The sequence below is a fragment of the Grampus griseus genome, assembly GCF_964374135.1.
Source record: "Grampus griseus genome assembly, chromosome: 8".
Taxonomy (NCBI): domain Eukaryota; kingdom Metazoa; phylum Chordata; class Mammalia; order Artiodactyla; family Delphinidae; genus Grampus; species Grampus griseus.
In genome coordinates this window covers 63,894,615-64,038,793 of record NC_139002.1, presented here as the reverse complement: position 1 = coordinate 64,038,793, position 144,179 = coordinate 63,894,615, and the positions used below count along the sequence as shown (strand labels likewise).

The 144,179-nt window shown below is 40.6% G+C and overlaps 1 protein-coding gene across 2 annotated transcripts; it reads left to right on the top strand.

Annotated features, from left to right (window-relative positions):
* Positions 1–32,341: 32,341 nt before the first annotated feature.
* Positions 32,342–114,035, top strand: STK33 (serine/threonine kinase 33; the record flags this gene model as incomplete). Of its 2 annotated transcripts, XM_082659210.1 has the most annotated exons (14): positions 32,342–32,566; positions 33,626–33,739; positions 37,511–37,624; positions 40,307–40,411; positions 45,114–45,252; positions 47,527–47,615; positions 49,469–49,553; positions 59,888–59,963; positions 64,021–64,133; positions 64,589–64,674; positions 91,031–91,225; positions 109,007–109,090; positions 109,436–109,562; positions 113,926–114,035. In XM_082659210.1, the coding sequence occupies 14 exons, from the start codon at positions 32,342–32,344 to the stop codon at positions 114,033–114,035; spliced, it is 1,662 nt and encodes a 553-aa protein (XP_082515336.1). The 2 variants fall into 2 exon arrangements, with proteins under 2 accessions (XP_082515336.1, XP_082515337.1); XM_082659211.1 differs by lacking the exons at positions 109,007–109,090; positions 109,436–109,562; positions 113,926–114,035 and adding an exon at positions 107,985–108,498.
* Positions 114,036–144,179: the final 30,144 nt, after the last annotated feature.

The window sequence follows — 144,179 nt, the reverse complement described above, 5'->3', positions numbered from 1 at the left end:
ATATAGATGCAAAAGTCCTCAGCAAAATATTAGCAGACTGAATCCAGTAACACATAAAAGGGATCATACACCATGATCAAGTTGAATCTTATATATTTATTTTTGCTCTCAATTTTCTTTAATTTTATTTTATTTATTAATCATGTCAAAGAATCAGTCTTTAGATTTATTCATTCTACTATGTGAGATATTTGTTTCATTAATTGAAGCTTTACCCTTTTTCATCTTTTCTTCCTACTTTGTTTATTTAATTGTTCTTTTCCTAGTTGCTAAACGTGAGCACTAGGTTAATTTTCTTTTTCATTTTTCGTCTTGTATAAGAAATACATTTGAAGCCATCAGATTTCTTCTGAGTATAACCTTCACTGTTCCTCGTAAGTTTGGTAGGAAACATTTTCCTCTTCACAGTTTTCCTGAGAGTTTGTATTTCAGTTTTGATTTTTGTTTTATCAAAGCATTTTGGAAAATATTTCTAAATTTCCAAATAGTTAAGTTTTTTTCTTGGTGGGGAGGGAGGGTCTTTCATTTTTCCAACATATATAATAAGTACATATTTCTCTACTACTATAAGAAAATAAAATTCTAACTATTTTCCACACCAAGACCCTCTCTTCTTCCTTTACCAGTAAGTTTGCTTTTTACTTTAGGGTGCTTTTACTTACTGATTCCCCACATAAGTGCTTTAAATGCTTTTCCTTCTGCTGTCTCCTCAGGCCTGACCTTCTCAAACCTAAGTTGCTTTAAAAAAAAAAATAGTTTAGTAATACTTGTTTCAGACTATGATTAGCTTTTTATTCTTTGTTTAGTGCTGATTATTATACATTCTCATTCCATTTCAAGGTACCATGATGCTACCCACAGTCTTGTCTCCTTGGATGCAAAGGCTTTCTTCCATCCTAGGGAGCAGGAGGGATGTAGCACACCTTTTCAGCCCCCACTTTCACCAGCCTCAGGACCTAATGGAAAATGCTTAATAAATAATATGCTTATTTTAACTCTACCCCTATTGTATTTTTATGGCTTAACTGTTTTGCTTGGAGTGTTGATTTCATTGAAAATTTTGGAATGAAATATTCCTACACATATAAAGAATGGAAATCAACTACAGTTTACATGGAAGTTTTTCATTAAAAATGTCTCTTCTTATAGATTTCCCCCAAAAGATAAGATTTAATAACTAAACCCTTATCCTTTAAATAGGAATTATACTTAGTGTAGATCAGTTCATGCCATTTAATATTTGAATATGTTGTAGTAAATAGTAAACTTGGTTGGGGTCTTGATGCTCATTCATTTTAAGCTCCTATTTAGGGAGGAATCTTTTCTCCACATTTCCTGACCTCCTGTGTAGAAACTTCTGCCCTCTTCTGGAGTGAAATGGATATTCTTTCCTATTGCCTTGGGCTGAAATGCTTTCCCACATCATAAGTCATATTTTTGCTGAATTGCCCGGTTCAGACATTTTGTTTTCTTATTTCAAGGGTATATAAACTATTTGTTACTAGTTAAACGTGATCTAAACTTTGGTAAACCATAATTTGGAATTGATAAATTAGTTTTTGATTACCCAAGTTGAAAAAGCTTGCTCTTTCCATCTTGTATTTTATACTTTTGTTTTGTGCCTTGCACTGAAACTATTTGTACATATGCCGTATTATTGATATTTCCTTTTAGATTGAAAGGATCCAGGACTTCACTATTTTGTTTCCTATATAGGGCCCATAATTCCTTGCACATAGTAGAACTTGACCAACATTATTAAATAAATGATTGAATAAATAGATATAACTGCCATTGTGATAATAGTAAAGTGATTTTAGTAGTGGTCCTACAAATTTACCATGGTAACTTTTAAAAAAAATTATATAGACTATCCTGTTAGAGCAAAATTATTTTCTGGATATAATCAAAATATACTACACAGTACATATAGTACATACAAAGCTGAATTCTGGGAAGCCTATTCATCTGTGAAACTCAAAATCTTTAGATACTTGATAGTTCTTTCAGCATCTGGATATGGCAAGATCAATGGATTAAGCAGTAATTTACCCATTCATTGCAGATGGAAATTGCATATGTGGTAAATTAGTACCTCTCCTTTTGCCTCTCCAAAGCATATAGAACAGATTTTGGCTAAGTTTTGATACTGCTTACCAATGCCATATAGTGGTGGGGAAGTGGGGAAACTGTGTGGTAGACTTGAGGCAAAGCTGGGGACTGGAGAACACCCGGGCACCTTGGAAATCTGGATAGGGGCAAAGGCAGGTGCTTTGGACAGTGAGTGGACTAGTGACTGGGCATTGGGGACTCCATGGGGTTGGGTGTTCATCCCAGAGGATGAGAGTAAAGGGACAAGAGAAACAACATTATCTAATTGACAAATCAGATAACAGCTCTCAAGTTTATGTCTAAGCTTTGCCATTAGTTAGTGTATCGAATATTTTAGCAGCTTGTTTTCCACCCAGATTGGGAAAATAGTAGTGTAAGGGAGATTAACTATGACCAATCCTTAATTCCTATTATTTGAGTTTCCATTTGTGTCCATAGTTGTATGCAGTGGATCCTGGATGGCCCAGTCAAAATTACTAACTTCTTCTGTGTTCCCACAATAGCAACCTTAACTGGGCACTTAATTCATTCTTCTTTGTGTTAAAGTTAGTTGGTCACATGTCCATATTCATATTTTTCAATAACAATTTGGTCAAACTTTGGACCAAATTTTACTGGGTAGTAAAATCAATTTAGTGGAGTGATAGTAGGGTGCTGTGACAAGATTTTTTAAAAATTGGGAATAGAATAGACAAGAATAACAAGTAGAGTGTATTATAAATACTAAGGGTATTTTTATTAAACATTAATTTCACTGTATATATACATGCGTGTGTGTGTGTACTGGGTCATAATGTAAAAATATATTTGCTATTGTGTATCAGGTCAAATGAGTTTGACATGGATATGTACTATCTTTCCTCCTTCACTGTTACCTTTACCTTTACCATAGAATTTATCAAAGAATCTTGGGGGCATAACGTGAGTGGTTTGGTCATGATTTAGACTCATTCCCTGTTCCATTACCCCACAACGTGTGTTGAGTGCTTACAATTTATCAGGCACTAGTGTAAGCATTTTACATGGGTTAATTCATTTAATCCTCATAATAACCTATGGAAGATGCTTTATTATCCCAATTTACTAATGAGGAAACTAAAGCACAAAAGTAGATTAAGTAGATTTAAATCACAGATTTAGTAAGTGGCCAGGACTTGAACCTGGGCAGTCCATGGTGTAATGGAAAGAACACTGCACTGTTCAAGGGCAGAGAGCTAAGCTGGAGGGCTAGTTGGCCTAGGGAATTTTGCTCAGTAAGGCTCTTTCTTTGGGCAGGGCTGCTAGACAGAAGACCTCACATAGGTATGACTGGGCCCTGAAACTAGGTAAAGCTGTAAGATAGACTGAATTCCTGCTTTTCTTTTTTTTTTTTTCTTTTAAAGATTTATTTATTTATTTAAATTATTTTTGGCTGTGTTGGGTCTTAGTTGCGGCACGCAGGATCTTCATTGAGGCACGCAGGATCTTCTTTGTGGTGCGCAGATTCTTCCTTGCGGCATGCGGGCTTCTCTCAGTTGTGGCATGAGAGTTTTCTCTTCTTTAGTTGTGGCATGCAGGCTCCAGGGTGCATGGGCTCTGTAGTTTGCGGCATGCAGCCTCTCTAGTTGAAGCAGGTGAGCTCAGCAGCTGTGGTGCATGGGCTTAGTTGCCCCGTGGCACGTGGGATCTTAGTTCCCTGACCAGGGATCAAACCCATGCCCCCTGCATTGTAAGGCAGATTCTTTACCACTGGACCACCAGGGAATTCCCCTACTTTTCAATTAATATTTGATGCTGTGTGGACAAAGCTTGAGATAAGTGGCCAAATGCCTTGCCTTTCAAGAAAAATTCATATTTAGTCTGCCCCCATCAATTTACTTAAGTTAATCTTGGCAAATTTTCAGGGACAATTTAATTTTTTAAAAATTTACCACTTTAAAGTGTACTACTCCATGGTTGTACAACCATCACTACCTTCTAATCTGAGAACATTTTCTTCTCCCCAAAAAAGAAACCTCAGACCCATTGACAGTCACTTCGCATCGTCACCCTTTCCCCTCCCCCCAGGCTTTGACATACACTAATCTACTTTCTGTCTCTACGGATTTGCCTATTCTGGACATTTCATGTCAATAGAGTCATTCAATATGTGGCCTTTTGAATCTGGCTTCTTTTACTTAGCATAATATTTTCAAGGTTAACCCACATTGTACATATATTAGTGGCTGAATTTTATATATATAAATATATATAAATTATATGTATACCACATTTTGTTTATCCGTTCATCAGTTGATAGACATTTGGATTGTTTCTAACTTTTTTGGTGCTGTGAATAATGCTGCTCTATTCAGTTGTGTATACGTTTTTGTGTAATATGTTTTCATATTCTCTTGGGTCTATACCTAGGAATTGCTACCAAATTGTTTTTCATGGCTACACCATTGTACATTCCCACCAGTGATGCCATTTTGCATTCCAGTTACTCCACATTCTCTCCAACACTTATTTTCTGGTTTTGTTTATTTAACTGTAGCCATCCTGGTGAGTGTGAGTTAGTATCTTACTGTGGTTTTCTTTTTCCTTTTTTTTTAATTTGGCTGTGCCACACAGCATGCAGGATCTTAGTTCCCCAACCAGGGATTGAACCCGCAGCCACTGCACTGGAAGCACGGAGCTTTAACCACTGGACTGCCAGGGAAGTCCCTCATTGTGGTTTTCACTTGCATTACAATAATGACTAAAGAAATTGAGCATCTGTTCATGTGCTTATCGGCATTTGTATATCTTCTTTGATAAATTAGTTTTTGATTACCCAAGTTGGAAGAGCTTGTTCTTTCCATCTTGTGCTTTATACGTTTGTTTTCTGCCTTGCATTGAAATTATATTTAAATATTCCATGTTATTTCCTTTTATATTGAAGGGATCTTTTTTCCAATATTATTATGTCTATTCTGGGTCCCTTGCATTTCTATATGAATTTTAGGATTGTCAATTTCTGCAGAAAAAAAAGACACTTGGAAATGGATAGTGATTGCATTGAATTGGTAGATCAATTTGAGGAGTATTGCCATCATAACAATACTAGGTTTTCCAACACATGAAGTCAAAGTGTCTTTTCATTTTTTTCTTTAAGTTCTTATAACAGAGTTTTATGTTCTCAGTGTACAGGTCTTGTACTTATTTTGTTATTTACTCTTGTTTTTTTAAAATTATTTAATTAATTAATTTATGGCTGTGTTGGGTCTTCGTTTCTGTGCGAGGGTTTTCTCTAGTTGTGGCAAGTGGGGGCCACTCTTCATTGCGGTGCGCGGGCTTCTCACTATCACGGCCTTTCTTGTTGTGGAGCACAGGCTCCAGACGCGCAGGCTCCGTAATTGTGGCTCATGGGCCCAGTTGCTCCGCAGCATGTGGGATCTTCCCAGACCAGTGCTCGAACCCATGTCCCCTGCATTAGCAGGCAGATTCTCAACCACTGCACCACCAGGGAAGCCCCTACTCTTGTTTTTTGATATTATTAGATTAAATCATTTTCTTAATTTTATTTTCTAATTTTTCATTTCTAGTGTATAAAAATACAACTGATTTATGTATATTGATCTTGTATCCTGCAGCCTTGCTAACCTTGTTTATTAGCTTGTGTGTGCACGTGTGTGTTTATGTATTCCTTAGAATGTTCTATATACAGGATCATGTCATTTGCAAATAGAGGTAATCTTTTCCAGTTTCCCTTCCAATCTAGATGCTTTTTATTTTATTTTCATGTTTAGTGCTCTCCAGGCTAGAACCTCCGGTACAGTGTTAAATAGAAGTGGTGAGAGTAGGCATCCTTGACTTGTTTCTCATCTTGGGGGAAAAGCTTTCAGTCTTTCACCAGTAACTATGATGTTAGCTATGGGTTTTTTGTAGATGCCCTTTGTCAGTTTGAAAAAGTTCCCTTCTGTTCCTAGTTTGTTGAATGTTTTTATCTTGAGAGAATGTTGGATTTTGTTAAATGTTTTTGCTGCAGGTATTGAGATGATCATGTGTTTATTTTCCCTGGATTTTATAAATATGGTGTATTACATTGACTTTATATGTTGAACCAACCTTGTATTCCTGAGATCAACCTCCTCTCATAGTATTGTGTAATCCTTTTCATATGCTGCTTGATTCAGTATTTTGGTGGTATATGCTGCTGGTATTCTGTTGAGGGTTTTTGCATTTATCATCAATCATAAGGAATATTGATCTCTAGTTGTGTGTGTGTGTGTGCACTTATGTGATGTCTCTGACTGTTTTGTTATCAATATAATTCTGGCCTTAGGCTACTCACTTCATTTTTGAAGGGTAGTTTTTGCTGGATTTAGAATTTTTGATTGACAGGTTTTTTTTTTTTCTTCAGAACTTTGAATATGTCATTCCATTTCCTTCATTCTGTTTCTAATGAGAATACAGCTGTTAATCTTACTGAACATTTCTTGAATGTGATAAGTCACTTCTCTCTTGCTGCTTTCAAAATTCTCTTTGTCTTTTGACAGTTTGGCTAATATATGTCAAGGTGTGGATCTCTTTGAGTTTATCCTCCTTGGAGTTTTTTGAGCTTCTAGATGTGGCGATTAATGTTTTCCATCAAATTGGAAGTTTTTGGCCATTATTTCCTCAAGTATTCTTTCTTCCCATTTCTGTTTCTCCCCTTCTTCTGAGAATCCCGTTATGCTTATATTAGTACAGTTGATGGTATCTCCACAGGTTTTTGAGACTGTGTTTATTTTTCTTTATTGTTTTTACTTTTGTTTCTCAAACTAGATAATCTTCATTGACATGTATCTTCAAGTTTATTGTTTCTTCTGTCTGCTCAAATCTGCTATTGAGCATCTCTCATGAAATATTCATTTCAATTATTGTACTTTTCAATTCTAGAATTTGTTTGATTTTTTAAAAAATAATTTATATATCTCTATTGATAATCTCTATTTGGGGAGATAACCACATACTTTCTTTTAGTTCATTAGACATGGTTTCTTGCAGCTCTTTGAACATATTTATTTATTTATTTAATTTATTTATTTTTGGCTGCATTGGGTCTTCGTTGCCACACATGCGCTTTCTCTAGTTGCAGCGCACTGGGGCCTCTCTTGTTGAGGATCATGGGCTCTAGGCACGTGGACTTCAGTAGTTGTGACACGTGGGCTTCGGTAGTTGTGGCTTGTGGGCTCTAGAGCACAACCTCAGTAGTTGTGGCGCATGGGCTTAGTTGCTCTGCGGCATGTGGGATCTTCCCAGACCAGGGCTTGAACCCGTATCCCCTGCATTGGCAGGCAGATTCTTAACCATTGCGCCACCAGGGAAGCCCTGAACATATTTGAATTAACTCATTTAAAGTCTTTGTGTAGTAGCATCTGGGCCTCCTCAGGGCCAGTTTCTATTAAGTGCTTTTGTTCTTCTATATGGCCATACTTTCTTGGGTTTTTTGTGTGTTTGTTTGTTTTTGCATGGCTCATAATTTTTTGTTGAAAACTGGACATTTTAAATAATGTGGCAACTTTGGAAATCAGATACTCTCCCATCCCCAGGGTTTTTTTTTTTTTCTATTGGTTGTTGTTGTAGTAGTTGTTTGTTTAGTGACTTTTCTGAACTAATTATGTGAAGTCTGTATTGCTTGCTTTGTGTGGCCACTGATGTCTCTACTTGTTTAGCTTAGTGGTGAGCTAGTGATTGGAAGAGTGACCAACAAATCACCAGTCTTTGCTGAGGAGCTCTATGTGAGTGTTGGGGTGCACCGTCAACACTTAGCAAGGTGTATGACAGCTCTGTCTTAACCTTCACTTCCTGCTTGTGCAGAGCCTCAAGGTCAGACAGAGATGAGAGCTTAGGGGCTTCTCAAGTTTTCCTTTTCCATGTGTACAGACCTATGTGTGTGTGTGGTCTCCTAGATTCCCAAGACTATGTTGGAGCTTTTCTTTTCTCTTTTTTAAATTAATTTTTATTGGAGTATAGTTGCTTTACAATGTTGTGTTAGTTTCTACTGTACAGCAAAATGAATTCTTCCTAATTCGTCCCACTCCCCTTCCCCCTTGGTATCCATACCTTTGAATATCTGTGTCTCTGTTTCTGCTTTGCAGATAGGATCATCTATACCATTTTTCTAGATTCCACATATATCTGTTAATATATGGTATTTGTTTTTCTCTTTATGACTTACTTCACTCTGTATGACAGTCTCTGGGTTCATCCATGTCTCTACAAATGACCTAATTTTGTTCCTTTTATGGCTGAGTAATATGCCATTGTATATACATACCACATCTTCTTTATCCATTCCTCTGTTGATGGACATTTAGGTTGCTTCCATGTCCTGGCTATCGTAAATAGTGCTGCAGTGAACATTGGGGTGTGTGTATCTTTTTTTTTTTTTTTGCGGTACGCGGGCCTCTCACTGTTGTGGCCTCTCCCGTTGCGGAGCACAAGCTCCGGACATGCAGGCTCAGCGGCCATGGTTCACAGGCCTAGCCGCTCCGCGGCATGTGGGATCTTCCCAGACCGGGGCACGAACCTGTGTCCCCTGCATCGGCAGGTGGACTCTCAACCACTGCGCCACCAGGGAAGCCCGCGTGTATCTTTTTGAATTATGGTTTTCTCTGGGTATATGCTCAGTAGTGGGATTGCTGGGTCACAGGGTAGTTCTATTTTTAGTTTCTTAAGGAACCTCCATACTGTTCTCCATAGTGGCTGTATCAATTTACATTCCCACCAATGGTGTAAGAGGGTTCCCTTTTCTCCACACCCTCTTCTGTGTTGAAGCTTTTCAAAGCCCCTATGGGTGAATATTTCTCAGCTGTTTCTTTTAAGCTTTTTGGTTAGTCTATTGTTGCTCCAAGTAGTAACTACTTCCTCAGGCAGCTGTGAAGTTAGAACACTTGCTTGTAACTGTTTTCAACAAATGCCCCTTGGGAGAAGGCTTTTTTATACTAGGTGAGTTCTGAGTCAGGTCAATTACAAACTGACTTATAAGTGGGGTCTTCCAGGGAACCATCAGAAAGATCAAATAATGACAGTTCTTTGGGAATGAGGATTTGAAAGGGCTCCAGCTCCATTCTGCTCTACCCAGTGACTCCTAGGCTGTACCAGGAATGTGGGCTATTATTTTTCAAGACTGTTGCAGAGATGAGAATGGGGGATGGGAGCAAGGGAAGTTAAAATGTCACAAAGCTTCTTGTTCTTCCTGAGATACAACTATTTATTGACTTAAAAATAAATGCTTCCTGTGTTGCTGCAAGGCTTTGGTTAATTTCCAGAGCTCTGGAATAGTTTATTCTAATAATTTTGTCAGCTTTTTCATTGCTTTTATGGATGAACAAAATTTTGGAGGTCCCTAATCTGCCATTTTTGCCAACAATACCCCATAACTTAATTTTAAAATAAAACTTTCCAGCCCTCATCTTCCTTGAAAGTTTTGAGCCACCTGGCTTTTGCCAGTCTTTCCTTCATTAAATACCCTCTTTTCTGCCTCTGTGGATACTCTTTTCCATTGTTCAGTGGACTCTCTTCCTCTGATTATCCTTTAGAATTTGATGTTTCTGAAAGTTCTGTCCTTGACTCTCTTATGTTTCCATTCCACACATCCTTCCTGGGTGATCTCACCTATACCAGTGATTTCAGTTGCCTCTTCTGTGACATAACTCTTAACTCCAAGTTTTAAATCCAGATTTCTTTTTATCTTTGGACTTATGTAACCACTGCCTCTTAGACATCTCCACTTCAGTGTCCTCTTTGACTTTGTGTCTTAGCATGGTCATAGGTGATCAGTTACCAAGTTCGATCACTCTACCTCCTGAATATCTGTAGAATCTATTTTCCCCATCCCTGATGCTGCTTTCCTAATTAGGACCACATTTCTGTCTTGCTTAAACTATTGTAATACTTTCTTGTCTCTATGTCTCCAGTCTTGTTCTGCCTTTCATACATTTTCTATACTGCAGGTAGAACATGCTTTCTAAAAAGCGCATTTCTTTTTGTCACTCCTTCACTGGGGAGACAATAGCTAGCAATATAGACACCATCCCTGCTTTCAGGGAACTTTGGGTATAGGGAGGGACACAGACACATACAGTTCCGAGTATGCTAGAGCAAGTACATGCACAAAGGAGAGGCATACACTCAACTGAGACTCAAGACATCAAGAAAATTTCAAAGGAGATGATGTCTAAGCTGAGATCTGCAGGTAGAGCAGAAATTTTAACAATGAAGGGAAGAATGGGAAAGAGTATTCCAGGCTGAGAGTGCATGTAGGAAGGCCTACAGAAAGCACAGAATTGCAGGAAATGAAAGAAGTTCTGTATGTTGGAAAACTTTACATTGAGGAAGTAGAATCAGTTAAGCCTGAAGAGGTAAACTGGGGCCATATCACACTGAAGCGATTTTTGTTGGGAAGAAACATGATGAGTTTTGCATATTAGAAAAAGCATCTTGGCTAGAGTATGGAGAATGCTTTGCATGAGAGGGTTGACTTGGAATCAGAGTGACCAGTTAGGAAGCTCTTGCAGTATTCCAGGCAAGAGATAATATTGGTGTAGACATTTGGAATGGAGAAAGTCAGATCGATTTGAGAAGTGTTTTGGAAATAGCATTGTTGAATGTGGAGACCAAGGGAGAGAGAGGAACTAAGGAAAATTGTATTATTCAGTTAATAAAGCTATCTATTCCAATAGCTATTTAGAACATAGAGCTTTTTTAAAAAATTGAAATATAGTTGACGTACAATATTGTATTAGTTTCAGGTGTACAGCAAAGTGATTCTGATATGGATATATATATATATATATATATATATATATTCAGATTCTTTTCCATAATAGGTTAATACAAGATACTGAGTATAGTTCCCTGTGTTATACAGTAAATCCTTGTTTTTTTAATCAATTCTTTATATGGAAGTGTGTGTCTGTTAATCCCATATTCCTAATTTATTCCTCTCCACCCTCTTTCCCCTTAAGTAAACATAAGTTTGTTTTCTATGTCTTTGAGTCTGATTCTGTTTTGTAAATAAATTCATTAATATTATTTTTTAGATTCCACATTTAAGTGGTATAATATTTGTCTTTCTCTGTCTGACTTCACTCAGTATGATATTTTCTCTAGGTCCATCCATGTTGCTGCAAATGGCAATATTTCATTCTTTTTATGGCTGAGTAATATTCCATTATATATATACCACATCTTCTTTACTCATTCACCTGTCGATGGACATTAGGTTACTTCCATGTCTTGGCTATTGTAACTAGTGCTGCTATGAATATTGGAGTATATATATCTTTTTGAATTAGAGTTTTCATCTTTTCTGGATATATGCCCAGGAGTGGGATAGCTGGATCATATAGTAGCTCTATTTTTAATTTTTTAAGGAACCTCCATACTGTTTTTCATAGTGGCTGCACCAATTTACATTCCCACCAGCAGTGTACAAGGGTTCCCTTTTCTCCACACCCTCTCCAGCATTTGTTATTTGTAGAGTTTTTGATGATGGCCATTTGGACCAGAGTGAGGTGATACCTTATTGTAGTTTTGATTTGCATTTCTTAATAATTAGCAATACTGAGCATCTTTTAATGTACCTTAGAACATAAAGCTTTTATATATGTATGCACTTCAGTGACAAGAAAGTATGTGGTGTTTTGTAGATTTTCTTCTTAAAATTATCTACATCTGGTATAAGTCTAAGACCTAAGCTCCCCTGAATAGACTTTACTGTTCACTTGGTAAAAGCTGGTAAATGTAGACCTAATGCCTGGTCAATTTATTTGTGTGAGCCTAGCACTGTATATCCTATCAGGATTCATGATTAAAATTATCTCAACATTTCAGGTCAACTTTTTTTTTTTTATCATAAGGATAAAATTACATAGTTGATACCATCAGCTTTCCCATGCTACAGAAGAATGTTTCTACTTTGGAATTTTCAGTATAAAGCAATCAAAAACTTTTGCAGTTTTCTGTTTGTAGTATAGTAGAACATCTGACTAGAGTAAAAGTCTTACTGATTTTAGGTTCAGTTTTATTTGGTCACTTTTTACCAAATGAATTTATGTCTACATGACTAACTTTTGCTATCTGATTAAAAAGCATACTTTGAAATGTAGCATTCTTTGAATTTGAAGGCCTGTTTTAAAGTTTGTCATTTCATCACTAAGACCTGAAAAAAGAGTCATTGATCATTTTTGCAGAAGAGGTTTGGAAATTCATATATTTGGACGTTCATATTCTTCTGCATGGACTTTGAAGAAATAATAATCCTCCTATAACCACTATTCCCTGAACTATTCTAATATTTGTGAAATGGATGTGTGGTTGGATATGGTATTGTTAAACAAAAGTAGCTTTCAGTTTAATTTTAATCAGGATCATCAATCTATTTTTATTTTTGGAAATAAGTGAAATATTAATATTATTTTTTAAATGTTATAGAGGACATTTAAAATCTTCATGATAAAAAAAGAGAGAAATGATGATTTTCTTTTAATTGAAGACAAAAAATCCCTTGGCTCCAAAAAAGAAATACTCTGTATTCTCAGTTGCTTTTAAAAATCTTGAACCTGTCAGTGAAATTGTGTAATCTAGTAATAACATGCCTAAGGCTTATTGCCTTTTCTTGGGCAACAGTATCAGCAAATGATGTGCTCTATCGATTTTAATCACATTGTTTTTACAGTTCCATTGCAGTGTTTGGGAAACTCACCAAGTAAATAAATCTGTGGATACAGACACCTCTTTTTTTTCTCTGAAAACCTAACCAATTATATATTATTCCTTCTTGATCAGTTGCTAAGGTATAACACAGAGTAGTAATATTTTGAGAGGCTGTGGTCTTGGCTAGGCTAAAACGTTCTTGATATTCAGCACTACATATTTTAAAAATAAAATTCTTATAAATATGATATTTGAGTGCCTGTAGCATTCAGAATTTAACATTTAACAAGCTGCCTGTAGGCTAATCTAGCAAGCCATTCCCTCTACAACTCAACTGCATATATCTAGAGCAGGCTCCCATGAGGTTACATTCTAAGCTACGAGCTGATTTGATGGCAATTTGTATCTTGGAAACCATGTAGAACAATATTTGGAGCATTAGATTGAGAGATTATGGCTGATAAAATAATTTTCTGATGCTACCATCTATTGCTATTGGGTTTTGGCAGAGTTTCATAATAATCATAAAAACCTCCACTTATTAAAAGCTTACAATGTATCAGGATTTTACATACATTATATCCTATCCTTATAACGATTCTGCCATGTAGGTATACAGACACCGTCTATATACTTTGCATATAAGGAAGGTGAGACCACATAGGTTAAGTCACTGATGAGGAATCTGGACCTTGGTCTAATGGTAAAGCTCAGGTTCTTTCTGACTACCAAGGGCAAACAAATTTCATTTAAAATATTCTGTACGTGTAAAATGGAACCATTGTCTGAGAAGACTTCTGAGATTTAAATGCTCATAAATTGTTTAGAAATTTGGGGTCTTTATACCCAAATGGTAGAACACTGCTGTTCTGTTTTTTGGGACTGATGTAGCTTTGTTTGCAGTAGTGCTGAATTTGGAGGAGGGATGTATGCGTGTGTGTATAAAATAAATAACTTACTATTTTTCTTTTTCTGTGGAAGTTATAGTGGGAAGGCTCCCTTGGTATTTTTTGTTATTCTGGAACTAATTAGAAATAAGCCATATATTTCCATCACATTGAAACACTGACTGTAGTTAATTTGTCACTAAATTCTAATTCGTTCATACGGCAGTAGATTTGGATTGATTGTACTGTCTAGGACTTATTCTGCATACCTTAGAACTTTACAGTTTATATTTTCAGCATACGTTGAAGCCCTCTGTCCCTTCCATGCCTAAGCTGCAAATGCTTGCTGGAGGACTTAGTGTTGGCAGTTTGGTGGCTACTCTCTCTTCACTCCAAATCTGTGGCTAATTAGTGTCAGGGTTGGAAGTCTCACCTAAAACTACTTGCAGCAGCCCTTTCTTTCTGGAAGCTCTCTCAGAACGAGAACCTCACGTTTCACGCTCCTTCATCTGTCTTTTGTGCCTAGTGGAGCCACTATTCTTCAGTGAAGACACTCTTGTTAACCCTGATACTTCCTGGAAGTGCTTCTTCCCTCTTCTTATCTTAGCACAGACCTGGCTTTCTCTCTCCCATTGTTCTTGCCTTTAAATGGAAATCACCTTCTTCCATTCTTCTTGAACCATAGGTTCTGAGCCCTTGCATGTGCTGGTGTCCCTGTCTAGAGAGCCTTTCCTTGACTTGTTCACCAAGTGAACTCCAATTCATTCTCTAAGACTTAGTTTAATAGATGAAGAAAAAGGACAAAATTCAACATTCATTTATGATAAAAATTCTCCAGAAAGTGGGTGTAGAGGGAACATACTTCAACATAATAAAGGCCATGTAGGATAAGTCCACAGCTAACATCATACTCAACGGTGAAAACCTGAAAGCATTTCCTGTAAGGTTGGGAACAAGGCAAGGATGTCTACTCTTGCTACTTTTATTCAACATAGTATTGGAAGTCCTAGTCATAGCAATCAGACAAGAAAAAGAAATAAAAGGAATCCAAATTGGAAAGGAAGAAGTAAAGCTGCCACTGTTTGCAGATGTCATGATACTATACACAGAAAACCCTAAAGATGCCACCAAAAGAATTACTAGAGCTCATCAATGAATTTGGTAAAGTTGTAGGATCCAAAATTAATATATAGAAATCTGTTGCATTTCTATACACTAAGAACGAACTATCAGAAAGAGAAATTAGGGAAACAGTTCCATTTACCATCACATCAAAAGTACTAAAATACCTAGGAATCAACCTATCTAAAGAGGTAAAAGAGCTGTTCTTGGAAAATTATGAGACACTGATGAAAAATTGAAAACAACACAAATAGATGGAAAGAAATATTATGTTCATGGATTGGAAGAATTAATTTTGTTAAAATGACCATACTACCCAAGACAATCTAGAGATCCAGTGCAATCCCTATCAAAATACCAATGACATTTTTCACAGAACTAAAGCAAATAATTTAAAAATTTATATGGAAACAAAAAAGACCCCAAGTAGCCAAAATAATCTTGAGAAAGAAGAACAGAGGTGGAAGTATCATGCTCCCTGACTTCAGACTATACTACAAAGCTATAGTCATCAAAACAGTATGGTACTGGCACAAAAACAAACACATAGATCAATGGAACAGAATAAACAGCCCAGAAATAAACCCACACGCTATGGTCAATTAATCTGTGACAAAGGAGGCAAGAATATACAATAGAGAAAAGACAGTCTCTTCAATAAGTGGTGCTCGGATAACAGGACAGCTACATGGAAAATAATGAAGTGAGAACATTTTCTCACACCATATACAAAAATAAATTCAAAATGGATTAAAAATCTAAATGTTAAGACTGGAAACCATAAAACTCCTAGAAGAAAACATAGGCAGAACACTCTGACATAAATTGTAGTGACATTTTTTTTAAATCTGTCTGCTAAGACAAAGAAAACAAAAGCAAAAATAAACAAATGGAACCTAATTAAATTTAAAAGCTTTTGCACAGCAAAGGAAACCATTGACAAAACGAAAAGACAATCTACTGAATGGGAGAAAATATTTGTAAATGATATGACTAATAATGGGTTAATACCCAAAATATACAAGCAGCTCATACAACTCAATATCTAAAAAACAGGGCTTCACTGGTGGCGCAGTGGTTAGGAATCCTGCCAATGCAGGGGACATGGGTTCGAGTCCTGGCCCGGGAAGATCCCACATGCCATGGAGCAACTGGACCTGTGTGCCACAACTACTGAGCCTGCACTCTAGAGCCCACGAGCCACAGCTACTGAACCTGTGTGCCACAACTACTGAATCCTGCGTGCCTAGAGCCTGTGCTCCATAACAAGAGAAACCACCGCAATGAGAAGCCTGAGCACCGCAACAAAGAGTAGTAGCCCCTGCTCTTTGCAACTAGAGAAAGCCCACACGTGGCAATGAAGACCCAATGCAGCCAAAAATAAATAAATAAAATAAATAAATTTTTTGAAAAAGAATCTGATTAAAAGATGGGCAGAAGGCCTGAATAGACAGTTATCTAAAGAAAACATACAGATGACCAACAGATACATGAAAAGATGCTCAGCATCACTAATCATCAGAGAAATGCAAATCAGAACTACAATCAGGTATCACCTCACACCTGTCAGAATGGCTGTCATCAAAAAAGCCACAAATAATAAATGCTGATGAGGTTTTGCAGAAAAGCAAATCCTTGTACATTGTTGGTGGGAATGTAAATTGGTGCAGCCACTATGAAAAACAGTATGGAAGTTCCTCAGAAAACTAAAACTAGAGCTACCATATGATCCAGTGATTCCACTCTTGGGTGTATATCCAAAGAAAATGAAAATACTAATTTGAAAAGATATATGTACCCCAATGTTTGTAGCAGCATTATTTATAATAGCCAAAGTATGGAGGCAAACTAAGTGTCCATCAACAGATGAATGAATAAAGAAGATGTGACACATATATACAATGGAATACTACTCAGCCATAAAAAAATGAAAAATTTGCCATTTGCAACAACATGGATGGACCTGGAGGGTATTATGCTTAGTGAAAAAAGTCAGACAGAGAAAGACAAATACAGTATTTTATCACTTATATGTGGAATCTAAAAAATAAAACAAATGAATGAAATAACAAAACAAAGAGACTCACAGATATAGAAGGAAGAGGGGAGGGACAAGATATAGTTAGGGCATTAAGAGGTTCAAACTACTATGTATAAAATAAGCTACAAGGATATATTGTAGTGCACAGGAAATATAGGCAATATTTTATCTTAAGTGTAAGTGGAGTGTAATCTATAAAATTTTTGAATCATTATGTACCTGAAACTAATATAATTATAAAAACTAATTATAGTAATTGTAAATCAACTATACCTCAATAAAAAAAGAACGAAAAAAGAGACTTAGTTTGAATATCACTTATCCCATGAAACCTGTGACCGTTCCCTCAGCAAGTGAGGGATAATGATTTTTTAAAGCAATAATATGTACCAGGCAAAGTTCTAGGCACTTTACAAATGTTTTGTAGTTAGACCTCACAATTATCATTTAAGATAGTTACTATTAACTCCTCTTTACATATCCCGATTTGTACAGAGCTAGTTAGTAGAGGTGGAATTTGAATCCTGATCTCTATCATTCTAAAATTTTGTTTCCCACCTGATTATATTACTTCCCTGGTTACTTCCTCTTTTATATCACTTTTGTACTTTGTATATGCTGATCATTATCTTTATCATAATCATTATTAGTAAGGCCCACGTCTTGATAATCTCTTTATTCCCAGCACCCAATACAATCCTTGGTATATAACAGGTATTCAGAAAATGTTTGCTGAATACATACATACACGGTTAGATGGCTGGATTCTTAGTTGGTCTGTTCTACTTCGACCTCTTGTGCTCTTTGCTTAACTCATTACTGCCCTCTGGACACTCTTCTTGGCCAGTCGTACAGAACTCTTGCCAGTAAGTGCCTTTTAGGCTTATTTCCCCTGTCTTTCCTGTCTTGCTGTAATTAACAGGCATGCCACATTGACACCTGAGATATGACACTCTAAATGCTTTTGTTCTGGCTATAAGTCTGGGGTTTGTGTGCTGCAGATAAATGGCTCATCATTAGGAGTGAAGAAAACAGGCTCTTTCCAAAAATAAGTATCCTTACTTGAGGTGGTTTGACTAGGGAGCCTGAGAAAGTTAACATATGTATCACGTGAATTTTTTTGGTCTTGTCTATGACATGCATGTTTTACATGAAAGAAACATGAACCAGTTATTGCTGGTTACATCATCTGCCAAAAATAGTGACCTTTTGTTGAATATGAGGATCTGAGTAATAATAAGGTTTATGACCAAGGCCTGTAGTTGTTGGAGACTGAGCAGAAACCCTTAGAGTTTGATAATATGGTTTATCACTGAAATAAATATTTGTGTCTATGCATCCTTTGAGATTCCTGAAAACGAAAAGTCTGGAATAGAACATAAGTTTGGGAGTGTAGTTATAACATCTTGTCTGATAGGGAAACTTTCAGAAGTAGGTGGAAATTTAGACTACAGGATTGGGGTCAGGCTTGGTATGGGGGTTTTGGTGTTTTGCTCTAGAATGAGAGCTTCAAGATAGAGTGAGGGTTGGGTTGTAGTGCAGTTTTTTGGCCAGGAGACTTCCTCAAGGATATTATTTATTTACATGATAAACCACTGGCTCTCTTACTCTAGGCAATTATATTGCATATTATGTTTGTAGGTTTGAAAATACTGTTTCTATCAATCAGTGAATGATTTTCAATCAGTAATCCTTATTTAATAATGGAGGCCTTTACTGGATACAAGACGACAAGGTGAATAGAACATACTTTCTGTCCTGGAGGGGCTCACAGTTAAGAGAAGTATCTTTTCTTGTTGTTTTCTGTTTTCTTAATATTACTTATACAGAAACTTCAAAACGGGGATCATGGAATCTGTTGTTGGTGTTTTGTTGCTGACTCTTTGGAGTTGTCAAGTTTTCAGACATCTGGCCACAAGACGAAGGTTGCCTGGATACCTCTAAATTGTGTTCCCAGTATTTGCAATGACCTTGGGGGTCAGAATGCCTTTTCTCATATGGTATGAAACATCTGGGTTGGAGCATTATATCACACTTTGCTTAGCTAACTAACTAGTTTCATGGAAGTTGCTGGCTTTGGACAGTTCCTCTCTTTCAATACTCCTGCGAATATTTGACATACAAGAAAGATCTCTGGCCACACGGTTTTACATTAATAGATCTTATCAATCCAAAATTATTAATCGGTGCTTGATAAATGAAGCTAGCATAACTTTCAGATTTGCCGTCAAACTCTTAAACTTATTGATCTGTTGCTAATTGGATTAAGATTCCTTTTGTGTGTGAGAACATTTAAATTCTAGTCTCAGAAAATTTCAATTATGTAATAAACACAGTGTTAACAGTAGTCACCATGTTATATATTAGATCCTTGGACCTTTTTCATCTTATAACTGAAAGTTTGTATCTAATACATGAGATGGTGAATGTGTTAATTTGATGAGGGGGAATCCTTTCATAGTATATACATTTATCAAATTATCATGTTGTGTATTTTAAGTACCTTAAACTATTATTTATCAATTTTTCCTCAGTAAAGTGGGAAAAGAGGAGTATTTTCTTTTAAGGCTCCTGGATGGAGCACTGCTGAGTGTTCATGCCACAGTTCTCTGAGTGGTTCTTCTTCTCTCCTAGAGTTTCTTGGCAATGTTGTGTTTTCTGGCTGCCTTAGCTACATGTGGGCCCATTTACTCACTCTTCACCTATTATCCTCTGATTTAATGAGTGGGAAGATAGACTTACTTCTGTTTTCTTACAGTGTCTTTTCTTTCTCACTTAATTTAGCTTTTTCCTTTCTAGCTGAGCACTACTCCTCCAGCGTGGCGCCTCATCCGCTTCCTCCTCCTCACTATCACCCTGCGCCTGTGGTAGAGCTTGGCTGCGCTGCTCTGTTAAAGGTGAAATTCAGATTGGCTGAGGTGAGTTTTGGGGCTGTAACCAGTTTGGCCTGCTCTGCGGTAGGAAAGCGGGATCCCCATTATAAAATTGAAACCTCCACAGTAGAGGTGAGGTCAACTATCACTTCGGTTCCTTTAAATGTCTGCTCCATCCACCTCAGTTGATCATTAGAAGGAGTGATTCATCTTTGTAGACTTTTAGGACTAGGAACCTCAAGACATCCTAGTCTATGCTTACATATCATCTATGGTTTCTTGCTAGCTGACCTTCCAACCTCTACCTGGACACTTGTAGTGATGGAGATAGTCTTTCCTTTTATCTTTGACAGTTCTAAATGTTAGGAAGTCCTTTGTATCAGCCTTAAATTCGCATGCAGGCTCTTTGAATCGTGCAGAACTCTAATTCCTGTGCCTAACCCTCTTCACATCTATGAAGGGAACCCTGACATTCCCTTTGAGTTTTTCCTCCTCCACATGACCCCCTCCTTTCTTTGATAACTCTTCTGTACACCTGCCTATTTTTCTGCCTAAGTGATTTGTGATTCTGGCTCTTCCCCATAAAATGAACACTCAGAAATTTTCGTTGAGTGTCTATTATGTACAAGGATAATTCTGAGCTGCATAAATGTCCCTGACTTCAGGTTGCTTATAATGTATCAATACATGGGGAAAAGATACTGGATAATAACAGGAAAGAATCAGGGAGAGGGTCTCTCCAGCCTCTTTTTTTTTTTTTGGCGGTATGTGGGCCTCTCACTGTTGTGGCCTCTCCCATTGTGGAGCACAGGCTTCGGACGCGCAGGCTCAACGGCCATGGCTCACGGGCCCAGCCGCTCCGCGGCATGTGGGATCCTCCCGGACCGGGACATGAACCCGTGTCCCCTGCATCGGCAGGCGCCACCAGGGAAGCCCTCTCCAGCCTCTTTAAGCCAAACTTTCTTGGTAAAATCTCTGTTCTTACCTTAAACTGTCAGGATGGGGACCACATTTAAGATTGTCCCTTCAGATTAGAGCTTAATCAGTGAGGAATATTATGCAAATTAAAATTTAAAAACTGATAGCATGCATTAGCTGTTAAACATTTTTTAAATGTCTGAAATAATGTAAAATTTAAACATACTGTAGATCCTTTCATAAGACAACACAGACCGGTTTCCCTAATCATGACCTTAATGGAAATAGTAAACAAGTGCTCGTCTCATTTTAAATTAACAACACTATGATCTAGAAAGCTCACTTGGCCCCTCTTTCGGTCCTGTAAGCATGTTATGAAAACAAGTAGTTGAAAAGTGAATATACAGTCATTCTGCTTGGTCTGCATCGTCAGACAATCCATAAGGTTTTTTTCTTCACTTGAATAGAACACATTTTTTAATGAATTGACTGACGGTTAGGTTCCTTGTAGACACAGTCTTAGCAAAGAAAACTAAAAAATTGCTTTTGGGGAAGAAAATTGTAGCTAGTTATATCTCATAAAACCATTCTTGTGTTCATTTTCTTGAGGAAATTACTGTAAGTGTATCTTAGAGGGCCAGTGCATAAGAGACCTTTTTATGCTTAAATGAAAGCTCAGAGAGTTTCCATATCAGAGTTGTTCCATTGACTTGTCTTACTCCTGAAAATAAAATGAAAACCTTAGCCAAAGGAGAGCTCACATGTTAGTTAAGCATTGATATGATTTGACCTTATTTTATTTATTTGCATATGTTTAATACCTATGCATGTCCAGTATTTGGAGACACAAAGAAACACTATTATGTTAGAAGTTTCTTTGGTTTTCTGATATATTTTTTATATCAAAAGTCCTGTTTAAATGTAATTCCATGATTCTATAGAAGAAGAGCTATTCATCTTTGTGTTTACATAAAGATATGCTAGGTTTGCAATACCTGATTCATTTTATGCCCCTAAAATATGAATGACATCATTTGGCCTGCTAGACAGTAGATTTATTTTAGTAACAAATCTTTCAGATAAATTCATAAATGAAAAAGAAAGAAATGTGAGTAAATGTTTGTTCTATTTTGGTTTTTAAGCTAAAATAATTGGAATTCAGGCAGCCAAAAAGAAATTAAATTCGAAATCCAATCCTTGTCAAGAAATTTTGCATGCAGCTATTCAACCTATTGTTTTAGACCTGCTGGGGTAAGAGAGTAGAACATTACGTTGGCAAATGTAATAGTAAGTTGGAGAGTAGAAATGTAGCTTGTCAGTGAGTACCAGGAACTCCTATGCTTTCTGAATATAGCTACCAAATACTTCTAGGGCAATGGATATGTCAGAAACTGAAGCAAGAAAGTACTTGTCAGAGGGTGGAGTCAAGATGGCATATTAGGAGGATGCGGAATTCGCGTCTCCTCACAACTAGGGCACCTACCAGGCACCGGTGGGGTACCACGGACACCTAAGGGGACAGGAGGAAACCCCAGTGACCGGGTAGGATGTGGGGTGTGGGGGGAGTGAAGGGGGAGGAGAAGTGGGGGCGGGACGGGACTGGCGCCCCTGAGGGGCGGCTGGGGGGGGGGGAAGGGATCCCACGCCCGAAGGGGGAAATTGGGTAACCACTGGGAGGGCAGTGGATCAAAAGGGAACGTGGCCAGGTTTCCCCTGACCACCTAGGCCCCTTTTAGCCACGTGCGTCCTGAAGGAGTGGGAGGGAGTGAAGGGGGAGCAAAAGTAAAGGGTGGACCTCTGGGACAGCACCCCTGAGGGGCGGCTGGGGGAGGGGAGGAGTTCCTATGGCCAGCGGGACCCACCCACGGTTAGGGGCCTAGTGAAGTAGGGGGAGACCCAGGGGGAGACGGTACAGGAGGGGCGCAGAGGAACGGAAGGGAAGGGGCCAGTGCTTTCCCCGTCCACTTAGGCACTGGGGAGCCTGTTGGGCTCCCAGGCCTAATCCTCTGCCCTCAGAGCCTCCCTCCTGCCGTGCAGAGCCCAAGCCCCGCCCCTACGCCCTCACCCAGGGCCCTACCTCCAAACTCCGGAACTCCACACTCCAGAGGCCCTCCTTTCCACATGCTGCCTCTCCCCTTCCTCGCAGGTCCAAGGCAGAGGCCCGGCTCCATGCTTCAATGTTGCCCCGCCTAGGCCCCACCCCCAAGGCCTTTTCGGCTGCGTGGGTCCTGAGCGTAGGCCCCGCCCCAAGCTCAAATATCAACCCCCCCCCCCCCCCCGACCGGCCTAGGTCCCACCCCACCCTAAACCCTGCCCCTGCCTAAGTTCCACCCCCCAGCCTAAACTCCACCCCTGTAGCTAAGACTTTTTTTTTCTTTCTATTTTCCTCTTAGATTGGGGTTCTGTTTTATCTTGATTCATTGTTGTTGATTCATTTATATTTTTATTTTTCCTAATAAATTTTTATTTTTATAATTTTGTTTTATTCATTATACTTTGTTATTGTTCTCTCCTTTTGGCTTGTTCCCCCACTCCTCCCCCCTTTTTCTTTTCTTTTTTCTGTTGTGGTTTTATTTTACCTTGTTGCAGTTGTTTCAATTATACTTTTACTTTTCCTAATATATTCTTTATCTTTCAACTTTTATTTTATTTTTTACTCTTTGATATTGTACCGCTCCTTTTTTCTTTTCTTTTCTTTTTTTTTTTTCTTTTTTTTCCACGCCACGCAGCTTCCGGGGTCTTGGTTCCCAGGCCGGAGGTTGGACCTGAGCTCCTATGGTGGGGGCTCTGAGTCCAAACTGCTGGACTAACAGAGAACCTCAGACCCCAGGGAATATTAATTGGAGTGAGGCCTCCCAGAGGTCCTAATCTCAGCACCAAGACCCAGCTCTATCCAACTGCCTGCAAACTCCAGTGCTGGGTGGCTCAGGCCAAACAACCAGTAAGGCAGGGATACAGGCCCACCCATCAAAAAAATAAATAAATAAATGACAAAAAAATATGTTACAGATGAAGGAGCAAGGTAATGCCTACAAGACCAAATAAATGAAGATGAAAGAGGCAACATACCTGAAAAACAATTCAGAATAATGATAGTAAAGGTGATCCAAAATCTCGGAAGCAGAATGGAGAAAATAAAAGAAACATTTAACAAGGATCTAGAAGAACTAAAGAGCAAACAAATAGTGATGAACAACACGATAACTGAAATTAAAAATATTCTAGAAGGGGGCTTCACTGGTGGCACAGTGGTTGAGAGTCCGCCTGCCGATGCAGGGGACACGGGTTCATGCCCTGGTCTGGGAGGATCCCACATGCCGTGGAGTGGCTGGGCCCGTGAGCCATGGCCGCTGGGCCTGCACATCCGGAGCCTGTGCTCCGCGACGGGAGAGGCCACAACAGTGAGAGGCCTACATACCAAAAAAAAAAAAAAAATTCTAGAAGGAATCAATAACAGAAAAACTGAGGCAAAAGAATGGATAAGTGAGCTGGAAGATAAAATGGTGGAAATAACTGCCAGGGAGCAGAATAAAAGAAAAAGAATGAAAAGAATTGAGGACAGTCTCAGAGACCTCTGAGATGACATTAAACACACCATAATTCAAGTTATAGGGGTCCCAGGAGAAGAAGAGAAAAAGAAAGAGTCTGAGAAAATATTTGAAGAGATTATAGTCGAAAGCTGCCTTAACATGGGAAAGGAAATACTCAGTGAAGTCTAGGAAGTGCAGAAAGTCCCATACAGGGTAAACCCAAAGAGAAACATGCCGAGATACATATAATCGAACTATCAAAAATTAAATACCAGAAAAAATATTAAAAGCAGCAAAGGAAAAGCAATAAATAACATACAAGGGAAACCCCATAAGATTAACAGCTGATTTTTCAGCAAAAACTCTGCAAGCCAGAAGGGAGTGGCAGGGCATATTTAAAGTGAGGAAAGGGAAGAACCTACAACCAAGATTACTCTACCCAGCAAGGATCTCATTCAGATTCGATGGAGAAATTAAAACCTTTACAGATAAGCAAAAGTTAAGAGAATTCAGTACCAGCAAACCAGCTCTACAACAAATGCTAAAGGAACTTCTCTAGGCAGGGAACACAAGAGAAGTAAAAGACCTACAAAAACAAACCCAAAACAATTCAGAAAATGGTAATAGCAACATGCATATCGATAATTACCTTAAATGTAAATGGATTAAATGCTCCAACCAAAAGACATAGACTGGCTGAATGGATACAAAAACAAGACCCATATATATGCTGTCTACAAGAGACCCACTTCAGACCTAGGGACACATACAGACTGAAAGTGGGGGATGGAAAAAGATATTCCATGCAAATGGAAACCAAAAGAAAGCTCGGGGGCTTCCCTGGTGGCACAGTGGTTGACAGTCTGCCTGCCGATGCATGGGACACAGGTTCGTGCCCCGGTCCGGGAAGATCCTGCATGCGGTGGAGCGGCTAGGCCCGTGACGCATGGCTGCTGAGCCTGTGCGTCCGGAGCCTGTGCTCCACAATGGGAGAGGCCACGACAGTGAGAGGCCTGTGTACTGCAAAAAAAAAAAGAAAGCTTGAGTAGCAATACTCACATCTGATAAAATAGACTTTAAAGTAAAGAATGTTACAAGAGGGCTTCCCTGGTGGCACAGTGGTTGAGGGTCCACCTGCCGATGCGGGGGACGCGGGTTCATGCCCTGGTCCGGAAGGATCCCGCATGCTGTGGAGCGGCTGGGCCCATGAGCCATGGCCGCTGGGCCTGTGCGTCCGGAGCCTGTGCTCCGCAACATGAGAGGCCCGCGTACCGCAAAAAAAAAAAAAAAAGTTACAAGAGACAAAGAAGGACACTACATAATGATCAAGGGATCAATCCAAGAAGAAGATACAACAATTGTAAATATTTATCCACCCAACATAGGAACACCTCAATATATAAGGCAAATGTTAGCAGCCATAAAAGGGGAAATTGACAGTAACACAATCATAGTAGGGGAGTTTAACACCCCACTTTCACCAATAGACAGCTCATCCAAAATGAAAATAAATAAGGAAACACAAGCTTTAAATGACACGTTAAACAAGATGGACTTAATTCATATTTATAGGACATTCCATCCAAAAACAACAGAATACACTTTCTTCTCAAGTGCTCATGGAACATTCTCCAGGGAAGATAATATCTTGCGTCACAAATCAAGCCTTGGTAAATTTAAGAAAATTGAAATCGTATCAAGTATCTTTTCCGACCACAATGCTATGAGACTAGATATCAATTACAGGAAAAAATCTGTAAACCATACAAACACATGGAAGCTAAACAATACACTACTAAATAACCAAGAGATCACTGAAGAAATAAAAAAAATACCTAGAAACAAATGACAATGAAAACAGGACAACCCAAAACCTGTGGGATGCAGCAAAAGCTGTTCTAAGGGGAAGTTTATAGCAATACAATCCTATCTCAAGAAACAAGAAAAATCTCAAATAAACAACCCAAATTTACACCTAAAGCAATTAGAGAAAGAAGAACAAAATCCCCCAAAATTAGCAGAAGGAAAGAAATCTTAAACATCAGATCAGAAATAAATGAAAAAGAAATGAAGGAAACAATAGCAAGGATCAATAAAACTAAAAGCTGGTTCTTTGAGAAGATAAACAAAATTGATAAACCATTAGCCAGACTCACCAAGAAAAAAAGGGAGAAGAATCAAATCAACAATTAGAAATGAAAAAGGAGAAGTAACAACTGACACTGCAGAACTACAAAGGATCATGAGAGATTACTACAAGCAACTATATGCCAATAAAATGGACAACCTGGAAGAAATGGACAAATTCTTAGAAAAGCACAACCTTCCGAGACTGAACCAGGAAGAAATAGAAAATATAAACAATCACAAGCACTGAAATTGAGACTGTGATTAAAAATCTTCCAACAAACAAAAGCCCAGAACCAGATGGCTTCACAGGCGAATTCTATCAAACATTTAGAGAAGAACTAACACCTATCCTTCTCAAACGCTTCCAAAATATAGTAGAGGGAAGAACACTCCTAAACTCATTCTATGAGACCACCATCACCCTGATACCAAAACCAGACAAAGATGTCACAAGAAAAGAAAACCTCAGGCCAATATCACTGATGAACATAGATGCAAAAATCCTGAACAAAATAGTAGCAAACAGAATCCAACAGCACATTAAAAGGATCATACACATGACCAGGTGGAGTTTATCCCAGGAATGCAAGGATTCTTCAGTGTATACAAATCAATCAATGTGATACACCGTATTAACAAATTGAAGGATAAAAACCATATGATTATCTCAATAGATGCAGAAAAAGCTTTTGACAAAATTCAACACCCATGTATGATAAAAACTCTCCAGAAAGTAGGCACAGAGGGAACCTACCTGAACATAATAAAGGCCATATATGACACACCCACAGCCAACATCGTTCTCAATGGTGAAAAACTAAAACCATTTCTTCTTAGACCAGCAACAAGACAAGGTTGCCCACTCTCACCACTATTATTCAACATAGTGTTGGAAGTTTTAGCCACAGCAATCAGAGAAGAAAAAGAAATAAAAGGAATACAAATTGGAAAAGAAGAAGTAAAACTGTCACTGTCTGCAGATGACATGATACTATACATAAAGAATCCTAAAGATGCCACCAGAAAACTACTAGAGCTAATCAATGAATTCGGTGAAGTTGCAGGATACAAAATTAATGCACAGAAATCTCTTGCATTCCTATACACTAATGATGAAAAATTTGAAAGAGAAATTAAGGAAACACTCCCATTTACCATTGCAACAAAAAGAATAAAATACCTAGGAATTAACCTACCTAGGGAGACAAAAGACCTGTATGCCGGAAACTATAAGACACTGATGAAAGCAATTGAAGATGATACAAACAGATGGAGAGATATACCATGTTCTTGGATTGGAAGAATCAATATTGTGAAAATGACTATACTACCCAAAGCAATCTACAGATTCAATGTAATCCCTATCAAATTACCAATGGCATTTTTTACAGAACTAGGACAAAAAATCTTAAAATTTGTATGGAGACACAAAAGACCCCACATAGCCAAACCAGGGATAAAAACAGCTGGAGGAATCAGACTCCCTGACTTCAGACTATACTATAAAGCTACAGTAATCAAGACAAGGTGCTGGCACAAAACCAGAAATACAAACTGATGGAACAGGATAGAAAGCCCAGAGATAAACCCATGCACCTGTGGTCAACTAATCTATGACAAAGGAGTCAAGGTTATACAATGGAGAAAAGACAGTCTCTTCAAGTGGTGCTGGGAAAACTGGACAGCTACATGTAAAAGAATGAAATTAGAACACTCCCTAACACCATACACAAAAATAAACTCAAAATGGATTGAAGACCTAAATGTAAGGCCAGACACTATAAAACTCTTAGAGGAAAACATGGGAAGAATACTTTTTGACATAAATCACAGCAAGATCTTTTTTGATCCACCTCCTAGACTAATGGAAGTAAAAACAAAAATAAACAAATGGGACCTATTGGAACTTAAAAGCTTTTGCAAAGCAAAGGAAACTACAAACAAGACGAAAAGACAACCCTCAGAATGGGAGAAAATATTTGCAAAGAAATCAACAGACAAAGGATTAATTTCCAAAATATATAAACAGCTCATGCAGCTGAATATTAATAAAACAAACAACCCAATCCAAAAATGGGTAGAAGACCTAAATAGACATTTCTCCAAAGAAGATATACAGATGGCCAAGAAGCACATGAAAAGCTGCTCAACATCACTAATCATTAGAGAAATGCAAATCAAAACTACAATGAGGTATCACCTCACATCAGTTAGAATGGGCATCACCAGAAAATCTACAAACAACAAATGCTGGAGAGGATGTGGAGAAAAGGGAACCCTCTTGCACTGTTGGTGGGAATGTAAATTGATACAGTCACTATGGAGAACAGTATGGAGGTTCCTTAAAAAACTAAAAATAGAATTACCATATGACCCAGCAATCCCACTACTGGGCATATACCCAGAGAAAACCACAGTTCAAAAAGACACATGCACCCCAGTGTTCATTGCAGCACTATTTACAATATAGGTTATGGAAGCATCCTAAATTCCCATCAACAGACAAATGTATAACGAAGATATGGCACATATATACAATGGAGTATTACTCAGCCATATAAAGGAACAAAATTGCATCATTTGTAGAGACGGGGATGAATGTAGAGACTGTCATACAGAGCGAAGTAAGTCAGAAATAGAAAAACAAATATTGTATATTAACGCATATATGTGGAACCCGGAAGAATGGTACAGATGAACTGGTTTGCAGGGCAGAAATTGAGACACAGATGTAGAGAACAAACATATGGACACCAAGGGGGGAAGCGGTGGGGGTGGAGGATGTAAAATAAATAAACTCAAAATGGGTTAAAGACCTAAATGTAAGGCCAGACACTCTAAAACTCTTAGAGGAAAGCATAGGCAGAACACTCTATGACATAAATCACAGCAAGATCCTTTTTGACCCACCTCCTAGAGAAATGGAAATAAAAGCAAAAATAACAAATGGGATCTAATGAAACTTAAAAGCTTTTGCACAGCAAAGGAAACCATAAACAAGACGAAAAGACAACCCTCAGAATGGGAGAAAATATTTGCAGACGAAGCAACTGACAAAGGATTAATCTCCAAAATATACAAGCAGCTCATGCAGCTCAGTATCAAAAAACAAGCAACCCAATCCAAAAATGGGCAGAAGCCCTAAATAGACGTTTCTCTAAAGAAGATATACAGATTGCCAGCAAACACATGAAAGGATGCTCAATATCACTAATCATTAGAGAAATGCAAATGAAAACTACAATGAAGTATCACCTCACACCAGTCAGAATGGCCATTATCCCAAAATTTACAAACAATAAATGATGGAGAGGATGTGGAGAAAAGGGAACCCTCTTGCAGTGTTGGTGGGAATGTAAATTGATACAGCTGCTATGGAGAACAATATGGAGGTTCCTTAAAAAACTAAAAATAGAACTACCATATGACCTAGCAATCCCACTACTGGGCATATACCCTGGGCATATACCCTGGGCATAATTGAAAAAGAGTCATTTACCACAGTGTTCATTGCAGCACTATTTACAATAACCAGGACGTGGAAGCAACTTAAGTGTCCATCAACAGATGAATGGATGAAGAAGATGGGGCATGTATATACAATGGAATATTATTCAGCCATAAAAATAAAATTGAGTTATTTGTAGTGAGGTGGATGGACGTAGAGTCTGTCATACAGAGTGAAGTAAGTCAGAAAGAGAAAAACAAATACCATATGCTAACACATATATATGGAATCAGAAAAAAAAAAAAGTTCTGATGAATCCAGGGGCGCAGGCCAGGGATAAAGATGCTGATGTAGAGAATGGACTTGAGGACACGGGGAAGGGGTAGTTTAAGTTGGGACGAAGTGAGAAAGTAGCATTGATATATATACACTACCAAATGTAAAATAGATATCTAGTGGGAAGCAGCTGCATTGCACAGGGAGATCAGCTCGGTGCTTTGTGGCCACCTGGAGGGGTGGGATAGGGAGGGTGGGAGGGAGACGCAAGGGGGAGGGAATATGGGGATATATGCATACATATGGCTGATTCACTTAGTTGTGCAGTGGAAAGTAGCACAACATTGTGAAGCAATTATACTCCAATAAAGATGTTAAAAAATAATAAAATGGACAGTATAAAAAAAAGTACTCGGCAATCTGTGTCAATGTCAGTGATACAGTGATTATATGACTTAGTGAGAAATTGAGAGAAAAAGATAACTATTTTTTGATGTTTTTAATAAAGTTTTTTTTTCTGTTTTTAATAAAGTTTAATAAAGTTTTCTTTTAAGTACAACTTTGCTTTCATTCTGTAAGGTTCATGGTCAAAAGTCACATGGCCATCTGCAAGCTGCAAGGGATGCTAGGAAATGGACGATTTTAATTAGCATACTGCTGTCCCAGACAAAAATGAGGATTCTGTTAATAAGGAAGAATGGGGGAATAAACATTGGATAAACTACTAGCAGTATCTTTCATAAAATCCTAAGGGCCTGGGAGATTTTCCTGTAGATTCCCATGCTATACAGATTGTTACAAAGCATTGCGAGATGGAAAGATACCCAATTTATTTTATAAAGCTGCCAGGATCTTGTATCAAAACCTGACAAAGATGAGTGAAAAGGAAAATTATAGACCAGTTTAACTTATGAATATAACTGTGAAAAGTCAAGATACAAACATTTCAACTTTTCAGCACATTGAAAGAATCATCCATCATGATCATGTAGGGTTCATACTATGAATGTAAGAATGCTTTAATATTAGGAAAGCTTTTAATTCAATACAGCATATCAAAAGATCTAATAAGAAAAAATATGGTAATCGCAATAGATAAAGATTTGATCAACGTTAGCCCTTGTTTCTGATTAGAAAATCAGTCTTAGACAATTAAAACTGGAAATATATTTCTTTAATGAAATAAAGATATCTAACTCCTATTCTGGTCAAGTTTATTCCAGTACAAAGAACAAAGGTATAGTCCATATACCCCAGCCTTATCAATCTATGACTTCAAAATACACTTTTAAGTAATACCTGAAGTAGGATGGCACAAAACCATAACGATGTACTCCCAGTTCCTTCTGGAAGTGTCTCAAAGTATTCTCTTTCATGTGCTGCAGAACACATCCCCCTCCTTCCTCAGCTCACATCTCTCTGACTTGCCACCATACAGCTGCAGTAACTCTAGTTAGGTAGAATGATGGGCGTACCTGTTCTTCACTCAGGGGAAAATAGTACCCACTCGTTCCTATTTTTCTGTTTGAGAATAAAAATGAGGATACTTCTAATATTGCCTTTGAACTTTTAGAATTAGATAGTTTTATAAAATCAAATTATCTACTCCTTTGTAAAGTGTGTGATATGGCTTTGCTCTGATAATAAGTGGACTAAGGCTTATTAACTTCTGAAGCCACAGTAGTGTATGTTTTATATCAATATTTTTAAGTCTTTTTTCTTTTTACCACAACCCACACTAAGAAATACATTTTAAACTGTGACCAAGTGTACACACACGCACACACACACATTCTGTACATTCATATCTATAATTTTTTTAAGTTTCACAAAACTTACCAAGGATCTATGCAAAATACTCTCATATATATCTATTCTATTCTACTTCATTAAAAAAAATTGATATCAACCCACCAAATTTCCTTAGACCATGCTTTTTTAACAGTTTTATGATTCTGTACAGAGGGTGATTCTTTCGACTCTTAAGTAACTAAAATGTCTGGAGTTCAAGAATTCAATTTTGGAAGATGAGAATGTATTGGTTTTTAGAAATATGTTCTAATTTTGTTGTAAATATTAACTTTCATGTATAGGCAGGATGCTTTTGGTGCTAGTTGCTAGTTTTTCTTTGATTTCTAGAAGGGTGATTGGATAAGAAAGAATTTTCTAAATGGTGATTTCTTTTCTACCTGCAGCTCTCATGTGTGACTGTAAGTCTAGTGCATCGTTAACCTAAGGACCTCACCACTTGGAAGTTACAGTTTTCGTCATCAGCTTACCTTATCCTTTTGGTCTGGTTGTTTTCCTCAAACACTGGAAACATCTTTCTTTCAAGTTGCTTTTGTTGAAGAGTTAGGCAAATGGCTGATAGCAGCTGTGGTAAAAAATCCACAAAATGCCCCAACTGTTCATCTGCTTCTCAGAGAAATGTGCTTTGTGTATGTTCTTGTAAAACAAAGCTTTCTCCAATGTCAGTGGTGGAAATGTCACAGACATCGAGCACTGGTAGTTCAGAATTTACAGTTTCACCAGAGAGAAAAAAAGAAAGACAAGCCAGCAAAGATAGTACCTCTGGAAAAGATTTGGTAAATATTGAAGATTCAACACAAGTGGATGTCCCATTCCCTGATCCCATCCCTAGATTCATCCATATCCCATGGACCCTTGTCAGCCAATTCATTGCCTTCTTAACTATTAAAGTAACATTTCTTTCTTACATAAGAGGTGAGAAAAGTTGGTTGGTAATTTCTTTTATGCTCTTTCCAACGACTGCCCAAATTAATGATTTCTCAGGATTATGAATAATTCAGAATGTTATTCCAGCTTCTTTTTTAAAAAATGGTTTATATGGAAATGAACTGGTTTTCAAATTGAATTCAATCTGAATTTTGGGGCATTTTCTTCAACTGATGCAGAATGAGATTTATGGTTGTGGTTAAATATAGGGTGGTTATTACTTAAGACAGTTCCTGGTTATCTAGATGGAATATCAAGTATACCTTACAAAATTGACTTGCATTAGTTACAATCTATGACTACCCAGTTAGACAGGTTTTGGTATATTCGCCTTTTATAGAGGAGAGGCACTATGGAAGATTGTCATTGATATAGCACAACTTTGGAGACAGAGAGCAGTAAGTTTAAGAAAAGTTAGGTTCCCAGCCCTCAAGTTTGTACCCTTTTCACATTTTCACCCTAAACTGTTATTTCTGATTTGTATTATGGTATAGTTTTTTCCATATAGGTGTCTCTGAGTGAATTATTGCTATGTTATCTTCATTCAAAGCATATTTTGTGAATGGCCAGTAATTTTTTGTGTATAACCTATTTGAGATGACTGTTATGTCTTGAAACAAGGGTGATTGAGAAAGCTGTGAAGTTGCTTTCTTTTGTGGTGTTAAAGATTTTAAGTCCTGATTTATCTTCTATGCAAGTCATCATGTAGACTTGCCTGGATAGAGGAGATTAGATTGAATAACTTCTTAAGGCCTCTTTTAGCCTAATGAGTGAATGAATTATATAGGGCTTAGAATTTGAAAAAAACAGTAAACTGTCTTGTACACAATAAATATCTTGACACACATTAAAGATTTGTCAGATTATTATATCTTAAAGTTAATATTAAAATTTCTTTTTGGTCCAAGCCCTCAGAAACCTCAAGTGTAGAGAGAAAATCATCTCAACAACAGTGGGGTCGAGGCAACTTTACAGAAGGAAAAGTTCCTCACATAAGGATGGACAATGGAGCTGCTATTCAGGTATATAGAGAGCAAACTGAAGCTACTAGAAATTTTCCAGTTTCTTCTAAGTCAGTGTTAATGGCAAAAATGATTTAAAAGTAAGTCTCTAAGGAAAGGAAAGAGGAAACTTACCATTTTTAAGTATGTCAAAGTCTTTACTAAAGAAAATGCAGATTAATTATTTTTTCTGTTCATAGAGGTGCAAATGGACTTTAATAATTAAAGTGGAGAGCATTTTTATTAGACAAAATGAGAACATTTTGGTCTCCAGGTCTTGCCTGTTGCTGAGGGCAGTTGTGGAGTCTTTGTATAGACCTATTCAGGATGCAGACAGAGACCAGGTGACTTAGATGGTTTGGCTGTTCACTTCTTTGATGACCAGTAGTGAGGCTAGAATTTCCCTCATGGACCCCTCCATATTTTTCCAGCCTGTGACTGAGTGAATACCAATATTATTCTTCCCAGGATTCTAATTCTTATATACAAATATGACTTAAATATTAGTACCATTTTAGAAATTAAAATGTGTTCCTTTAACACCAGATTAAAGGAACTGCAACAAGAACAACAAGAAGAAAATTGTGTTAATGTTAAATAACTTTAAAAAATTACTTTAAGAAATATTTGGCAATTTACTTGAAGAGATCAGAAAAACTTTCTGAGAACTTCTGACCTGAAAAGTTTAAATCTTCCCCTGTAAACAAAAGACCTGAATTTTAAAAAAATCCACAAATTTACTGAGTTTTAAATTTAACCATAAGAGCTTTTATAAAAGCAAAATGTATGTGTTTTGAAAAATTAGGAAAATATAGATAGAAAAGTGAAGAAGATAAAAATCATGAGCCAGACATAACCAATTTTAACATTTATTGTCTTTACTTCATTTTTCTAGGCATGTATAAGTCTTACCCTATTTTTTGTTTTTGTTTTTTTCCTGGTTTAAATTGTAAAATATTTCAAATATACACATATTTTTAAGAAATAACATTAAATGGTATAGTGGAAGTTTCTCTTCCCCTATTAAATAGACAGGCTCATTTTAAAGATATCAAACATTTCAGAAGAGTATAAAAAAGGAAGCTACAGTCATCCAAAGTTCTACTACCTAATGATAACTATTCTTAATATTTAGATGAACAACTTTCCAGACATCAATGTAAGCACCTCCACATATACAGATTTTTCGTAATGGGATCATATCATGCATGCTTTCACACTCTATACTATATCATGGACTTCTTATATGTCAATAAAAAGAGATCTACGTTACCATTGTAATAGCATCCTCTTAAAATGATTACAAACAAGAAGTCATTTTCTCCTTATTGTCATCACTATGTAATGATGCCAAAGCAGTTAGTTGAAGAAGATGATTAATTTATAAACAACTAGTTGGGCAGTTGGACTATTTTTCTACCCATTCTTCATTTTAAAAATCCTATAAACAGTATTAAAATACTGTGTCCAAATTGTGGTTCTATATGTCTAGAGATGAAATGAGAGGTTAATTTTTAAAGGACAAGAAAAGTTGGGGAAGTGGTTAGGGATTATTGAGATTATTTTGTTCTGTGGGAATAAAAGGTTTAAGTGGAGATTTAACTCATTTTACATAGTGTATAGTTGGGAGTTGTAGGTACATATAATAAAATGTTTTGTCTTATTTTAATCATCTTAGTTTTTTGACTTTAATTCTCACTATCAAGTGGTAATGGGAAGAGGGAAAAGCCAAAGTAATTATAAGTCATCAGAAGGCAGTGTCCTGAGGACAATCGCCTGGACAGGATGTGCCCTGCCTGAGTGGGGGTCACCATTCACAACATTCAAGACCTCAGATCTGGAGTTCCTTCTCCAGGGTTCAACTCCATGTACCCAGTCTCTCACTTCTCTCAAATATGCATATGTATAGAAGGTTCCTGACTGGCTGGCTTGCTGACTAGATTGATTTATTGATTCAGTTCATTTATCAGCTCACTCATTCATTCCACATTTGCACTGCTGTTCCTTTGAAATGCCTTCCTTGCTGTGATTGGATTAGAGAAAAATATTCTCAGTTATTTTTTTTTGCCTTTGTTCCCTCACATGCCTATCTCAGAAGCCATGTCTTTCATAACGTTTTCCCTTATTCTCCCAGTATTTTAGCTCTGGTCTCTGGCCCCAGTGTCATTTTGTATTTTTTTTTAACTTAAGATTTTATGACTTAAGTAATAATCTTGTCTTTTGAGTAGACTACAAATTATGAGAAAACAGTAATTATGTTTTATTCATCTTTGTAGCCCCCAAAGTATGTATCACAAGGAAATATCCAAGGAAAATCTAACATGTTGAAGCTGAACATTCTTCTTTTCTTTTCCTTTTCTTCTCTTCTCTTCTCTTCTTTCTTTTCCTTTCTGTCTCTCCCCTTCCCTCCCTCTGTCTCTTTTTTCTTTCTGTTTCCTTCTTTCCTTTCTTCCTCCCTTCCCCTTCTCTCCCCTCCCTTCCCTTCTTCCTTCTCCCTTTTCCTCCCATGCACTAAGCATGAATATTTTGCCTACAAGGTTTCAGGCAGGCTTTTTAAAGGATACAAAAGAAACAGCTTCTTCATAAGGTGTTTCTAGACCATCTTGGAAGGAAAAAAATGAGCCAAAATGTTTGTAAGCAAGAGAGTAATAATAGTGTTTGAGGACCAATGCATACATGTTGAAGGAAGTCAAACAAACAATTACCATGGTGCAGAGTTAGGCAGAGAAGCCCTTCATAAGGAGGTAAGTAATTAGTTGGATATGGATCTTCTTTTACAAAAGTAAGAAAGGAATGTAAGCAGTAGAAAACATAAAGTCTAGCAGTAACTTACCTGTTGCATGGTGAAGATGAAAGTAGTCACGCAGAGGGAACATGGCATCTCTAAGGCAGGCTTTGGCTGGCTAACCCAACAGGGGCTTCCCCGAGCAGCATTAGCTCAGGTGTTCTCTCCTGTTCTAGTCCCTGTGCATCATGGGTCGAGAAACTCTTGCTACTGCCCTGGAGTTGATTCAGATCAAGGAGACTGACTCCCTCCAACCAAATTCACAAGAAATGAAAGTGTAAATGAGTTACCTGCTTGTTATTTTACGACATGAAGAGGAATGCTGGTTGCAAGACCACGCATTCTGTCTTTGTAAGCAGGAGTAAAACGATAAGCAGAAGGATCCTTGGTCTGGATAGTGTTACTGTGGAAGGTTTTCATTTTTTTTACAGTGCTGATTTATATTAATATTTTGGTCATATATTCCTTTTCCTAAAACAAAAGGAAATAAAACAACAAAAGTGATTTTTTTAATAGAAACAGTGAAGATAAAGAAAAAGGGTTACTTGGTAAACAGGAGAGCAGTTGTTCAGTGGTTAATATGTGCTGATTTTATAGTGTAGCTCTCAGAGTTTGGTGATAATTTTTTGGTTGAATGTATCTTATACACACACATATATATTTGCATGTATGAATGTTCCATTCCTCCTTTTTCTTATGAAGACATTTCATTAATATTGTAGTTTATAAGAGGTTCATTTTTTATGCTTTTGAAGTTTTTTACATTTCTTTGTAAGGATTTTTATGGTTTTCTTCTAAAGGATATTTAATAAAATTCATCAAAACTTATTTTTGTTTAATTAAGATGTGTTTATTAATATTGAAGCAAATATGGGGTGTCTTCTGTTTGATTTTACCCTGGAGCAGAATCACTCTTCCCTTGGGTGGATATCTGTCAGTATTATATGTTTATTTGTAATCCTGATGAATGGCAGAGAGAGACAAAGGAACTCATGTTTTTTATCCAGGAAATCTATACCTTTGGAAGAATACTGGGAAAAGGGAGCTTTGGAATGGTCATTGAAGCTATTGACAAGGAGACAGAAACTAAGTGGGCAATTAAAAGAGTGAGCAAAGAAAAGGTAAGGCATATCGGCAGCGTCCTACTGAGAGCACAGTGCCAGTGCAGGGTGGGGTAGGCAGTACAGTTTTTCACACTAACACAGCTGACCCTGAGGGCCAGGGCCTAGGCTGTTCCCCTGGAGAAATGTGGATATTTCTCTAGCCTTCTGGGACGGGACCAGTTCTTAAACTCAAGTAGACAGGTACTAAAAAGTAAATGAAAGGATTACCTAACATAACCAGCATAACCAAATATAGGTAAAGTTTACCAGAGTGAGCTGAAGGTGAGGGCTGATCATCAGTATGTGTAGATGGAGGGCTGTGGGCTAGTGATGTCTTAGTGAGAAATGGGTCCCGGTAGTCTCTCCCGATGTGGTTCTGATATACTTTGTCCCTATCTTTGCCTTTCCTTTGATTCCCTATTTCCTCATTGGTAGCTAACTCTGTTTATTCATCCTACCTACTCTTTCAGTTTGAACCACTTTTCCCCCAACTATCTTCTGTACTGTTTACTTGTAATCACTGTATGTCTCACTAGATTTCATTGGAGTGAAGAACAACTGGGCTTCTTTTTAAGGGAGAATCTAAGTCCTCAAGCTTTATATCTGATCGTTTCATCAACTTTAAAACACTTTCTATGCCTGAGGAAAAACAAAAGACAACATTAGGTGTTTTCCCCTTGGATTTGCGATGATAAATATTACACTTACAAAAGGAAATAGTAGGTTTTATGTATTCTTTAAAACAAGCCATAGGAAATTATATACCATTTTCCCCTAAAGTTTAATACAGTAACATTAAATCTTAATAAAGGGAGATCCAAAAAAATAAAAAAATAAAGGGAGATCCAGAGCCCTTCTAGAAATCTTTAGAATTAACTAAATGAACTGTCGGGGCTTCCCTGGTGGCACAGTGGTTGAGAATCCGCCTGCCAATGCAGGGGACACGGGTTCTATCCCTGGTCCGGGAAGATCCCACATGCCACAGAGCAACTAAGCCCGTGCGCCACAACTACGGAGCCTGTGCTCTAGAGCCCGTGAGCCATGACCACAGCCCACGTGCCGCAACTACTGAAGCCCACATGCCTAGAGCCCGTGCTCCACAACAAGAGAAGCCACCGCAATGAGAAGCCCACGTACCACAACAAAGAGTAGCCCCCGCTCGCCACTACTAGAGGAAGCCTGCGCACAGCAATGAAGACCCAACCCAGCCAAAAATAAATAAATTAAATAAATACATTTATTAAAAAAAAAAAAACTAAATGGGATGTTATTTCCTTTGCTTTGCTCCTATCCCAGATTGGGTTAGGGGTTAGGTTTTAGGGTTATATAGTCAGGATGCCTGCTTGCAACTTTAGGAATTCATAATCTTGCACATACCTATTGATGCTGAGAGTTTTCAGGACACTAAGTAAAATAAAGTTATATAGTCAGTATATGAATTGGACAGTATCTTACTGCATTATATACAGGTCAAATCATTTGTGGAGGGAGGTAGGAAGAGGATTGAGATGGATATTGTTATAACTCTCCATATCTAGTCTGTATAGGAATTCACTCCTCACAATCACTATTTCTCTTGACCCTCTAGGATAACCTTAAACTGTGACTTTCATCCTCCATGGGTGAGGCACAGAGGGTGGGCAGTTTCCTATCCCTCCTGAGATGGTAATGGTTGAAGGGTAAAGGTAATTGGAAGCAGGGATGACACTAGGAAAAATTTTAACTAGGTAAAATTTGCCTTATGATCAATCCCTTTCCAGTCCTTCAGGAACTATTATGTCTCTCCCAAACTTGGTGGGGGCAGGGGTTAGGGGTAAGGAGGGAGGAATAAGAACTTTATTATCCCTTTCAGGGATATTTTCATGTGAATGAGGACAATGTTTATCCTTGAATAATGATGGTAATTTAGATATCAAGAGGGGTGATGACTGGGTTGGTGGTAGTGGTGGTTAGGGTGGAGAAAGCCCTTCTGAAATTTCTTAGATGACATTGTAGACAGTTACTTACACCCTGAATGAAGGCCTGGTCAGGTGTGGTTAAGGGTTACATGTAAGGAGATAAATTGGAGTTAGGTTGGTCTGAAGGCAAAATCTCCATCTCCATCTTGATCGAGTGTGCTCTCTCTCCTCTTTCTCTCTCTCTCAAATTTTTGAGGCTGGGGGACTAGGAAGTAATATAATGCAGGGCTAAGTGTAGAATCTCACTGCCTGTTGTTTCTTTTGATATGTATATAAATATAATCAAAACAAAACAACAATAAAACAAAAACATTTTATTTTAACAATTCTAACATTTAATGAGACAGATGCTTTATATCCGTTTTCTAATTGATGTCCCGGGAAAGTAGATTTTGTTTTTATTATGCTAACATCAAAGGATCAATACGATTTTGAAGGAAATTCCAAAAAGGCTATTAAAAATTGCAATAATTTTGTGACATGACAGAGACCATGTTGTAGCTAATTTATAGAAACAGTCCAAGAAACATGGTTTGAGGCCAAATTATATATCTCTTAAAATTGGACAAAGGATAAGATGGGGCATACTTTAATCTTAACACATAGGTAAGTTGCATGTTATCTTTTGAAAAAGGAACTTCTAAAGAAAATGTAGGAAAAATATTAAATAACTTTAACTTTTATATTGAGGTATGCAGTAATGAAATTCATATGTGAAATCTATGTTTCCTCATCATTGAAGGCTGGAAGCTCTGCTGTGAAGTTGCTTGAACGGGAAGTGACCATCCTAAAAAGTGTGAAACACAAACACATTATACATCTAGAACAAGTATTTGAGACGCCTAAGGTAAAGCTTTGTCAGGTGCTGCATTTTGAAAATTGTTGTTATTACAAAATGAACATCATTCCCTTGGGAAGTAATCCTTTTGGGACACAGTGGCTCATGTCCTTGGCATGAGTCTGTCACTGGAGATTGATGAGAGCATTCTGGAGGACTTTTTATTGTTGATTTTATAGTTAGGTATCTGATGATTAGATTGACGTTTTTAGTGAAATTTCTGGTGGCATGTTGAAAACAAATGTTTAAAATTGAAACAACCTCAGATATAACCCATTTGTGACCAGAGCTTCCTTAGAAGTGTCTTTCTTTTTGCTTTGGTCCTTGGTTCTCCATTGGAGTCTCTTGGAATATTGTCATAATTTTGCAAGTCTAGCTTCATAGTAGAGTTGGTATGGGCATATTTGACACTATGTAGAAGATATTTTGTCATCTGTGTCTTAAACTAATATGTTTAATCTTCCTTCTTTCCTAGATGTTTTCATTCTTGTCTTTCAATGCTTCTAATTTCCATTTAGAGTTGTTCTGAAGCCTGGGTTATTGCCATTCTGCCTTCAAGTTGTTTATGCACGTGGGCTTGGGTATTTCTCTGCTCGGAGGCAGTATGATACAGTGGTTACGCACGTGGACTCTGGGATCAGATTGCCTGTGCAGTATAATCCTGGCTCCAACACTTATTAGCTCTGAGACCATGGACAAGTTACTCAACCTCTCTATACTTAAGTTTCCTCATCTGTAAGATTGGTTTAATGATAGTATCAAACTCATTTGGTGTTGAAGGATTAAACGGGAAAGTGAATATAAAGCATACATCTCATCGACTGTTAGCTATTGTTCTTTGTTTCCTTTGACAGTCTCTAAGGCAGCAATAGTCAACTTGCGTTATGCGTTATGCTTGATTCATTAGAAGTGCTTGATAAATGTTAGCGACCACAGTTACCTTTTATGGGAGCAGTATATGGCAGTGGTGCCAGAAGGCTTCTCTACCTTTTCAGTTTTAGAGTTGTGACTTATTTTATCCTCAAATCTGCTTAGAATAGTTTTGCTCTTTATCATCACTTTTAACCAATTTCATTACGTTGTGCCTTGGTATAGTTGTCTTCATGTATCCTGGCTTGGGGTTCATGGAACTTCTTAAATCTGTGAGCTTATGGTTTTCATCAAATTAAGGAACATCTTGGCCATTATTTCTTCAAATATTTTTTCTGCCTTCTACTTTTAGGACCTCAAGTACAAATGAGATTGCCTGACATTGTACAAAGCTCACTGATGCTCTATTCATTTTTTTCCAATCTTTTTTCTCTCCCTGTTTAGTTTCGCAGAGTTTCTATTGTGATATCTTCAGATTCAGTAATCTCTTTTTCTGTAACATCATATGCGCTGTTTATCCCTTCCAATGGAAATTTGCTTTGGATCATTTTTCTATCTTCCATGTTTCTACTTAACATGCTCACTATTTCCTCCTCCTTAAATATAGTTACAATAACCTTTAATGTCCTTTTCTCTTAATTCTATCATATGTGCCATTTCTAGGTCAGTTTTAATTGATTGATTTTTTCCCCTTCGTTATAAGCCTGCCTCTTTAGATGCCTGTTAATTGTTGATTGGGTGCTGGCTATTTTTTATACTCTTACAACTATTTTTGAGCTTTATTCTGGGACATAGTTAAGTTATCGGAAATAGTTTGATACTTTTCAAGCTTGCTTTAAGCATTGTTAGGTGGCACCAGAGCAGCCTTTGGTCTAGGGCTAATTTTTCCAGACTAATGAGGGAAGACCCTTTTGAGTATTCTACCCCATGAATAATGAGATTTTCCACTCTGGCTAATGGGAATACAAACCCTTCCTGGCCATGTGTAAGCGCCAGTGATTGTTTCTTCTGATCTTTTCACATGGTTCTTCTCCCAGCTTTGGGTAGTTTCCTCATACATATGTGCTAGTTGGTACTTCGCTGAAGAGTCGAGGGGGGGCTGTCTGCAAATCTATGGAGCCTTCTCTCCATAGATTTCTCCTCTTTGGTAATCTTCTCTGTGAACTTCAGTTGTCTTGGCCTTCAGGGACTCCCAGCACCATCTCCTCAGTTCATGTAGACTGCTGGGCTCTGTTTGGGTTCCTTTTCCCTTCTCTGTGGCTTGGAAACTCTCCAGACAGTAAGCTAGGATAATCACGGGACTGGCCTCATAGATTTCCCCTCTCTCAGGGATCACTGCCCTATGCTGTCTGATGTCTAATGTCTGAAAATTGTTATTTTATGTATTTTGTCCATTTCTTAAGTTGTTTCAGGGGGGAGGGTAAGTCTGATCTGTTACTTCATCAAGTGGGAGTCCAAATCTAGGATAATTTGAAGGCCAAAGAAACCATCATCTGTGATTGTCTTTTTTATGTATTGTTTGCGCTTGATTCACACAGGTCACATCTGACTCCCCATCTTCCCAACTCACACAAATGCCTAGACCTTCCGTTGAAGCCATCTTAAGGATGAATGGAAATTGCTACCTGAAGGGTTAGGCTAAGATAGTAATGCTGATCATGCAGTTTGACTATGTATGGTTTCTTGTGAGTCCAAATGTTCTACACAATTACTTTTAATAATTGTATAAAGAGTTGTAAAAAACTTCTGTTGATATAACTTTTATCAACGTACACATTTTAAAATGACATCAATTTATATTGTAAGCACTGCTAATATAACTTTGCCTTCCAAATAGTTCACTTACCATTTCATTTCATGATCCTACAGTGTTGTCAGTGGAAAAACTACAGCCTAGTTCAAAAACTTATTTACGTGTTAGACTTTGCAGCATTCTGTAGTTACTTTTGAAATTCTAAACATCTTGAGTTTGAGTGAGTCAGAATTTTGACTATAGGAAGAAAGGTTGTTAGCCTTGTCCTCCTGTATTCGTGCTTGCTGACTGAACACAGAAGTTGCACTAGTAGTGGTAATAGAATAGGATCAGATTCCAGAATCTTAAAAACAGCAGTGAAAATGTGGTATAGGATAGAATGGAGACATGGAGGGTAGTCTGTGTCTGAATAGCATAGGTATGAAAAAGACACGCATTTTAGTTGACTGTGAATCTTTTTGACTTAATAGATGACTTGGCTATCGGAATACCTAAGGTGATCTTAATATGTATGCACAGAAACAGGAAATATGGAAGAGGCGTTTCATTTGTGGCTTTTTACGATTTATACCCAATTAGTCACTAAGTCCCACTATTTCTCCCTCCAGGTATTTTCACATCTTTTTCTTCTTCCTTCTTTTCTCCATTCTGTGCCTCACATCTACCCTCTTATAATCAGAGGTCAGCTTACGCAGCATGTGAGCCAGTGGCATGTGGCCTGTTCTTTTATGGCCCATAAGCCAGGTTTTATACATTTTTAAATGGTTGGAGAAAACGTAAAAGAGTAAAATTTCATGACATGTTAAAATTATATGAAGCTAAATTTCAAAGTCCATAAATAAAGTTTCGTTTATGGATGCTTTTATGCTGTAACAGCAGAGCTGAGTGGTTGCAAGAGATTGTGTATGTTCCTCAAAGCCAAAAATGTTTACTACCTGGATCTGGCCTTTACAGAAAAAAGTTTGTTGAACTCTGCTCCTCATTACTGTTAGAGTGTTCATTTAGAAATGCAGAATTGATAGTAGCACATACCTTTCCCCCCACTCCAGACATCAGCTTAAAAATCTTCAGTGGCGGGCTTCCCTGGTGGCACAGTGGTTGAGAGTCCGCCTGCCGATGCAGGGGACACGGGTTCATGCCCCGGTCCAGGAAGATCCCACATGCCGCGGAGCGGCTGGGCCCGTGAGCCATGGCTGCTGAGCCTGCGCGTCCGGAGCCTGTGCTCCACAACGGGAGAGGCCATAGCAGTGAGAGGCCCGCGTACCGCACAAAAAAAAAAAAAAAAAAATCTTCAGTGGCTCCTTATTGCATATGGGAAAAAAGAAAAAATCCCAGCTCCTTTGTGTGACATCCAAGACTCCTTACAGCCTGACACCAACGTGTTCTTTCTGGCCTCACCCCTCACCATCTCAGTCTTCTCTGACTTACCAAACTCCCAGTGCTATTAACACTGAGATACTTGTTATTCTTTAACTGCCAGCACTGGTTTCTTTCTTTCTTTCTTTCTTTCTTTCTTTCTTTCTTTCTTTTTTTCTAGTCGTGCAGCGCTGGCATGCGGGATCTTAGTTCCCAACCAGGGATAGAACCCGCGCCCCCTGCAGTGGAAGGGCGGAGTCTTAACCACTGGACCGCCAGGGAAGTCCCACCAGTGCTGTTTTGAGCTTTGGAGTCTGCAAATGCCATGTGCTATGCCTGTTCTTGCCCATATTCTCTACCCATAAATCCCTATTCAGTCATCCAGACGTGCCTGTATGTTGCCTCTTCAGTGAGCATTCTTTAGGCAAAGGCTCCCCTCCTCTGTAACCTCATCACATTTCGGACATTCCTCTTCTGTTAGCCATTACCCCATGGTATTGTGATTATAGCGAAACTCTGAACTCCTTGAAGGTAAAGACTATGTGTCTTATGCTTCCTTTTTCCTCTAGTATCCTGCATAGTATCTTGTACATGATAGATAACAAATAGTTTTGAATGAAAAGATCGATTGTAACCATATTTCTGCTATACGTATACCATATATAACATTTTAAAGATCCTCAGCTAAATAATTTGTGCTCTCTGTCTCTCTTTTTAAATTTATAATGTCAGAAAATGTACCTTGTGATGGAGCTTTGTGAGGATGGAGAACTCAGAGGAATTCTGAATAGGAAAGGTCATTTCTCAGAGAATGAGACCAGGTGGATCATTCGAAGTCTCGCCTCAGCTATAGCCTATCTTCACAATAAGGGTAAGAAGAGGATCCAGCTCACTGACTCCATGAGCGCAGACACCACTTTTGTTTAAGGGCAATTGTATTCAGGGTTCATAGTCACAGAAATAATGCCTACTAATATGGAAGATATTCTTTTAAAAATTAAAAAAATTTTTCCTTTTTAACTTTATAAATATATTTTAATTAGAAGCAAGGCAGGTATGCAATTACATTGTACACAGACAAGATGAAATTATGAATGTTTCTACAGAACAGTTTGAAAAGAAGCTAATATTATCAAATCAAACATAGAAAATCAATAATAAAAGTGAAATTTCTAAAAACACATATATTAATAATGTTAAAAGTCTATATATTCTAGGCATTTAAAATTTTTTAGATTAATTATTAGAGCAGTTTTAGGTTCACAGCAAAATGGAGAAGTTACAGAGAGTCCCAGATACCTCTGCCCGTGCATGCACATCCTGCCCCGGTATTAGCATCCCCCATCAGAGTGGTACATTTACTACAATTGATGAACCTACACTGACACATCATTATCACCCAAAATCCATAGTTTGGATCCATAGAATCCAAAATTCTATGGATTTTGACAAATGTATAAAGATACATATCCCCCAGTATAGTACCATATGGGAATCGTTTCACTACTTTAAAATCCACATTTAAATATTCACTACTTTAAAATCCACATTAAATATTAAATTCTTCTAATTGCTTTACTGTTCTTTGGTGTTATTGCTACTGTTTTTCCTCGTGCTCCTGCTTTTTTTTCTTCAGTGTTAGTTTGGCTTACATGTGACTTTAGAAACTTCTCATTTTATAGATGAGAAAAAGCTTTGTTCCATAGAGGTGAAGTGACATGGTTAGGTGTGGCAGATCCGGTACTGGAACCCAGGGGTTCATTCAGCAGATATTTCTTGAGCACCTACAGCATTGTGGTTAGTTCTAGAGTTACAGAAGTTAAAAGACAAGGCACCTGCCCCTCAAGGAAATTGAGAGGCAGATGGGTGATGGAGTACAGAAAACAAACTGTAATGCAACATGATAATTTCTGAAAGCCATATAAAGTGCAAGGAGCATAGGTATATTAAGCGCCTCATTTGATTTGGAAAGTCAGGGAAGAATTCACAGAGGAAGCAAAACCTGAGCTGAGGAATACAAACTCAGACGAAAAAGGGAGGGCTTTCCAGGCAGAGGGCAACAATTTTTGCAAGGGCAGGAAACCAAAGGCTTAATATTATGCTAATGTCGATTCTCCCACATTAAGCTGTAAATTCAGTATAATTTCAAACTAAATCTTAACAGGATTTTTCTTGGAACTTGATAAAATTATTTTGAAATGGGTGAGACTAGTAAAGAAAACAATGAAAAAGAAGAACAGCGGAGGCAGCAGAGAGACTTGCCCTGCCAACTACTAAAACATAAAGATAAATTAATATTAAAATTTTGTGGTATTTATGTAAGAAGAGATAAGGAGAACAATAGAAACAATAAAAATTCCAACACAGGCTGGAACTGGGTAAGGGAACTGTAACTAATTAGGTATAATTGCCAGTCCAGGGCTCATTCAGCTTCATTTTTCCAGAAATTATGCCTATAACTTTTTAAGTTTAGGGAAATGATTGCTATGGATATGAACTGAATCAGTTATTTGCAAAGGAAATATTTGGTACATGAGAGTATTTGCATGTACATAAAAGTCCTACCTGAGCTCTGACATGTTCAACTGGAGATTTTGTGTCTCAGGGGTTTTTGTTTTTAATTTTGATGTATAGAGTAGGAAGGTGGTACTGATGTTGTAGAAAAATATACTGAAGTAAGTGTAGTTTGTATACGTGTTGCCAGGTTGCAGTATGTTAAATGTTTATACTGGCAATAACATATGCATAGAAGTAAAGAAGTAATCCTCTGTTTGAAGAGCGAAGGACATGGGAAACCTTCCCAGGCTTGTAAGTATACGTGTCTCCCTCCTCCAGGGAATACCTAACCTTGGACAGGATCCTCTTCCATACTTACCAGGCCACTTGTCATGAAGAGCGGCCAGTTGGAGCAGCAGGGGATTGGGGAGAGGTGAGGGAGCCAAAGAAAATGGCTCCTTAAGGTTAGAAACATGGAGAAAAGGGATCTGAATATCAGGGAATAGAAGAGGGCAGGGTTACACCTGGCCCTCCTCAAATTTTTCAACAGTGGATGTTAACTGGTCAAGTATATTTATTTGTTCTATTTGTGTCCTCTCTATTTTTTCATTATCTATTTCATTTGATTTGTTGTTTATTTTCTTGGTAGATATAGTACATAGAGATCTAAAACTGGAAAACATAATGGTTAAAAGCAGCTTTATTGATGCTAATGATGAAATGAACTTAAACATAAAGGTAAGATATTAGAAATGGTCGTAATTTTTTGCCTATAAACAGTTTGATAGCGAAGTGGCAAAGTACATCCTCTTTTTAGATACATTTTGAAAGCTTTTAAACAGCCAAAACTAAGTGCTTGTGCTAAAAAAATTAAAATTTCACAAAAGAGGTTGTGACTGACAAGAATAATTTTACAAGTTAAGTGGTGCTATTGAATTTTTCTAAAGTACATATTCATTTTGATAGTTCTAAATCATTAGTTAATAGCAAACAAACAGATGCTCTGAATTCTAATTAATTTCAAAATTATGCCTGGTAATTTGATGTAAATGTGTTGCAGATCTAGAGAAAAAGTGCACCTTGGCTGTGCCTTTGATACTAAATTAATGCTAAAGTCTGTATTTCTCATTTAAAAATACCCAAACTTAATAAGTTGGGTATTAATATTTATGTCCTAAGAAAAATTAATGTGCCAAGTATTTATTCTTGAAGACTTTATTCAAATTAAGTGTTCCTTAATGTCAAATAAATGATAGGATACATTATTTATTACTTAGCACTTTAAAAGTGGCTGCTTTCAAAATATATGAATGTGTTAATTTAGGAATAAAATGTTGTCTGTGAATAACTTGCTCTGTTGCCTTTAAATAGGTTTAACAGCATTGTTGTTTTACCCAAGTAAAGTAAATGTTCTTAAATATTTCCACCGTAAACTCTACGAGAACAGGAATTCTGTGTGTCTCATTCACTGTTGGTACCTGGAGTAGTGCCTGAAGCATAGTATGTGCTCAATTAATATTTGGTGCATAAAGGAATAAATGCTCTCCAAAGAACTGAATTGGATCATGAAAGCTTTTATATATTTGATATCTGTATAAATTTTCTGTGGAGAAAGATATGTATCATAATGTTCCAAGTAGGATCGTTGTGAACACTCCTGGAGAAATTTATAAATCTCTTTAGAAAAATAATGATATTACATTGTTGATAGGAATATTTTCTTACTCCATGCAGTACTGGAAACTTTCCATTCAGTGTCTGTGGACCAAAAGCCTATCTTTGATTGTGTGATCAATAAATGTGCCTGTTTTTCTGCTTTCAGCCCAAGGCTGTTCCAACTTGGGAGACAAGACCAAGGGCACGTACTGAATATTTAATAACCAAATGTTTAATGACCAAGATTTAGAACTGAGCAGAGAGCCTGCAGTTGCAGCAGTAGGCCTCCTGTGTATTTGTAGCTATATTGTGGTTTTTTTCCTGTTAATTTGCTTCTCGTAGTTTTTAATAGTGTAATAATTTTTTAAATTAATATACTCTAGAAAACAAAGGAAATATTAATAAAGAAAAGATAGCATTTACTAGAGATAATGTTTTGTAAATAATTATTAAAGGGGGGAGTTTCCTTGAGTGCTGACAAGGATAATGATTTGCATTTATAACAGCACTTTAGACTGGAACATAGCTTGAGCATCAGAAAAATAGATGATAAACTTACTAAGGCCAGCATGTATTTTACAGTGAAAGAACTTTATAAAAATAACTTTTTTATTTGAAAAAACGTTAAATGCCTTCTTGCAAGAACAACTTCCTATGTTGAACTGGTGAATTTAATTAGAAGGAATGAACAATCAACGTCATGGGTGTTTTCTCAAGATTGGACAAACCAAGCTTCTCTTTACCAAGTTTCTTCTTCAAAAGGAGGGGTGGGTGGAGAGGGGAAGCAAGGTCCTTATTAGTAATACAAGTAAAGCCCCTCCATCCTCAAGAATCCCTGAATTAAGTGCAATACAATGCGGTGAAAGTCCCATTTGCAGAATGAGTGAATTCTGGAACTGGAACACAGGTAACTCCGTATGAGTTTCTTCTTTTAGGTGACTGATTTTGGTTTAGCGGTGAAGAAGCAAGGAAGGAGTGAAGCCATGTTGCAGACCACATGTGGGACACCTATCTATATGGGTAAGTTAGTAGACTTAAAATGATTCTTTTTCTATATGAAAAAGTAGAACAACTAGTATGGATTAAAACTTGAGCAGTTCAATTTCACGTCATGACTTAATGGCCCTGATCAAGCTACCTTTTCTTAGGTCAAATAATTTTAATTGTTTTAGCAGATTTCTCATAGTTCTTATCTTCAAAGATTATAGTTTTCATTATTTCTCTGGGCTCTTCTTATAGCTGTTTATGTCTCTTAGGTAATCATACACCCAAACTTAATTATTGTTTTATTAATTCATGCTAAAATCATGAGTATGTTTTGCTTCTTTCCATTTTTTATCCAATTTCATTGCCATCCAGTGGTTTTTCAGAGAGTACTGATTAAATATATTTTATAAACCAAGTTGCCCATTTTCCTAAATGTGATTTTTAACAGCTTTCCTGAAGTATAATTTAAATACCATAAAAATGTACCATTCAGTGATTTTTTTCATACATTCACAGAGCTGTGCAACATCACCACAATCCAGTTTTAGAACAGTTCTACCCCCAAAAGTTGCCTCATGCCCGTTTGCACTCAATCTCATTCCCATCCCAACCCCAGGTAACCACTAATCCTTATCTCTCTAGATTGGCTGTTTCTGGACATTTCATATAAATGGGATCATGCAATATGTAGGCTTATACGCCTGGCTTCTTTCACATAGCATGATGTTTTTGAGGTACATCCCTGTTGCAGTCTGTTTCTTTATATTGCTGAACAGTTGTCCGTTGTATGTTGTTTATATATTTATTAGCTGATGGGCATGTGGATTGTTTCCAGTTTGGAGCTATTATGAATAATCCTGCTATGGACATTCGTGTACAAGTTTTGTGTTTTTTTTTAAGCTTTTTGTAAAATTTATTTACTTTATTTTATTTATTTTTGGCTATGTTGGGTCTTCGTTGCTGTGCACAGGCTTTCTCTAGTTGCGGCGGGGGGGGCTTCTCTTCGTTGCAGTGCGCAGGCTTCTCATTGTGTTGTCTTCTCTTGTTGCAGAGCACGGGCTCTAGGCGTGTGGGCTTCAGTAGTTGTGGCTCACGGACTCAGTAGTTGTGGCTCGCAGGCTCTAGAGAACAGGCTCAGTAGTTGTGGTGCATGGGCTTAGTTGCTCCATGGCATGTGGGATTTTCCCGGACTAGGGCTCGAACCCATGACCCCTGCATTGGCAGGCGGATTCTTAACCACTGCGCCACCAGGGAAGTCCCTCGTGTACAAGTTTTTTTTGTGGATGTGTGGTTTCATTTTCCTTGGGTAACTACCAAGGAGTGAAATTGCTGGGTCATATATTATTTATGTTTATACTTTGTAAGAAACTGCCAAACAATTTTCCAAAGTGGCTCTAATATTTTCCTTTGCACTAGCAATGTATGAGAGTTCCAGTTTCTTCACATCCTTGCTAACTCTTTATATTACCTATCTTTTTAATTATAGCCACTCTAGTGGTTATGAAGTAGTATCTCATTGTGATTTTTAATTTGCGTTACCTTAATGACCAATGATGTTGAGTATCTTTTCATGTACTTATTAGTCATTCATATATCTTCTCTGATGAAATTTCTATTCAAATCTGTACCTATTGAGATGATCATATATTTTTTCTCTTTAAGTTTATTAATGAAATAATTACATTAATAGATTTTTAAAATGTTGAACCATCCTTGTACTTTTGGATTAAACCCCACTTGGTTTAAGGTACTGCCATATTCAATTTGTCACTACTTTATTTAGGAACTTTGAGTGTAGCTTTCTTTCTTTCAGCTGCCCTTGTCATTTTGATGTTAGGGTTATAATATCCTCATTTTAAAAATAAAATATTTTCACTTTTTTTATGCTCATGAACCACTTAAGCAATAGAAATTACCTGTTCATTAATTATTTGATGAAATTTCCCCTTAAAATTTTTTGGTCCTGATACCCTTTGGGGGATAAAGTTTCTATTATTAATTTATATTAGGTTATTCAAGTTTTTCACATCTTCTTGAGTCATTTTGATAATTTATGTTTTTCAGAAAATTTCAAAATATCCAGTGTAACATTTGCAAAAATGAATCCTGTGTTCAGTCACAGAGAAAACTCCTAAAAATTGGAAACCTTTAAGTCACAATTACCTAGTATAATGAAGAAAGCTAGACAGAAAAACCAAAAGGCTAGATAAATTAACACACATTCACATGAGCATCAAACACATCCCAACCACCTAGAAAATTTAATCCCCCCACCCCCCTGGCAACCACCCATTTGTTCTCTATATCTATGAACCTGTTTCCATTTTGTATTACATTGTTCGTTTGTTTTGTTTTTTAGATTCCACATATAAGTAAGATCATACAGTATTTGTCTTTCTCTTTCTAGCTTATTTCACTTGGCATAATAACCTCAGGAACCATCCATGTTGTTGCAAATGGCAAGATTGAATTTTTATGGCTGAGTAGTATTCTATTGTATATGTAAACCACATCTTCTTTATCCATTCGTCTATCAATGGGCACTTAGGTTGCTTCCATATCTTGGTTATTGTACATAATGCTGCATTGAACATAGGGGTGCAGACATCTTTTCAAATTCTTGGTTTTTTGTTTTCTAGGGGGTTTTTTCCAGAAAAATACCCAGAAGTGGAATTGCTGGATCGTATGGCAGTTTTATTTTTAACTGTTTGCAGAATCTTCATACTATCTTCCAGAGCGGCTGCACCAATTTCCATTCCTACCAACCAGTGCATGAGGGTTCACTTTTCTCCACATCCTCACCAACATCTGCTACTTGTTGTCTTTTTGGTGGTAGCCATTCTGACAGGTGGGAGGTGGTATCTCATTGTAGCTTTAATTTGCATTTCCCTGGTAGTTAGAGATGTTGAGCACCTTTTCACGTGCCTGTTGGCCCTCTGTATGTCTTCTTTGGAAAATGTCTATTCAGGTCCTCTGCCCATTTTTAAATCGGGTTGTTTGGTTTTTTGATGTTGAGTTGTATGATTCTTGGTATATTTTGGTTATTAACCATTATCAGATATATCATTTGCAAATATCTTTTCCCATTTAGCAGGTGGCCTTTTCACTTTGTTGATAGTTTCCTTCTCTGTGCAAAAGCTTTTTAATTTGTTGTAGTCTGATTTGCTTATTTTTGCTTTTGTTTCCCTTGCCTGAGGAGACACATCCAAAAAATATTGCTAAGACCTGTGTCAAAGAGCGTACTGCCTATGTTTTCTTCTAGGGGGTTTATGGTTTCAGGTCTTACATTTAAGTCTTTTATCAATTTTGAGATTATTTAAATTGTATATGGTATGAGAAACTAGTCCATTTTGAGTCTTTTCCATGCAGCTGTCCAGTTTTCCCAACATCATTTATTGTAGAGGCTGTCATTTCTCCATTGTATATTCTCGCCTCCTTTGTCATAGATTAATTGACCATGTAAGTGTGGGTTCATTTCTGGCTCTCTATTGTGCTCCATTGATCTATGTGTCTATTTTTGTGCCAGTACCATACTGTTTTGATTACTGTCACTTTGTATTATAGTTTGAAATTGAGCAACATGATATCTCCAGCTCTGTTCTTTCTCAATATTATTTTGGCTATTCAGGAGGGTCTTTTGTGTTTCCATACAAATTTTAGAATTATTTGTTCTAGTCTGTGAAAAATACCATTGTTATTTTGATAGGGATTGCACTGAATCTCTAGATTGCCTTGAGCAGTATGGTCATTTAAATAATATTAATTCTTCCAGTCCATGAGCATGGTATATCTTTCCATTTGTGTCATCTTCAATTTCTTTCATCATTGTCTTATAGTTTTCTGAGCACAGGTCTTTTACCTCTTTAGTTAGATTTATTCCTAGGTATTTTATTCTTTTTGATGCAATTGTAAATGAGATTGTTGTCTTTTTTTTAATTGACATATAGTTGATTTACAGTGTTGTGTTAATTTCTGCTGTACAGCAAAGTGATTCAGTTATACATATGTATACATTCTTTTTTATATTGTTTCCTTTATAGTTTACCATGGGATATTGAATATAGTTCCCTGTGCTATGCAGTAGGACCTTGTTGTTTATTCATTCTATATATAATAGTTTGCATCTGCTAACCCCAAGCTCCCAATCCACCCCTCCCCTACTCCCCTTCCCTCTTGGAAACCACAAGTCTCTTCTCTATGTCTGTGAGTCTGTTTCTGTTTTGTAGATAGGTTCATTTGTGTCATACTTTAGATTCCACATATAGGTGATGTCCTATGGTATTTGTCTTTCTCTTTCTGACTTACTTCACTTAGTATGATAGTCTCTAAGTCCATCCATATTGCTGCAAATGGCATTATTTCATTCTTTTTTTTACTGCTGCAAAGTATTCCATTGTATATATGTATGACATCTTCTTTATGTATTCATCTGTCAATGGACATTAGGTTGTTTCCATGTCTTTGCTATTGTGAATAGTGCTAGTATGAACATAGGGGTGCATGTAGCCTTTTGAATTAGAGTTTTGTCCAGATATATGCCTGGCAGTAGGATTGCTGGATCATATGGCAGCTCTATTTTTAGTTTTTTGAGAAACCTACATACTGTTTTCCATAGTGGCTGCACCAATTTACATTCCCATTAACAGTGTAGGAGGGTTCCTTTTTCTCCACACCCTCTCCAGCATTTGTTATTTGTATTTGTAGACTTTTTAATGATGGTCATTCTGACCTGTGTGAGGTGGTACCTCATTGTAGTTTTGATTTGCATTTCTCTAATAATCAGCAATGTTGAGCATCTTTTCATGTGCCTGTTGGCCATCTGTCTCTCTTCTTTGGAGAAATGTCTATTTAGGTCTTCTGTCCATTTTTTTATTGGGTTGTTTGTTTTTTTGTTGTTGTGTTGTATGAGCTGTTTGTATATTTTGGAAATTAAGCCCTTGTTGGTCGCATCATTTGCAAATATTTTCTCCCAGTCTGTAGGTTATCTTTTCATTTTGTTTATGGTTTCCTTTGCTGTACAGAAGCTTGTAAGTTTGATTAGGTCCCATTTGTTTATTTTTGCTTTTATTTCTGTTGCCTTGGCAGACTGACTTAAGAACAGTTTGGTATGATTTATGTTAAAGAATGTCTTGCCTATATTCTCTTCAAGGAGTTTTATGGTATCATGTCTTATATTTGAGTCTTTAAACCATTTTGAGTTTATTTTTTGTGTATGTTGAGAGGGTGTGTTCTAACTTCGTTGGTTTACATGTGGCTGTCCAACTTTCCTAACACCACTTGCTGAAGAGACTGTCTTCTTTCCATTGTACATTCTTACCTCCTTTGTCAAAGATTAATTGACTTTAGGTGTGTAGGTTTATTTCTGGGCTCACTATTCTGTTCCATTGATCCATATGTGGGATTGTTTTCTTAATTTCTCTTTCTGATAATTTGTTGTTAGTGTATAGCAATGCAATAAATATCTAAATATTAATTCTGTATCCTGCAACTTTACTGAATTCATTTATTCTAATAGTTCTTTGTTGTCATTTTTAGGATTTTCTGTATACAGTATCATGTCATCTGCAAACAGTGATGGCTTTAACTCTTCCTTTCCAGTTTGGATTCCTTTTATTTCTTTTTCTTATCTGATGGCCATGGCTAGGACTTCCAATACTATATTGAATAAAAGTGGTGAGAGTGGACATCCTTGTCTTGTTCCTGCTCTTAGAGGATATGCTTTCAGCTTTTTACCATTGAGTATGATGTTCACTGTGGGTTTGCCATTATGGCCTTTATTATATTGAGGTATGTTCCCTCATACCCACTTTCTGGAGAGTTTTTGTCATAAATGGATGTTGAATTTTGTCAAAAGCTTTTTCTGCATCTATTAGGATGATCATATGATTTTTACCCTTCAATTTGTTAATGTGGTGTATCACATTGATTGATTTGAAGATATTGAACCATCCTGAGTTCCTGGACTAAATATCACTTACTCGTGGTATATGATTCTTTTAATGTATTATTGAATTTGGTTTGCTAAGATTTTTTTGAGGATTTTTTACATCTGGTTCATCAGTGATATTGGCCTATAATTTTCTTTTTTGTGGTATCTTTACCTGGTTTTGATAGCAGGCTGACACTGGCCTTGTAGAATAAGTTTGGAAATCCTCCTTCCTCTTCAGCTTTTTGGAATAGCTTGATAAGGATAGGTGTTAATTCTTCTTAAGTGTTTTATAGAATTTACCTGTGAAGCTATCTGGTCTTGGACTTTTGTTTGTTGGGAGTTTTTAAATTACTGATCCAATTTTATTACTGGTAATTGGTCTCTTCATATTTTCTATTTCTTCCTGATTCAGTCTTGGGAGAGCGTACATTTCAAGGAATTTATCTGTTCCTTCTAAATTGTCCATTTGATTGTTATATAATTGTTCATAGTAATCTCTTACGATACTTTGTATTTCTGTGGTGTTGGTTGTAACTTCTCTTTCATTCTGATTTTATTTGTGTCTTCTATCTTGTTTCTTGATGAGTCTTGCTAAAGGTTTATCAATTTTATCTTTTTGAAGAACTAGCTCTTAGTTTCATTGTTCTTTTCTATATCTTTTTAGTCTCTATTTCTTTTATTTCCTATCTGATCTTTATTTTTTTCTTCCTTCTACTAATTTTGGGTTTTGTTTGTTCTTCTTTTTCTAGTTCCTTTAAGGGTAAGGCTAGATTGTTTATTTGAGGTTTTTCTTGTTTCCCGAGGTAAGGCTTGTGTCTCCATAAACTTCCCTCTTAGAATTACTTTTGCTGTGGCCCACAGATTTTAGATCATTGTATTCCCATTTTTATTTCTGTTTAGGTATTTTTGATTTCCTCTTTGACTTATTCAATGGCCCACTGGTTGTTTAGTAGTATATTATTTAAACTTCATGTGTTTGTGCTTTCTGCAGTTTTTTTTTTTTTTTCATTTTGCCCAATTCTCTGTGTCTATTTCTATGTATTAGGTATGTTGGTTGCATTTTCTGATCTTGGAGAAGTGGCCTTATATAGGAGATGTCCTGTGGGGCCCAACAGCATGCTCCTCTCTGGTCACTGGAGCTATATGTTCTCGGGGCAACTCCTATGTGGGCTGCATGCACCCTTCTGCTGTGGTAGGGCTGACTACTGTGAGCACACTGGTAGGTGGGACTGGCCCCCAGCCTGGTTGGCTTTGAGGCTGTGTCATGTCCAGTGGCTCTGGGCCTGCTAGAAGGTGGGGTAGGCTTACTGCAGGGTTAACTGCATGGGGCTGCTGCTGGCCTGCTGGTGGGCAAGGCTGGGTTCCCACATGGCGTCTGAATGGTATGGGGGGCTTAGTGCTGGTGTAAGTCTGCTGGTGGGCGGGCCAGGTCTTGGCAGCTGCCTACCAGGGGTGTGGGGCTGGTGTGTGCCTGCTGGTGGGTGGGGCAGGTCCTGGCGCTAATAAGCTAGGGGGAGGCATCCAAAATGGTGCTTACCAGCACCAGTGTCCACGTGTTACAATGAACTCCCCAAAAGGGCTGCTGCCAGTCAGCAGGGGGAGTCCTAGTTGCTCCCTCCCTCTCTGGGAGGTTTTCCAAGATCAGCAAGTGGGTCTGACTCATTTTCAAAGTACTGCCTCTGAGCTGGGATTCAGAGTGGATGAGATTTTGTGTGCACTCTTGAAGAGTGGAGTCTCTTGTTTGCTGTAGCACTCCAGCTCTCCCAGACATAAGCCCTGCTGGTTTTCAGAGGGAGACGTTCTGGGGGCTTTGTATTCCTGGTGCAAGACCCCCTGGGCTGGGGAGCCCGCTGTGGGACCAAGAGCCCTCACTCCCTGGGAAGGACCTCAAGACCGTGACATTCCTCCTGTCTGTGGCTCGCCGATCTGAGAGCGTAGGTCCTAACTCTACTGTGTCTGCGCCCCTCCTATCCATCTTCTTGTAGTTCCTACTTATGTCTTTAGTTGTGGAAATTGTTTTCTGCTGGTTTTCAGGTCATTCCTATAGACAGTCGCTCTGTAAGTGGTGGTAATTTTGGTGTGTCTGTGGAAGTTCACGGTCTTCCTGCTCTGCCATCTCGGCCGCCTAGTCAATACTGTTAATTTAATCGTGCTTGCTTCCTCTGATGATTTCTAAGAGAGTTATTAAAGTCACTCACCAGCGCAGGGCTTTGATAGATTCTTTTTGTACTTTGAGTAGATTTCTTTAAAATATACTTTATTGAAACATAATTTACATATAATATAATGCACAGATTTTAAGTGTAAAGTTTAGTGAGTTTTGACAAATACATATACTTGTACAATTACCACCCCAGTGAATATATAGAACATTTCCATCACCCCAGGAATTTCCTTTGTGTCCCTCCCAGTCGATTCCTCACCCAGACCCCAGCAACCACTGATGATTTCCATTACCTTAGTTTAGTTTTGCTTGTCTAGAATTTATATAAATTGAATCATAAGTATATATTCTTTTGTGTCTGTCTTCTTCTGTTCCATGTAATGATTTTGAGACTTACCCGTGTTGTTATATCAGTAGTTTATTCATTTTTATGGCTGAGCAGTATACCTAGTTCATTGTTTCTTTGTCTGCTTGATGCATAAAGCTTCTAAATTGTTTTATCTTATTTGGGAAGAGGCTACTTTAGATTCTGTTCATATCCTCCTGTTGGCAAAAGACATCTGGTCTGTAGTTACATGGGGAAAATATATCCAAGCACCCTGAGTTTTATGCCTGCTTATTAGTTGTCTGCACTGTGAGACAAGTGAGAGAACAAGAGAGAAGGCAGATGGTTTGTGGAGCTTTGCTGACTTCCTAAATGGCTTCTTGGCCCAGCCAGTCTGGCCTTTGCCTCCCTGTGAGAGCTGCGATGACAGTGCAAGTAGAAATGCCCCTGATAATTAAGGTGACTCCGAAAGAGGGAGTGAGGGCTCCAAATTCCGGGCCCCTGCTGCGTGATGCACCTACATGGAGGTCTGTCAGGGAATCGGATCACGGAATCTGCCCTTGTCGTAGACATGCAGCCATAGAGCAACTTGAGCTTTAATGATTCCATATTTTAAAAGTTTAAGTAGAGTTAAAGAATACAAGTAATTGCTTAAAGGAAAATATTAATTTTAATTTTCAGTGATTTAGAGAAGAATTATTCAATTTGTTAATTATCTACAGTTGAGCCTGTTCTCTTTCTTCTGTTTACCTTTTAACTCCTTTGTTGTTGCTTTTTAGTTCCTTTAACAATAGGCAGAGGAAATGAAATTTCATTTGCTTTCAGTAGTTATAAAAGCTGTGTGTATGTTGGGGGGGTGATTGAAACTGTTTTCTAAAGTAAAAACACCTTTTACATGGGAGGCGCTGTGTAACAGTGTTGCTTTAGGTGAGTCGCTTCATATGTGTACCTGAACCTTAATTTCCTCGCTGGCAAAGTAAGTCATGGCTACATACCCGTCTCACATGATTCTTAACATAATTTACACAAATAACATCATCTATACAAAAGTGCTTTGTCAATTTTAAAGTTCTATTCAAACACACGCAGTTGACCCTTGAACGACGCAGGGGTGAATCCACGTATAACTTACAGTCGGCCCTGTGTGGTGCTACCTAGCTGTAGAAGTATAATAGACATAGTCCTGGAATATCATATGTGACTTTTTAGAAAGCCAGCCATTATAAAAAACCTAATCATTAAAAAATGTGCTACCTCAAAGTAAAAAAAAAGTTCTACTTTGAGAAGATTGTTTAAAGGAACCCTATTGTGGACACATTGTAAGTAAGTAGCCCAGAGTTGGGGAGTCAGGAGTGCCTGCATCCTAGTCATCATCCTGGACCTAATTGGCTTTTTGATCAAGTTATGTTATAGGAGCTCTCTGTCTTAGTTTTCTCATTTAGAAAATGTGGAAGATAATTCATACTGCCATAGGAGTGCTATGATGTTATTATTACTACTGTTATTTTACTGAAGTGATTTATAACCGTTTATCTTAGTTTCTCTGTAAATCCAGATTTCTACCTATTGGGCTTGTTTTAAATTGTATCTACTTAAGGTATGTTTTCAGTTCTGTTTTTGGCAAAGAACTGAGATATTGTTGTCTTCTACTATAACTACACAATCTTTGCAAAATCATTTCTTAACAATTTGAAAGAGATGAAGAGTTGTACATCTAGCTATACAGTGTGTGCCATTGTTCCATCAGAAGCTAAATAGCAGGGGTGAGGATACAGCGACGTCAGTTGTTAAGCCTATACATTATTCACTTAACATCTGCTGTTGGTTCTCTTTTTCCCTGTGGGGGAATAAATTACAGCACATCAGCACATTTTTCATGCTTTGTGTTTAAGCATTTAAAAGTCATTTATTGTATTATTAATGTTATTTCATTTCTGCTTATTTGGCAGCCCCTGAAGTTATCAATGCCCACGACTATAGCCAGCAGTGTGACATTTGGAGCATAGGTGTCATAATGTACATTTTGTAAGTACCCTGCTAAATGTACAACTTAAAATGAATGGATGATCCCTAACAGTAGAATTACATAGACTTTAAATTAAAACTAAACAATATAGTTTTAAGAAAGCGACTAAAGAAACAGTTGGGAAGTCATTCTAAAAGGTGTCTTATTAGTTGTCAGGTACATCCATTAGGTATTTTTTTAATACAATCAATTTGTAACTTTCAGCTTTTCTTTTCATTGATCTATAAATGCTACAATGCACTGTATGATCTGAGCCACATGAAAAACTTGCCTCAGCACCTCCCTGATCCTTTGCTACAAAACAAAAGCTTCTTTGTATTTTCTCAAGAGATTCACTTATAGAGCATCAGGTAGAGGGAGGTCCTGGGACCTGGCACGAGAGCCACCTGATGGACAGGGCACGTGTGAGGAGCGGGCAGTAACCAGATAAAGGTTCAGCCCAGGGTCCAGAGAGTATTCTGTTGTTTCTACTTCTCTTCATGCTACTGAAAATGTTGGCCTTTCTTGCTCTCTCTTCTGTCTCACTCTCAAGATTCAGTCAAACCCCATGGCCTATATTTTTCCTTTGAAGTGTCCTCACCTATTATTTCATTTCTCTTCACTTGTATCATTTCTCCTTACAATCCCTTTCTAGAAGATTACAGTGTCTTTCTGTCGGTTCTCCTGCCTCTGGTTCATCCTTCACACAGTTGTCAGAGTTGTCTTTCTAAATCACAAATCTGATTGTACTACTTTCCTGATTAACAACCTCTGGTAATTCTCCCTTGCTGTAGAAAAATCTCAGAGCATCCCTGCATGGCGTAACACAAAGCTTCCACTGCCTGGCTCCAGAGTGCCTTTCTAATCTTGGTCTGCATATGTGTTCCCATTCACTTACCCTGTGCTGGTGGACACTCTAGGCCACTCCTTATGACTCAGGCACCCTGTATTGCATGCTTCTGGGTCTTTGCTCATGCAGTTCATTCTGCCTAGATGTTCTTTTTTCTTCTCTACTAACCTCTTTCCTGGGTGTGTCCAGCTCACACAGTAAAGACTTCTATTTCCCTAAGTCCTACTCGACCCCAGCAGTTACTACATTCATTATGTGTATACTTTTTGGAATTTAAGGCAGTAGACGAAGATGCATGTAAAACAGTAATGTAGAAAGAAAAACAAAATAATAAGCATATTTAATCAGGAAAGTTTGCACATGTGTAAATATGATAGAATAAATTGTTCACTTTTCTGTGTTCTCATTGCACTTTTAAAAGCTAGATTATAATGGAATATAATTATTGTATTATGTGTATTGTACCTGTTTTTCTTACTCTAAATTCCATGAAGTACAGCGATATGATTCATCTTTGCATCCCTGGTATCTGGTACAATAGTAGACATGTAGTCAGTGCTCAATATTTGTTTGTTAAATTGAATTAAAGTGAATTGTCTAAGAGATATTCTGCAAAGTTAGTGGTCACTGTTCTGCCTGTTGGTGAATATGAACATTTTTATGTTGATGCAACATGAGTTTTATGGTCATATTGAAGATTTCACTGTGCACTACCTCTTCCAGATCGTTTCTAAATATTGACATCACAGTAGTTATATTTTCACAGTCCTGTGAAATGGAATACACGGGCAGTAGAAATTGGATGTTGTGATCGTAGTTGTAACTCAGATAGCTGACATATCACTGCTTAGATTGCATAAAGTATAAATGTATTCACAAAGTTTTTGATCATTGTTCTGTGCTGATTAGAATCATATTAAAATTCTGAGCCTTAGTTTTAAATTAAAAATACAACTATTTAAAATTAGTGTTTTATACTCTCACGACTTTCTGGACAACACAAGTCAAACATAATACATGTGAACTCTTATTACACCATTCATGTGGTATTTGCTGCCTTCTTAGTTTGAATTTGGTGTTAAGGGAAGTGATAGTGTATTACATACCTTAAATTTTTTTCTCCTACTTAAAGATGTAATTTTAATTTTTCTGCTTCTGAGTGTGACTGCGTATCATAATGATGACATACTTTTTTCTTTACAGTAGACTCTTGCTTAGCTAATCAGTTCCTATTCATTAATCTGCCTGAGCCCAGTGGTCTTACAGATAATTTCCTTCAACAAGGGCACAAACATATTACCTTCTCCAGGGGGGTTATTTTCTTGTTTATCAGTTACCCCTGTTTCATTGCTACTTAATTGGACAATGATAACATACTTTCTCAAGGTGAAATTGACATAAATACTCTTTATGGGCACTATCTTTTGCTGTTTTGATTCCTATGAAGCAAAATAATCGGAAGGCTTTAAGAGGCATTTTTCACGTCTTGGATTCCCTTTTCTGGATGTGCAGAAAATTGCTGTCATAAAATTTCATACGCTGCTGATTGACCAACCATTAGATACATTTTGTGTGAATAAAATTGTAAAGGACAGAAAAAAGTGGAATTTTTAAAATGTAGCCCTTGAGCTATATAGTTGCATGCTAGTCAGGCAGTGTGGGAGCAGCTAAGAAATTGGTGAATGTGCATATCACTGGTTGTTAACAGACTCAATGAGCCAGGCTTTTGCTGGCCTGTACTTGCTATAATAGATTGTAATTGTCCATAAGACCATTTTTTTGGGCTTTTTTTTATTGCATTTTAAAACTAAACAGTAGTAAGGCAAGTAAGATCAGAGAGAGGAGGGTCAGAATGAGCTGGAGAAATAAAAAGTATTAAAATGAGAGTTTGCAGAACAATTTAATAAATATTTATCACTTAACAAGAACCTATTGGTAAATGAAAAGCTGTGTTATCCAGCCTAGTTTGATAAATTACTAGGATGAGAACAGCTCTCCCCCTTCCCCCCCCCAGAAAATCATTGTCATGTAAGATATTTACCAAATTTAGACTTATTCAAAAAATATTCGTGGGAAAGGTTTTTAAAGAACTTTAAGAAAAATATGACTAAAAACAAAAATCAGTAAAAATCTGTTAAGAGACCTGGAGATCATTATACATTATACTTATGTACATAATAGACCAGCATTTGGGAAGTGTAATGGAATTCTGCCGTTTTACTGTTTCCATAATAAAGTGGAAAAGTATAATCCTGAGAGTTGAAGAATAGACATACAGAGTTAGAGTTGCCTCTGTGATGAGTCCAGGTCCAACTTCTCTGTGGTTGTCATTGGGAAAATCTGGTTGTTGTCTACAGGGTTGCCCTCAGATGTTGGGGTTGATGATAAAGATGATGGCTAACGTTTGCAACTTTTAAGCATGTTCTTGTAGTTTTGGACTAGATCACCTATGGAAGCATAGGCTTGCCATGCTCTTTGTAAAGTATAGCACGGTGCTTCCTTTAAAAGATTCTAAAGACTCATAGTCCCCGTACTACAGAATCTACAAATAAGCCCATGTGTACTGTATACACATGGCTTTACTGATATTGGTTGTTACATATACTCAGCTTTCACCCTTCCAGACTGATTTTCCTCATGCAGATTTTCTTCATTTTATGTATCATTTTTGAAGAGTTGTGGCCATTTTAATGGATTTTTGGTTTTGACTCAGAGCCTGTAGACCCCAGGGTCATTCTTACTATCACTAACATTCGTGTAGCATTTTACCACAGGTAAAACTCTTACATGGTCATTAGAGTCTGATAACTCTCGTTAGACTCTGATAACTCTGTATATCTTTCTGTAAGTCCAATGTGAATTATGTACCTTAAGGTGTTACCTTACCTTTGCTCTCGTTGAAGTGTTTCTCCTCTATCATCCACCACTATTACTGTGCACTTAAACTCACACACCTTTCTGTATTTTAACCCTTTAGTGTTTCCCCACCTGGAAGAGCTTTGGGTCATTTGCAAATGTGGAAGTTCCAATGTATACAAGAGCCTAGCACAGATCTTGCAAAAGCCCTTCGCTTCCATTTCTACATCCAGAGGAGTTCCCACCTCTTTCTCTCCTTTATTTAAATATGAAGCACCACTACTTCCAAGTCCTGTGGAAACTTAATTTTTAATAGCCTCATTCTGATTATTTTTTAAAAACTCTTAACAAAACGACTGTCTTTGTTGTAGATTATGTGGAGAAGCACCCTTTATGGCAAGCTCAGAAGAGAAGCTTTTTGAGTTAATAAGAAAGGGAGAACTACATTTTAAAGGTTCAGTCTGGGATTCCATAAGTGATTCTGGTAAGTATAGATTTGTTATTATTTACTAAAGCAAGTATACATAATATAAGAAAGGCAGCCAGTAACTCAGATACTTTAGATCTCTGGTTAGTCATTAAATTTACTTGTAGAAATACACTATTTACTTGTGGTAATAGTGATATCTTCACTGTGCTTGTTATAGTTGAAACTTTCAGCAAAAACAGAAAATGCATAATAAAAATTGAAGAGGAAATTTGCTGATCATCTAGCTAATTTTTTACTATAGACCATAAACCAGGTAATCCAGGCAATAAAACCTCACTGTAGGCCTTAAACTTTATTTAATACTAGCCATTGGTACTGATGATACTTATTTTATAACTGAGAAGTTTCCTTCATATCATACAGACCTAATCCTAAATAAACTGGAAAATGTGTGGTACTAATTATAGTTGAGATAAATAAGACTTTCAGGATTTTTCCCTTATTTGCAGCTAAAAGTGTTTTGAAACAACTTATGAAAGTAGATCCTGCTCATAGAATCACAGCTAAGGAACTACTAGATAACCAGTGGTTAACGGTAAGTTACAGTATTACTTCTTTTTTTTCTTTTTGGCATGCCGTCATTGCTTATTTCTTCTCATCTGGCCTTGTAGTTTATATATAGTCTTCTTAAAACAGTCATTTAGTTTCATCTTCTGACAAGTTAAAAAAATTATTGAGTGTTGCCACATTTCTGAAATGGATATTTTCAAACTGTTAAAACTACTACCACTGTTGTTTATATATGTTTATAGAGGTTTAAATGAACTTTTCTTTTGTATCAAATCCAGTAAAATAGAGCTGAGAAATGTCCATTATTAAAGCTGTGGAATATTGAAGCAGTCTGTATAGTTTAGTGATGTAAAGCACTGGAACCATCTACTTCTCTTTCAACTCTTTGGATGCAAGGAATCTTCAGGGATTCAGAAAAGCCAAGGTCTTCTAACAGTGTCTGTTGCCTGGCTTGAAATCTTGAGTAATTATTCATTTACATATTGCTTTCCCCCATTGGACTAATGCCTTGAGCAGTGACCCTATGTCTTTTTTTTTTTTTGCGGTACACGGGCCTCTCACTGTTGTGGCCTCTCTCCCGTTGCGGAGCACAGGCTCCGGACGCGCAGGCTCAGCGGCCATGGCTCACAGGCCCAGCTGCTCCGCGGCCTGTGGGATCTTCCCGGACCGGGGCACGAACGGGTGTCCCCTGCATCGGCAGGCGGACTCTCAACCACTGCGCCACCAGGGAAGCCCTTGTGACCCTATGTCTTACTGGTCTTTGTATCCCTGTACCCAGAACATTACCTGGTCACAACAGGAACTTTGGAAGAGGATGCTACTACCTCTCAGTATTTATTTTCTCTTTCTTCTGTGGAAATGAGGATCCTGGCTTTTAGCTGGTAACATTGCTATCTTGTCTTCTTTGCTAGTTCTTCCCCATCGTTGCTAGTTATGGTGCTGGTCAATGAGATCTAAGTGGAGGTAGGAGCAATTTCTGGGAAGTGTCCTTAAATGGAGGGGGTATGGCCTTCCTCACATCCATCTTCTTCCCTAGTGACTGAAATGCAGCTGTGATTGGTGGAGTTTAAGTAGCCATATTAGATCATAGAGTGGAATTTATAAACGGGATAGCAGAGCAACAAGATGCAAGGAACCAGGGCTCTTAGCATATAGAGCTGCTATGCCAGCCCTTGATTGCCTACCTCCAGACATTTTTATATGAGCAGGAGACAAATGTCTGTCATCTTTGAGATACTGTGAAATATGCAGTTAAACCTAATACCAATTAATACAATAATAAATAATTGCTGGATGAGTAGATGATTCAGTAAATGAATATCTGTAGGTATGTCAGAAAATGTCTGAGAATGGAAATTAGAGATTGTCTTAGAGACATAGGAATATTGCTAAGTAATATTTATCTATGCCGAAAGTTATTTTACATCTATGACTTGCTAGACACTGTGTTAGGTACTGCAAATACATGATATGCTTATAATGCAGTAGTAATGTTGAGAGATGATGGTGGCTTGGACAGGGTGGTAGCAATAGAGTTGAAGAGAAATAAATGTAATATATTTTTTAGGTATATTTGATAGGGCTTGGTGATGAATCAGATAAGAGATAAGGATAAGGGAGGTATCAGGATGATTTTTAGATTTTGCTTTAACAGCTGGTTGGATGGTAGTGCCATTTGCTGAGATGTGGAAGACTGTAGGAGAAATAGATTTTTTTTTTTCTGGGGGAAGAGTGGTGAGTCAAGAGTTCCATATGAGACATGCTAAATTTGAGATGCCTATGTAGCATTCAAGTGGAGATTTCAAATAGATCATTGAATGTATGAGCCTGGAACTCGAGAAGAATGAGCTGGAGATATAAATCTGTGAATCCTGAGTATAGATGCCATGTAAAGCCATTGGGCTGAAGAGATAAGCTAGGAAGAAAATACAGATAGAAAGGACAAGAGGCCTTAGCACCCTGCCTTAAACACTACAACATTTAGAAGAGGAGAAGCTAGCAGTGGAGGCTGAAAAGGAATAGCTGATGAGGAAGAAGGAAAGTCAGGAGGGTGGTACCAAGGAAATTAAGTGAGAAGAGTGTTTGAGAAAGCAGGAGCAGTCAGCTCCCAGGTAAACGCTGCCGAGGGGTCAAGATGAGAATGAGTTTTCATTAGAATGGCCAACAGAGGGGTTGATGGTGACCCTGAGGCCTAGATAGGTTTAGATACCATAAATTTATAGTGATAGCATTCTGATTTTCTTTTGGCAATTTCTAATCATTTTTTTTGAATAACATTTTCTTTAAGGACTAAAGAAATTGTCTTCACTCAAAAATGGTTTATATCTGCCCTCTTCTGTGAATGTGTTGAACTCTCAAATGATTCTGTGCAATAAGTATTTCTGGCCTAAAGTAATTGTGCAAATGAGTTAGCAGCTAGATCATTGCAAAACTACTGAGTAGATTTGCAGTACAGCAAAATAAAAACTGTAAAACAGATGGTATGCTTTAGAAATCTATCTCTTTTCAGCATCACACAACATTCGGGTTTGGCCATTTAATTATTTGTTTTCTAATTAGTACAACTTTATTTCTGGCTTTGGTCATTTTTCCAGAAGTCTCCATTTTTGAGCCTCTGTAACATTTGTCTCTATGTAGTCTTTGCCAAATGGATAGAGAAGTGACAGATAGCGCGTACTATATCAGACTATCCTAAGGAGTTCAGTGTATGAAGTTTAGAATACTGGCATTTTGTAAACTTCTGAAAGGCAAAACTCTTTTCTTCTTAACCACTTGAAGTCTTGCTTCCTGTAATTCATATCCTGTTTGAAATAATCTAAAGAGAACACATTAGTTCTCTCAGTGCCTTACTGCTTTATAAGAAGAACTGATCTTCCAATACCGAACAAATAGTAACATTCTTTTCAAAGAGCTTTATTGGATAAAAAGTTTCTATGGTTTACCTATATATTGTGCATTTTGAAATACAGTACATATCTGAAAAGTATTCTGAGAAAAATAATCATTGCTTCGCTATGTACATTTAAGTGAATGGGTCTTAAACAGATATTGTCATCCTGATTTAAAAAGTCAAAGATCGGGACTTCCCTGGTGGCGCAGTGGTTGAGAATCCGCCTGCCAATGCAGGGGACACGGGTTCGAGCCCTGGTCCGGGAAGATCCCACGTGCTGTGCAGCAACTAAGCCCATGTGCCACAACTACTGAGCCCGTGTGCCACAACTACTGAAGCCCGCACACCTAGAGCCCATGCTCTGCAACAAGAGGAGCCACCGCAGTGAGAAGCCCGCGCACCGCAACAAAGAGTAGCCCCCACTCGCTGCAACTAGAGAAAGACTGTGCACAGCAACGAAGACCCAACACAACCTAAAATAAATAAATAAATAAATTTATAAAAAACAAAACAAAAACCCAGGTATTTAAAAAAAAAAGTCGAAGATCAGATGCAAGGAAAAACAGCCAATAATGACTTTACTACAAAGGAAGAGTTTGATGATGACTCCCACTGCCAAGAGTGTGCCTGTTATCCTCTTTATCCTTTTCTTCTTTTTTGCCCTTTTCATTCTCAGCAGTGGTTCAGGACTTCATTCCTTATTAGATAGTTATGGTTGCCCCTTGGTATTAAGTCCCCTGGTAACAACTAACACCAAGAATTTGCATACTTAACAAGTTTCCCCAGTATTTTTAATGCCTGCTTATATTTAAGAACTCTGTCATAAATTAACAAAAGCATTTTTCTTTTATGGCTTGTCAAAAAGTAGTTTCCGGAGTTGAGCTCTACTGGTATTATTCAGTAATTCCTTCAACAGATTCTTTGTGTGTGTGCCTACCATGTGCCAGGCCCTGTGCTAGGTAATAAAATATAGTTAAAGACATATAGGACCTAGTCTCTGACATGAGGAACTTACAATATAATAAGGAAAACAAGCTATGTATAAGATACAAAGCAAAGAAGAAAATGATAAATGACATAAGAAATTGCCAGATGAACAGAGGGATACAGAGGCAAGCAAGTGTGAAATCAGGAGTTCAATTTGACTGACAAATAAGATGCCTGAAGGAAAGAAGTGGGAAATAAGACTTTAGAAAAGGAAAGAAAATTGTGAGGGCACTTGAATCCCAGGCTAAAGAGTTTTAACTTCCTGCCATAGATAGTGGGGAACAATTGCAAGCTCTTTGACGGAAGGAAATTATTATTATAGTGCGTCAGTCTTGCAGGGTGGCTTATTTTAAACGGGACAACAGTCATTTAAATGTCTATGTTGATTTTAACAAGTGTCTTTTGATTTTAATTCATCGGGCACTATGTGGGTACAAAGATGAATAAAACACAGTCTCTCCCATTGAGTGATTTACCACAAATTACAGTGTACTTTGCTTTTTAGTCACACTTTACAAATGCTCTTGTAATGAACTGTAGGGTCTAACTTCAGAACATTCTTTCCTATGTGTGAACAGGGTCCTTGTTCACTAATTCACAAACTGTTATTTAGGCTTTGGTCATTAGCTTTTAACCTTTAGCCTGTATACTCTATGTAAAAGAATTGGAATTTTCTGATACCTAACTAATTACTGGTAATTATTCTAATACTTAACTATTTTTTTTCCTACTGTATATTTTCTTCCTAAATATATTAAGTCTCTTACCTTTATTTTACTATTGATATATTTACTTATTCTTAAATTCTGAATTATCTTACATATATGAATACACTTTGAAAGCCCTCTTTAATGAAGGTTTTTTAATAAATAAGAATTATGTTTGGAAGTTCATGAACCAGGAACCTTGGGCATTTACTCAAAATTCAGTGATTGATATATACTTAATAATTCAAACAAATATTCATTGAATAACTACTATGTGCTGTGGAGGACACAAGGATGAGTCTGGCATAGTCCCTTCCTACAGGTTGCCAAAGCATAGTGGAAAGTTTAAAACAAAAACACAGGCAGAGAATGAGTATATGATGTGTGTGTGTGTATACCTATTTTATATATATATATATATATATATAAAATATACTGTATAAAATATATATTCTATAAAATATTTATTATATCATATTTGTACTTATTAATGTATATTAAATGTATATTATATTTAATATATAAAACATGTATTTATATAGTATATAGTATAGTAGTAGTACTATTAGGTTTTTAAGAAGAGAGCTATTATTCCCTTTAGCGGGTTACAAAAACCACTTAAAATGAAGGTAATATGTGATCTGACTCTAAATAAATGGGTAAAAGTAGAAATTAAAGTTGGAGTCATGGTAAGAAGGCAGGGGATTCTAGATAGAAAGAACTTTACAAAGATATAGAGAAAGAAAAAATGAAGTATATTAGTAGTTCTGGTTTTTTAGACTCATAGAAGACACGTAGGGAAGTAGTGGGAAATTAAGCTGTAAAGGCAGATTAGGGCTATTTTGCTCTAGACCTTGGCCTACATAGAGAAGACTTTGTATTTGACTTGTTTGACAATGGATTGCTACTGAAAGGCACTGGAGTACCAGATCATAGCTGAACTTATGTGAGTTTTGTTTTCTGCTTTGTCCCTTCAACCCTTGTGGAGTGATTTGAGTGGACTTGGATGGGGTCTGTGGGCTATTCTGAGGGGGGAGCTCCTCTTCTAATGCAGTATCCTGGCTGAAATAGTGTGAAGCCAGAAGGGCCCTAGGAATAAATTTGAGGGATCCTTATGCACAGATCATGGCTGAAGGGCAGAAACAGGATCTTAATGGGGAGATAGAACAGGATAGGCATTGGAGCAGGTTGGGAACAAGTAGCAAGTGTCTAAGATTCTTCACAGGTCAACTCTATCAGTTAGTGGGTTGGTGGATGTATTGCTGGCCAGGGCAGACAGAACTTCAGGAAGAATAATCTGGCAACAGTATGTGTGATATGGTTTGCAGAGTGGCAAGTAAAGTTGGAGAACTGAAATAGGACTCAGGTGAGATAATAAAGATTGGAACGAGGGCAGTGAGAATGGAACAGAGGAGAGGAGAGAAATAGACATTAGAAAGACAATCAACACAATTTTTCAACTAAGAAGAAATGTTAGATGAAAGAGTAAAAGGAATAAAAACTTTTTCAGGTGACTAGGAAAATGGGGTAAGACAAAAGTATAGAAGACTTACTGGTTTTGTAGATTGGAAGAAGAATGAGGTGCTTTTTGGAACAGTATATTCAAACGTCTGTGCTTGAATAATTTCAGAAAGACTGAAAAGTAACGAATCTCTTCAGATATTTTTAGGTTGAGCTTAAAAGTTTTTCATCATAAATGTAAATAATTACAAGGGATATAATTTCCTATATATTGTAAATGTTGGTAATTAAAAATAAATCTAACTTTTTTTACATATATAACACCTCCATCTCATCCAATTTAAAAAATTTATGAGCAAATTATCCTTTAACAAAAACTTTAGAGTTCTGTCTCCTCAAGCACCACCAGGTCCTCCGCTTTGGGACTCGAAGGGCCAGCGTCCTTGCAACAGGAGTTCAGTCTCCATAGGACTTGCTGGGATTTGGGCTTCAGGACAACCTGGGGCTACATCCATGTGGACAGGACCTGGGTTTGCTCAGGATCCTCCCAGGGAGGCACAGCCAGGAATTGAAGTATTTAGAAATGCAGTTGAGAGATAGGTTCAAGATGGCAGAATAGAAGGATGTGCGCTCACTCCCTCTTGCGAGAGCATCAAAATCACAACTAACTGCTGAGCAATTTTCAACAGGAAGGCACTGGAACTCACCAAAAAAGATACCCCACATACAAAGACAAAAGAAAAACCACAATAAGACAGTAAGAGGGGCGCAATCACAATAAAATCAAATCACAAACTGGAGAACACTTATACCACAGAAGGCCACCCACTGGAGTGAAGGTTCTGAGCCCCACGTCAGGCTTCCCAACCTGGAGGTCTGGCAACGGGAGGAGGAATTCATAGAGAATCAGACTCTGAAGGCTAGTGGGATTTGATTGCAGGACTTTTCCCTGGGGGAAACAGAGACTCCACTCTTGGAGGACACACACAAAGTAGTGTGCTCATCAGGACCCAGGGGAAGGAACAGTGACCCCACAGGAGACTGAACCAGACCTACCTGCTAGTGTTGGAGGGTCTCCTGCAGAGGCAGGGTGTGGCTGTGGCTCACCATGAGGACAAGGACACTGGAAGCAGAAGTTCTGGGAAGTACTCCTTGGTGTGAGCCATCCCAGAGTCCGCCATTTGCCCCACCAAAGAGCCTGTAGCCTCCAGTGCTGGATTGCCTCAGGCCAAACAACCAACAGGGAGGGAACTCAGCCCCACCCATCAGCAGACAAGCGGATTAAAGTTTTACTGAGCTCTGCCCACCAGAGCAACAGCCAGCTCTACCCACCACTAGTCCCTCCCATCAGGAAGCTTGCTCAAGCCTCTTAGATAGCCTCATCCACCATAGGGCAGACAGCAGAAGCAAGAAGAACTACAATCCTGCAGCCCGTAGAACAAAAACCACATTCACAGAAACACAGACAAGATGAAAAGGCAGAGGGCTATGTAACAGATGAAGGAACAAGATAAAACCCCAGAAAAACAACTAAATGAAGTGGAGATAGGCAACCTTTCAGAAAAGGAATTCAGAATAATGATAGTGAAGATGATCCAGGACCTCCTAAAAAGAATGGAGGCAAAGATCAAGAAGATGCAAGAAATGTTTAACAAAGAACTAGAAGAATTAAAGAACAAACAAACAGAGATGACCAATACAAGAACTGAAATGAAAAATACACTAGAAGGGGGCTTCCCTGGTGGCGCAGTGGTTCAGAATCTGCCTGCTAATGCAGGGGACACGGGTTCGAGCCCTGGTCTGGGAGGATCCCACATGCCACGGAGCAACTAGGCCCGTGAGCCACAACTACTGAGCCTGTGCATCTGGAGCCTGTGCTCCACAACAAGAGAGGCCGCGATAGTGAGAGGCCCGCGCACCATGATGAAGAGTGGCCCCCTCTTGCCACAACTAGAGAAAGCCCTCGCACAGAAACGAAGACCCAACGCAGCAAAAATAAATTAATTAATTAATAAAACAAAGGACTAGTCTTAAAAATATATATATACTAGAAGGAATCAATAGCAGAATAACTGAGGCAGAAGAATGGATAAGTGACCTGGAAGACAGAATGGTGGAATTCACTGCTGCAGAACAGAATAAAGAAAAAAGAATGAAAAGAAATGAAGACAGCCTAAGAGACCTCAGGGACAACATTAAATGCAACAACATTCGCATTATAGGGGTCCCAGAAGGAGAAGAGAGAGAGAAAGGACCCAAGAAAATATTTGAAGAGATTATAGTCGAAAACTTCCCTAACAGGGGAAAGCAAATGGGCACCCAAGTCCAGGAAGCATAGAGAGTCCCAGGCAGGATAAACCCAAGGAGAAACATGCTGAGACACATAGTAATCAAATTGACAAAAATTAAAGACAAAGAAAAATTATTGAAAGCAGCAAGGGAAAAATGACAAATAATATACAAGGGAACTCCCATAAGGTTAACAGCTGATTTCTCAGCAGAAACTCTACAAGCCAGAAGGGAGAGGCACGATATATTTAAAGTGGTGAAAGAGAAGAACCTACAACCAAGATTACTCTACCTGGCAAGGATCTCATTCAGATTCGACAGAGAAATCAAAAGCTTTACAGACAAGCAAAAGGTAAGAGAATTCAGCACCACCAAACCAGCTCTACAACAAATGCTAGAGGAACTTCCCTCAGTGGGAAACACAAGAAAAGGGCCAACAAAAACAAACCCATAACAATTAAGAAAATGGTAACAGGAACATACATATGGATAATTACCTTAAACATGAATGAATTTAATGCTCCAACTAAAAACCACAGGCTCGCTAAATGGATACAAAAACAAGACCCATATATATGCTGTCTACAAGAGACCCACTTCAGACCTAGGGACACATGCAGACTGAATGTGAGGGGATGGAAAAAGATATTCCAGGAAAATGGAAATCAAAAGAAAGCTGGAGTAGCAATACTCATATCAGGTAAAATAGACTTTAAAATAAAGAATGTTACAAGAGAAAAGGAAGGACACTACATAATGATCAAGGGATCAATCCAAGAAGAAGATATAACAATTATAAATATATATGCACCCAACATAGGAGCACCTCTATACATAAGGCAACTGCTAACAGGTATAAAAGAGGAAATCGACAGTAACACAGTAATAGCGGGGGACTTTGACACCTCACATACACCAATGGACAGATCATCGAAACAGAAAATTAATAAGTAAATACTAGCTTTAAATGACACAATAGACCAGATAGATTTAATTGATATTTATAGGACATTGCATCCAGAAATGGAAGATTACACTTTCTTCTCAAGTGCACATGGAACATTCTCCAGGTTAGATCACATCTTGGGTTACAAATCAAGCCTCAGTAAATTTAAGAAAATTGAAATCATATCAAGCATCTTTTCTGACCACAACGCTATGAGATTAGAAATCAGTTACAGGGAAAAAAATGTAAAAAATACAAACACATGGAGGCTAAACAATGCGTTACTAAATAACCAAGAGATCACTGAAGAAATCAAAGAGGAAATCAAAAAATACCTAGAGACAAATGACAACAAAAACACGATCCAAAACCTATGGTGTGCAGCAAAAGCAGTTCTAAGAGGGAAGTTTATAGCAATACAAGCCTACCTCAAGAAACAACAAAAATCTCAAATAAACAATCTAACCTTACACCTCAAGGAACTAGAGAAAGAAGAACAAACAAAACCCAAAGTTAGCAGAAGGAAAGAAATCATAAAGATCAGAGCAGAAATAAATGAAATAGAAACAAAGAACACAATAGCAAAGATCAATAAAACTAAAAGCTGGTTCTTTGAGAAGATAAACAAAATTGATAAACCATTAGCCAGACTCATCAAGAAAAGGAGGGAGAGGACTCAAATCAATAAAATTAGAAGTGAAAAAGGAGAGGTTACAACAGACACCACAGAAATGCAAAGCATCCCAAGAGACTACTACAAGCAACTCTATGCCAATAAAATGGACAACCTGGAAGAAATGGACAAATTCTTAGAAAGGTATAACCTTCCAAGACTGAACCGGGAAGAAATAGAAAATATGGACAGACCAATCACAAGTAATGAAATTGAAACTGTGATTTAAAATCTTCCAGCAAGCAAAGTCCGGGATCAGATGGCTTCACAGGTGAATTCTATCAAACATTTAGAGAAAAGCTAACACCCATCCTTCTCAAACTCTTCCAAAAAATTGCAGAGGAAGGAACACTCCCAAACGCATTCTATGAGGTCACCATTACCCTGATACCAAAACCAGACAAAGATACTGTGAAAAAAGGAAATTACAGACCAATATCAGTGATGAATATAGATGCAAAAATCCTCAACAAAATACTAGCAAACAGTATCCAACAACACATTAAAAGGATCATACACCATGATCAAGTGAGATTTATCCCAGGGATGCAAGGATTCTTCAATATACGCATATCAATCAATGTGATACACCATATTAACAAATTGAAGGAGAAAAACCATACTTGATCATCTCAACAGATGCAGAAAAAGCTTTTGACAAAATTCAACACCGATTTATGATAAAAAATCTCCAGAAAGTGGGCGTAGAGGGAACCTACCTCAACGTAATAAAGGCCATATACGACAAATCCACAGCAAACATCATTCTCAATGGTGAAAAACTGAAAGCATTTCCTCTAAGATCAGGAACAAGGCAAGGATGTCCACTCTCGCCACTATTATTCAACATAGTTTTCAAAGTCCTAACCACAGCAATCAGAGAATAACAAGAAATAAAAGGAATACAAATTGGAAAAGAAGAAGTAAAACTGTCACTGTTTGCAGATGACATGATACTATACATAGAGAATCCTAAAGATGTCACCAGAAAACTACTAGAGCTAATCAATGAATTTGGTAAAGTTGCAGGATACAGAATTAATGCACAGAAATACCTTGCATTCCTATATACTAATGATGAAAAATCTGAAAGAGAAATTAAGGAAACACTCCCATTTACCATTGCAACAAAAAGAATAAAATACCTAGGAATTAACCTACCTAGGGAGACAAAGGACCTGTATGCAGAAAACTATAAGACTGATGAAAGAAATTAAAGACGATACAAACAGATGGAGAGATATACCATGTTCTTGGATTGGAAGAATCAATATTGTGAAAATGACTGTACTACCCAAAGCAATCTACAGATTCAGTGCAATCCCTATCAAATTACCAATGGCATTTTTTACAGAACTAGGACAAAAAAATCTTAAAATTTGTATGGAGACACAAAAGACCCCAAAGAGCCAAAGCAGTCTTGAGAAAGAAAAATGGAGCTGGAGGAATCAGGATCCCGGACTTCAGACTATACTACAAAGCTACGGTAATCAAGACAGTATCATACTGGCACAAAAACAGAAATATACATCAATGGAACAGGATTGAAAGCCCAGAGATAAACCCACACACATATGATCACCTTATCTTTGGTAAAGGAGGCAGGAATATACAATGGAGAAAAGACAGCCTCTTTAATAAGTGGTGCTGGGAAAACTGGACAGCTACATGTAAAGGAATGAAATTAGAACACTCCCTAACACCATACACAAAAATAAACTCAAAATGGATTGAAGACCTAAATGTAAGGCCAGACACTATAAAACTCTTAGAGGAAAACATAGGCAGAACACTCCATGACATAAATCACAGCAAGATCCTTTTTGACCTACCTCCTAGAGAAATGGAAATAAAAACAAAAATAAACAAATGGGTCCTAATGAAGCTTAAAAGCTTTTGCACAGTAAAGGAAACCATAAACAAGACGAAAAGACAACCCTCAGAATGGGAGAAAATATTTGCAAATGAAGCAACTGACAAAGGATTAATCTCAAAAATTTATAAGCAGCTCATGCAGCTCAATATCAAAAAAACAAACAATCCAATCAAAAAATGGGCAGTAGACCTAAATAGACATTTCTCCAAAAAAGACATACAGATGGCCAGGAAGCACATGAAAAGATGCTCAACATCACTAATTATTAGAGAAATGCAAATCAAAACTACAATGAGATATCACCAATTAGAATGGCCATCATTAGAAAATCTACAAACAGCAAATACTGGAGAGGGTGTGGAGAAAAGGGAACCCTCTTGCACCGTTGGTGGGAATGTAAATTGATACAGCCTCTATGGAGAACAGTATGGAGGTTCCTTAAAAAACTAAAAATAGAATTACCATATGACCCAGCAATCCCACTACTGGGCATATACACAGAGAAAACCATAGTTCAAAAAGACACATGCACCCCAGTGTTCATTGCAGCACTGTTTACAATAGCCAGGTCATGGAAGCAACCTAAATGCCCATTGACAGATGAATGGATAAAGAAGATGTGGCACATATATGCAATGGAATATTACTCAGCCATAAAAAGGAGCGAAATTGGGTCATTTGTAGAGATGTGGATGGGTCTCGAGACTGTCATACAGAGTGAAGTAAGTCAGAAAGAGAAAAACAAATATCGTATATTAACGCGTATATGTGGAACCTAGAAAAATGGTACAGATGAACCAGTTTGCGGTGCAGAAATAGAGACACAGACATAGAGAACAAACATATGGACACCAAGGGGGGAAAGTGGCGGGGAGGGGGGTGGTGTGATGAATTGGGAGATTGGAATTGACATATATACACTCATAAGTATAAAATGGATAACTAATAAGAACCTGCTGTATAAAAAAATAAATAAAATTTAAAAATTTTTTTTAAAAAAGAAACTTTAGATTATCCATTCTTTTCTTTGAATTTGTTTTTGTATTGCATTTCTTCCACCGCATTTATCCCAATGTAATATATATTTTTGCATGAAAGACTTTTTACTAATCACCCTATCATTTGTTTCATTTTGCAAAAAACAGCTCAAATATATATTTATATTTTTGTTTTTATTTCTCGTGACCCTAGGGCTCTAAATTTTTAAAAATTATTTAAGAGTGACTTTAATTATTTGTTTATAATTGATCAAGGGAATGTAATTATAATTGTTAATAATTATCAAACATAAGTCAAATTGTATTGGAAAAATATCTGTTTAGTGGATGGATAGGGCTACATTTCCCCCCAAATAGCCATCCATCCATGATTGAATGTTACTTAATGTTAGAGAGAGACAGTGTTCAGCATCAGTTGTATTATTGTTTTCAGTTTCCATAGATGTAAGCACTGAGAACCTTATAAACAAGTAGAAGGAATTTTGATGTAGCAGTGTCACTCATTTCTTTAAATCTGTTTGGGTTATATGTCAAAAACCACCTAGTGAAAGGCCAGCTGGAGGAGGCTCTGGTTCCTGACAAGGTACTGAATTAGCACAAACTTCTGCATGTTCTCTGAAGATTAAACCTAGAGTAACTTTAGAGAGAAACCTCATGATACCAGGATTCAGAGAATAGTGTGCAAAACCCCTGGGAAGATAAGGGGATATTCTGAGCTGGCATGTATGAGTGAGGTTACAGCCAGGGAAGGAAGTAAAATAGGAAGACAAAAACAACCCAAGTTCCCCTTTGCCTCGGGACGCTGATGCCTGTCCTCTCACAGGAGTAGAAAGTAAAATCAGAGCAGCACTGAGGCCCTGCATGAGTGAGAAGCTAAGGAAAATGGGTGCGAATTGGATTTAGGCATTGACTTACCTGTTGGCCTCCACACCCTAGGACAGGTGGGTTATACTTTTAGAAGTGCCTCCTCCTTGGGTTGTTCCTCCTTGGAGGAGAAGTTTGATAAGGTTGAAACCCTGAACTGAGGAGTTGCTTTGTGGGGGCAGATCTTTGGTGCCTAGGGATTTTGAGCTCCTGGGGCTGAAGGCCTGGTTCTGGTCTGTCCTCCTGAGGAGCCAGTACTCCCTGTGGAGTATGAGCTAACAGGCCACATTTCACACACCATTAAGAGAGTTTAGAATAGGCAGTTCAAGAATTTAGAAGTCAACAAAATGAACATGCTACAAGAGATGAGGGAAGATGTTAATAATATGAAGCAAGAAATGATAAAGCAAAACCAGGTAGAACCATTTAGGTATAATAGTTAAAATAGAGATACAGTTATATAGGATAAGTAGTGAAATGGGTGCAGCTGAAGAATGAATTAAAAAAACTGGATGATCAGATTATGGGACTTTAATAGAACTTTATAGAAGGGAACAGGTGAAGATAAACAAATTGAAAAAATAAAGAAAAGCTATAAGGAATTGAAAGTAAAAGTTACAAAATCCATATAATAGGAGTCTCAGGAAAAAAGTAAAAAGAGGGAGAAGGAAATCTTTTAAAAAATAATAGAGATAATTCGTCAGAATTAAAGAAAGAAGAAAGACTTCAGCTCTAAATAGATGATAGACTACCAAATAGGAGAGAGAAGGAAAAACTGACAAAATAGACATAATGAGATTTAAGAACATCAAAAACAAAGAGGAAATTCTAAATGTTCCCAGAGAGAAAGAGCAATATCATATAAAAAAGAACAAGAGTCACATTGACATCTTACTTTTCAGCAGCAACATTGGATGCAAGTGTAAATGGAGTAATAATTCTAAATGTGTTACAGGGAAAACAACTTTAAACTTAGAATTTTATATCCATCCAAATTGTCATTCAAGTGAAAGGGAATGATAAAAATATTTTCAAATATACAAGGCCTCAGGTTTGCCACACAAGTCCTAGATTTAAAACACTTGATAGAAGTAATTAAATAGGAGGTCAAAGAAATCCAGTAGATACTGCAAGAGCCATGTGTACCGAGAGTCTTCAAATACCTTAGTAAAGTGTGTTGGTGTCCAAAAAAAGAGAAAAAGACCAAAGGAGAAGCGGAGAAAGTATATTCATAATAACCCAGACTTAAAATGTGAGATAATATACACATGACAAGTGTTGAGAACGGAGAGAGAACATAGGTACACAAGAGGGGGCTCAAATGTAAGATGTAGACAATGGATTTTCAAAGTAATAAAGGATTAACAAAGATACAAAGAGTGAGACAGTTGTAGTAACAAACTTAAATGATAGAAACAGTTTCAAATAAGTTAATGGGTTAGAAATACCTGTTAAGGGACTTCCCTGGTGGTGCAGTGGTAAAGAATCCACCTTCAAATGCAGGGGATGTGGGTTTGATCACTGGTTGGGGGACTAAAATCCCACATGCTGCAGGGCATCTAAACCCACGTCCCGCAACTACTGAGCCCACGTGCCACAACTAGAGAGAGAAAACCTGCGCACCACAACTAGAGAGAAGCCCACGTGCCACAACAAAAGATCCCGCATGCCGCCACTAAGATCCAACACAGCCAAAAATAATAAATAAATAAATGAATAAAAATAAATAAACGTGAAAAAATAATATTTTTAAAAAAGAAATACCTGTTAAAAGACATAAGGTCAGGTTGACTTTTTAAAAATGTAGCTAAGTGCTATTTACAAGAAGCACATTTGAAGCATAAGGACACAAATATTGAAAGAAAAAGAATGGAAAAGAACATACCAGGCAAACACTAACCAAAAAAAGCCTGAGTAACTGAATTAATATCAATTAAATATACCTTGCCACAAACAAATCATCGTTAGAGATAATGAAGGTCACTTTATAATGATAAAAGTTCAATCCAAACAAAATATATAAGTTTAAACATGTATGCAACTAATAAGATAACCTCAAAAATATACATCAAAAATGACAAAATTACATGGAGAAATTGGAAAATTCACCATCATAGTGGGAGATTTTAATGCACTTCTCTCAATTATTGATACGTAAAGCAAATGAAAACAGAAACAAGGGTATTTTAACAACACAGGTAACAAGCTTATTTTAGTGGACATGTATACAATTCTGCATCCATCAATTAGAGAATATACATTTTTCTTAACCACATGTGGAAGGAACATTTACCAAAATTGAACTGGCCAGGAAGAAAGCAAGTCTCAATAACTTTCACACAGATTATGTTATCTAACAATACACAATTAAGTTAAAAGTCAATGCCAATAAGATTAAATATCTGTATATATTTGGAAATTAAATCACATGCTTCTAGATAAGTCATGGGTTAAAGAATAAATACTAATGAGAACAAATTTTTAATTTGTAGAACTGAATGGTAATAAAAATACAACATATCAAAACCTGTGAGATGCAGTAAAGGTGTGTTTCAGCAGAAACTTCACCTGGAGTATTCACATTAAAAAAGAAGAAAAGGGCTTCCCTAGTGGCGCAGTGGTTGAGAGTCCGCCTGCTGATGCAGGGGACACGGGTTTGTGCCCGGGTCTGGGAAGATCCCACATGCCACGTAGCGGCTGGGCCCGTGATCCATGGCCGCTGAGCCTGCACGTCCGGAGCCTGTGCTCCGCAACGGGAGAGGCCACGACAAGTGAGAGGCCCGCGTACCGCAAAAAAAGAAAAAGAAAAGAAAGAAAAGAAGAAAGGCTAAAAAAGGAACTACATATCCAACTTAAAATCTCAGGAAAAAATCCCAACAGAATATACCCAAATAAAGTAGTAGGAAAAATAAAACAAAGTAAGAGTGAAAATAAATTAAATGGAAAGGAAAGGTAGAAAAGAGAAGATCAATGAGACCAACATTTGATTCTTTGAAAAGACCAACAAATAGATAAATCTTTGGCAAAAATAAGAAAGAAATAGAGAAGACAAAAATAGTATTAATAGGAAAAAGGGAATACAGGCACAGATAAAGCAGAAATTAAAAGGATAAATATTAAAAAGGTAAGGGAAAAACTTAGGAAAAATGGACAAAATTTCTTTTCATAAAAAATATTTTCCTCAAAAAATACAGCTTCATAAAATTGTCTCAAGAATAAATAGAAGGGACTTCCCTGGTGGGCCAGTGGTTAAGACTTTGCCTTGCAATGCAGGGGGTGCAGGTTCAATCCTGGTTGGGGAGCTAAGATCCCACATGCCTCACGGCCAAAAAACCAAAACATGAAAGAGAAGCAATATTGTAACAAATTCAATAAAGACTTTAAAAAATGGTCCACCCCCCAAAAAAAAACTAAAAAAAAAAAAGAATAAATAGAAAACTTGAATTGTCCTATATAATTACTAAGGAAATTGAAGCAGTAGTTTAAAATCTTCCACCAGGAAAACACCAAGCCTAGATGATTTTACAGATTAGTTCTACCAAACTTTTATGTCAAATTTATAACTCTCCTCCTGTGCCCCCAAAGAGAGAATTTTCCTGATTTATTTTGAGTCTAGTATTAATTCTGTATACTCTAGTATAACAAAATTAGACCATTGTAAACCAAACCTATGAAAAAGGAAAATGATCCATATTACTTATTAATATAGATGTAAAACCTTAAACAGCATGTTAGCAAGTTGGATCCAACTGTGTTTATAAAAAAGGTCGTGATCTAGTTGGATTTTCCCTAAAAATACAATGATGGTTTAATTTTGGAAAAAAATCTGTAAATATAAATTCACACATTAATATATTAAAGGAGAAAAAGCATATGATAATTTAATGGAAACACTTGTAATAAGACTCAGTATACATTCATAATTTAATTAGGAATAGAAGAAAACTTCCTTAACCTGATAAAAGTTTACAGCAAATATCGTTTTAAATGGGAAACATGAGAAACATTTCTTTAAAATAAGAAGCTAGTCAAGGAAATCGGCTTTCAATAGTTTTTCCCAACATTGTTGATCTTAGTCAACTTAAGACAAGGAAAATAAAGTCATGAGAATTGGAAAACAGAAAGAAAACTCTTATTATTTGCAGTAATATACAAATTATTAGACAAATTATTAAACTATTTGAAATAATAGAAGAGCTGAGTAAGGTAGCTGGATTTAAGGTTGATACTCATCGATATATAAGTGTATCAAATCAACACATTGTCCACTTTAAACTTACACAATGTTATATATCAATTATATCTCAGTAAACCTGGAAAAAAGAGATTGACATTGTATTTCTTTTCACTAGCAAGCAACAATATAAAATGTAAAAAAATGAAGATGTAAAATAATATTCAAGAATATATCATTTCTAGAAATAAATTCAAGATAAGATTTGGGGAAAATTATGAAACTTTATTGGAAAACATTGAAGAAAAGTGTAAAGGTATACCATAATCATAGGTCAGGAGACTTAATATCATAAAAACTGATTTCCTCATGTTGATGTACATACATGATGCAAATCCAATCAAAATTCCACGAACTTTCCTGACCCTAAAATTTGTATCGAAGCTTAAAGGGTGGAAAATAGCCCAAACATTTCTGAATGTTTTGCTCTACCAGATATTAAGACTTATGAAGCTGTATTAGCATAGTGTGATCATTTGCAGTAATAAGCAAATTGACCAGTAGAATAAAATAGAAGGTGCAGAAACATATCCATGCATATCTGGAACTTTTATGACAGTGGTAGTATGGCAGATCAGTGGAAAAAGGAGAGACTATTCAATAACTGGAGCTGGAATAAATGGTTGTCCATATGAAAAAAAGAGCGAGATTGGGTTCCTATCTCACACTGCAGACAAAAGTCAACTGCAAATCAATCAAGGACTTAAATAATAAAATTTATATTTAACTTTTAGTAGAAAATGTAGGTGAAAATCTTTTGGACCTTGGACTGTGTAGAAAAGGATTTTATAAGCAAGATACCAAAGGCACTAACATAAAAGAAATGGTGAATAAACTTGACTTAATATGAATCTTCAGAACTTCTGTTCATAAAACAACACTTTAGGGATAGGTTATAAACTAGGAGAAGGCTTTTGTAACCCAAAAAACCAAAAAAGGGTTAATATCATGAAATCTCAGTAATTCTTACAAATCAATGAAAAGTGGACAAACAACCTAGTAGAAAATGTACAAAGAGACAGGGCCAGGCATTTTTTAAAATTAATTTTTATTGGAGTATAGTTGCTTTAGGGCCAGGCATTTTTACAGAAGAGGACCCACATTTGGCTGATGAACACGTGACAAGATGTTCAGTCGCATTAGCGATTGGGGAAATACAAACCAAGACCTCAGTGAGATAAACCAAAAATTAAGAAGTCTGGGGCTTCCCTGGTGGCTCAGTGGTTGAGAGTCCGCCTGCCGGTGCAGGGGACACGGGTTCATGCCGCAGTCCGGGAAGATCCCACATGCCGTGGAGCGGCTAGGCCCATGAGCCATGGCCGCTGAGCCTGCGCGTCTGGAGCCTGTGCTCCGCGACGGGAGAGGCCACAACAGTGAGAAGCCCGCGTACCACAAAAAAGAAGTCTGGCAGTAGCCGGTGTTGGAATAGATGTGGGTAAATAGTATCTTTTTTAAAAATTAATTTTTACTGGAGTATAGTTGATTTACAGTGTTGCGTGAGTTTTGCTGTACAGCAAAGTGAATGAGTTTTACATATACATATATCCACTCTTTTTTAGATTCTATTCCAATATAGGTCATTACAGAGTGTTGAGCAGAGTTCCCTGTGCTATATAGTAGGTCCTTATTAGTTATCTATTTTATATATAGTAGTGTGTACTGTCAATCGCAGTCTCCCAATTTATCCCTCCCCCCCCCATTTCCCCCTTGGTAACCATGAGTTTGTTTTCTATATCTGTGACTCTGTTTCTGTCTTGTAAATAAGTTCATTTGTACCATTTTTTAAGATTCCACATATAAGCGTTATCATATGATATCTGTCTTTCTCTGTCTGACTGACTTCACTCAGTATGACAATCTCTAGGTCCATCCATGTTGCTACAAATGGCACAATTTCATTCTATTTTATGGCTGAGTAATATTCCATCCTATATACGTACCACATCTTCTTTATCCATTCCTCCGTTGATGGACATTTATGTTGCTTCCAGGTCTTGGCTATTGTAAATTGTGCTGCAGTGAACATTGAGGTGCATGTACTTTTTGAATTATGGTTTTCTCCAGATATGTGCCCAGGAGTTGGATTGCTGGATCATATGGTAGTTCTATTTTTAGTTTTTTAAGGAACCTCCATACCATTCTCCACAGTGGCCGTACCAGTTTATATTCCCACCAACAGTGTAGGAGGGTTCCGTTTTCTCCACACCCCCTCAAGCGTTATTGTTTGTAGATTTTTTGATGATGGCCATTCTGACCAGTGTGAGGTGATATCTCATTATAGTTTTGATTTGTATTTCTCTAATAATTAGTGATGTTGAGCATCTTTTCATGTGACTCTTGGCAGTCTGTATGACTCACCAGCAATGTGTAAGAGTTCTAGTTTTGCTCCCCATCCTCTCCAGTTTCTGCTTTATAACAAAGTGAATCAGTTATACATATACATATGTTCCGATATCTCTTCCCTCTTGATCTCCCTCTCCCACCCTCCCTATCCCACCCCTCCAGGTGGTCACAAAGCACCGAGCTGATCTCCCTGTGCTATGCGGCTGCTTCCCACTAGCTATCTACCTTACGTTTGGTAGTGTATATATGTCCATTCCTCTCTCTCGCTTTGTCACAGCTCACCCTTCCCCCTCCCCATATCCTCAAGTCCAGTTTTAATCTGCGTTTCCTGAATGACAAATGAAATTGGTCACTTTTACTTTACTTATCCTTATTGGCCTTCTGGATATCTTCTTTTGTGTAATGTCTGTTCAAGTCTTTCCTCCATTCTTCTATTAGTTTTTTTTTTATTTATTGATTTGTAGAAGTTTGTTGTATATTCTAGATGTGAGCCTTTTGTCTCTCACACACACACACACAAATAATATATGTACAATAACAAGCATTGTAAGAAGCTGACTTAAGAAAAGAACATGGAAAGAATTACTGCAGATCCTTGCTCAAGCAGGTGACTTTTGAAAAAGAGTAGGTCATTGGAAATTGAGGGTCTTGAAATTGACTCCCTGCAAACCATCCCTGCCCATACAGCCCTTAGGAAGTCTTCGTTCTTGGTGTACAGCGAGGTGTACACATAACCATTTGAAGAATGTTGGTTTGGAATATATTTTGTTTTTATTTTTCCAGCTTTATTGAGACATAATTTGACATATTACATTGTATAAATTTAAGATGTGTAACATAGTGATTTAATATATGTGTATATTGTGAAATGATTACCACAATAAATTTAGTTACTATATCCATCACCTCACATAGTTTAAATTTTTTTTCTTGTGGTGGGAAAAACTCTTTGAGCAGTTTTCAAATATACATTACAGTATTGAAGGCTCAGCAGCACCTCTACCTAGAAATTCTTAGCAGACAATGGAAATGCACTTCTGGAATAAGGGTAAATTACTAAATTTCTCAGTTTGTTTCCTCTTAAAGAATGAGAATATCAACACCAATTTTCTCTATTCTCATTATTTGCTATACTTGTGAAAACTAAATCACTGAGATGCCTTTGTTAGGAAAAATTTTAAAGTGGTACAGAGTTGCTTACTTCAGCAGCCCTTACTACCTTTCTATGCTGCTGCCTTGGCCTCACTGAGACCCATGAGAGCATGTTTGGTGATCTTACTGGGTGCTATCAGTCCTTTGTGAGTATCTGCAACTTACATTATTTCTTTTCCTACATAGTTTATATTAATTTTTAGTCATATAATAGTTGCCATTACCCTTAGTAAATGATTTAAATGGTAAACAAGGCAGGAAAAATAACTTTCTCCCTCTATTCCCTCATTCCCAATTACTAAAGATAACCATTGTTAAGTCTCTTATGTATTCTTTCAAATACATTCTGAACATTTTTATTATTCACTTTTCACAAATGGGTTTATATTATGCAAACTATTCTTTTTCATCTAATGTATTTTGGGAAGATACACTTATTTTTTTGAAAAACAGTATTGTATCCAAAACTATGGATACACTATTATTTTGCCCCTATGAATATGGAATATTTAAATTGTTTCAGGTCTTTTCTGTTACAAACAATGGTGCCACAAATGTTCTTGTAAGTATATGTTTACATACTGTGTCAGCATATCTATAAAATATATTCTTAAAAGTTGAATTACTGGTTTGGAGAATGTGCATTACATATTTTGATAGTTTATTGCCGATTTATCCTCCCATAAAAAGCAAGTAAATGAGAGAGCCTGTTTCCCCATACCCTCACCAACACAGTTTTATCAAACTTAAATTTATGTCCATCTATTAGGTGAAAATTGCCAACTCATTGTTTTTGATTTGGATTTTATTAATTTTGTGAAGTTGAGCGTCCTTTTATATCTTTTTTATAAAGATATAAAAAATTTTTCTAATTAAAAAAATTTATTCCTCGGAACATTACAAAATAAAGAGTTCTAGCTACTTACGAAAAGTAGAAAATGATGACCGTAAGTTAAAGACCCAGAATGTTTCCTTTTCGCTTTGCTGATTTTATGTTTTATACTATCTTACCCCAACTCATACATATCATTCATTCGTTCATTAAAAAATACTTGTAAAAGACTTATTGTTTACAGAATACTGATAGGCACTGTCCTTGAAAAGGCAAATTTTGTTAGATGAGGATGTATGTTTGGGTTCCTATTTGCAGGACCTGTCTACTAAGATTAAATCCAAATCTTAGTATTTGACCAATGCTTCTCCTCTGTGAGTGTTCGTTTTTCCAGTTTTTCAAAATGAAGTCGTCTCAAACTGTTAGTTAAACAAGTGGAAATTTATTAACAAAAAGGTTTGTTTTCTACTTATGATAGCCTCAGATTATCAGCCTATTACTGCTGCCTTCTTGCCATTTGCTGCTTCATGGTTGATGAGTTCAGGGTGTGACCCCTCTTAACACAGCCAGTAAAGGGAGTTCAGAGGTTACTGTTCTGGTGGTGAGGTGTCTCCACAATCTCCAGTGTCTGCCCTAACAATTCCACCCATTTTTCTTTGGTTGGTTCATGTGTAATTTCTCTTGAGCCTAGAAGGCTCATGACACACAGCTCTGGGCAACTTATTCATTGGTCAGTCCAAGTATCTGATGCAATTCTTCCTCCAACTGTTAGCAGGCAAGAAGGGGCTAGTCTGGTAAGTTACTGGCTGGACTTCAGACAAGAGGGAAAGTCTGGAATCTATACCAACATTTGTGCCCTGTTTGATATCACAAGGGAATATAGGAAGCAAATAGTTAAAAATTTATAAATGGTAAAGTGTTTTTGATGGGATAATGACCCTATTCTAGATCTTTTGCTCTTCTCCCCAGTCTCTTTGCAATAAGAAATAGAGTCATTTGTAGCGTGTCAGTCACCATGCTTTTGTGTGTATATATTGATATATGTGAACCAAGCACTTGAAAGCTGTCTAGAAATGCAGATTCAAGATAGTACAGGTAATCCTTGCTTTGCACAGGAGTGCAGAACCATAAAAATAGTGCAGACTGAAGCTGTGCAAAATGATTTTAATAATCAATGGGAAAAATTGTGATTTTTCCATGCCCTTTAAAATTTTTTGTTAAACATTAAAAACTCCCTAACTGTTGGTTCTAAATACAGAGAGAGAATGAAATAAAAGTAAAGCTAAATTTTTGGTGCTGTAATTTAATATTGAGAGAAATATTGAGAGTTAAAGTATCTTATTTTGGGGTTAAAAACTTATCAAGATTAGTTGAAACAGTGCTTGCCTTCTTCTTATCATACAGAGGGGAGCATTTTTTTTATGCCTTGGTGAATTGTCATACTGTTTTACAAGTTTGGATCAACTTGTAACATTGTATCCTTTGTCTTTTCAATGTCTTGAATATCTCTGAAAATTCTTTAAATGTCAAGTTTTTTTGTGGGTGTCATTTTCTCTGAAGCATCTTCATCTTTCCTCATTTATGTTGATAAGTTTGCCTTCACTAAGTTCCTTTGGTTGCGCATCTAGATTCTCACAGTGGCAGTGGCAGCATTCCCATGGTCAGCTATTTCTTCTGTTATTCCATTTACATTTGATTCAAATTTTACTCCCAGTATTATCACTTTTAATTTCTTTGTTGCAGTTTCATTTTTGTTGGCAAATTCCCTGCGAGACAAGGAGGCAGCACAACTGCACACATTGCTGTCTGTGTGTGAACTGAATAGCTGATGCACAGTGTCCAATCACCAACAGACTGTGAAAGAAGTGATGTGATTGGTCACTGATTGTGATGCAGATCTGTAATTTACCTGGTGATCGTGGATTGAAGAGCTAGCAGTGAAGTTTGAACTTTATGCAATTATAGTTAATGTACCATGGTGACTGAAATTTGAACTGTGTTGCTGAGGGACTGATATTATTTAAGTCATGATGAGTAAAATTCATGCATATCAGGACTGTGCAAAGCAAAGACTGCCTACATAAATTGGCTATCACATGGTACTGATTGCATATGATTTGTGTAGTAATTACAACTTTGTTGGGTATGCTGATTATATAGCGGGCTCACTCTTTATAAAGCTTTTTGGAGGTGACTTACAGAGTGTAAATATTTAATCTTCTGTCTATATCAGGACAGGCTAGATTATGCTGTGGTAACAGGTGACCCCCAGATCTCAGTGCTGTTTATGCCTTCCATTGCACATTGGCTGGGAGGAGGGGAGCAAGCTCTGTTTTACTTTGTCTTCACTCAGGGACCCAGGCTGATGGAGGCTCCATCTCTGTGCTTCTATAGTTACTAAGGCAGAAATTGAGAACATGTAAATTACATGCTCTTTCTTCAAGTTTCTACCCAGAAGTGATACACACTATTTCAAATCACATTTTACTGGTCAAAACAAGTCATATCATCATGTTCCAAAAGAGGTGGAGAAGCAAAATTCTACCATGTGCCTAGAAGAAATGACTCTAGATCCAAAGAGTTAACTTGTAGAGAGTTTATCAGGGAAGAGCAATTGAGGACCGGGATTACAGACATAGATGTCAGATTGTCTCTGTTTTCTAATGAAAGAATTAAGTTGAGGCAAAGTTGTGTGTACTAGTATTCCAGGAGCCTGGACACTGTGGGTTAGTGTTCAAGGTCATGATGAAGCCAGGAGGTTATAATAGAGGCTAGATGAATCACTGGGGTCAAGTAGGGCTGTTGACAGAGCCCTGAAGATCAGAACTCATTCAGATGAGAGCTGTGAGACTATCTGCCGTTCTAAACAATTTCAACTCCTTTTTGCTCTCTGAGACTTCATCTGTGCTTCATTTAAGTTGACAACATCTTTGGAAGTTCTGGGATACTTGACGGAGATGACTGTCAACTTGAGCCTTGACGGAAATGTAGGCTACGGGTTGGCAGAAGGCATAGTAAAGGCATTCTGGGAGTAAATGGGTAGAGGCTGCAGAAGTGCAACAAAAAGTAGGATGCTATAAAAGTAGTGAGAATATAGACCTTCTTAAAACAGGATGACGTAGAAGAACGACAGGGAACGGATAGCATAACGATCCTCATTTAATTATTACTATTCCATGCTTAATATTTGTCTGTGTCTTTAACCACGAATATATTGAACTCTACAAATCCTCAACAGTGTACTCAGATGGCTGCCCTTAAGATGCCTGGCCTCGTACTATTCTGTATCACTGTTGCTTAATGCTTCAATCCACCCACATATCAAATTAACTTAGATCACTCCATAGTTGTTCCCACACCTAAACGTCCTGTTTTAATCTAAATGTGATCCAAACTTCTTGTCCAAACTTTCTCTACTAGTCTGAGTTAGGAGCAAAACTATTTAAGGCATACCTAGTCTAGCAGGAGGCATTTAAGAATGCATTCATGCATTTCTTGGCATTAAATGGAATATTATATTTGAGAAAAATATAGTTAATATAAAATGGTCAATTTTAGTATGGTATAGCCACATCTGGGGTTAAAACAGTGCACGGAATCCATTATAATCAAATGACCACATTATATCGAAATCTTCCAGTCAACCAAGAGCTTTCAAGTCAAACATCTATATTCTTGGACACGGCACCGGACTAGTCAACTGAATTTAGATTTTTTACCTAAACATTTTGATGTTATATAGGCTTACCCAGTAGACTTTGGGCAACTTCTTTCATTCTTTCAGCTTCCCTATTAATTTTCTAGGAACGGCACTGTAAGGGGGTCTTTGGATTCCAGGAACTTGCCCTATGTAGTGGTTCTTTCACACAAGCATGCTGCACTATTCTTTTAAACCAGAATATTCTCCCATCCCTAAATTTTGGCATATTGTAAAAGTATTAGTGAAGAGGTCTGAGACGTGCCAGTACAAGGAGTATGCTCAAAAGGGCATCCAAAGTTTTGCTATTTATTCAGCGTTATAATTTTTCCATGTGACTTACTGAATTTGTGAGACTATATTACTAAAATATGTAAGAGTCTTCCGTTTTCTAAACTGTTTATAACACCAAAAATTCATTGTTAACATTAGGGCAATATACTTTCTTCGGCGAGACCAACCAATGTGCTAGAAATGATGAAAGAATGGAAAAATAACCCAGGAAGTGATGAGGAAAGTACAACAGATCAAAAGAACAACTGGTCCGGTCAAGAAAAGCTGAAAGGTTACCAACCCAGCAGAAGTATCCATGTCAGGAACTCTTCAGATGAAGAGGAAGGAAAACAGGTAGGAAGAACCAACAAAACAAGTAGGAAGAACCAATTGTTCCATTTCTCCAAACTGTAAAATACCTTCACAACACTTGGAACATTCTTTTGCAACTCTTTTTTATTGTTGGTCTTTAATGGTTTGTAACAAAGGAGACCTGCATGATAAAGACAGTAAAGTTCTTTCCTCCCTTGAAACTATCATGATTTAGCAATGTGGCCTACATGCTTATTTTAGGATCCATGATTATATAGGGCAGGAGTCTGCAAATTTTTCCTGTAAAGGAACAGATAGTACATATTTTAGGCTTTGTGGGCCGTAATAGTCTTTGTCACAGCTTCTCAACTCTGATGTTATAGCATGAAAATAGGCATAGGCAACAAATGAATGAGCATGGCCATGTTCCAGTGAAACTTTATTTACAAAGACAGGTGGTGTGCCAGTTTTGCCTAATGAGTCACGATGAATAATTTTTGTATTTTACCAGGCTACACAATTTGGAATGGGTTTATGTATTACCTAGAAAAAGACTTACTAAATTATCCAGTTAGTCATTTCCAATTTTATGGTAGCTAAAACTGTTTGTATAGTTTTATTATTTTACCTTATTAGATCTGAATATAGTTTTATCATTTTTGGTGAATAAAATTTAGTAACATTTTGATTAATTCTAGATTGTGTTCTGCTAAATTGATATCCTGACAATTTACCCAAACCCTTTTTTTTCTTTCATTTCTGTGTTTGAGGAAAAATTGTCTGTATGTTTGTTCTCTTTCTTGTCTTGAGATCTAATCAGCATATTTTCGCTCTTCTTTAATGATTGAACATGCTGCCAGTGGGGGCTGTATTTACCTCCAGAGAGCCCAGACTTCTTGTGAGGAGTTGCTGCCTTTCTCCAAGGCCTAGAGACGGGCAAGTGGAGAAAGGAACTGAGAGGGTAAATCCTGACCCCCAGCCAGGAAGGTGCAGCGTGGCTGGCCCACTCCGTGCCATGCTAAGAATCCTGTCAGAAATTTGCAGAAAGAGACCCAGTAGAGTGATCTGGTTGATTTTTATTTACTCATTGGGAACTTCTTTGTCTACTTGATAGCAAATGTCTAGATAATAAGCTTGACATTTAATTATTCAGATATTTTGAAATAACCATATTTTTACCATAATATAAACATAGGTTTATTGACTCCCTTTCATCCTCTGTAGTCTGTTAACAACTCCTGCAGTGCTTAGCAGATGTGTGTATTTTATATTCTTGTTAAAAATATCCTAAAAACCCAATGTTTGCATTTCCTGTTAGCTGACTTGGCATTTTATACACACATATACATGTGCACACGCACACATACGTACACATACTCACACACATATACATACACACATGTATATATACTCACACATGTATACACATACATTACACGTATTACATACATGCATCTACTGTATACTCACATATATACAAACACAAATCCATACATACACATGCATATGCACATTGTCTTTTGTAGTCTTGGATTCTGTTTGGCACTGAATCTGACATAAAATATCCTTGTGAACCAAATGTTTGGTTGTCTTCCATCTCCTTTTTCATTGCTCTGTCACTTGTCTCCACCATCCTCCTCCTCTTTCCCCTGCAAGTCACAGAGTGATGGGACTTGCCATGCTGTTCTCAGCTACTTCCAATTAGGGAACAGAAGAATTGGAATTTGAGGTTCTTGTGGATGCTAGAACTATACTCAGTGGATTGGAAATTTAAGAATATAGATTTCTACTCATCAACAAGAAGAACTTTTCCACAATCAGAGCTCACCTGCAATAGCACAGGCTGGGCCATGGATAATAAACCCTACCTTTCAATCATTGGAACCATTCATGCAGACTCTGGAAAGCTACTTGTTATAAATGCTGTGGCAGGAATTTCTCCAAGACGGGTAGGAGTTTGCCCTGGATGTCCTCTAAGGGACTTTCCTATGCTTAGGTTTTGGCTGTGATATCTTGGGAGGAATACCTTACCTTATTTGGGAATTTTTCTGAAAATTGTTACCCCTTAAAAGAAAGACTTCTCATCCATATTAAATTTTTCACTGATTTTTATGAATAAATATTACTTTGTTAATTATATTGAAGTTGAGTTTATGTTAAGAAATTACTTCTTTTATTTTTTTCAAATCTTCATTAACAGTAAATTGTAGAGTATAAGGCCTAACGTGATAACTGAAAATAGCGTAGGCCATTTAGTCTTGAGTCCACACAGGATTCATATAGTAACTAATATTCTTAAGGGTGAAATTTTAATTTTATTAAAAATCATTCTATGAAGGTAGCTCAGTGGTTAAGAATCTGCCTGCCAATGCAGGGGACATGGGTTCAAGCCCTGGTCCAGGAAGATCCCACATGCCGCGGAGCAACTAAGCCCGTGTGCCACAACTACTGGGCCTGCGCTCTAGAGCCTGCAAGCCACAACTACTGAGCCCATGCTCCTAGAGCCCGTGCTCTGCAACAAGAGAAGCCACCGCAGTGAGAAGCCGACTCACCGCAATGAAGAGTAGCCCCCGCTCGCCGCAACTAGAGAAAGCCCAAGCACAGCAACAAGAACCCAACACATATAAAAATTAGTTTTTTAAAAAGAGAAAAAAATCACTCTATGAATATTGAAATATTTCTCATGGGAAAAATTTATTTGTTAAAATTAGATTATATGGATAATTTGATATGATAAATAATTTATACTTACGAAATTAAAGAGGTGTATATGACTCTTTTTCCATTAAAATATTTGAAATTTGGCTTTACTTTAAATGGAAATCTGCCAGCAGTTCCTGCTTTCCATTGTATCATTGTTCTCTCTTCTGAAGAATCTCATAAATCCATTTAGAGCTCCTGATTTTGTATTTCTCACAAGCCAGTGTCATCATATTTTTTAGATAAGTGGCAAAACACTTGAAAAACCAGCAGAGAAAGTGAGGAATTAATAAAAACCAAAACAGTTGAACTAAGCACCTTCCTCTTTCTCTGAGTAACTGTTCCTTAGTTCCAAATGCCCTGGGCATTATGGAAAAATACAGTGTGTATCTCCTCATTTTTCATGTTTGGACTAAGGTATCACACTTCACTTTTTCAAACTTATTTTTGACTAGTTGACATTTGTTAATGTCCTTTTTTTTTCTTTTCATTTTCAACCTTTAGTCTGTTTTAGGTAATTGCGTTTTTTGAAGATAGAAGTGTTCTCTCTTATATATCGTGTTTTTTACAGGCTGAGTACATCTAGATAACGTTTTGTGTTATTGGTAACCCTCTGAATTCCCTACAATGGGTTCTTAATCTATTCTGTCAGACAGACCCTAGACTTAATTCCTACAGCAGCATTTACTCATCTTCAAATGAGACACTTAGCAGACCATTGCTTATTGCAGGAACATGCCTTTCGACGTTCGATTCTTAGTGATTTCCGATAAGTAGTACGGTACTTTCATTGTTCATTAAGCTCAGAAGACAATTGAAGAGAAGTGAATGTCTGTAATTAAAATGCACCCCCCCATAACCATAGAGGGAGGGACTAGCAACTCTGGATGTGATAGAAGTATATTTGCATTACAGAATTCTTGCTTCATAAAGGAAAAACTTCTTAGTTGTTAAATTGTTTATTGAACACAGTCTTGAATATACTTGTTTAGTGAAAATGGAAGATTTTTGTGATCATTTTTCTTGACTGAAAAAACATGGCCTTTACAGAATCATAGGAGATGGTATGTGTAGCAGATACTTTATCTAGTCTAGAAAGTAGAAAGGCAAGCTGGCTTAGAAGCTTTGAAAATTATTTTGATCAATGAAATGTATTCATTAGCAGTTCTGCAAAGTCAAGGAATATTTGAATTTAAATAAGATTGAAATTAAACAGTTGAACTATGTGGTATATTGACCTGTTGCTGTGAGGAAAAAGTCAAGTTTTCTTAGTATTTTAGTTGAGTAAGATAAAAATTTTCTTTTCTTAACATATTAAATCTTAGTTCCCCGAGCCCATGTGAGTCATGTGAAAATTTGGTGGTGCTTCCATGTTTCTGGCACACTTTTACACTCCAATATTGAAGCATTGTAATCTAGCATATATGCCCAAGCATTCCATTTAAAATATCCTACTGGTTAAAAGCACAAGCTCCAGATCTAGGCTGCCTGGATTCAAATCCTGGCTTCACCACTTATAAGCTTTAGGACCTTGGGTAAGTGTCTAGGCCTCTGTTTCCTCATATCTAAAATGGGAAAAATAATGACATCAACCAAGGACTAAATGAAATCATGCATGTAACACTCTTGACATATAGTAAGCACTCATTAATGTTAGCTATTATTAATTTTATTATTATGTTGCTAAAGAACTTGCATAGGATATTGCTAAAATTCCATGTTCTTTCTTGTCTGCTTTAAGGCTCCTTTGGGCATAGGTGTGGGAATAAACTAATGAACAAACTAAGAAATATCATTTTCAAAAGTGGTAAGATGATGCTTCCAACCTCGTTTGCCCTCTGAGTTTGGTGAGATCCCTAGGGCACTGTGGTAGATTGGATTATTTTTCCCAATTATTTAAAACCTCTGTAAGGGATCTGTACATTCATACCCTTTGCCATGTGGTTTTTCTCCCTATTAGAGTAGATGTATATTTTCTCACCTCACTAATGTTGATCTTAGCTATATGACTGACTTTAGCAAATGAAATGTTAAGAGGTGTGATGTAAGCAGAGACCTTAAAATTGTTTGCATGATTTAGCTTGCTCTCTTGTATTTCTGCCACCTGACGTGAGAAGAACATGACTGCAGAAGCCACAGTTCCTGGAATTATGAAGATCTGTGAACAGACTTGAACCCAGTACAAAGCCTGAAGTCTAGCCTAGCACCACCAAGCAAAAATTAATGTTTATTGTTATAACATACTGAGACTCTTACAGTTCTTTGTTAGGTAGTTGTACAGAAAAGAGTTAACATAGCAGGCCTAAACTGCTATCCTTGAAAAGGCCTGCTTGCCAGGTTGGCCCTTGGCTGGCTTTTGGGAACTTAGATTTTGGAACAGTGGCTACCATTAACTGATAAGAATGATCAATTGTGCCTAAACTGTGCAAACAATATGGTTTATGCTGAACACCTGCTTTCCTTCTGGGAGTCTGGGATTTTGCTAGGTGCTAGGCAGAGGTTGCCTATATGACCAGCTCCCAATAAAAGCCGTGGGTGCTGAGTCTCTTAGAGCTTCCCTGGTTGACAACATTTCACATGTGTTGTCGTAACTTCTTGCTGGGGTAATTAAGTGCATCCTATGTGACTCCTGGGAGAGGACTCTTAGAAGCTTAAACATGGTTTCCACTGGACTTCTCCTCAAGTGTCTTTTCACTTTGCTAATTGTGCTCTGCATCCTTTCACTATAATAAATCATAGCAATGAGTACAACTATATGCTGAGTTCTGTGAGTCCTCCTAGTGAATAATGGAACCTGGGGACCTCCCAAACACAGTAGCATAGCTGCAGCAATAGCTGACTAATACAGGTACTAGTTATTCATTGTGCTAACATGAATTTTGACCTGTTGTTGTTTGATCTAATGCTATTGGCAATTCCCGTTGCTAGTTTGGATTCATAGGCTTCCGTAAACAATAAGGCTTTTGTCTGTACTTCTGTTCCCAGTAGAATCTCCTGTGTAAGGCTTAGGTTTCACCACGGGTTTAGCCAGACGTCTATGGTTGAAGGGATATATTAGTGAATCCTTTCAAATCATTTCCCTGCTCTCCCAAGCCTGGCTTCTGCTCAGCTCCCCTTAGAGGTTATAGCTTCTAGTATATGCTATGTATATTTTCCCCTGTGGAGAACCAACCCATTGGGTTGGGTTATGAAAAATATTGCTTCAATTTCAAATGTATTAATTTGGTTCCACTCATCTCTTATCCTGCCTTTATGCTATAATTGTCACATGTATTACATCTATGTAATTATAAACCCTACAAAACAATGTTTTAATTTTTGCCCTAAATAGTTGTATTTCCAAGACATTAAAAGGAAAATTGTCTTTTATATTTACCCAGATATTTACCATTTCTGATGCTCTTCTTTCCTTTCTGAAAATCTAAGCTTCCATTTAGTATCATCTCCCTTCAGCCTTATGAACTTCCTTTGCATTTCTTGTATTGCATGTCTGCTAGTGATGAATTCGCTCAGTTTTCTTTTATCTAAAAATGTCTTTATTTTGTCTTAATTTTTGAAGGACGTTTTCTCTGTTTACAGAGCTCTGGTTTGACAGGTAATTTTGGTCCACACTTTAAAGATGTTATTCTTCTGCCTTCTGGAATCCAGATTCTCTGATAAGAGGTCACTGGTCATTTGAAATGTTCTTTTCGTATATGTAATGTGTCACTTTTCTCTGAATGTTTTCGAAATTCTCTCTTTATCTTTGGTTTTCAGCAGTTTGACAATCATATTGCTAGGAATGTGCTTCACGTTTATCTTGCTTGGGATTTGCTGAACTTCTTGAATCTGTATTTCTGTCTTTTGCTAAGTTTAGGAAGTCTTGTGATTACTTTTTCCTTATTTTTTTCTGAGAGTCTTAATTACTGGTATGTTAGACCATTTGATATTGTTGAATAAGTCCCTGAGGCTGTATTGATTTTTTTCAATCTGTTCTTTAAATTGGATACATTCTATTGATCTGTCTTCAGTTTTACTGTTTGCTCTGTTGTCTCCATGTTGCTGTTAAACCTATCTGGTGAATATTTAATTTCAGATATTATATTTTATTCTAAAATTTTCATTTGATTCTTTTTTATTATTTCTATTTCTTTATGGAGAGCTGCTTTATTCACCAAATAAATTTTCACTTTACATCATTGATAATAGTGATGATAACTGCTTTAAAATCCTCGTTTGCTAATTCCAATATCTGGGTCATCTCAGGGTCTGTCTCTATTGATTGTTATTTCTGTTGAGGAATTTGAGGAATTTTGGATTGTATCCTAGACATTGGAAAAGTTGTGTTGTACCGGCTCTTGATTTGACTATGTTCCTCCAAAAAGTGTTGACCTTTCTGTTTTAGCAGGCAATTAGTTGATTGGATAAAAACTGAATATTGCCTCTTAGCCAGCAGTTCAAATCTTAGGTTGGTTCATTTATCTTTAGCTGAGCAGAATTTAGGATTCCCCCTTTCTGGCTATCTCCTTTAAAGAATTCGCTCACTATTCTTTGGTGTCTGTGGTTGCTTTGAATTCCATCCTTTAGTTCTTTAGATTAGAGAGAGAGAGTTGTGAAAGCATCTGGGGTAGAGGGTGGGGGCACGTTGTCATCAAAGGAGCAACTTTGGACAGCCCAACAGAAATAATGGAAGCCAGAAGACAAAGGAATTATATTGTTAAACTGCTAAATGGAAAACAATACAAAACAAAAAACCTGCCAACTTGGAATTCTGTATCTGGTGATAATTTCCTTCAAAGATAAAAATGAAAAGGTTTTCAAATATGTAAAAGACAAGAGAATTTTTACCAGCCTATCTTACTATAAGAAATACTAAAAGAAAAGTTTCAAGGTGAAAGAAAATGATCCCAGATGAAAGTAACTGTAGGAAAATATGAAGGGCATTGGCAAAAGTAAATATGTGAGTAAATATAAAATAATGTTGACTGTTTAAAACAGTAGCAATAATAATAAGAACTAAGCTTTCATCTCAATAAGCTAGAAAAAGAACATCAAATTAAGCACCCTCCTAACAAAAATAGTAGGAAGGAAATAATTTTTAAAAGAACATATTATGAATCATTTAATGCTAATACATTGGAAAACTTATATGAAATGGTCAAATTCCTTTAAAATACACCAAAACAGATACCCAAAAATAGAAAATTTAAATCGTTCTATTCTTATTTTTTAAAAACTGAATTTGTAATTGAGAACTTGCAGGTGTAGAGAACTCCAGTCCCAAATGATTTCACTGGTTAGTTCTTCCAAATATTTAAGAAGGAAAGAGGAGAAAGCTTATGACACAAACTGTTGAGACTATTTCCCAACTCATTTATAAGGAAAGCATAACATTATGATCAAGTGTATAGTATATTCCAGGAATGTCAGTTTGGATTAACATCCAAAAATCCATCAATGTAATGTACCATATTAATAAGTAAAGGAGAAAAGCCATATAGTTATCTCAATAATTTTGAAAAAACCATTTGATAAAATTCAACACTCAAGCATGAGAGAAACCCTCAGCAGGTTAGGGACAGATGGGAACTTTCTTTTACATACTAAGGGATTTTTACCAAAAGAAAAGAAAACCCCTCTAAAGCTAATGTAATTCTTAATGGTGAAATATTGAACACTTCCACTGAAGATAGGAGATAGACAAGGATGTCCTTTCTACTTTTTTTTTAACATTGTACTACAGGTCTTAGCCAATGCAACAAGGCAAGTAAAAGAAATAAAATTATATAGATTGGAAAGGAAGAATAAAACTGTGGCTACCTGCAAATGCCATGGTTGTGTACATAGAAAATCCCCAGGAATCTTCAGAAATTGAACTTAAAGTGCAAGATGCAAGATTTGTATACAAAACAATGAATTGTATTTTTATATACTAGCAATGAACAATTGGAAAACAAAAGCTTTTTAAACCATTTAACATATTATTGTAAAACATAAAATATTAGTGATAGATCTAACAAAATATATGTGAAATATATATACCAACCCCCACACCATATTGCTGAGTGAAATTGAAGAAGGCTGACATATATGGAGAGATATACCATGTTCATGGATTGGAAGATTTGATACTATTAAGATGTCTCCCCAAACTGATTTATAACTTTAAAGCAACCCCAAGTGAAATCTAGGGCTTTTTGCTTTTCTGATAGAAATTGACAAGTTGATTCTAAAATTTATTGGGGAATATGTAAGACCTAGAACAGCCGAAATAACATGAAAAGAACAAAGTTGGAGAACTTATATGATCTGATTTCAACATTTACTGTGTAGCTTCAGTAATCAATACAGTGTGATATTGGTTTAAGAGTAGATAAATAGATCAATGAAACAAAATCGAGAGTCTAGAAAGAGACCTACACTTATGAGGTCAGTTGATATTTTACAGATCTTTCAAAGCCATTCAATGGAGAAAGGATAGTTTTTTCAATAAATGGTGCTAGAATAATAGTACATCTATATGGGAAAATAATAACTTTGACCCCCCCCCAGCTTACACTGTATACAGAAATTAGTTTAAAAGCTAAACTATAAAGCTCTTATGAGAAAACATAGGATAATATCTTCCAACCAGAGAGTAGTCAAAGATTTCTTAAAACACAGAAAGCCCTTTAAAAATGGATAAAATAGACTTCAGCAAAAGTAAACATATTAGCTCATCTAAAGCATATTAAGAAAAGAAATAGGCAAGCCACAGACAGGGAAAAAATATTTGCAATAAACATATCTGACAAAGGACTTGTATGCAGAATATAAAGACAATTCCTACAACTCAATAATAAAAAGACAACTAATTTTTTTAAATGGCCATAAGACTTGAACAGACACTTCAGATAGAAAGATGTATCAGTAGTCAATAAGCATATAAAAAAAGTGCAACATCATTAGTTATCAGGAAAATGCAAATGATATCAGGAAAAGTTACAATGACATATCACTACAATCTTTCTAGAATGCCCAAAATTTAAAAGGACTGACAACTCGAAATTTTAGCAAATATTGGAGCAACTGGAATTTTCCTACATTGCTGGTGGGAATACAAAATGGTGCAGTCCTTTTGGAATACAGTTGGGCAGTTACTTATAAAGTTAAGCATTTACTTAGCATTTACCCAGCAATCCCAAATGTAAGTTCAAAAAAGGATTAGTAGAATATGTTTATAGCAGCTTTATATAAAAAAAGCCCCAAACTGGGAACAGCCCAAATATTCATTAATAGAAGAATGGATAAACAAATTGTGACATATTCATACAATGGAATACTGCTTGACAGTAAAAAGGAATGAACTGCTAATACACAGATGAATCTCATAAATGGTATAATACTATGAGAATCTATAACTATCTCAATAAAAATTTCAATTAAAAAAAGCATGTTGGGGCTTCCCTGGTGGCGCAGTGGTTGAGAGTCCGCCTGCCGATGCAGGGGACACAGGTTCGTGCCCCGGTCCGGGAAGATCCCACATGCCACGGAGCGGCTGGGCCCGTGAGCCATGGCCGCTGAGCCTGCGCGTCCGGAGCCTGTGCTCCGCAACGGGAGAGGCCACAACAGTGAGAGGCCCGCGTACCGCAAAAAACAAAACAAAATTTAAAAAGCATGTTAAGCAAAAGAAACAAGGCACAAAAGAGTACATACTGTATGTTATTTTGTTTATATGAAGTTTTAGAAAAAACAAAAGTAATTTATGTTGAAAAATGTCAGAACACTTATAGCCCCAGGATGGGAGGGAATTGACTGGAATGTGGCATGAAGGAACTTCTTGGGTAATTGTTCTATTTCTTGATTGGGGTGTTGGTTATATAGCTCTATGCATTATCAAAACTCATCAAACTATACTTTTGAGATTTGCACATTCTACTGTATGTAAATTATACTTTAATTAAAAAGAAAAGAGAGATATTTATATCTTTCTCTAATTTACAAGTTAGATTTTGTTTTCATTAACGCCATAGAAGGCCCTGCTCTTTATGTGGGTAGGCTTATATAAGAAATCTATGTTTGGAAGTCAATTTCTCTTCTTCCCTTTGCTTTTTTTTTCCCCTTCCTCTTCCTTCCGAAAACCACAGGAATGTGAAAGAAAGTGGGTGACCATTGCAAGTAAAACTATAGCTGAAAACTTATATCCGAATATTCTGTCACTTGGACCTTGTGCAGGCCTATAATTTGAATGTGTGACTCTAGAAATGGTTGCTATGGTGATAAACCACTTGACTTAAATAGCATGTATTTTACTCAAAATTTAGAGAAATGGTAACAGTTTCTAGTAATTGTGCACTGGTATTAACTTGCAGGGATATGCCTAGAGCTTACAGGTTTTGCATCCATTATCACCAGATGTGTTCATCAAGTTGAAGTTATGCCAGTGAATAATGAAATATGTGTGTTTAGCCCATTTCTTCTGGTTATATATCTCCCCTTGCACACATGGAACCCCCATTTCAAGATTAATAATATCATCTGGAGAAATCAGGCCCAGGGTGCTAAACCACAAAAAGATGGAACCAGAGGGAACCTTGTAAGGTCATCTTTTCTATCATTGTGCCTCTAGTAGGAATGACTATTCTTCAGCAGTCCCACATGGTAAGAGTCTGTCAAAGATGAGGAACAACTGAAATGCTGCTTGGGGGAACCCCTGGTGTAACCATCCTGACTGTAGCACTCAGAGACGCTGTCTAGCTTCCCAGTGCTGAAATCTTACCCCTTCTGCATTTTAAAATTGTGATTATATATATGTGTGTGTGTGTGTGTGTGTGTGTGTGTGTGTGAGAACCTCCACTAGCACATCAGTAGCCTGTCTGTAAACCTTCTCTGGTCCCTTTATATCTATTCAGACTGGTTGCAGTATTTCAGATATGAATTCTTCATGATAAATAAGGATAGAAGAATTTTTTTCTTTGATTTCTAAGATGCTTTCTGATGATAGCCAGGTTCTCTTGGTCACTGTGAAATGGTATATTACAACAGTATCTTTAGAGAACAGTTTACAATGATTTTTAAATCCTCTCTTGGAAAACAGTCTACAGTGTTTTTTAGATCCTCTTTTGGACTGATAATTATGACCAACAGTCTGATAATGATCATTTAGATAGACTCTTTCCCTCTAGAACTGAATATTGAAATTCCTCTCTCATCTTTCTCCCGCTTTGTACAATCTTATGGGAGCTCATCACCTTCTATACGCCTTTCATGACCTGGAAGATCTTAGTAACTTCTATAGCCTTGGCAATTTCACTTTCCATTTCTCTGGAAATTTCACTTTCCATTTCTTACAAAACTGTAAAATTGCATCAGTTACAGCATAGATCCCTGAAGAATCCCATCAACTATGAGAGAAGAAAAATACAAACTTAAAATTTAGGTAGCCTATCACTTACAGAAGAAATCCTTTTAAAAATCCTAGAGAAAAGCCTGGAAGTTGGAATTCGCCTTGGCTGTTTATATTCCAAGGAGATGAGAGGCTTGACTCTTGGTGAAGAAAGCTGTAACTTGGCCTGAAGGGCATCATGTGGGCCAGCCTTCATCCGTGTTTTATTAGCATCAGAGAACGGTTTTAGTGAGGGGATATTTAAGAAGGGAGACTCAGTCTTTAGGAAAGCTCTTAGGATTCTGATTCCTAAATAATGGCACCCTAAACTTAATGAAACTGCAAATTAGCAAAGAGAAATGGTAAAGTACATACATAATATTTTACAAGGTACACACATATACACAGAAGCTTTTAAGCATTTGCAATAAGTATTTGCATTTAGGTAAATAGGCTTGCATTGATGTTACCAGGGAGTTAAGGAACGAACATTGTGATTTGTTTCCATGCAGCCAGTTTTAGGCTGATTTTGAAGCTCAATTAAGATATGGTTGACTAAAAGTATTTGCAAGCAATGCTACCAACAAGGGATTAATTTCCAAAATATACAAACAGCTCATATAGCTTAATACAAAAAACCCCCCAAAGAACCCAATCAAAAAATGGGCAGAAGACCTAAATAGACATTTCTCCAAAGAAGACATATAGATGGCCAAAGACACATGAAAAGATACTCAGTATCACTAATAATTATTAGAGAAATGCAAATCAAAACTACAATGAGATATCACCTCATACCAGTCAGAATGGCCATCATTAAAAAGTGTGCAAATAATAAATGCTGGAGAGGGTGTGGATAAAAAGGAACCCTCCCACACTGTGGGAATGTAAATTGGTGCAGCCATTATGGAGAACAGTATGGAGGTTCCTTAAAAAACTAAAAATAGAGCTATCATATGATCCAGCAATCCCACTGCTGGGCATATATCCAGAGAAAACCATAATTCAAAGAGATGCATGCACCCCTATGTTCATAGCAGCACTATTTAAAATAGCCAAGACGTGGAAGCAACCTAAATGTCCATCAACAGATGAATGGATAAAGAAGATGTGGTTCTCACACACACACACACACACACACACACACACACAGGAATATTACTCAGCCATAAAAAAAGAATGAAATAATGCCGTTTGCAGCAACATGGATGGACCTAGAGATTATCATATTAAGTGAAGTAAGTCAGACAGAGAAAGGTAAATATGTAATATCACTTATATGTGGAATCTAAAAAAATGATACAAGTGAACTTATTTACAAAGCAGAAATAGACTCACAGACATAGAAAACAAACTTAGGGTTACCAAAGGGGATACTCGGAGCAGGGGGAGAGACAAATTAGGAGTTTTGGATTAACACATACATGCTACTATGTATAAAGTAGGTAAACAACAAGGACCTACTGTATAGCACAAGGAACCATACTCATATCTTGTAATAACCTGTAATGGAAAAGAATCTGAAAAAGAATATATGTATAACTGAATCACTTTGCTATACACGTGAAAGTAACACATTGTAAATTAACTATACTTCAATTAAAAAAATAGATTCATAATAACAAAAAAGTGGTTGACTATATTAGTTTTAATATGTATTAAATACCAAACTGAAAAAGAAATAAGAAAATAGGTACTCATAATGTTGCTGGTAAGAGTATAAGTTGGTACAACTGCAGTAGAAGGCAATACGGTGATGTCTTGCAAAATCACAAATCCATACAACTTTTAACTCAGAAGTTCTACTTCTAAAATGTATATCCTGTAGATATATTATTTACACATGTACACAATGACACAAGTACAAGGTTATTCACAGCAGCATTATGTTTACTAGTTAAGATTGGAAACAACCTGAATGTCCATTCTCAAGGAACTGGCTACATAAATTATGGTACATTCAAACAAGAGAACACTGCATAGCTGAAAGAAGAATGAGAGCTCTTTTATGTATTGACATGGAATGATGTTCAAGATAATTGTTAGTTTAAAAAGATCAAGGGGACTTCCCTGGTGGCACAGTGGTTGAGAGTCTGCCTGCCGATGCAGGGAACACGGGTTCGTGCCCCGGTCCGGGAATATCCCACATGCCGCAGAGCGGCTGGGCCCATGAGCCATGTCCACTGAGCCTGCGCGTCAGGAGCCTGTGCTCCGCAACGTGAGAGGCCACAACAGTGAGAGGCCCGCGTACCGCAAAAAAAAAAAAAGCAAGGTGTAAAAAAGTGTTTACAGTGGGCTACCATTTGTGTAAAAAAGTGAGAGTAAAGTGCGTCAATATATGGATTACATTGAACCATATGAAATTGCCAGTATTAGGCTGTTTTGACCTGCAAAAATGATGACGACTTCCATTTGGTTCCGCCTAATATTTGAAGTTCCATAAAATCTCTTCAGAAATGTGCACTGTAAACTGATAGTATTCGTTGTCTTGGATGGGAGGCAGAGCTGAGTTAACTAGGGGGCAAGGAGGAGATTTTGAACACTGTGAATATTAAATCATGGGGATGTACTACCTATTTAAAAACTGATTCACTTAAAAATTATATATAAGTAAATAAAATAGATAAATGTGGCTGAGTAATATCATTTTCTCATCTTGCTCTAGAATGAAACTGAGAAATATGTTCCTACACTGAAGCTTAGTTTAGTTTAGTTTCCTTTTTCCTTCCACTGTGCCAGAAGATTCTGCAAATTATCTTAAGATATCTTATCCAGGAAGAAATCAGAGCCTTCAGTGTTTTTGAAAAAAAGAAGACAATATCTATATCACTAATCCTGCCCATAGAGACTTTCTGAGTATTTCTTCCCAGTGACTTCAACTTCTGAGTCTACTTTAATGACTCAAGTACATTAATTAGCAAATGGAACAGTGAAGAAGAATGGAAATGTTAAACCAGATATGAATATGAACACATTAAAAAGAAAATGACTGAGTCTCTATTCCTATTCTATAGATTATTTGTTGTAGTGGACATGATGAAAACCATTTCCTCAACTACTCAGGTGATAACTCAAGAGGTGGAAATGTCAAAAGAGAGGTTAAACTTAGATTCACCTTTTCAAATGATTTGTATGTCAAGTGACTTAAATTTTTATGAATTGAAATGTCCAAGCTAGGGACCAGTTCTGTACTAAACAGAGCAGCTTGTCTTTAGCTGGACACTGGAACATCAGGGGTGTTTTACTCTCACCCTGTTGCTAAACGTAAGGAGTTTTCAAGGAGAAGACACAACCTGTATTACTGAAGGCTAACACATTTTGTTTTCTGTTTCTTGAAAGAATACACAGAGAAGCAACCCAGAAATTTTCCTGAGAAAATGCATCTATACAGAAAAGGACCTTTTTACTTTTCCAAATTTATACAAATTAATTTTTCAATGTGCAAAATTACCAGCTCAAGAATTAGCATATACTGTTATAAGGTCATACAAGAATGATAGTTTGAAGAAGCACCTATTTAAGGACTGTCTGCAGTAAGCAAACATCTGGTAAATTTTCTCTTTTCTCGAAATAGAGGTACCAAAAATCCATAAATGACCTGAGGTTTTGCTGCAGCCCTGGGAGTTCATTTATTCATTGGACAAATACGTACTGCTACTGTGTATAAAACATGGTCACTTGTATCACAAGAGTGATCAAAAAACAACACACGCACACACCAGGTTTATTTGTTTTGTGTTATATGTAATCTTTTCACCTTCTTTGAAAATTGTTAACCTGATTATTAACTCATGTGTATGCTTTCAGTTAACCAGAGTATTAAACTTATGAGACCTTTCCGAGCTCATTCTGTGTAAATGAGAACTCGCTGCATCTATAGCTCCTGTCTCATCCCCCATCCTGCTTGTGCCGGTCTCCTGAGACGTTCTCTGCTATTTTAGAACTCTATGCCCAGCTTCATTTAATGGGAAGTGAGCATTTCTAAAATGGGTCTAAGGTCAAAATGGACTCTGCTTCCCTCACAACAGCAGGATTAGAGACCGTTTCCTCCACTGTGGGGTGCAGTGACCTGAGAAAACACAGTTGCCTGTTAAAATTCCTTCTACTTGTTTCATGCTTTAAAGCTCACAGAGTACTTTCGTGGCCACCACCTTAGTTCATTCTCATAATAAGCCCATGTAGTAAATGTGCAAATACCATTTTCCTCATTTAACAGTGAGGCATCAAGACTACAAAAGGTCTTCAGACCTGCCCAAGTGGTGTGACTGGGGTTAGAAGCCAGTCCCTGGAATCAATGCAGAGAATGGTGAGCATGTGAGGAGTGGGCCACATGCAGCAACTTTATACCGAGGTTAGAAAGAATAATCATGATGTGCTTGTCAGGGAATCCACACACATGTCAAAGCTCATCTAGAAATCTGGAAAGATGAATGATTACAACTGTGTCCAGATGGACTTGCCTATGTGAATGGTACCAGGTTTTACTTTCATTTTGCAGGGCAGTGGATTTGAAGTTGTGCCTGTAGTTTGCTCTATCCCAGACACTAAACAATTCCGTTTTCTTGAAGATGCTAAAGGAGCTTTCTTTGGCATTCAATAACAGTTTCACAGTGTGATTAGTTTATATCTCACGTCCGAAGAGAGCTCCAACTTGCACATCCTAGACAACTTTGTAGCCCCTCGCTTCTTTGAATTGATGTAGATTGCTTTGTGTCTGCAAAATTAATCCAGGCCTTTTTTTTTTTTTTTTTTCCCTAGCCCACTGCTTATGAAAAGACTTCTGTGCCCAGTAAGAAGGAAAACATGGATGACTCGGACATGAGTTACTCAAGTTACATATCTAGCAGACTCCCTTCAGTTGAACTCAAGGGAGAAATAGAGAAACCCCCCACGACTTCAGGGCAAGGAACAGCACCCAGAGGCACTGCTAAATCCATTGCCCTGCCTAGAACCAAAAAGAAACTCAAACAACGCTGAACAGTACAGAAACAGAGCTGCTCTTTCTAGTGCAATGAGGGTTTAGGAGGGGAAAAGGACAATAGTATGCCGAGCTTTCAGCGTTTCAGCCACCCTGAGCCCTGCCAAGTGTTTGCACCAGTTTTAAAATTGAAGCAGTCAACTCCAAAGTGGGGTTAAAGGACAGCCAGCAACAGGCCTGATGGCTTGTGCAGCTGAAATCAACTCAAGGTGTTTTCGAGAGTTGTTCAGAGGAGTGGATGCCCTCAAAGCAAGGCTGTGGGCACACTTGTCCGGTTGTACTTCAGATTCTTACATTTAGGCACAATTATTTGTAGGGGAAACTGAGAGCCAGAACCTCAGTGGAGGTTCCAAATGATTATGTGCACTTTGCACTAGAAGATTTGTTAGGAAATTACTAATAAACTTGTCTATAAGCATAACAGCAGAAGTGCTTCAGCCATTCACGTGTGTTCTTGTAATTTTAGGTTGCTGTAGATGGTTTAAGACAGCTTACTTTAAATGTAGAAAAATAGATTTTGTAACTGTTTGCCATTAACATGCTGCTAAATTCCCAACGTATCGATCGAATCAATAAAAAACCAGATGTCACCCACACACGTTAATTTTTACGTGAACAAGAGGTGACTATAATCAGGTCCTCTAAGCCCTAAAAAGCAAATTTTGAGCTTGGCCTGCTGCTGCAAAGGTAGGCACACATCTTTGGGGATGGTCATGAGGCTGGACACAGGGGAAGGTACATCATTCCTCTTAGTATTATAGGTCTCTCCTTTGCAGCTGGACAAATAGTTTTGTCATTCTAGGTCACACTGGGTGAAGAGATGCTTCCCTTGGCCTCACAGACAAGCTCTGAGGAAGCAATTTGCATCTGCTTTTGCCTTTATAAAGTAAGTAACCTAGGTTCATTCCAGCTCCTCGTGGGATTGTCACTTAAGCCTCCAAAATGCCCCACACCTGGCCAGCTGAGCAGGTCCTAGTTGCACATAAATCCCCTCAATGGCTGAAGGTAGTAGACGTGCTTCTAGTGATCAATTTGGAAGACACCGTCCAGCCTCCAAATGGGTCAGAGATAACACTGACGTATGTTGCCCCTGGCTGAGTAGTTTGGCCAGTATTTTCTCAGTGCCTTCAATGTGCTTCCCCGGGGGAATCTGCCAGCTTTACTTTAAAACTGGAGTTGAAGCTTCTTCAAGGTCTTTCTCCTTCCTGACTATTACTTCCAATCCTGCCAGGAGCCCGTAAACCATCTCTCCGGGATTAGTGAGCCATCTTTGAGGAGCGTATTCTGTTCACCTACAGAGAAGCCAGTCTCAGCTGAGTGGAGATTTACGTTTCCCAGAGGTGCTCCCAGAGGCAGAGGTGAGGTGACTGGTCTCCCGGCAGAAAAGCCAACCGAGACAGTGGCTTGGATTCTGTCCTTCCCCTGGGCCCGAAAATGGGATAGTTCCTGTGTTCAAAACTGCTCTTACTTTCATGGTGATACCTTCTTCTCTATCATGTATTGGAGAACTCTTGTTAAATTGAATAGTATCCAAATTTCTATCCACATTTCTCTTCAGTCTTTTTGTTTTTTTTAATTGGGGTATAGTTGTTTTACAATGTTGTGTTAGTTTCTACCGTACAGCAAAGTAGAGTTCCCTGTGCTATACAGCAGGTTCTCATTAGTTATCTCTTTTACACTTATTAGTGTGTATATGTCAATCCCAATCTCCCAGTTCATCACACCCCCCACTTTCCCCCCTTGGTGTCCATACGTTTGTTCTCTACATCTGTGTCTATTTCTGCCTTGCAAACCGGTTCATCTGTACCATTCTCTTCAGTCTTAAATTAGTGATTCTGCTCAGTAAACTTGAGCAAAGGTCCAGAACTAAGCACTAAGTGAAAGGTGAAGTCATTTTATAACGTTTTAGTACATCTGTACCTTTTCCCACCCCAGCACCAGGCCAGGCCAGCTGTCCATCTACCAGAAAATGCGTTCTATTAGCTGTCCTCTGTGCAGACCTTCACTTGATCTACATGGAATCATTTTGACCGGGACTTAGCTCACTCTTTCTAAAGAGAATATTCGTATTATTTCTATTTGTTATTTATTTGTATGGAACACACTTGGGCCAGGCCATATGTGAGCTTTGTTTTCCAACTGTGTACCTCTTTACTATGTGGGGATCTGTGGCCTTGCTTTCTCCATTTACTTTCATGGCTGTGAAAATAGTTACTCTTCTGTTTCAGATGTGTTTTCAGTGACTGCTAGGCCCACTCCAGGGCACTGATAATCACTCTGACACCTCCTGTGCACCACGGCATGGAGGGCTGGGCTTCGTTATGACCCACAGGGACACAGTCTGCCCAGGACAGTGCAGAGCAGGTGTTATTTCCAAGGAATGCAAATGCCAGTCAACACTCTGACTTGAGTAAAAGACAGGTCAAGGCAGTAGGAATATGATAAAAGATAAATGCCAGCCGGGGGCTGGGGAGAAGTTCAGCTGAGGAGAACAAGAGGATGGCAGAGACGGACTTAAATCACAGAAGACAGGAAAATGGGTTGGGGTCAGGGGAGCAAAAAGAACAAAGTGTAATTAATAAGGAAGACTGGTTGGATAACGGCACATGGTTCTGCCAAACCCGGAAGCAGGAGTCAGAGGACGAAAGTGCTCCTGGGGTAATTAGAGAGGTCCCTGTCCTAGGCCAGTCTGCATTAGGACTGGCCTCTCGTGGCCTGGACAGCAGCACACCTGGGTGAGGACACAGGCTGAAGAACAAAGACCCGGGGAAATGGAAGCTGAGAGAGGCCGGTTGTAAGAGGTGGCCACAGAATAGTCCTGACATTTTGAGCAGGAATGTTATGCTGCGTAGGGAGGGGAAAGGAGAAAAAATTCAAAACACTTTGTGCTTATCACTGAAATGCTTTGTTTAAATAATTCTGTTTGACTCCAAAATGTAAGTTCCAGGTTAGAAAGATTGAAAGCAGCCAGTCTTGAAAATGAAGCTTTTTAAATTCCAGCCCTGCTGTTGGAATAGAGAATAAAGGCTTTGTTCAAACACGCATTCCCAGCAGTAAGCAGAGCTTTGAAATTGGCCAGGGAAGTTGTGTTCCATAATGGCTGCACTTGGCTGGAGACCAAGAAGCTGTGGCCTCTGGGAAATGACCCTGGGCTGGATATTTTCCATCTGCCCCTCCAGAACCACTCTGCCCTGCTCTGCCCTCTCCACTCAGAGAAGTGATCTTTCAGGAGTGAATTAACAGGCTCCCTTGGCCTCTGGCTTCGCTGGGCTTCTGTCAGTGGGGGACACCAACAGGCACTCAGGGAGGGGAGAGGTCTAGGCCTTGATTCCCCCAGTGCTGGGCCACTGGGAAGTCACTGCATTCTCTTTCTATAGATCTGAGCTCCTGCCGGCAGCGCTCCCTCACAGCTGTGTTCCCTGCCCCTTCAGGCTAAGACCAGGGCTATTGCCCTGGGGACTGTGTCTTCCTTCATGGGTTTCCCTAAACTCGCTGGTACCTTTACCAGTAGCCTCTTTGTTAGATTCTCAACTACCCCGTTTGAGTGAGTACCATCTGTCTCCTCCTGACACCCAAGGTGATCCAGACCCTTGTCAGTTCTGCATTGTTTTGACCTGGGGCAGCTTTGTCTATGGTTGCCAATCTCCTACCAAATGACAGTGAAGTGAAGAGCAGAGAGCATAAATGGGTTCTTCCTGAAACAAACTGATGCCCTTGGGTGGTCACTGGGGCTTGAGCGAGGGGGTGACAGGGGAGATATTCCTGAGGTTGGAACCTAGACCCAGTGAGATAAATCTAGCATTGCCCAGGTGGATCTGAGATTGTGTGGACCCAGAAGGCTGAAATTTAGGTCTTAAATTCCAACCATGGCCTCTGGGAGCCTAAAAGAAAGCCACACTTGACTTGTAACAGCCAAGAGGACCTACAGGCTGGGACGGGAGCTACCCTCGCCGTCTCCTGGCTGTGGACTCAGGGCTCAGCAGAGGCTTCCAGGGCAAGCACAGGCAGCCTGAAGACAAGACGTCTCCCTGGGCTGTGCATTTGTTTCTTCTCTACAAGTGCTAACGTCCCTTTACAAAGCATTTTAAAGTAAAACCTTTCGCTATTCAGAGGCCTCGCATAGTTCAGTTTTATTCTTCGGGATCCGGTACTTTTCCTGGGTGAGCAGGCTCAGGCTTGGGATTTCTGCTCAGTACATGGTTATCGCTTCATTCTCTCACGGGTGAGCCAATTTTCTTTGCTTTTGTTCTTCAAAGGAAGACCATAAGCAATGTCTGTCTTGCTTTTTTGTGGCTGCCTTCCTCAGTTGCTGGTATAATCTGCTCTCTCTGTTCCCTAAATTATCCGGAGCAGCCCTCAGCCGGAGCCATGCGGATTCCCACCACTGCCCCAGTGGCCTCACTTCAAGCAGCAACACACAGGAGACAGTGGAACACTGGGAAGATTAATAGGGCTATGGCAGTGTCACCACTGGCTCTCTTAGAGCCTTCCCCTCTTGGTTGCCTGGTGCCACCCCAGACATCTTTGAGGGACCCAGCAAACTCAAGGTGAAGACCTCAGAGGACCTTCTCCGCAAAACATGCAGTGGTTCCTGGCCTGGCACAGAGGACAGACCCACAGATGCAGTGCAGACCCCTCCCCCCAGCATGAACTTCTCCTAAGTGGACTCTGCAGCATCTCCAGACCAGACATATCCTTGGCATTGATACAGAGGTTACATAAATCTCCCTGCCCTTGGGGGACTGAGACAGCTTTGACCCTCTCACCCACAGCGGGGTCTGCAGACAAGATCCTGACATCACCCTGTTGTTTAGGAGAGACTCTTCTCATCAGCACAGCAAGCTGTCTCCATCCCCGGGGCAACTGTACCGTCCCAGGAGTCGGCATTTCCAGTCTGACCAGGGGCAAGGCAGCAGCCAGTATTTCCTGGTCCAGGCACTGGTTCACACTGAGTCTACTAGAGATCAGAGTCCCCTTGTTAGCTGGACTTGGAGCTGTATTAGTGGAAGCAATCACTGTCTCTTAACTAAAGCCCCTCTTCAGGGTCATAATGTAATAATAGCAGCAACATCTACAGAGCACTTGCCACATGCCAGACACCATCCTGAGCCCTTTACACGTATTCTTCTAATTCTTTTATCTCTAAAGAGGAATAAATTAAGGCACAGAGAGGTTGAGAAATTTGTCCAAGGTCACACAGCTAAGAAGTAGCAGAACCAAGATTTGAACGTAGGCAGCAGGCTCAAGTGTGTCTCCAGGCATTTGTAGTTCAGGCCTGAGACTGCTGTAAAGTTCAATCTCAGAGTTCCAAAAGGCCAAGTGGTTCCTGAACATTCTGTCTTCCAGCAAAAGTCGAGGTAATTTTGTGAAGTTTGGGCCTTGAGGTTTCGGAACAGAGTAGGATTATTTTGCATGCTAATAAATTTGAGTAAGACCCACCCGCAGCCAGGGAGAGCTGCATTCTGCAGGACTTTGCATAATAAAAATAAGTTCTAAATGCTCTAACAGGTCATTGTCAGGAACAGTCTTTAGAAGCCTTTGAATATGTTTTTGACAGAAGAAAGAAAAGGGGCTCCATTGCCTCCTCGGGAATTCACGCCCTGTCTGTGCAAACATGATAGATTGATGCTTACCAGGCGCCAAGTGCTGTAATTCCCATCGCAGGGCAGTGGGGGTTAAGAATCACTATAAATGTTTTGATTTCCCATATTTCTTCATCAGGTAGTGTGTGTAGCTGTGAAAATATGGAGTTCACAAGTCAGCTGCTGGACCATTTCTCCACCTCGCCCTTCTCCAGTATCTCTAGCATTTGCCATCACTTACCACTTTAAGATAATGCCAGGTGGAGTGATGATTTTCCTCGTCATACAGACAGCTCCCTACTTCAGGGAGCACAGACTGTTTCTGAAGGCTCGGACCCCTTCTGTGGTACAGGATGAGGCAAACATCTGCTCTGGAACGAAGCCCAGCAGCTAAGGGTGATGCCACCTGCCAGCCGCCACCCATCTCTGAGTCTGCTGCCGGCGGCTGGTCCCCGGAGGAGAGAGGGAGTTCTTACACAGGATCCTCATTGCTGTTGTGGAACTTTGATAGAAAGGGCTTCTAATGGAAAAGATCCCCAAAGCCCATTGAAATGGGTAATTTTTTACAAGAGTTGTTTTCCCTCCGGAAGCAGTTACCTGGTTGTGGCTTGACATCCTTCCTCCCATCAGTAGAGAACTTAGTCGTCCAGCCACTTGAATTTTATAGCAACTTTCAGCTGACTCTTTTTTTAACACAGTCCCTGACCGTGAACCGTTGTTGGGTGCCCCACCCCCGTATTCAATCTCAGCAGGGATGTCTTGCCTGCAGTACACTCTGCTTGCCTGGAGGGGAAGAGCGGTCTGACCACTGCCCACGTCTCCTTTTTCCTCCATGTTGACCAGCACCACACTCTGCAGCACCAGCACGAAGGACCAGGAGTTGCACAAAGAACTCAGTAGAATTGGATTGAGAGACTCAGTCCTTCATCCAAGAAGTGTTTATTGACCATCTACTATGGGCCGGGCACTGTGACAGGCACTGGACAGAAAATGATGTAAAAGACTGTCAAGGTCATTGCCCTTAACGAGCTTGCAGTCTTGGAAGAGGGAGGGAAAGATGATTGAGACCTATACAAATAGTAGAATAGCTGTGTATTGTGATTAGAGCAATAAAGGAAAGAGTAATGTAATAGAGAATAACAGAAGAGAAACCTTATCTGAGAGCAATTCTGAAGATGCTTGAAGGCTAAAGGGAAGAATGCTTTAGGCAGAAGGAAAGGGGAAAGAGCTTGTTGGGTTCTAGGACTTGGTCCAAAGGCCAGAACAACACGGGTGAGGGAGAGGCAGAGGCCAGGTGCTGCACGACTTCAGGGGCCACGGGAAGGAACCTGTTTATTCTCAACACAGCAGAAAACCATCAACAAGTTTTCAGCTGGGGAATGGCATCTGATTAAAGGATCTCTGTGCCTTCTCTGTAACAAATGACTCAAGTGGAGCAACAGGTGGGAGATTGGTTAGAGGACATGGAGTAAGATGGTGGCAGAGAAGATGGAGAGAAATAGGTGGATATGAAATATGTTTTGGAGATAGAATTGATGGGATCAAATGATGAGTAGATGTGAAGTGTGAAGAAAAGGGGGCAGGGGGTCAAGAATGACTTCTGGCTTCAGTAACCAGACTGATGGTGGTTTCACTCACTGAGGAGGACCGAGTCAGGGGTGGCAGTGGACCAAAGAGGGCTAAGCTGAGAGGCCATCAGACCTTGAAGTGGAGATGGCTGCTTGAGATGGACTTAAAGTCTGGAGTGGATCAAGGTGGATGGAGAGAGGGGAAAGTGGCCTAGAGGAGAGAAAGCATGTGAAGAGAGACCCAGAGTTAATCGTGAGTTTTTGCATAAGGGCTTCTGGACACTGGGCAGGGGTCACAGAACCCAGGGCCCAAGGGAGACCCAGGCATCCAGGCACCATCTTGGTTACCTAGCAGCCTGTGTCCCTCGCTCAGGAACTGGGCAGTGACTGTGCTTTGGCAAGAACAAGGATGAGAATGGAATGGGATGACATGAATGCCATTTGGAGAAGTATCCCTAGGGGATGTGGCCAAACCTCCTTATAGGTTGATTAAGCGAATCTGGATAGTGATAGGTAACACCCTCAATAGCTAAATCATCATGCGATAGCCTCCCATCAGCAGTGAATGAGAAGATGATGGACCAGATACTTTCCTGAAGCCCAAATTTGCAGAATCATGGACTATCTGCTCTATTTCTTCTGCCCAACTCTCCCCCAGGGGAGGGATCCCGACCTGCAGCCTCAGGGGACACGCCCCCTGGGATGGACGGGCTCCCTATGTCTCAAGGCAGATGAATTCCACCGTGGAAACACACAAGTGCTAGAAGAGTCTTCATATTAACTGACACCTGCTCCTTAGTTGCCCCCTGGGAACTATTTAAAGTCTGTTCCTTCTGCCACGTAACGGCCCCTTAGGAATTGAAGGTATCCCCATAGCCCTGTGAGCCTTCTCTAGTCTAAATGTCTCCACTTCTCTTGGACTCCTCCTCAGATGACATGTGTCTTGGCCCTTCATTCTGGCTCATCCAAAGTGAACCCAGGCCTCCAAGTGTGGCTGCCACCCCCAGTCCTCTGGACACGGGGCCCCCATCCCTGGGGCCCGTCATGTTCCTATTAGCAAGGATTTGTGGGCAGTCTGGTTTGAGTTTACTAGGACAGGCTTTAATGACGATGTGTCCCTGAAGCATTTTATTTTCCTATCGATGTCCTTGTGGCAGACTCTCGGTGACCACGAAAGAGCCCCTTCCCAGCGGGCTGCCAGCAGGGAGCGACAGAGAGTGCACCCGGGTTGAGTCTGCGGCACGGAGCCCTGAGATTAGCCGGGAAGACAGACTCACTTTCCTCAAGTGTCTGTCTATTTACCCACTGAGTTACACGGAGAGGGGAGAAGGCGCAAACTGAATCGTAAGGCTGCTTGCCCGAGGATGCGTTAGTGGCTTCCCACTACTGGGTGGCACTGTGGGGCAGGAGAGGCTCGCAGCCTCAGACGGGACCTGTCCCGGGCCCTCCCAACAGGACGAGCACAGGGACACAGGAACATCTGTGCCTAAATTAAATGGCTCTGAGCCGTCCCCCCGGTACCAGCAGGAACCTGAGTCTTTGTCCGAGGATTGCCTCCCCAGACCTCCGTGAAAATTCCTGGGGCTGCTCACGTGTGTTCTTGTTCACGTGCTGCTCTTTGCCTGAAGCAGAGGCTCAGACGTGACCCTCGAAACCAGGGCATAACTTCTGAGGCCCTTGCCCCTCACTTTTCTCTCCAGGGCTTTTGCTTCCCCAGCTTCTGTGCAGCTCCTGGGGAGCCAGGGGCTGTGGCAGCCGCTGCCCGGCAAGATGCTATGTATCCAAAGTGATGAGAGCCAGGCCCAAATCGCAGGTGTCCCACCGAGACGTGGTGGGACGGAGCAGCCCGGGCACCTCCTCGTGTAGCCCCTGCTGCGGACTCAGCCTTGTGTGGTGGTGGATGTGGGTAGTGATGAGTGCCGAGGTGCCTGGGATGTGGGATGGGAGCTGCTGGACGGGGAGGGGGTGGAGTTTGTGGGAGGAGGGTCACTGTGCACAGAGGGACTCGGTGGGAGGGCCCTCGGAGACCTCTCAGGCCTTCCCCTCTCCCAGGCCTCAGGGCGCCCCAGGTAATCCTGACACACAACAGCTCCGCTTCCTTTCTGGGCCCCAAAGCGGGTAATGGGATTTGCAGGCTATTTTCAAATGTCAAGGAACGTCGTGGAGAGAGCATCTCTGTCTGTGATGAACGGCTCTGGCCACACTCATACCTGAAGTTTTTGGGTGACAAAATCTTTCAAAACACAGAGTCCATAAAAGAAAAGGCACCTTTGGGGTGAAAAGGGTAGGATGTGGTCCAGCCCCTCTCTGTACAGCAAGGCTCAGTGAAAGGGCTGCTCGGCCGCCACTGGATTAGAAGCCAGGCAGGTGTCCCAGTTGGAAGTGGGAGCTGGGAGCTGGGTGGTCTCTCAGGACTCTATATTCAGGATGTCTCCCATGGGACGAACCTTCCAGATCCAGGACAGGCAGAGCAGGCAGAGGCTCCAGCATCTCCTCAGCCATCAGCTTCCCTCCTCCTTCCCTACGAGGCTGCAGCAGGAGCCTAACCCTCAGGGGGCGGGGCCAGCAGGAGACCCTCAGCTGACCTGGGTTTCTTGGAATACCCTTTATCAATCATGCACGGGTCCCCATCACTGCCTTTGGGGGTTAAGAGATTTAAAATGAGATTGAATGTTTTTTAGAGAGGATTTGTGAAGATTAAGGGGTCTGCAGTGCTCCCACCTTGGCAGCAGGACAACTGCATCAATCCAGGGCTGTGGGGTATTTACTGGTCATTCTGGGTTAACGAGGACACCATTTCTACCTTCCAGGTTTTGCTTTGGATTTGACATGTTTAAAGGAAAATGGAGGATTTTACAGGGTGTGAAAGGGCACAGTCAGGTCACTGATTTTGATGAATGGACCACGTTCCGAGGGATATGGGACACCAAGGAGGAGAGAACAGACACTAGCAGAACAGCTTCAGATTCTGCCACGGAGGGGCCTTTCCTACCCGGGCAGAGTGTTGAGAACTTCAAGGACTGTAGGAGCCAGTGTGTGGCAGCCAGAAGACGTGATATGGCTTATTTAAAAGAGATGAAAAGCAAGGGCTGCCAGACAAGGCGTTAGGGCAGACCTCGTCCACTTGCAGAGATCCCAGCTGATGACGTAAGCACCCAGGTGGGAGGAAGGAGCTCTCAACTGTGCCTCAACTTCCTGCCTTCTCCTGGCTCAGGCTAAAGGTTTTACATAACACCCCACAAACACACACACTCGTGTGCGATCTCTGACCCTCACTGCCTCGGGGAACGGGTTTGAGCTGCTCACATGACAGGCTCAGACACAGATGACTTACATTCACTGTCTGCCCCACCTGCCCAGGATCCAGGTGCCCGAGACTCAGCCGAGACTCCTGTTCCCAAGAGCCCTGCCCCAGCTGGGTATCACTCAGTGATGCCTGGGTTGGAACCACAACACTGACCCTGCTCATTCCCCCACGGCCTCTCTGGACACTTTTATGGGTGGCTGGCTCAGGAAGGAAGCAAGGGGGTGCACGTGTCCTGATGGAAGTCTGGAAATTTCAGTGGCCCGAGGGCCCAGGCAGTGGACTGTGTTCTCCAAGCTGAATTTCCCCCCAAGGCTCACCCACCTGCTTCCATTTTCTAGGCAAAGAGAATTCTCAAGTAAGTTGCAGACAGCTGGCTGCTGGCAGCATGTATGAACTGCATATTTACTATTAATGAATATAAGCTTAAACAGATTATAAAACAATTCTCTGTGAACTTGAAAATCATACAGTAGTTCTATTATTCTTACCTTGATGGTGCACTGCTAGTTATTCAACTAATACAGATTCTAGGGGTTCATTACCAGTAATGAGTTTCTTTCTGTGCTGCAGTGTGGGGAGGGATGGTGAGTAACGTGTACCTCCAAGGTAGGAACAGGACGGAAATGTTCCATGTTTGCACCAACGTGAATGCCCACCTCCAGCCCTCAGCAGTGGGAAGTTTTATGCCGGGAACCCTGTTTTTGCAACTATGTATCCCTACACATTGCAGGGTTAACCAACAAGCAACTGAGTGGATAATGATGAAGCTAAATTAATAGTAGCCTGTAGCTAATTAAAACCACAACCACTCAGGAAGGCTCGGACCCTGCAAGTGCACTCAGGTGCCGTGGACTCTCAGGGGGGCTGGACGTCAGGATCTTCCACAGACTGTGGAAACGCACTAAGAAATTTCATTTAGGCTACGTGATGGGGAAGATGTTATTCGTTGAAAGTCCTCCACTTGTTTGCAAAACACTGCTTGGCGGGTCCTTGACTAGAAGAAGAGAGCGACAGGCCTGAATCAGAGGGAAGTGTTGAGGGAGTTATGGGGTCGGGGAGGCGCGCCCATCGCTCTGAGAGAGGAAGTTAGAGGAGCACGAGATGGTCGAAACCCTCCATTTGTAACGTGACCTCTGCATCAACATCCCTGTTATGGACTGAATTGTATCCCCCCTCCCAATTCATATATTGAAGCCCCAATCCCTAATGTGACTGTATTTGGTGGTGGGGTCTGGAGGGAGGTAATTAGGTTAAATGAGGTCATATGGGTGTGGCCCTGATCCAATGGGATGGAGGTCCTTATAAGAGGAGACATAGGAGAACTCCCTGTCTCTCCCTGCTGTATGAGGCCACAGTGAGAAGGCACAGTCTGCAAGCCAGGAAGAGGGCCCTCGCTGGGAACCAACCCTGCTGGGCCTTGATCTTGGACTTCCCAGCCTCCAGAACGGTGAGAAAATAAATTTCTGTTGTTTGGGTTACATGGTCTGTGTTATTTCATTATGGTAGCCCAAGCAGACTAATTCAATCCCCTGCCTTTATTGATCTACCCCTCCTCCCGACTTGCAAGGTGCCTGAGTGCAAGGGGTGGGGATGGAGCCAAACGGGCTGGGCTCTGTGCTCTGAGTGCCCCTGAGGTGGGCTCAGGTGACCCAAGAGCAGAGTGAGAGGCGGTGGGAGCCCAGAGGCAGAGAGAGGCACGGGAACTTGGAGAGGGCTCTGGAATCCCTCCCACAGGCCATGTAACTGAAATGTGAGGCAGCTGGGAGCTCAGGTGAGAGCCAGGAGGCACACATAAGTATTAGCCTTAGCAACCTCTAAGGCTTACATCGCTTCGCATTGGTAAAGAAGCCCGGGGTGAAGGAAGACAGGGAGGAGGGGAATGCATGTGATTCGTGGCTAAGAGCCAGAAAAGGGCCTGCGCGCTTGGACTGGTGGCAAGAGGAGGACCCTGAGCTCCCGAGGCTACAGTCACAGCCCCGCTTGACAACCACTGCTGGAAGGTAGGAGTCCCAGGATGTACCTAGGAGGGAAGCAGCTTGGGCTCTTCCAGCTCAGAACAGTTGTGCTTTTCCGGGGGCTCCAGGCCCCACTTCCTGCTGACTGAGCCTCTGCCGCTGGGATGAGCCACCTGCGAAGAGGGTCTGTCCCAGTGGCAGTGGAGCCAGTGAGACCTGGTGATGCTTTGAGCCATCGGACCTGAGGCCATCCTAGGCTCCTTGTGGCAAGCCCACCCCCCGCCCATTCCCTACCTTTCTTCCCTCATATTCTTCCCAGCCATGCCTGGCCTCAGCCCGGCCCTCACACTGTCACTGCCATCCTCTGCCAGGCACTGCCCCCCCTCCATCCCTGTGCCTTTATCCCCGGGGTTCCCAGGAGGGTGGCAGTAGGGATGTCTTACCAACATCACCTGGGAAGCTTTCTCAGCATCCATGTGTGGCTGGGCTCTCCACGTGTAGCCGCGCCCTCACAGCGTGGCTTTACTGTCTATCTCCCGGCCCCTGAGCCCGGGCTGGCCTGTGACGTGCTTCAGCCAGTCGAATGTGGCTCGAAGTGACTCATGTCATTTCTGAGCTGAAGCTTCCAGAGGCCTCGTGTGCTTCCATTCACACTCTTGCTCCCCTGCCTTCCCATCAGAACGAGCCCAGATCAGCCTCCTGGAAGATGAGAGACCACGCGGCATGGAGCCCAGTCATCTAAGCTGAGGGCCCAGTCAAGGTCAGTGGAGGCCCTCAGACTTGGGCCTGTCTACGGGGCTCTTGGCGGGGGGGAGTGGCACACAGACTCTGCCGCTGTCAGAGCACTTGGGCAAACCCCCTGCTCTGGGGCCATCTTTCCCGCTGACCTTCAGGTTCCTGGTGAGCCCTCCTGGCTGCCTCCATGCCGGCCCTCATCTTCCCAAGGGCCGTGCAGGGCTTCCCAGAGTGACTGGCCAGTGAGAGGGTCCCAGAGCATGTGGAGGGACCGGCACCCAGGCTGGTCTGGCACGGTCTCCGCCTCTCTGGCCGCTTGGCCTGCATGCTCTCTGCAGTTACCAGAGCAAGCTCAGTTAGATGTGATCTTGGTGCGCCTTTTCCAGAGGAAGGTGTTAAAAGTGAAGAGGTGCTCTTGGCTGTGAGAGGCCATCGTAAGAGCCTGCAGTGGGTGACCCTGAGCGCAGCTTGGGGCAGTGGGGGAGATGGCGCCTGTCTGAGTCATGCAGACCATGGGCGCAAGACCGGCTGACCTTCGCCCAGGCCTGTGGGGTTGCAGCGCCCGGGCTGCGTGAGGAGCAGGCCTCAAACCCCAATGCCCGGCACCAAAGAAAGGCACACTGTCTCCAGACCCCTCTTCCGAGTGCCTGCATTTCTACTAGTTTCTAACTGGGAGGCAAGGTGGCAAGGGTCTTCCTGACAGACTATGGTGTCTACTGCTCGCGTTGGAGCCCAGGCGTAGTGAGAATGCAAAGTATGGGGCAAGCTTCCCCTGCCCCACTCCCACCCACTCCTTCCCAGGCCAAGCATCAGCCCAGGTCAGAAATACCAGGTCTTGGTCTAATTAACCTATGTGGGTCACCAGAAGCCCCCACCCTTTCCAGAGTGGGCTCCTCCACCCCTACAATGGCCTGATGGTGTTCACAGAACTTGGCCTGAGCCCTTACGGCAACAGAGAGCTCATTACCTTACAGGACGATCTGCTTTTCTGTTAGAAAAGACTTTTTAAAATTTAATTTAATTTATTTTTCTATACAGCAGGTTCTTATTACTTACCTATTTTATACATATTAGTGTATACATGTCAATCCTAATCTCCCAATTCATCCCACCACCACCACCTCCCCTGCCACTTTCCCCTTGGTGTCCATACGTTTGTTCTCTACATCTGTGTCTCTATTTCTAGAGACTGTCATACAGAGTGAAGTAAGTCAGAAAGAGAAAAACAAATATCATATACTAATGCATATATGTGGAACCTAGAAAACTGGTACAGATGAACCAGTTTGCAGGGCAGAAAAGCCTTCTTATTACTCTAAAATCTTCCTCCCATCCATTCTCCCTGTATCAGTTTCCTAGGGCGGCCGAAGCAAATGACCACAAAGTCGGTAGCTTAAAAGGACAGAATTCTCACGGTTCAGGAGGCCAGGAGTCCGAATCAAGGTGCTGGTAAGGCCATGCTGTCTCTAGAGGAGGATGCTTCCTTGCGCCCCCTGGCTTCTGGTGGCTCCTGGTGCTTCTTGGCTTGTGGGAGCATCACTCCAATCTCTGCCTCCCTCTTCACTTGGCCTCCTCCCTGAGACTCTGTGTGCCCTCTCCTCTTCTTATAGGATTTAGGGCTATGGTTTAATCTAGAGAGCCTTCACTAATTACATTGCAAAGACCCTCCCTATTTCCAAATATGGTCACATTCTGAGGTTCCAGGTGGACATGAATTTCAGGGGTGGGGGGGATGCAATTCAACCCACTACACTCCCCCGTGGTCCATCCTCTGCCCCTGTCAGCCCAACAGAGATCTGACAACATCAGCCATGCCCCTGGCTTTGTTTCACAACAAGCTGCCTCATTGCTTCTCTCACTGTCTCCTCTCCTCATCCCAGTTCATGGTCTCCAGACCCATCACTCTCCTGTTCATCCCACTCTGGACCACCCAGGGTGTCAAAGCCTCTGAAAATATGGTCCTTGAAACTGAGCCCATCACTGAAGCCAAGGCTGAACAGTGGGACCGAAGCAAACCTCCCGGCCACTCCTCATGGCTGGGCGCACTCTGGCACTGGATGCCTGTGGTCACGGCACACTTGCCCGGGGCTTCTAGGGTCTTTCTCCAGCCCCGTTTTTCACGTGAGCTGCCTGGTCTCCTCCGTCTTCAACTCCAGCAGTTCATTTTTTTTATTGAAGTATAGTTGCTCTACAATATTATGAGTTACAGGTATACAATATAATGATTCATAATTTTTAAAGGTTATACTCCATTTATAGTTATTATGAAATATCAGCTACATTCCCCATGTTGTGCAATATATCCTTGTAGCTTATTTTATACCTAATAGTTTGTACCTCTTAATCCCCTCCCCCTACTTTATCCCTCCCTCCTTCCCTCTCCCCACTGGTAACCACGAGTTTGTCCTCTAGATCCGTGAGTCTGCTTCCTTTTTGTTATTCATTAGTTTGTTGTATATTTTAGATTCCACATATGTGATATCATACAGTATTTGTCTTTCTCTGTCTGACTTCTTTCACTTAGCATAATGCCCTCCAAGTCCATCCATGTTGCTGCCAATGGCAAAATGTCATTCTTTTTTGTGGCTGCATAGTATTCCATTGTGTGTGTATATATATCTTCTTTATTCATTCATCTGTTCATGGATGCTTAGGTTTCTTCTATATCTTGGGAATTATAAATAATGCTGCTATGAACATTGGGGTGCACGTATCTTTTGGAATTAGTGTTTTGGGTTTTTTTTTTTAATACCCAGGAGTGGAATTGCTGGATCATATGCTAGTTCTATTTTTAGTTTTTTGAGGAACTTCCATACTGTTTTCCACAGTGACTGCACCAGTTTACATTTCTACCAACAGTGTACTAGGTTTCCCTTTTCTCCACATCCTCGCCAACATTTTTTGTGTTCTTTTTGATGGTAGCCATTCTGAGCAGTGTGAGGTGATATATCTCATTGTGGCTTTGATCTGCATTTCCCTGATGATTAGCGATGTTGAGCATCTTTTCATGTGCCTCCAGCAGTTAATTTTTTGACCAGAAATTCAGGATGTTGCATTTGCCCCTGTGAGGTCCCACCTTTAAGGTCTGGATGTGGTACTTCGGCCTCAAGAATGGAGAATTTTGGCCGGGTGTTGCCCCGTACTTCTCCCTTAAGGCCTCGCTTGGGGAAAGCACTGAGGAGAGTTGTCTAAACGCTCAGCTTTTCATGCCTTGGGCCTGAATAGGCTGTTTTTTCTCCCCTCCCGACCCTTAAGTCTGCTCCAGGCATCCCCAAGCCAGCTCCAAACTCAGACCTGGCCTATGGGAGGGGCAGGTGGCCTGGGCTGGCCTCCTCCTGCCTTCACTGGCCGCAGCTGCAGCTGGAGCCCGTGGGCTATTCTGTTCCTAAAGCTGAAGGACCCCAGTCAGAAATTCAGAGATGACAGACACCTGCCTCTGCCTGGCGTCCCCCACCCAGGGCTCTGAGTCCTCATTGAAGAAAACAGACACACGGGATTGAGTGCTTGGTCTGCAAGTCTGCCCGTGGCATTCCTCAGGCTTGGCCCTGAGGTTAAATAAACCTCCAGCCTCTCCGGCCTAAATGACCCTTGAGGCCTCCAGAGCGAGGTGGACCAGGCTTGACCCAAACCCTCAGCTGTTCAGGGGGCCGTCTGCTTCTCCCCAAGTCCTGGGGCCTTGCTAGGCCAGCCTCTAAGGAGTCTCCACGCTCTGAGAGTTCAGAATTTTCCAATTAAGAAACTGAGGTCAACAGAATGGGAACCAAGGCCTGCGAGCTCCAGCCCCGGGGCTTTCCCTCCCCGCACAAGCCAGCAGTACTCTCTCCCCTGCTGGAGTGGGGGGAGAGGAGGGACAGGAAAAGAGAGGCTGGGCCTGTTTGCCAGCTCCAGACCTCTCCTCCAGGCCCCTTCCGTCCCCCACCCCACCCTCTGTCCCAAATAGTCTTGCTTTCCACGCAAATGAAGAAGTTTCTTCTGGCAGGACTTGCTCAGCTCCCCTGCCCTCTGGAGGCTCCTCCCGGGCCCTCTTCAGTTAGAAGATCCCACCAGCCGCCCCTGGGGCCCCGAGTGCCTGCCTGTCTGCATGCAGCCTTTCAGTCAGCGCCGTCCATCAAATCAGTGCACCTCTGCGGGACTTTATGATTTGAATATATATATGTATATATAGAAATATAGAAATAGACATATTCAAATATATATTTCACCACAAAGAAATGGAAAAAAAGGAAATTAAAAAAAAAAACAACCTGATTTCACCACTGAGAGATAATATCTGCTAACATTTTGGGAACTTCAAAACATCCGTCTCTTGAGCCTTCTTCCTTTCTCTCACTCTCTCTCAAAGAATAAGATTTTCTGTAAATGTCATATTATCAACGCACTTTAGTAACCTACAGCTTTGCCAAAACAGTGTATAAAGGACAGTTTCCATGGCAGTAACTGCGGATTTATGTCACTGTTATTGTGTCACTGTCTACAGGACTGTTTGCCTGTAAGAAGCCATCCCGTACCCATGGACGTAGTTGTGACAATCAGCTCTGTGCTGGAGCTCCTTCTACATGTTGCTCATTTGTGTGATCAGCTCCTTTCCATAAATTCCCGAATGTGGAGTGGAAGGTGAAAGGTCATGTATATTTCATGTCTTGATCTGACTGCCCGACATCTTGGGGTGGCTCGGGCCCCCACTGGGGGCCTGAGATGAATGGGAAGCTGCTGTTAAACAGGGAGTCAAGACCAGCTAGCCTGGGGTCCTTAAGGGCAGGGGCCAGGCTCCCATCCAAGGGGGGGCAGGGCTTTGGAACTGGAGGGGTTAATTAAAGAGGGCTTGAGAAATCTAAAAACACCCAGAAATGACTGACAGGTGCTAATTTCTTCTTTAGTATTCACAATGGCTTCCTGTTAATTAAGAAGAGAGAGAGCCCAGGGGAGGGATGGCAAGCCGGCTTTCTGGCACAGGCAGGCAGGGCAAGCTGTCCGGGGCCTTCTGGGTGTGAGGGTGCGGCCAGGGCACTGCTTGACCTTGAGGGCACAGGCTAGGAACAGCCTGGCCCTCAGGGAGCCTCCTTGGGCCAGAGAAAGCATCGTGCATGGGGCAAGCAGCAGCTTTAGTTTTTATCTTTTTGAACCTAGGTGGCTGCTGGCCCTTGAGGGGACTGGGGACGTGTGAGGCTTGGGTGGGATGGGGGTTCCCATTTCCCAGAGAGTCCTTTCCACAGGCTTGGGCAGGGACAGGGTGGGCAGCGTTCTTCCCGCATGGCTGCTGGAGAAAGTGAGGCCATGCTGAGATCTGCAAAGCAGGCGTGTTTGTTCAGGTGTGCTGCGTGGGGCGGACCCTGCCCTCCATTCTTGGGCTGCATGGGTAGGGTTACAAGGCAGAGAAAACCCCCAGGCACTTCCCTCTGGTCCTCCTTCATCTCATGCTCACCACCTTCCTCCCCCGAGATGCCCACCCCAGCAAAGCCAGGGCTGAGCTAGAGCTCTGCTCTGGTCTGGGTCACTCTGGACAGCTGGGGACACTGGACACGGCCTGGATGTGGACATGTGCAATGTGTGTAGGTGCATAAGTGTGTGCCCAGCATGTGTGTGTGATCATGAGTGTGTGTCCATTGTCTTGTCTACATGAGCATTGTGTATATGTGCCAATGTGGGTATGAGTGTGTGTCTGTTCGACTCCTGATTGTCCTACTTTTAAGCTATGTGTCTTTGGGCAAGCTACTAAACATCTCTTTGCCTCATTTTCCACATCTGTAAAATGGAAATAATGATAGTGCTCACTCCATAGGGTTGCTGTGAAGATTATATGAATGTGTGTGTAACACACTTAGAACATTTAGCCTGGAACCCCCTTCCCTCCTCTACTACTTGGTGAACTCCTATTCATCCTTCAAAACACAGACGAAGCTCAGGCAGCATCAGGTCCGTGTCAGAGTGCAAGAAGATCTACCCTTGAGAACCCTGGGCTCAAGAGCAGAACCCCAGTCCCCAGGGAAGCAGAGAGGAGCCTCTGGCCCCTACCCCACGCCCATGCAGCAGAGGGGGGATCTGCTGGCCAGGGCCCCTCACAGTCAGCACACGAATGTGCAAGCACACATTCACAGGCACGTGTACAGTGAGGCAGGCAGACACAGAATGCACCCTTACACACAATCCGAGTGGATACAGAGGTGCAAATCCTTTGTGTTCTTGGTGTTCACCAACATAGGACTCACACACAGAAACTTCACACACACACAGTGCACACAGATAAACCTTACATTATGTACAAACGTAATATAGAGGCATCATTTATATGCACATACTTTGTACACATAACAACATACCGTACTTTGCACATATATAACGATTTACACTTTGTACACATAAACATTTTGTATACAGACAATGCACACATACAGAGTGCACACGTGTACACACATAAACCAGTAAAAGATGAACATTGCCTTTATACACAGGCAACGCAAGGGTAATGAACACACATGCTTATACACACATGCCACACAGACCAGCCTGTAACTCATCCTGGGAAAGAGCCACCCTGAGCCAGTGCCCCTCCCTTTAACCTTCAGCACTGAAGGCTGCAGGGGACCCACAGATGGGGAATTAATTGGTGTCATTAAGATGTGGTGATGATAATGGCTTCCCATTGATCCCAGTGGCAGACGTATGGCCACCCCGAGGTGGAGTTGGGAACTCAGGATTGGGAGGCAGGCCGGCCGTGCAGAGCCCTGACCTTTGGTGGCCATACCAGGCAGCCCTGGCCTCACCCAGGCTATGGTGAGGCCCTACCTTGCAAGGTTCCCTTGGAGCGCAGTGGGGAGACAAAACTGAAATCCAGGGGAGAGAAGCGACTTGCCCAAGGTCACAGGGCTGTGGGAGCCTGGGACCACCTGGGCTCTTCCCCTCTGACTTTCCTCCCCCCTCCCACCCCCTCCCACCCCGTTTTCTCTTCTCTTTCTCCCATGCCCTCCGTAGGAAAAGTCACTCTGTCTCTCCTTGCCCCCTCCAGGCTCTAGCTGTCTCCCATGGGGCTGGCTCCATCCCCAGTCTCTGGCCTCTGCCCCTGGAGCCTTCAGTGGGTCCGAGACCCTGCGGTGGAGGGGCTCAGCTGTAAGGAGGGGAGGCCTGGGCTGCAGCGAGAAGGGTGAAGGCACAAAGGTGGTGGTCTGAAGAGCAAGCAGCAAACTCCTGCTCCTGGTTCAGATGCTGCCTCCTCCAGGAAGCCTCCCCTGACAGGTCCAACCCCTGGGGTCCTGGAGTCCCCTCTTCTGATGCGTCTGCAGTTTTTACTCCAGTCTTTATCCAGCCTTTACCTCACAGGATTGTAATGTCTGTTTACTCCTCTCCTTCCCGCTGTGTCATGAGTCCTTTATTAGGGACTTGACGTAACCTAGCTTTGTAGCTGCTTCAGACTTAGCCCAGAACAGGCAAATCATAGGTGCCTAGTGAATGTTGAATGAATGGAGATAGACTGAGACAGACCGACAGACAGAGCTGCGACCGGAGCTGGAGGGACGAGTGGAGAAGGGTTTAGAGAGCATGCGCCCCAGGACTCAGTGAGTGGACGGGGGGCACTTGAGTCTCCCAGGGTTGGCCTGGTGCCCAGTGTTGGGCAGAGAGTCTGGGCTCTCTGGGGTCCCTCGCGGCTTTGGGGTCCCCCTTCCTATCTTGGAGCCGGACTGCCTTCTCCTATGTGGTCCTCACAGGAGAGGAGCACAGGGGAGGGTAGCTAAGGGTCCTGAAGCTGGGGGCAGGGCTGGAAAGTGTCAGTGGGCAGGTGGTTGGGGGAGGGGATATTTTAATGGTATCCAAGGACTAGGATTCAGACTGAGGATTCAGACATGGGCACAGTGGCTGAGCTCATTCCCAGTAGCCCCCCACTCTGAAGCCCAGCCTGGGTCACTCCCCTGGGGACACCCCCGGACTGCCTGGTTGCACCAAATTTGTTACTGTCACTGCATTCAGGGCTTCTAATGAGCTGCTAATGAGCTGTCAGCTAATTATGAAAATTAAATGGGGCAGCCAGGCCGGCTGAGCTCTTACTGAGAGCTTCTGGGGTATCAGGAGAAGGTAAGGTTCCCGTTTTGGGCCTCCCGGCCCCATATACCTGATTTGACCTCAGCCCCATGCGGATGGGATGAAGGTATTTTCCCATTGAGATAGAGTCCCACTAGCCCCAGAATAAGGCAAACTCTAGCTCCACAGCTGGGAGGGCTGACCCTCAAGGGCAGCCCTCGGTAGGGCAGGCAGGCCTCCTGGAGGGCAGGTTGAAAGGGGCCCCATAGATCTGACTCTGTGTGACCTCAAGCAGGTCCCTCTGGATCTAGAGTCTATCTTCCTGTCTGTAAAATGGGTCTGGAAGAGGGGAAGGACCTCCCATCTCAGTGCAATTATGACCCTCTTTCTTTACAGATGTTGCTCAGATGCCCCAGCTCTGTGGGGATGGGGACTTGCCTGGGGACACATGAAATAATTGGGTAGAAAAATCTTTAACCAACCAAAATGAGTTCATATGTTGACAGAGCCAGGTGCAAGGATATTCATAGCAGCTTTATTCATAATAGAGGCAAACTGGAAACAACCCAAGTGTACAGCAAGAGGAACAAATAAATTGGGACATAGTCACACAATGGAGTAGTACACAGCAGTGAAAAAGAACCAACTATTTATACAAGCAGGCTTCACTTGACACGGTTCCAATATGCACAAATTTCAGTTACCACAGTTTAGTCAGATAATACCAGTTTCCCAATAACACAGTTCAAATTTTAGTTACCATGGTATATTAACTGTAACTGCGTAGAATACAAACTTCCCTACCTGGTCTTCAGTCTGCAAATCACGACCTGTGACCAGCCATGTCACTTCTTTGGGCGTCTGTGGGTGACTAGCCACTGGGCATCTGCTGTTTATTTCACGAACAGACAGCAAAGTGTGCCATTGTGTTGCCTCCTCATCTCCAAGTTATAAATACATGCAACACTTTACAAAACTCGTTAAGTGAAAGAAGGAATTAGTCACAAAGATGAAAGTGCAACAAAGAAATGAAAATCGATAATGATGGAATTGAAATTTGAATCAGATGTTAAGTGGAGCTACAGAAGAAATAGCTGATCATGAGAATGCTGACATAGCCACTGTTTGAACCTGATTGTGACTGAAAGGATGAAGATGGCCCAGAGAAAGTGAAGCTCACACAAAACTTCGAATTAAAGGAACTTTCAGAGATATTTCACCACACTGAAAGCACAAAGGCACAACGTTGGAAGCTGATCCAGACTTAGAAAACAGCAGGACAGTCTGCCAAGGCACAGAAAAGACGCTCGCTCTGTATTGTAAGTTACATAACGTGAGCAGAAGGAGGCGAGGACTGTTCAAACGGCTCTTGATAAGTTTTTTTACAAAGAAATACAACACTTTAATTTTTAATGCTTTAAACGACAGGTTACTAAATATTAGTGTTCCTATTTTTTCATTTCCCTATACCTTTATAACCAACAGGAAGAGAGTTTTTAATGTTTTGATGAAAAATTTTAAAAGTCACAGAACAATCATAATATTCCCCATTGATCATCAAGATTGCTTTGCATGGTTTCAGCCTGCATATTCATTTCACAGTCCTGCTGTGCAAAGCAAGGACTGCTGGTACATACAGCATGGATGAATCTCACAGATACAACGTTGAAGGAAAGAAGCCAGTGGCAGAAAAGTACATACTTTATGATTCCATTTATAAGAAATGCAAAGGCAGGCAAAACTAACGTATGGGGATAGAAGCCAGAATAGTGTTTACCTAGGGGGATGCAGGGTTATTAATTTTGAGGAATCGTGAGGAAGGCCGCTGGGGTGCTGGAAATACGGTCGTCCTTCGGTATCTGTGGGGCATTTGTTCTAGGGCCCTCCCTTGGATACCAAAATCCAAGGGTGCTCAAGTCCCCTGTATAAAATGGTGCAGTATTTGTATAAAACCTATGTACATTCTCCCGTATACTTTAAATTGTCTCTAGATTACTTATAATACCTAATACAATGTAAATGCTATGTACGTAGTTGCAAATACAATGTAAATGCTATATAAATAGTTGTCAGCATGTGGCAAATTCAAATGTTGCTCTTTGAAACTTTCTGGAATTATTTTTTCCAAATATTGTCAATGCACAAATATTCTGAATCTGCGGATGCAGAAGCCATGGATACGGAGGGCCAGCTGTATTCCATATGTCCATCTGGGTGGTGGTTACAGGCATATATAAATTTCTAAAACTCTCATCGAGCTGCACAGTTCATATTTATGGACTTTGCTGTAAGACAGTCGTAATTTAAAATTTTTTTGATTGGAGAAATTCTGTGAATGCCTTGGAGTTTTATGTGTCTCCATCTTCTAGAATTTGACAGTATTTGGCATGACTGGTCTTTTTCTCCTGCTTCAAACTCTTCCCTTGCCTGACTCGTGTGATCCAGCTCTCCTGGTGTTCCTCCTTCCTCTGGGCACTCCTTGTCCACCACTACCTGGCTGTGGGTGTTGTTCTTCGTCTGCTGTGCTGCCCTGCTGGGGGGCACCACCCTCCACCTTGGAGCCCAAGCACACCCAGAACACTCCCTGCCCTCACTCTGTCCAGATGGCCAGTGGTTTGACCCTGCCACCCTGCCTCCTCACCCTCTTCCCAGAGGGAGGGAGGAAGGGAGGGAGGAGGAAAGGAGGGAGGGAGGAGGGAGAAAGGGCAGGAGGAGGGAGGGAGGGAGGAAGGAGAGAGGGAGGAGAGAGGGAGGAAGGGAGGGAGGAGGGAGGAAGGAGAGGGAGGAGAGAGGGAGTAGGGAGGAAGGGAGGGAGGAGGGAGGAGAGAGGGAGGAGAGAGGGAGGAGGGAGGAAGGGAGGGAGGAGGGAGGGAGGAAGGGAGGTCTGGCTCTGGGGGAAGAGGCAGTGCCGAGAGAGGTTGTGCAGGCAGCAGCTGCTCAAGGTGGATTTGGGCCTGATCCCTGCTCTAAGGAAGCAGCACCCCATTAATGCCTTTTCAGCCACCCAATGCGTCTCCCTGATTGAGCCTGGAACTCCACACTATTAGCCACAAATGGCATTTTGAAATGGCTTTTTTCTTTTTTTGGGGCGAGCCCCAAAGACATTGCTAAGATTTACATTTTCAAATATATGCTGACCTTTTTTTCCTCTTTCTTTGAGTTCATTTGTCATCAGTGTATAATTGAATCAATGTATTTCCCGATCAGCCCCAAGATTGAATAAGGTCACGGGGAGCCATGTGTGGGCATTAGACATCATTATTTCACTCTGAATGAGCGGCCATGGCACGGAGCATTCCGGGCGCCAAATGAAATTCTATTAGATTCTATTACACTTTTACAATTATAGAGACGTTCCAATATTACAAGGGGAAATGAAGTCATAATAAAAAGGCCCAGAGGTGTATTACAGAGAAATGGGCACACTATTTTTCTGGTTAAAAACTTGATGGAAGGCGCTCGACTGGCTTTCGGTTGCCAAGTTGTGACCTTGTGCTCAAGGCCCCTCAGCTGCTCCACCAGGCCCTCCCTTCCCAAGACTCTGCCAGCCAGAGAATGGTCAGAGCCAGAGCCCAGGGAGCTAGCTCACCCTCTCTGTTCAAACTGAGTCCAGGTCCTGAGTCCCAGGAGGTATAGACACTCTTCAAAAACACGTCACACCTAGGGAAACAGAGGCAGCCCAAATACTGAACCATTCTGGGCGGGGATCCCAGAGTGTGTGACAGAGAGCACAGCAGCCCGGGCAGGCATGTGAGAGGGTGGTGAGAGGGAGGGACACTGGAGGGGGGTGGTTATGGGGCCGTGTAGGCTTGGGGGCAGCTGCCCCTGCTGGACACCCCCTCGTGAAGGGCAGAGTATCACGTAGGGCAACACCGGCATTTTAGGGTGCTTACTCCCTTCCAAGGAACAATCCCCATATGTAACTGTGCTACCACTGGGCAGGGCTCCCCCCACCCTGTCCTGACCCTTCCAGAAGGAGTTCCACCCAGCCCTGGAGCAGAGTAAGACAGGGTCCGGGGGGTAGTCTGGTAGGGCTTCCTGAAAGAGTGAGTAAACTAGGCCTTGAAGGATTGGAAGGATGTGGGTAAAGGGATCAAAGAGGAAAAGCCCTGAAACTCAGCAGGAGGGGCAGCCAGCGTGATGAAAGGCCTGGAGGTTGCACGAGCCTGGTGCACAAGGGCACTGCAGAGAGCAAAGGCTGGAGAGAGGCAGATGGCCTGGGGACTAGGATGAAGGGACTGGACCTCAGCCTCTGTCCCAGCATGGGGGGAGTGTCTTGGGAGATCAAGGGGCCTAGTCAGGACTGGAGGGCCTGGCTCACCCAGGTGAAGTGAAGGCTGGACAACCGCCCGCAGTGAGACAGGATAGGGGGCCAGAGGAAGGGGGTTCAGAAGGGTCCCAGGGCCTGCGTGGGGCTCAGACACCCAAGTCCATCCTGGGAAGAGAACAGTGATGGAGCATCTTGGGAACAGGCCTGGGACCCTCCCTTTCTGTGGGGTTCTGCCCAGGTACTGCTGAAGATTGTCTAGTGGTCAGATGAGTGGATTTGGAGAGGGTTTTTCAGGAACACGTAATAGGTAAGATAATGGTTCAGTAACATTTCACTTGCCTCTCTGGGGAGGTACATATTTTCCCACCCATAGATGCTGGACTTGGCCATGTGTGCTAAGCAGAATTCTAAAGATGCCCTCCAACCCGCGAGTTTCCTTACCACGAGTTATTCAATGAAACACGAATCTAGCTGCTGCTATGGAGGGATTTTGCAGATGTAATTAAAGTCCCAGGTCAGCTGATCTTACAATGCAGAGATTATGCAGGTGGGTCTGACCCAGTCAAGTGAGCCCTTTAAAAGCAGAGCAATTTCTCTGGTCAGCAGCAGAAAGGGAAGTCAGAAGGGTTCAAAGCGCGAGATGAATTTGTTGCAATGTTGCTATATTGAGGATGGAGGAGGCCATGTGACAAGGAATGTGGGTGGCCTCCAGAAGCAGAGAACAGCTCTGGCTGCCAGCCAGCAAGGAAGTGGGGACTTCAATAGGCTCAAGGAACCATCCTACAACCACAATAGCAGGAATGAGCTTGGAAGAGGATCCCGGGCTCTAGATGAGAACACAGTCAGCTCACACCCTGATATCAGCCTGAGCAGAGAACCCGTCACGCCAAGCCTGGCTTCTGACCTACAGACTGTGAGCTAATAAATGGATGTTGTTTTAGGTGGCTGGGTTTATGGTAGTTTGTTACACAGCAGGAGAAGACTAACACATCCACTGTCTGGACAGTGGAAGCGACAGTGTGTGGGCTCTGGGACAGGGCCCTGTGTTTCTGCTCAGCCTCCTGTTTCCTTTGATGGGGTAACAAGCACATGCCTAGGGAGCTATTACCCCTTCTGCTGGGCCCAAGGAGCAGGCTTAAAGCCAACAACGACCTGCAGCCAACCCAGCGAGTCTGCATCCTGAAGTAGCCACCCACCTCACCTGTCGACCTGAGAGAGAGGAAAGAAATGCTGCTGTCTCCGTGCACTTCTGGAGGGGGTTGTCACAGTGATGTCACAGCAGTTGTTGGCTGTTACAAGCATCTATATCTGAGCAGCAGCTGGAACAAGCTGGGGTAGGAGGCAGGGGCTGTGTTAAGGTTCTGGAGCAGGACTCTCATGCAAAATGAGCCCTGGAGGCTGCGGACCGGTGCTGCGTAAGCGCTCGCTTTGACCCATGGACTTAGGGCACTCAGAACTCAGCTTACTGTGTCCTTTCAACCACCCTGGGCTTCTGTGTGCCCTTCCTGTTGGAGTCACCTCCTGAAGTCACTGTGCTGTGCCCTGCCAGACAGTCTCCTTGGGGAGGATTCTTCCAAGAAAGCTGAGCCCTGTGACCTTTCCCTTGCTCCTAGGGACGCCCTCACCTTCGTCGAGCCAAACTCCACCAGCATGCCTGGACCACCCGGGGTGGTGAGTTCTCTTCTCTCTGCAGCACAGATGGCTGCAGCTGACCTCTGACCTTCAAACTTTCCTAGAAGATGTCAGAAACCTGCCCTCAAACTCAGGGGACAGGCCATGTTCCCTCAAGAACCCCCTCGATGGCCTGGCAGCCCTTTCCCACCGCTGGGGCAGGTGGAAGGTAAGCAGCAATACGTGATCTCTCCAGAGAATTCCTGGCTCCCAAATCTTTCTTTGGTCTCTGGCTTCTCCCTCCGACCATCTGGAAGCAAGTGACTGGGTGAGGCACCTGGGCCGATTTGGGCCTCCCGTTGGCAAGCCTCGCCTGGAGCATCCAGCACCTCCCCTAGAACATGGGCAACTGTGGTCTTGTTTCGTCCAGCTTTGGGCCTCAGCCCAGAGCAGGACCTCCCCCACACTTTTCAAATTTTTAATTCTTTGTAAAAAAAATTTATTTTACTGAAGTATAGTTGATTTACAATGTTGTGTTAATTTCTGCTGTATAGCAAAGTGATTCAGTTATACATGCATATATATTCTTTTTCTTATTCTTTTCCATTATGGTGTATCACAGGAGATTGAATATAGTTCCCTGTGCTATACAGTAGGACCTTGTTGTTTATCCATCCTATATATACTAGTTTGCATCTGCTAACTCTGCACTCCCAGACCTTCCCTCCTGCAACACGCCCCCCCAGCAGCCACAAGTCTGTTCTCTCTGTCTGTGAGTCTATTTCTGTTTTGTAGATAAGTTCATTTGTGTCCTATTTTTTAGATTCCACATATAAGTGATATCATACGGTATTTGTCTTTCTCTTTCTGACTTACTTCACTTAGTATGATAATTTCTAGGTCCATCCATGTTGCTGCAAATGGCATTATTTCATTCTTTTTTATGGCTAAGTAGTATTCCATTGTGTATATATTCCACATCTTCTTTATCTATTCATCTGTCAATGGACACTTAGGTTGTTTCCATGTCTTGGCTATTGTGAACAGTGCTGCTATGAACATAGGGGTGCAAGTATATTTTCAAAGTATGGTTTTCTCCAGATATATGCCCAGGAGTGGGATTGCTGTATCATATGGTAGCTCTATTTTTTGTTTTTGCTTTTAAGGAAAGTCCATACTGTTTTTCCTAGTGGCTGCACCAATTTACATTCCCACCAACAGTGTGGGAGGGTTCCCTTTTCTCCACACCCTCTCCAGCATTTGTTATAAAGTTTAATTCTTATTTTGAAATAACCTCAACTTTACAGAAAAGTGGCAACTACAGAACACATGACTGTCTTTTTCCCTGAACCATCTGAAAATAAGTTCCTTACATTATGCCCCATCACCTCCCATCCCCATGGGTTACAGTACGTTTCCTACCAAGAGGGACATTCTCCTACATAACCACCAGCCAGCCAGCAAAATCGGTAAGTTAACATCAACACCTAACTACCATTTAGTCTTCAGATCCCACTCAAGCTTCACCAGTTGTCCCAGTAATGCTCTTTATAGCAAAAGGATCCAGGTTTGGGGATCATGTCTCATTTAGTTGTCATATTTCTTTTGTCTATTTCAATCTAGAAACAGTTCCTCAACCTCTGCTTGCATTGTCACTTTTGAGACTACAGGCTAGTTCTTTGGTAGAATGTCCCTCAGTTCGGGTTTGTACAACGTTTTTCAAGATTCATTTCAGACGGAGCATTTTTGGCAGAAACACGACAGACGTGATGTAAGGTTCTTCTCATTGTCTCCAATCAAGTGGTGCCTAGTTTTGATTTGTTCCATTACTGACATTCACTTTGATCACTTGTTTAAGATGGTGTCTGCTGGACTCCTCCATTGTAAAATCACTTTTTCCCTTTGTAATTAATAACTATGTGGGAAGGTACTTTGAGACTATGTAAATATCCCATTCCTCATTAAATTTTCCATGTATTCATTTATGTCAGTATGGATTCATGGTTTCCTATTTTATTCAATGGGCTATAAACTGCTACCATCATTATTTATTTTGATGTTCAAATTGCCCCAGATTTGGCCCATGGGAGCCCCTTCAAGCTGACTTCTGTTTCCTTTTGATATATGCACATCAGGATTTGAGTACACTGGCTTTTTGGCACAATAAGATGTCCTAGGTTCATCTGGTACTTTCTCTGCTCTCGCCCTGGAATCGGGCATTCCTCCAAGAAATCCTGGTTCATTTTAGGGGACAACTATATTTAGAATTCAAGAACTGGGTGCAAGGTATGCTCTTTGCTATTGGTGTGTCACTGTTCGCAGGTCCTCTTGGTGGACTGAGCAAAGGAATAGATGAATATAGGTCAATTGATTGACAGATCACGTTTATGTCTATGTTTTTGCTTCTATCTATCAATCTGTCTATCATCTATCTGTCTCATCTGTTTCTGCCGAGAACTGTGAGTTCCCATCGCCAACTCCAACTCCGACCCAGGATCATTCTAGTTTTCTCTCTTTCCTTATTTGTAACTCCTTTCCCCCATAGCGTGAAACATTGATCCCATTAGCCTCCGTATATTTATGCATTTGATCCCCTGTGTGTAATCAGGCTCCCCCTGTTGCACCACTCTCCCAGGTGGCTTCCTCACCCTGTGTTCTGACCCACCGAGGTAGACACTCCCCTTCACATGGGAGTCCGGCTCATCTGCTCAGGCTCCAACATGACATCCTGCTCTGGGCCACTGTGGCCCCTCCCCTGGCCTTCGGTGCAGACAGTGACCTTGCTTGGCCTCACCTAATGGCTTTGGGGCAGAGTTGTTCATAAAAGGAAGGAAAGGGAAGGGGTGGGCAGGGGAGGGAGGGGAAGGGAGGAAAGAGGAAGAGGAAGAAGAAGAGAAAGAGTAGAAAATCCATTTAAAATCATTCTCATTTGCCTGCCATGGGAAACCACTCCCTTCCCCGCAGGCTCCATGTGGCGTTGCCATTTTGCAGACCTTGGGAATCAGACTGGTGAGTGGCTTTGCTTGTGCTCAGCCTTCCTCTCTACTCTCTCTATTTAACTTCTCTGTGCCTCAGCCTTCTCATGTGTAGAATGCAGATTACAGCAGCGTCCACCTCACACGCTGTTGAGAGGATGCAATGCTCCAGGCCCTGATCATACCAGACCTTCCGGGGGGCCTGCCCCAGGGCCTTGTCACAGCTCCCACCTCCCCCTCACTGTTCCAACCTGTTCCTGGCTGTTGCTCAGGATGTCCCTGGACAAGCTTAAAGTCCAAGCTTCCACCCTCCTGCATTCGCTGTCAGGCTGGCATGATGAGCGCCCATCTCTCATCCCCACTGGAGCTGAGTCTGGACAGGTTTGGATCTTGGCTGGAGGGCACAGGCAGGCCCTTAGCCCGGTGGCAGACCTCAGCCCCTGACCCTGGCTGAAGCAGATCTGGGGCTGAGCCAGGGACCCCCTGGCACCCCACTCACCAGTGTGATGATGGGCTATTGGCTCAAAGGGGTTCTGCGCAGCTGCCGCCGGTGTGGGCTCATTCCCAGGGCTCAGACATGCCCTCCTCCTGGGCTGTGACTCCACCCAGTCCCTGGCCCTGAGGTCTTCTTCCCTGTTGTCTCCGAGTTGAGGATACTTTGCAGGCGAAGGTAATGCTCAGCATGGCTCTGCGGCCACCTGCAGGCAGTCTATGATTTTTTAGGATGCAGAGAAGGCCTGGTGGCAACTGTGTCATAATGGAGGACATATGAGCAGAGTCTGGGGAAACGAGAGAGGGTAAAGAAGAGAGGCTGAGTGACACCAGGAGCCTGGGTGGGGCGGTGCCTGGAGTCCCTCTGGCTACATAGGCTGGACCCCCAGAAAGCCAGCCTTTAGGGTGAACAACAGCCATGCTGGGCTGAGTCCCTACAATTTTCTGGCTTCAATTCTCATGCATCTCTAGACATTTCCTGGTGTGGAGCTCTGGTTACAGACTGGGCGTGAGCCCTCTGGGCTGACAGCCTCACAGAGGAGCAGTGTGTGTGGTTCAAATGTGACTCTGGGGTCCACCTGAAGATCGCAATTCGCGTTAATTCCTGTGGGATTCCCGGAGGGGACTGCAGGCTGCCTTCTTCTAGCGGGGAGGGGTCTCAGGGCAGAAGCACCCTGGAGTGTGCAGGGTCTTCCCTGCAGGCCGGTCCCGGCCCCTGTCACCGTTAGAGCCCGGGTTCCCGCGGCGCATAGGCCTGGAGCTCCAGGCTAATTGTGAATTAGGAGCGCAATTATGCCCGGCAGAATTGGCTCCGCGCTGCCGCCTCTTCCCGACAGACATGTATATTAATAGTTGGCACTTATTGAACCAAATATGAATATTCATCTTCATTTATATTTCAAGGCCTTTCCTCCCGGAGGCCCGCGGGGCTGCGACCAGCTCCAGCCCCATCACGGAGCTGACAGCTCGCACTCCTGGGCCCTGACTCCTGGCTCGGCGGGGCGGCGGCGGCGGCCCGGCTCCCAGCTGTCCACAAACACTCATTAGGGGCCGGACCCAGCGAGCTGCGGAGAATGTGTAATCGCGCCGCGCGCTGCTAATTAGGGAGCTGATGGGGCATTGAGGGCGAGAGGACGAATTCTTTAAACAGAGGACGGGAAACTTGAAGAGCTGTAATTACTTGGAGCAGAGTTCATTTCAGAACTTGGGAGCCAATGAGTCTGATGACAGCCCTGCCCGGAGGTGGGCGGGGGCGGCGGGGGTGGGAGGGGGGGAGAAGCGAGCCGCTGGCCCAAACTTCCGCAGTGCCCAGGAGGCGGGGCGCCGCCCTCATTTTGTTCAACGCAATCAAGCTGCGCGCGCTCGCCCTCCCCTCCCGGGACAGCTTCCTCTCCCTCGGGGTCACCTTGGGCTCGGGCTCCTGTCTCTCCAGAGTGCTCCCCTGGCCTGGCGGGTCGTCCCTGGGCGCTCCCGGCGCCACCCAGGGCCTTGGCTCTCCCCGACAGCCAGCCCAGAACGGTGGGTCAACGATCCAGCCACCTGACAGCTGTTGTCGCTCTTTCCCGGAGCCAGAGGAGATGGAGGGCTTCGGGCTCCCCCAGACACCCGGGCTGGCCCTGACAGGAGCTGTGCCACGTGGAGGTGGGGGGCCGCGGTTTAGAGCCCTTGCCAACAGGACTTCCTCCAGAATTTCCCAGGCGTGTCACCGCAGGCCTCAGACCCTAAGAGGCGGTGTTGATGCCTGGGTGCTCTTCAGTCCTCATCTGCCTCCCCCAGCTCCAAGGCCACCGCGCCACCAGGGGTCTTCTGCAAACCTCCGCCTGAAATCCCACCCACCTCTCTCAGGGAAACCTCACCACTACTAGCTGGCGTCGGTCCTTGTGGCCCAGGGCAGAGTCCCACATCAGTCATGCATTTCAGAGCACCTGCGGGGGAGGGGGAAGAGACACTCCTCCACCCTCACCCTCCCCTTTAAGGTCCAGTGCCACCCAGGTCTCCCAGGACAGCTGTGGGCAGGAAGAGCGCTAGGCCCATGGTCAGAAGTGGACGTGGGAGCTTCTGGGGGCATTGTCCTGTCTCTGTCCCCACCGGGGTGAGCTTCAGGCCTGACTGTACCTATAACATCCGACAGATCCCATTCAGCTGGTGCACCCCGCCCCCAGCCCCACCCAGGTGGCAGCAATTGTTAGGTCTGAATCCATACTCTGACCACTTCCTCAACTAGCAAGAGGTGTTGGCCCCTCTCCCCATTATTGGGTGTTTGGGTTTTTTTCCTGATGGCCTTTACTCTCTGTTGCTCAAGGAGAAGCTTGTGACTCAAGCTGCGTTTTTCTTTTTTTTTTTTTTTTGCAGTACACGGGCCTCTCACCGCTGTGGCCTCTCTCACTGCGGAACACAGGCTCCGGACCCGCAGGCTCAGCGGCCATGGCTCACGGGCCCAGCCGCTCCACGGCATGTGGAATCCTCCCGGACCGTGACACGAACCCGTGTCCCCCGCATCGCGGGCGGACCCTCAACCACTGCGCCACCAGGGAAGCCCACAAGCTGCGTTTTTAAGGTCTGTGGTCTCCCTCCAGAAGATAGTTGTCAGTACTTGCTTCTAATTCCAGCTGCTGCTTTGCATGCTAACTAGTGGTGATTGTGGTGGTGGTAATAGCAACAAAAACTCCCACTTATTTGAGTGCTTCCTGTGGGCGAGGCACTAGTCTCGGTGCTTCACATGTATTAACTCATTCAATCCTCACAGTAACCGAAGTGGATATTAGTATTGTTTATGATACCCATTTTACAGATGAGGAAATCGAGGTTCAGGAAAGCTTGGTGGTTTGTTGGTAAGTGGCAGAGCAGGGATGGATTTGAACTCCAGTCTGTTTGGCCCCAAAGCCTGTGCTTCTAACCTCAATCCTCAACTGCTCCTGGAAGCCTAGCCCGCAGGGCCTGGAGCTCCTGGGGCAGGGACCCAGGCTGACATGGAGAGAAAAGAAAGTCCTTTGGCGGGTGGAGAAGATGGGGTCAGGGGACAGTCATGCCATTCCTCAGGTTCCCCAAGCGACCTGGGAGGAATTTGGGCAACATTTTCCTCACTTCAGTCTAGATCTGTGCTGTCCAGTGCTGTAGCCTCTAACCCCATGTGGCTATTTAAATGAACTCAAATAAAATTACAAATTGGGTTCCTCAGTCATGCCAGCCGCATTTCGGTGCTCAGTAGTCAGATGTGGAGTATTAACCTCCCCTGTTATCAGTCACCCCATACAGAATGCCAGTGGCCTTCCTAGCTTGGGGGTAGAACTCAGAGTCAGCAACCTTCAGGAATCTTCTCCCGGGTGCCCGTCAGGGACTCAGAGCGTGAACACCTGGCAGGGACAGAGTGGGAAGGGGCTGTGTGGGAAAGCATGAGAGCCCTACCCTTACACCTGCCTCTGCAGCCCCCAGGCAAGCATCAGGAGCTGCAATTAGCAGACATGGGCCCCTGCTTAAACCTGCCATTCGTTCCCCTCCTCCCAAAGGCAAGCAGCTTACAGCAGCTTTGCTCTTTTTCCTGCAAGAAGAGATCAGAAACAGAAGCATTCAGGCCTTGCCTGGCGCTCTCCTCTCTCTCGGCGTGAAGTCTGCCCAGCCCTGCCAGGCTCCGCTTCTAATTAGGGAAGCCAGGCTGCGGCCACAGAGGGGCCGGCGCCCAGCCAGCAGCCCACCTGGCCCCCTCCCAGCTAATCAGGTCCTAATTGACGCAGGGGTTGCTCGGTCGTGCTCCCCTTGCTCCGTGGGCCCAGCTGCCACTCCTCCCCAGAAAGGGGCTCAGCCCTCTGTCCCAGCAAGTTTGAAACCATCTGGACAGAAGGTGGGAGACCCGTGTTCACAGCATTCAGGACTTTCTTCACGCCCCCGGGCAGATTGCTGGGAGAGAAAGCTCCTTGACAAGATGTAACCTGCACTGCCCTGGGCGGGGCTGGGTTCGATGTGGGGCGTCTGAGGGGTGTGCTTCTGTGCTTGAGTTCAGACCCTGACCACTAGGTATCCTCAGGCCTGTGCCTTAGGAGACTCTATCAGGGAAAGCAAAGATGGGAGGTGGGGGTGGATTAGGAAGGGAGATGAGGCCTGAGGGTGAGAGTGGAGATGGGGGCAGGGGTGGGAAGCCCCTGGGAGTTGGCTCAGGCTGGGCCTGGCAGGGGTTTTTCCTCGCTGATGCCGCTATGTCCTTGGATCTGATCCACAGGGAGGAAAGCCAAGGAAGGGAGGAGGGAATACATTTACAGAGCATCCTCATCTTGCATCTCCTTTTACGGTTCCAAAAGACTTCCTCTTGGTTTATCCCCACAGCTCTGGGAAAGAAGTGGGGCGGGACTGTCATTCCCATTCTGCAGAAGGGGAAAACTGAGGCCCACAGTGGGGAATTGATTCGCTCAAGGCCACACAGGGTCAGAGCTGTAGTTGAAAGCTGACCTTTGTCCTCTCACTCCCCAGCCCAGGGCTCCAATGTGGGCTGTGGTCCATGGCTGACTATAGAAATGTCAGACCCTCACTTCACTTACCTTGGGGAATGTTATTTATTGCTGAAGTGGCCACATTTGTTTCCAGATGGCCTGGAATTGGGGCTGTGGCTGAAGTTTTTTAGGAGTTTTAGGGAAAATGGCACAGATGAGAGAGTTTGAATTCGCTCTCCATAACTTTGAAAACCACTCCCAAGAAATTTGGTCAAGGCTGCAACGGTAAAGAGGTACCCTCGACACCCCCCAGGCCTCCGAGGAAGGCCCCCTCTCTCTGAGACAGCCGGAAAACGATAGGAAGGGAGAATTTTGAATATGGATTAACACATAGAAAGGGATTTCATTTTGGACATTAGTTTCTCTGTAAGAACTTAATGAGGAGGTGAGGCTCAGACTTGGGAGTTTTCTGCTGCCGCCTATACTTCTGCCGCCTGTGCTGTCTGTGGCGCCCCCTTTGTTGAACTAGCTGGGGCAGTGGGGCTGGTCAGAACTTAAGGTAGGGAAATAGAAGGGTGTGTGAATTTTTGACTTAAGTGTGTGGGACAACCTTGGGTTATTCAATTATCAATTAATGTCCTGTTCTAACCTATTCAGAGACCTCTGGACCTGCAGCTCTCCTGTAGGTTTTTTTTTTTGGCCACATGGTGCCTCACGGCATGTGAGATCAGGGATCGAACCCATGCCCCCTGCAGTGGAAACGCAGAGTCTTAACCACTGGACCGCCAGGGAAATCCCTCCAGTAGGTATTGACCAAGGGGCCTTCGTGAGCTGGGAATGGAACTGTACCAGTGGGCTGCTGGTTGTGGCCCCCTCCCTTGGGAGGCAGTCACGCCCCCCCACTAGGTAGACCAGAAAGTCAAGAGAGGACAAAAACAGGGTGCTTCACCCCTCCACTCTCCCCTTCCTAGACCTTCCTCTGACTGCTGTCCTCCCACCGAAGGAGGGCTCTGCTGACTTGCATGGTCAGAACTCAGGACGTCGGCTGG